Consider the following 144,179-nt stretch of genomic DNA (forward strand, 5'->3'; position numbering starts at 1 on the left):
AAAAACGTAATTTTGCCATTTTGACTTTTTTTCTAGTTACGTCATTTAATGATCGAGTTACCGTAATTTTTTTTAATATTGATCGGGCGATTCTGAATGCGGCGATACCATATATGTGTATGTTTATTTTTTGTTATTGATTTAATTTGAATGGGGGGTAATTTCAACTTTTACATTTACAATAATTTTTTAAAAACTTTTTGCATGCTTCAGTAGTCTCCATGGGAGACTAGAAGCTGCCATAACCCGATTGGCTCTGCTACGTCCAGGCGATGATCAGATCGCCTGTATGTAGCAGAAATGCTCACTCGCTATGAGCTCTGACCACTGGGCGGCGCTAATAGCAATCTGGCTATGACAATCATAGAGGTCTGCTGGAGACCTCTGGTTGTCATGACGACCCATCAGTGACCCGCAATCATGTGACTGGGTCACCGATGGCGTGCTTAATGACGCGCTTCCAATAAGCGCGAGTTAAATGCTGCTGTCAGACATTGACAGCGTCATTTAACTAGTTGACAGTTGCGGGTGGATTGAGATTCCACCTGCAGCTGTTGAGGGCACATGTCAGCTGTATATATCAGCTGTCATGTGCATGGAAAAATGCAGGCTCCGGCCAAATAGGGGGAGTCTGACATTGGAGTAGTATTATGCCCGATGTCAGAAAGAGGTTAACTTTATTCCTCCCAGGAGCCGCCACCTTTCAGGCATACAGGCGCGCCGATGCTGATACAGTCACCGCTCAAAGCACTGCCCCTGGCACTTTTACTGACAACTGGCTCTGCCGTACATTAGTACAGCGTCAAGGCACCTTCCTAACGTTATTAACCTGAAGATATACCCCATATCTGCAGGCCAATAGTGTTATCCAATGTGCCAATTTCCCAATTTTAAAAACTGTCAAAGTCAACCAACCCACTGGTGGTGAAACCAAAGGGTCTCTGAACCTTTACCACATTGGTCATCCAGCCCGAGACTCATTCATCAACTTGTTGCAATTTTAGACTGTTTAGTCTAAAAATTAGACATGATCAGTATGTCGGCAACAAAGGTTACAGAAATGTTATATACTCGTGATTAAAACATTAACACAAAATATTCGTTGTAGTACGGTAATTTTCTATAAATGCAGCATGGTGTTTTCACTCTTCTGGTGTTTGGATGAGGTTTGACCAATATGACTTCGCATTCCTCCATATGACATAGAATCCTCTATATGAGCAGTTTGTATTAGAGGTGGAAAGCCAACCCCTCTGGTACAAGACAAAAAAACAACTTGTTGCATAGATGGTAAAGGCTTTTACACATTAATTTAACAAAAAAGTCACTTACTGAACAAGAAATTGCATAAGGATAAGTTGTCAATGGGGTTGTCCAGGTTAGGGGCTCAAGTCTGTTCTGGTCTTCATGGTCTGGTCTTGGACAAACGTTTTTAAAATCCTGTTACTATTATTAAAGAGGTTGTCCGGCCTTGGGGCTCAAGTCCGTCACTCTATGTAACTGCAGACTTGTGAATCCTCACAGAGCGCACTGTCAGGATCCTCTGGTGCTGAGCGGGCAGAACAGGTGCAGACTTGCGTTGCCTCAATCAATACAAGTGAAGGCTGCACCTGTCTAGTCAGAATGTGTCCAGAAGTATGCATATGATTTACGTGCTGCCATATGACCAGATGCTCCTGCTGCCGGAGAATCCTGACAGTGTGCACTGTGAGGAGTCACAAGTCTTCAGTCACACAGCGACACACTTGAGCCCCAAGCCTGGACAACCTCTAACAAGATTTATAAACTGTTGTTCAAGACCAGAACACACTGCGACTCTGGACTGTGTGTGGCAAATAAGCCTATGGGTGATATTTATGGCACATCCTCAGAAAACATCCCCCTTAGAATATGTGCATTTGGCATCTTACAGACGCTGGCGTTCCTGCATAATTCTTGAAGCAGAAAACGTTTCAGGACACTGGCTAGGTTTTTCCTTAAGTGTCTTCTTTATCTTCCTCTCCGTCATTTTTGTGGCAGCCTTTTTTATGTAAAATATTGGCCACATAAAGCATAGACTGGTTACTTCTCTAAGGGCTCATACTCACCTGCGAGAAACTCGAATGAGTCTCGCACATTAATACCCGGCGCTGCTGCCGGATCTCAGGAGCGGAGCGTGCGGCTGCATGTATTCCTATGCGGCCTCCTGCTCCGATCTGAGTGCCAGGTGCAGCGCCAGGTATTAACATGCGAGACTCATCCGAGTTTCTCACAGGTGAGTATGAGCCGTAAGGGTTTTATAGCTTTTGAAGCCTGAAGGGATTAAAGGTAACCTGTTTGGTACCACACGTCCAGAAGTTTAGAAGATCGCTTCTGGTCATGAAAATGCACACCTCTGAAGCTGGGAGGTGTACACCTGGCTTCAGAGACGCAGTGATGGTGCCGGAATGAGTGCCGCGCGAGATTTTCATGAGCGACGATGACGCAGCTTATGCAAATTAGGTTACCACACATGGGGGACCGGACAGGTTTCCTTTAAAAAAATAAAGCATTAAAACACAGAACATGTACAGTAGGGGGTCCTGAATTATGTATGACCCACCTGTCTGAAGTACCCCTAATACCCATCTCAGAACTGCTGTATGGAGAGGTGGCTGAGGATGCGAGACTTTTTCCAATCACATCTCTTAGGCTGCCGTCACACTATCAGTATTTGGTCAGTATTTTACATCAGTATTTTACATCAGTAAAACCAGGAGTGGGTGATAAATACAGAAGTGGTGCATATGTTTCTATTATACTTCTCCTCTAATTGTTCCACTCCTGGTTTTGGCTTACAAATACTGAGGTAAAATACTGACCAAATACTGATAGTGTGACGGCAGCCTCAGAGTGCTGAACAAAGCAGAAAATGGTTCTGCCATAATGGTCTTAGACGGGAATGAACCGGTGAAAAAAAAGCAGCTCCATTTCTGCAGGTCAAAAATGTTCTTCGTAATTTCAGATAATTCCTTTAGTTTAAAAAAAAAAAAAAAGAATAATTTAGTGATATTTTTGGAGTAAACACTTTGATGCATTAAGGCCCGAATTTTTTTTACTGAGGTTGGAACAGAAACTTCCAGTTTTTGAGGAGGTTTTGGAAAGTTTCAGTTCAGTTTCTGCTCAAAAAAACTCCATATTCACATGCTCTAACATTTGCTCCAGGTTGATTCACACCTTGAGGGAAAGTTCACGCGGCATTTTTTTTCGGTTGGTCAAAAAAAAAAAAAAAAATCCAAATGATAAAACTGACCCGACATTATGATTCTCCAGGTCATTACGAAGTTTTTTTTTTAAGCAGAAATGCTGGAATTTTTTTGGTATATTCTTGTTCTGAAATGTAAATTTTCCTTGGGCATTTTCAGTAAAAACTTGTTTTATGATTTTCTGACATTTTTAAAATTCATTAAACAATAATTAAAACAGCATAATTTATTTTTTTTAGGCATAAATGCGTCAAAAATGCTTACAAAAATGTTCAAAAAACACCAGTTATTGTAGACATCTCATTGGATTCTATTATAAAGTGGCTTCACAGTGGAAAATGCACAATGAATGATCAGCAAGCTATCTTTAAAGGGAACCTGTCACCTGAATTTGGCGGGACCGGTTTTTGGTCATATGGGCGGAGTTTTCAGGTGTTTGATTCACCCTTTCCTTACCCGCTGGTAAGTTCATGCTGTGTCCTCCGTAGTACACGCCTGCACAAGGCAAGATTGCACTGTGCAGGCGTGTACTACGGAGGACAGAGAATGAACTTCAATCCAATATTGCAGCCAGCATGTAGCCAGCGGGTAAGGAAAGGGTGAATCAAACACCCGAAAACTCCGCCCATATGACCCAAAACCAGTCCCGCCAAATTCAGGTGACAGGTTCTCTTTAAGATGCAATCGAAAGCCTGAACAAAGTAGTTCTTAAAAAAATAATAAAATCAAAGCTTTTCAAGCATTTTTTAAGCAATTTTTTTCTGACATATTTTAGAGTCAACCTAGACAAAATGTGTAAAAAATTTTTAAATAAAACAAAATACTGGGCGAACATAACCTCACTGAGGGTACATTCTCATGTGCTATATCCACTGCTGCAAACTCAACGCAGTTTTTTTTGCCAAAATGTCAGATCATTTTTGCACATTTCCCCCTGTAAATAAGTGGTGAGTTTACAGGATAAATCGACACGGTGCCAATTTCCATTGGAAAATCCCTTATGTATTTGTCCCATCGGGCACTTAGCCTAAACGTTTGCTTGCATTGTGTTTTTTTTTTTTTTGGTACTGGGAAAAAAAAAAGCAGCTTTTTTTCCCTTAGATAAAGCAAAAGAAAAATGATGCTACAAAATATCTCACAAATATATAAACTTTATTAAATATAATATATATCTGGAAAGAATGGGAGCGAAAAACGAAAAATCGGAAAAAAGCTTCGGTCATGAATGGGTTAAAAACCTTACGTGATACAGACTTTTGGAGCCGCTGGCACTCAGGACCGCACTGTGTGGCTACATGTATTTCTATGCAGCTGAACGCTCCGGTCCCGAGTGCTGGTGGCAGTGCGGGGTATTGATGCAAGAGACTCGCACAAATTTCTCGCATTACACTCGCAAGTGCGACCCTGGCCTATGGGCTCATTTCCACTTGCGAGTAAAACGGACGAGTGCAATCCGATAAAAAAATCGGATTGCACTCGGACCAATGTTATTCAATAGGTGTCTTTTCATTTGCGATTTTTTTCTCAGCCAAAATCGGACTGAGAAAAAAATCGCAGCATGCTGCGATTTGCTGCGAGTCTCGGACGAGACTCGCCAATGCAAGTCAATGGGTGCGATAAAAAAAACGCATGGCATACGGAACATCCGTATTCCATCCGTTTTTTACGGATACCTTACCATTCTGTGTCATAGAACACTGTAAATAGTCCTATAAATGACTGTATAAAAATAGTTGCAGAGAAAAAAAACGGATTGCATACGGATGTAAAACGGATGGTGCGATTACAAAATCGCATTGAACTCGCATCACAAACGCATGACAAACGCATACTTTTCATCCCTTTTTCCCGTCCAGATTACGGACCGATTTGTCTATCACAAGTGGAAATGAGCCCTAAAGGTTAACATCAGTTAGAAAAGTATAGGAGACAAACTTGCATAGTAATAAGGTGGAGCCCTGTTAGTTGTACAGCCCTGTGCTCCAACACGCGTTTCACCAAGCTTCCTCAGGGGGAAGAGCCCTCTGATTAAGCTGTTTGTTTTTTTTTTTAACAAAGATCAGTTATATATTTAACAAAGTTGATATATTTGTGAAATATTTTGTACCACCATTCTTTTTGTTTTTTTTCTCGTGATGCTTAGGCGCATTACCCAGCCCGATACTTGTTGATTACACTGCACAACAAATTTCAGGGAAGTTCTTGTCCCCGGAGAAAATTTTATTGTATCTAATAGATTTTGATATGCTGAACACGAATATGTGCTCCAAAAGTCTGTATCACGTAAGGTTTTTAACCCATTCATGACCGAAGCTTTTTTCCGATTTTTCGTTTTTCGCTCCCCTTCTTTCCAGAGCCATAACTTTATTTTTTGTTGATAAATCGGGTGATTCTGAACGCGGCGATACCAAATATGTGTAGGTTTGATTTTTTTTTATTGTTTTATTTTGATTGGGCTGAAGGGGGGGTAATTTGAACTTTTATGTTTTTTATTTTTTAACACTTTTTTTTTTTTTTTTAACATTTGGCATGCTTCAATTGCCATGGGAGGCTGGCAGCTGGCATAGCCTGATCAGCTTTGCTACATAGAGATGATGCTCAGATCACCTCTATGCAGCAGAAATACAGGCTTGCTATCACAATCATAGAGGTCTCGAGGAGACCTCTGGTTATGATGGCAACGCAGCAATGACCTCCCGATCACGCGACGGGGTCGTCACTGCGTGTATTTCCGGACCAACGTCCGGAAGTGCATTTAAATTGCGAGCACACGTCAGCTGTTAAAAACAGCCGACATGTCTCGGTTTTGAGGTGGGCTCACCGCCGGAGCCCACCTCATAGCGGGGGATACTGCCAGCTGACGTACTATCCCGTCTGCTGGCAGTAAGAGGATAAGAAACAACAGTTTATAGTCTACATTATGACTTCTGAGACACTACATACATGTACAACGATGTCAGCAGCAAACGCAATTGTTCAAAAGTGTTTTGCAGACGACTTTATAGGAATATTCATTGGTCCTAGCTTTTTTCTTTAGCGGGATAATAGATTACAATTCTAAAATCTCATTCACACGGTATGTTTTTTTGCATTGCGTTTTGTCAGCTGCAGTTATAAAAAAAAAAAACGAACATCAAAAGCGGTTTTCCTGGCAACATTTTTTGTGCAAAATACCTGCTGCAAAAATATATTGTATGAACATAAACGAAGACTTCGGATATCAGAAATGCAAAGTAAAGGGACAGCCTCCCTTGGAGATAATGGCTTTCGTGGAACCCTATAAACCGCCATGTAGCTCCTGATCACCATGTGAGAGGAAGACCTAATAGGGCCAGAATAGCAATTTCAAGTGAAAAGTCTGCAAAACTGTCATATCGGACCATCACACAAGAATAAAGAGGCACAAACAAGGATCTGACACTTGTGTTATATTCTATGTACCAGAGTGTATAAATAATGTGAAATAACACAGGTAGATTTGAGAAACAGATAAAAGCTGAATAAACAGTAAACCATCAGGAAAAAAATAAAAAAAATAAAAACAATACATTGATAATCAGCTTTGCTTTAACCATTCAGCTGCCGAAGACGCATGGTCACCCAACACGGCAGCAGGACTCGGCCCTATAGCGGAATGTCCCAAATGTCATCAGGAAAACAAGGGAAGCTGGGTGAGGAGCGCGCTGTAAGAAACTTTCTCCCAAAAGTCATAAAATTTTCTTGTACCGTACATTTAGTTAAATATAGACATTTGTTATTTATACAGAAAAAAATCACTTGAATAAAACTAGAAATTATTTAGTTCCACTAAAAATTCATTCGGATATTTGTAGGTCATCCAATCGCTCGTTTTTCTATACAAGGTTATTAGTTCACGTTCTGGAAGTACCAGAGTTATTAATAAACTGCGAGGAGAGAAGATGGGACATACATACATATATATATATATTTCTATATATTTGTTCTATAGTTCCCTCACCGCCTCTCTACCGAGAAAACATTCACCCATTCATCAAACATTCTCATCTGGTGTGATGTCCTGTAGTTCCTATGTTACAAGACGATTGAATAATCGGCATTCATTCCGGAATGGCAAATACAAAATAAAATAATATTAATTACAAAAAAGGAAAAAAATAAAATAATATTTATATATATTTATATATATATATATCTAATGCAAGACTGGCACTGTTACATATTCTCGCTGGTCCTATCTGAAGGCAGATAGCTCCGGTACAGTCCACCACGTATGATCCACTTTCATCGGCGTCACCTTATAACTGCCCGTGTCGGTTCCAGCAGCCACCTGGCAAATTAAGAAATTCCTCCGGTGTTTGCAGAGTAACGATGTCATCCGGCGGCTTTGTGCTTCCCCCCACAGCAGCCACACATCTCCCCACAGTGGTGACAGGCTCGTAGAGGGAGGTAGCAGCACATACAGGGGGCAATGAAGGATAGAGTGACTAGAGCCAGCCAGCGCAGGCACAAGTTTTCATCGGAGGCGTCGCAAGAACAGGGGTCAGAGAAGTCTCCTTCAGAGTCTGACATGCAGTGGTAGAGCATACTCTCGGCACACAGCATGCAGCTGACCTGATAGATGCACCTGCGGATGGGATCCGGAGCATCCTGACACTTTCCCCTTCCATTCTCTTCGTGGTTGAAGCGCTCCTGGCAGTACACGCACCGCGAGCGTTCTCCATCCTCTTTCCTTCGCTTTTTTAGAGAGGATGTCGGCTGAGTCTTAAAAACCCCAGAAGTTTTTTGCTCCTTGAGCGAGTTTTTGCCATTAGCTGGAGAGTAAAGATAATTGTTCTTTTTACAGTCCGCCTTGGTGAAAGGAGCACTGATCTCATGTTCCTCGCGCTCAGTGTCGTTCCTCCAGATGTCGGGATGGCGGTAGTCGGCGTAGCGCTGAATGATGATGTCCCGAGGGTTGATACGCACAATCTCATCTTCATCCTGGAAGCTGACGTGGCGGAGGGGCTTGAGAGGGACCTGGAAGAAATAATGGCTTGGGTAAGTGATCATGTGAAATGGGCAGATAACGTTATAGCCATTGCATCACTTAAGGCCGGGGTCACACTCAGCGTATGGAAATACGGTCCGTTTTTTACGGCCGTAATACGCAGAAATGTTCCCAAAATAGTGTGCCATCCGTAGGGAGGGTCTGTCAGCGTATTTTGCACGTCATCCTCCGTATGTAATCTGTATGGCATCCATACAGCGAGATTTACTCGCCGGCTTGCAAAATGGACATACAATGGATCCATGGGCTCAAATATTCGTTAAAACATATATACAGTCTAATATATATATATATATATATATATTTCAAACAGCGCTAGATAGCAGAAAAGCCGGTAATTCAATTGCCGGCTTTTGCCATCTCCTTCCCAAACCCGACATGATTTGAGACATGGTTTACATACAGTAAACCATCTCATATCCCTCATTTTTTTTACATATTCCTCACTACTAATGTTCCAAGTGGCTGTGTGCAACATTTGGGGGCTCTAGCTGTTAAGGTACCTTCACACTGAGCGATGGTGCAGCGATACCGACAACGATGTCGATCGCTGCAGCGTCGCTGTTTGGTCGCTGGAGAGCTGTCACACAGACAGCTCTCCAGCGACCAACGATGCCGGTAACCAGGGTAAACATCGGGTTACTAAGCGCAAGGCCGCGCTTAGTAACCCAATGTTTACCTTGGTTACCATCGTAAAAGTAAAAAAAACAAACACTACATACTTACCTTCCGCTGTCTGTCCCCGGCGCTCTGCTTTCCTGCACTGACTGTCACCGCTGTGCTTTCCGGCTGGCCGGCGCTCACAGCCAGTGCAGGAAAGCACAGCGCCAGGGACAGACACCGGAAGGTAAGTATGTAGTGTTTGTTTTTTTTTAACTTTTGCACTGGTAACCAGGGTAAATATCGGGTTACTAAGCGCGGCCCTGCTCTTAGTAACCCGATGTTTACCCTGGTTACCAGTGAAGACATCGCTGAATCGGTGTCACACACGCAGATTCAGCGATGTCTACAGGGAGTCCAGCGACAAAATAAAGTTCTGGACTTTCTGCAGCGACCAACGACATCACAGCAGGATCCTGATCGCTGCTGCGTGTCAAACTGAACGATATCGCTAGCCAGGACGCTGCAATGTCACGGATCGCTAGCGATATCGTTCAATGTGACGGTACCTTAAATCACGGCAAAAATTGGCGTGGGCTCTCGTGCAATTTTCTCCGCCAAAGTGGGAAAGCCAGTGACTGAGGGCAGATATTAATAACCTAGAGAGGGACCATGGTTATAGGACCCCCCTGGCTAAAAATATCTGCCCCAGCCACCCCAGAAAAGGCACATCTGGAAGATGTGCCTTTTCTGGGGTGGCTGGGAGCAGATGTTTTTAGCTGTGGGGGTCCTATAACCATGGTCCATCTCTAGGCTATTAATATTTGCCCTCAGTCACTGGCTTTCCCACTCTGGTGGAGAAAAATTGCGCGGGAGCCCACGCAAGTTTTTTCTGCTATTTAACCCTTTATTTTAACAGCTAGAGTCCCCAAATTTTACACACATACACTTGTAACATTACTAATGAGGAATATGTAAAAAAATAAGAAATATGAAATGGTTTACTGTATGTAAACCATGTCTCATATCATGTCGGGTTTGAGAAAAAGATAGCAAAAGCCGGCGATTGAATTACTGGCTTTTCTGCTCTCTAGCGCTGTATGAAATCTAAAGATATATATATATATATATATATATATATACACATATATACATACATATATATATATATATATATATATATATATACACATACACACACACACTGTGTTCCAAATTATTATGCAGATTGGATTAAAGTGTCAAAGATTTAATTGTTTTGTTTTTCAAATAAACTTGTGGATGGTATTGTGTCTCAGGGCTCAATAGATAACTGAAATCAATCTTAAACACATGTGATAATTAGTTTTCCAGGTGATTCTAATTAAAGGAAAACTACTTAAAAATGATGTTCCACATTATTAAGCAGGCCAAAGGTTTCAAGCAATATGAGAAATAAAAAGGATCTCTCTGCTGCTGAAAAGCGTTAAATGGTGCAATGCGTTGGACAAGGTATGAAAAAATTAGATACTTCACAGTATGATGATCACAAAGTTTTTGTGAAGAGATTTGTGACTAAAATAGAGCACAGACAGAGTTCATGCAGATAAAGGCATAATGAGGAAGGTTTCTGCCAGACAAATTCATTGGATTAAGAGAGCAGCTGCCAAAATATCATTACAAAGCAGCAAACAGTTATTTGAAGCTGCTGGTGCCTCTGGAGTCCCTTGAACCTCAAGGTGTATGATAATTCAAAGGCTTGCTGTGGTGCATAAACCTACTATTCGGCCACCCCTAAACAGTGTTCATGAGCAGAAACAGTTGCAGTGGGCCCAGACATACATGAAGACTAATTTTCAAACAGTTGTTTACTGACAAGTGTCGAGCAACCCTGGATGGTCCAGATGGATGGAGTAGTGGATGGTTGGTGGATGGCCACCATGTCGCAACAAGGCTGCGACATCAGCAAGGAGGTGGATGAGTCATGTTTTGGGCCGGAATCATGGGGAAACAGCTGGTGGGGTCCTTTAAGGTTCCTGAAGATGTGAAAAAGACCTCTGTAAAGTAAATAGCGTTTCTGACTGACAACTTTCTTCCATGGTCTAAAAGCAGAAACGTGCCTTCAGGAGCAAAATCATGTTCATGCATGACAATGCACCATCTCATGCTGCAAATAATACCTCTGAGTCATTGGCTGCTATGGGCATAAAAGGAGATAAACTCATGGTGTGGCCACCATCTTCCCCTGACCTCAACCATACAGAGAACCTTTGGAGTATCATCCAGCACAAGATCTATGAGGGTGGGAGGCAGTTCACAGCAAAACAGCAGCTCTGGGAGACTATTCTGACTTCATGCAAAGACGTACAAGCAGAAACTCTCCAAAAACTCAAGAATGCAAGAATTGTGAAGGTGATCTCAAAGAAGGGGTCCTATATTAACATGTAACTTGGCCTGTTAGGATGTTTTGGAGTTAAATAGCTTTTTTGTTCAGTGAATGTGACCTCCTAATGCTGCAAATTCCACAAATGAGCATTTTCAGTTCTTTAAAACATATCAAATGTTTAGAAATTCTACTGTGCGGAACAGTGCATTTTGCGTTTTTCTTCATTTTGGAGATTACACTGTTATCATTGGGAGGTTTCTTCAATAAAATTCGATGTATACTCTAATGGGCGATGACTTTTATTAGACTGACTGTCCTTTGCACCGACCATTTAGGAAAATCCGAGAAATATGCCATCTGCATAATAATTTTGAACATAGTGTATGTCTCACTAATATATATATATATATATATATATATATATATATATATATATATACACACACACACACCAATAAAAAATTGGACTGCACTTGATGACATCAGAATGCAGTCTGATTTTCACTGACTGACAGAGAGCAGGTGGAGAAACTTTTTTATTCTCTCCACCTCGGAGAAAATGTGGTCCTGGCCTGAGCCTGGCGTATGATATGCATAAGCAGACAGATTTTCTTGGGTGTGGAGAAAATGGCAATCTGCACCTGCCCTTGCTGGGACTTTCAAGACACAAGACTATTTAATTAAAAACGTCACTTGGCCAAGGACAGTACATGCTTTACTATTGTATATAATTTATTTGTTCACTTTCAAAAAAGCACAAACACGAAAATGACGCTTCCTGAAATTTTGCATATAAGATTGTTTTCTATGGGTGACACTATCGTTAACCTTGACAATAACCCCGCTCCAGAGATCAACTGTAATCTATGGAGGAAGCCGGCAAGGAGTGTTGTTTCTCTGCTCTCCATTGTTTAAAGGGGATGTTTTACAGCACCACAGGAAAGTATCGTAGTTGAAACTTAGCCTTTAATCATACAGGATTAAAAAATTGGTTCATGTTGGTTAATCCACAGTGAGACAGTCCCTTTAACTACTCCACACTCCTCTTTACAAATGAGACAAATGAGACCCCTCAATCTATGGCAGTAGAAATCCATAATGATGTTTGCAAATGGGCTCTCTAAACTAAACATACCCTTAAAAAAAAAACATTTTTAAAGTATGTAAAAAAATGGAAAACCTAACATGTTTTAACTTATTAAAGTTATTTTTCCCCTATTTTAAAAAATGATTCTCACTGGGCCTAAGACGCTACATTTAAAAACAAAAAATCCTATATTTGCCATCTGAACCGGCAATGCTCCTCTGCACTCACTACAGTAACCTCTGCTACTGGTCTTGGGCATTCGCACATGACCACTGCAGCCAATCAGTGGCCACTGATGACATGGCACCCTTTCTGGATATTGCTGCCCTGAGACCAGGAGGGAAAGAAGAGAGGGTGGATTATTATTTATGTTTTTGAATATATTTTTATTATTCAAATCTGGGCCCATTTAGAATAATTCTTAAAAATAGGGGAACACCCTTTAAGTCTACTAAATAGGAATGTATTGTTTGAAAAATACTTTTTTTTTTTTTGTTTAAATTACGATTGTGTTAAATAGTTTTTAGAATTTTTTTTTTTTAAGTTTTTCTAATTTTTCAAGTTGCTCAAGTTTAAAATTAAATCTGAAATCTTTTAGTTTTCACACCGGCCACTTAAGTCTGACAATTCCTGTACTGTAGAGATCACCTTCCAGTTGTTATCACACGCAGAATTAAAATGGCACAATCACGCCATTCACAATGGGTGACTGATCACATCCTCCTCCCTTCTTTTTGGCCCCTGGGGCCAAAAAAATACAAAGCCCGCCACAACTTTAAATGAGCCAAACTTGCATTGTATGAACCCTATGCGCATGGACATTCAAATATGCCCTTAATGTGGGTGTGTAAAACAGGTGTGTAAGGGAGGCAGACTGGAGGAAGGTGATTCACTTTCACTGCTCCGTATGCGGCCTGTGGAGCTAGAAACGTACTGACTAGCATTGATGAGCATTGGAGAAAGTGTAAGGCTATGTTCACAGATTGCGTTTTTGCTGCATTTTTTAATGCAAGTTTTAAGCTGTGATTTACAATACCAATAAAAGCTATCAGATTTCAAAAATCTCATGCACAAAAGGCCTTTTTTTCTGACTGAATTGGAAAAATGCTGCATGTCCCTTTTGTCAACGTTTTTGAAGCATTTTTTTCACACATATTCATTGTTTTCTAAGTGCAAAAACGCAGCAAAAAACGCAGGTATCAGTTTTTCCTGTATTTTTGGCACAAAAAAACTCAGGACGTTGCATCACATTTTTTTTTTTTTTGCGTTAAACTGTCAGCATTTACAAGAGACAAATGTACCTGATAAAATGTATTTATTTGCTGCGTTTTTATCAACACACGAGACAACAAAAACCAGCAATAAAAACAGGCAGCAAAACCTGCATTTTTGTAAATAGTTTCTTTATTGCCAAAAGAGCAGGTTTGGCCCGCAGAAAAGACGCAACGTGTGAACATAGCCTAAAAGTACATCTAAAATATAAAATGTATGAACCCTGGAAAGGAGTGGGTGAAGCAATACAAACACCTCGCTGTCTCACCTGGGTGTGCATATAGGCTCTTCTGGGATTAAGGTTTTCAAAGGGAGAAGGCCTGATGGCAGAGCTGCGGTAGAGTTCATCCGTTGGAATCGAGTCACAATGGGAAAACGAGTCATTGTTCTGAGTACTGCAATTATCTTCCTTACTCATCTAAAAAGGACAGACATAAGAAAAATCATGACATGCATATATAAATAAATAGTTTGTGGTAAAAGATACAAATAAAACACTACATTGAATAAAATGCAAAAAAGAATCCATATACTCCTGGAGAAGCAATAACTGATGCCACACCACGTGTGCCATGCAAGGTTTAAGCCATGACTACAGGTGAAACATGACCAAGACTCTCCCATTGCTCCAGTTTAAAGGGAACCCGTCACCCCCAAAATCAAAGATGAACTAAGCCCACCGGCATCAGGGGCTTATCTATAGCATTCTGTAATGCTGTAGATAAGCCCCGATGTATCCTGAAAGGTAAGAAAAAGAGGTTAGATTATACTCACCTGGGGGGGCGGTCCGACCGATGGCCGTCGCAGTCCGGTCCGGAGTCTCCTATCTTCTTACGATGACGTCCTCTTCTTGTCTTCACGCTGCGGCTCCAGCGCAGGCGTACTGCAGTGCTCAGGTGTCGGGAAAGGTCAGAGAGGCCCAGCGCCTGCGCACTGCAGTACTTTGCTCTGCCCTCAACAGGGCAGACAAAGTACGCCTGCACCGGAGCCGCAGCATGAATACAAGAAGAGGACGTCACCGTAAGAAGATGGGAGGCCCCGGACCGGACCGTGACGCCCATCGGACCGGACCGCAGCGGGATCGCACCTTGGGGAGTATAATCTAACCTCTTTTTCTCATTTTTCAGGATACATCGGGGCTTATCTACAGCATTACAGAATGCTGTAGATAAGCTCCTGATGCTGGTGGGCTTAGCTCATCTTCGATATTGGGGGGGACAGGTTCCCTTTAATAAATGTGAGGAGACTTGCAGTGTAATTACACATCTGTGTGCCGTATGACTAACTGCTGTGAGCTCTTTACAAAACGTATTGCAAAAAGTTGCCTGCACTCCAGACCGACGTAAATCTGGAAAAGCAGTTACGAGTAGCATCATCATCCATATAACATCACAGCTGCACCAAAGAGAAGCAGTGCCAGCCGTCACATTAGGGAGAAGTTAATTAAATGTTTGACCGAGTTGGAGTCAGGTATAAAGTGGACCGACTGACTCCTAAAATATATAATAATTTGGGATCAGTAGTTCAGTGCAGGATGTGCTATAAATGTTTTCAGAATAATTTGGGAAAGTTATGAAATGTCCTATAAATGTCTGTTCTGTTTCTGATCCAAGTATCTGGATTTTAGTTGAGATGAATCTGTGCTGCACTTTATGTACATGCTCAGTAGAGGCCAGTGCTGTGGAGTCATAGATGAGATGAATCTGTGCTGCACTTTATGTACATGCTCAGTAGTGACCAGTGCTGTGGAGTCATAGATGAGATGAATCTGTGCTGTACTTTATGTACATGCTCAGTAGTGACCTGTGCTGTGGAGTCATAGATGAGATGAATCTGTGCTGCACTTTATGTATATGCTCAGTAGTGACCAGTGATGTGGAGTCATAGATGAGATGAATCTGTGCTGCACTTTATGTACATGCTCAGTAGTGAGCAGTGCTGTGGAGTCATAGACGAGATGAATCTGTGCTGTACTTTATGTACATGCTCAGTAGTGACCAGTGCTGTGGAGTTGTAGATGAGATGAATCTGTGCTGCACTTTATGTACATGCTCAGTAGGGACTAGTGCTGTGGAGTCATAGATGAGATGAATCTGTGCTGCACTTTATGTATATGCTCAGTAGTGAGCAGTGATGTGGAGTCATAGATGAGATGAATCTGTGCTGCACTTTATGTACATGCTCAGTAGTGACCAGTGCTGTGGAGTCATAGATGAGATGAATCTGTGCTGCACTTTATGTACATGCTCAGTAGTGAGCAGTGCTGTGGAGTCATAGATGAGATGAATCTGTGCTGTACTTTATGTACATGCTCAGTAGTGACCAGTGCTGTGGAGTTGTAGATGAGATGAATCTGTGCTGTACTTTATGTACATGCTCAGTAGTGACCAGTGCTGTGGAGTTGTAGATGAGATGAATCTGTGCTGTACTTTATGTACATGCTCAGTAGGGACTAGTGCTGTGGAGTCGGAAGTCAGAGAAATTGATGAGTTGGAGTCAGTGGTTTGGGATACCGACTCTACAGCTTTGCAAATATAGCAAGGTAATTTTAACATAGTAACATAGTAACATAGTTAGTAAGGCCGAAAAAAGACATTTGTCCATCCTGTTCAGCCTATATTCCATCATAATAAATCCCCAGATCTACGTCCTTCTACAGACCTAATAATTGATAGTAACAGTTAGTAAGGCCGAAAAAAGACAAATTCAAGTTAATAATTTTGTACAGCCACCGAAGGATGCTATAAATATCCAAGTGGCCCTTGGCAGAAAAATGGTTCCCCACCCCTAGAGTAGGGGAATGTACTGTGGGGACATCCTACCTGGTAGGATAATCTATTGTGGGGACATCCTACAGTGGTTAGGGGAATGTACTGTGGGAAGCATCATACTGTGTTCAGGGGAATGTATTTTGTTTGTGTGTGGGGAGGAATGTACTGCAGGTGTGAGGGAGTGGCAATGTTTTGTGGAGACATCATAGGCTGTGTGGGGAGGAATCTACTGTGGGGGCATTATACTGGGTGTGGAGAATGTACTGCGGGGACAAAATACTGTGTGTGGGGAGGAATGCACTGTGGGGGCATAATATTGTATGTGGGGAGGAATATACTGTGGGGAATCATACTGTGTGGAGGGATATGTACTGTTTGGCATCATACTGTGGGGAGTGTACTGTTGGCCATAATACTCACTAAGAGCAAAATTTATGTTTGGACACAAAAGGAATGGGAGAGAGTAGGGTACTAGCTTAGCATAAAATAACATTTGTGCAATACAGTGCGTGGTTCACTTTCTCATTGTTCAAAGTTGGGAGATCTAGCAATTTACACATACAGTAGTAAATAATCACACTGGCGCAAACCCTAAACACTACTAATCCTCAGCTGCTGGAATCGAACAGGGTAGTGCCGCTCTGTATCTCAATATGGAACTCTTATAGCAAATCGACACCGCGCTTGAGGATGAATGAAGGAAAAACTATATAGGGTATCACAAGAATAAATGGCCTGAAACCAACCCCAATTCTGTTCCAAATTGTTATAATAATCCTATAACCAGTTACAAACACCCAAGACACCTAAAACGCCTGCATAACGTGATTGTAATCATGCCAAGCTGTGTTGAGTGGCTGTTCACCTGCCTGGTGTAGACAGCCGAGGCTGCGGCACTGTATGTATCAGGCGGTAGAACGCGGTGTGGACCAGGGAAGCCCCGGCCGGTAGCGTTCCCTGGATACCACGCGAAGCGAAACAAATGGCTGATAGACTCCTCCTACTAGTGACGTCACACGCAGTACAGAGCTCTACGGCGCTCAAAAAGAGGGAAGGAAAACAACCAACGCGTTTTAAATATCGGCGCTCTTCTTCATCAGGGTTACCGCTCCCTAGACTCTCCTTATCTTATATATTCTCCACCCGTGCTTGCGCGCCACCCACCATTTTAACCCCAAGCTCCCCAGCAGGTGCCAAATATTCATGTCAAAGCTCCTGTATGCTTATAACAGAACTAGAATTTCTTTAGGGGTGTAATTAATATACCGTATATTAAAATAGCAAACCATGCCTATAAACAGTTCCAGTTGTTCCTGTATGAATAAGTGCATATGTGCATTAAAAACAAAAATGTTTATTAATCAACATAAAATATAAAATATCAATGTAAAATGTATTAAGTGATGTATGGTGGATGGTATATAGCGAGATGTGAGGAATGAGTATAGTTTGTTAAAAAAGAGATTTTTAGGAATATTAGGGCTTATATTACACAGATATGTACATACTGTACTCCAGAGCATTTTATATCTAAAACATATTTAATATTTTTAATATATCTAGAAAAGGGGGGGATCCGCACATAAAAGATTTTTTGGGGAACTTTTTAAAAAATCCCTTAAAAATCCTTTCCAAATTCTTACAAAATTCTTAAAAAATTTCTGAAAACCATTTCTTTCAAAATTCCTCAAAAATATTTCAAGGTTTTTTTTTTTTTTTTTAAATCTTTTAGCACCCTTTTAATTCTATACATTTCTATATATTCTCCGTATATTTTTATCCAGTGTATGTAGCGATGTCCCTATATCACCATTTATCAATGTTCTCCTTCATTAGTACCTGACCAATGGTGAATTGACCCATGTCCTTCATAAACCAGAATGCAATTAGTTCCAACTCACGGTTTAGACCAGTGTTCCCCAACTCCGCTCCTCAAGAGCCACCAACAGGTCATGTTTTCAGGATTTCCTTAGTATTGCACAGGTGATAATTGCATCACCTTCACAGGCAAGCATTCAATCACCTGTGAAATACTAAAGAAATCCTGAAAACATGACCTGTTGGTGGCTCTTGAGGACCGGAGTTGGGGACCACTGGTTTAGACCCTTTGGAGCTAGGCTGTCCAGGGTAAATATCCATTGCGTTTTCGCCCTGGACATACTCTTGATAAAATCGCTCCTCCTTGGGTTCTGGTGAACCATTTGGATGCCGGTAAAGAATACCCCTTTAATTGATTTGTTGTGTTTCACCAAAAAATGACGTGATAAAGGGTGTCCTACATGACCTTTCTGGATATTTTTCAAATGTTCCTTGATCCGAGTCATGAGGTATCGCTTAGTGCGTCCCACGTAAAGTTTGTTGCAGGGGCATCGAATCAAGTATATGACCCCTGTTGAAAAACACGTAATCTTTTCCCTTATGGTGAATTCCTTTTTTCCACTCATGTCCCTAAATGTGAGCTGTCTTATTTTCTTAAAACGGGTGTTAATGTAGCTATAACCACTTCCACATGGCACAGAGCCTGCATTAGGCTGTGGGAGTGTTCTGGACCATTTGGCCCCATCATTTATAGCTAGTTTAGTGGTAGGGGATATAATATGGCCCAAAGATTGGGCTTTTTTTTGTATATAAACTTTGGAAAGCTAGGTAGATATTTTCCCACCGTTTCGTCCCCTTGCAGCACTGTCCAGTGTTTCCCAATAATTCTTCTGAATTGTTTCTGTCCTGTGTGGAACCGAGATATAAATGGTAGTTGACCTATTTGGTCCCTAATGTTAACTTCTTGTACAGTGGTTGATTTAGCAGGATATACCAGCTTGTCTCTTGGTATAATTTCTATATCAAGTTTCACTTGTTCCAATAAGTATTCTGGATAGCCTTTATCTAGAAACTGCTGTGTTAAAAATTCTGCTTCTGTACGATAGTCGTCCTCTTTGGTACAATTACGTTTTATGCGTGTAAATTGGCTCTTAGGTATGTTAGTGAGCCATACGGGGAGATGGCAACTAGTGACGTGGATGAAGCTGTTTGCATCCACTTCTTTCCGATAGCATTTTGTAAGCAATTGGTTTCCCTCTACATAAATGTTAAGGTCCAAGAAGTTGACGTTCATGTTGCTTATTGTTGGAGTAAACTCAAGACCATATTCATTCGTATTTACATATACAGCTCTGGCAAAAATTAAGAGACTGCTGCAAAATGTTCAGTTTGTCTGATTTTTCTCTTTATAGGTATATTTTTGAGTAAAATGTAAATTGTTCTTTTATTCTATAAACTTCTGACGTCTCCGAATTTCTAAGCAATAAATTTTGTATTTTTTTTTTCTGAAAAGGAGAAATGGTCGAAATTAAAACAAAACAAAGCAGTGCTTTCAGACCTCAAAGAATGCAAAGAAAACAAGTTCATAATAGTTTAGAAACAACAATACTAATGTTTTAACTCAGAGTTCAATATTTTGTGGAATAACCATGATTTTTAATCACAGATTTCATGCGTCTTGGCATGCTTTCCACCAGTCTTTCACACTGCTTCTGGCGCAAAAATGTAAGCAGTTCTTCTTTGTTTGATGGCTTGTGACTATCCATCATCCTCTTGATTACATTCCAGAGGTTTTCAATGGGGTTCAGGTCTGGAGATTGGGCTGCCGATGACACGGTTTTGATGCGGTGGTCTCTTAATTTTTGCCAGAGCTGTATTTGTAATTATTCATAAAGCAGTCCTTCAGAGAATTGTTCTGCTTTGGTGTCTTACAATTTGGGAAAAGGAATTACATACTAAAACCATTACAAATCAGTTACATGTGTTTTCAGTATTGGTTCACGATAGACCTTCGTTCCACCTATGGCTATACATTGTCCATAAAGGAAGAGTTGTCTAAAAACAGGATTTTTGCGTTAGATTATTAACATGATACTTGTAGATTCAAAAAATAATACTTCAGACTATTATTGTCTAACTTGTGCCTTGGGCATGATGTGTCTCATGGTAAAGATTAAAACTTGCCCATGAGATTTCTAAGACCGCAATGCTTAGGCCAGGTTCACATGGGCATATTCCATGGTCCATAAATGGAGTGCAATGCCTGTACTGACCACAGGTTTCCCAACCAAAATTTACTGTCACATTTGTGTTTATGAGGCTGTAAACTCGGGTTGGGAGACCTGCAGTCAGTACAGACATTGTGCTTGGCCTGTCTGAACCCAATGTTTGCGAAATCTGACCAAAATCGATTTCATGGAATCAACTAAAAACACTCTCGACATCTTCCCTTGGTAATAAAACATGTCCGTTGAAGCTAAGAGGTGTCTACTAAAGAACACAGCCGCTCAGCTCATTTTTATGGGGCATTCAAGAAATATTGCTGTTGCCTGTCCAGCGAGTAGCTCTGGTGTATTTCCAGCATAAAAACTAACTAGGACATGACTTAATTTCCTTTAACCGATATCACAGGCAGTGTCCAGACCAGAGATTCTTTTTCTAAGGCCTCATAAGGCAGACCAATGAAGATGCCCGGGCCTCATCAGGCAGGCCAAAGATGATCCCCGGGCCTCACCAGTCAGACCAAAGGCGACGCCCAAGCTTCACCAGGCAGACCAAATACGATGCCCAGGCTTCACTAGGCAGACCAAGGGTGACTCCCGGGTCTCACTAGGCAGACCAAAGATGATCCCCGGGCCTCACCAGGCAGACCAAAGGTGACGCCCAGGCTTCACCGGGCAGACCAAAGGTGACGCCCAGGCTTCACCAGGCAGACCAAATACGATGCCCAGGCTTCACTAGGCAGACCAAGGGTGACTCCCGGGTCTCACTAGGCAGACCAAAGATGATCCCCGGGCCTCACCAGGCAGACCAAAGGCGATGCCCAGGCCTCACCGGGCAGACCAAAGGTGACTCCCGGGTCTCACCAGGCAGACCAAAGATGATCAATGGGCCTCACCAGGCAGACCAAAGGCGAAGCCCAGGTTTCATCAGGCAGACCAAAGACAACGCCCAAGCTTCACCAGGCACACCAAAGACGACGCGCCAGCTTTACCAAACAGACCAAAGATGACATCAAGTCTCACCAGGCAGACCAAAGGTGTTGCATGGTCCTCCGCATAAGTACAGAATGAGTTAATTATGTTTCTAAACTATAAGTTGCACTAGCCGTGGAAAAGACTGCTACAAAGAATCACTTCTATGGAAACGGTCTACCAAGCAGCACCTCAACAACAACTAGGGGTGCCTCTCAATTTGAGAAGGACTGCAGAACGTGTACATGGGCACAGTATCATTACCACTTTGCATAAAGTGGAGACTTCTGCTTTACAATAAGAGCAACAAATAAAATAGACTATATTTTAATGCATAAACTGGAAACGCAAACTAAAAGGGAAGTCTGCTTCATAGTGGGTTCTGCATAAAATAAAAAAAGTCGTATAGTCACGACTCGGACCGGGGACGTTCCAGCAATGTTGGTGCTCTGGCTCCCGTAGTTCATGTGACATTGCTATGTTCCATCAGCGCTGCAGTCAATCATCACCCACTGATGGAATGCAGCTCTCAAATGACATGACAATATCATGTGAACAGGAGAGTTGCAGCATCGAAATTGTTGACAGGCCGCTGTTCCCGGAAGTGAGAATAATGTGTTTTTTTGTGAAATAAGTAGTTTCCAGTAGTGGACAATCCCTTCAATATTTGACATGGCGGTTCCATCTCTGGGCTTGTACCATTATGTCCCATCGTTAGTGAACTTGCACCGATATATTATGAATAGGACCGTTTGCCATAAACATTTCCTGACAAATTTTGTGACTAGAAGCACAATGTAGACACTTGGGCGAGAGATCAGAAACAACCTGTTAATGGCGGCTTCTGCCTCCCACATCAACGTCTGTCTGAAGACAAAACAGAATCATAGCGAAGATTTTCACATCTCCATTACTGCTCAAAACACCAACTAGGCCACTGTCTCTTTAGGACTCTGAGTTTTTGACATCTGTGCTCGGAGGTTTATAGGAAACGGTTGTCCGATTTGGGAAAAATTGCAGAGTTGAAGGACAGATGAGGGACATTAACGCCCCGAGTCCCATCCGCCAAATACGGTCTGAAGCAGGACGAAGAGATACACTTCTATGTAGTCACAGGCAAAGTATGGTGCTGCAAGTGAGTGGGCAGCAGCATGCCAATGAAGACCCACTTTATAAACAAGGTGACGTTACTATGGAAACACTCCATGGCGACACAGCAAAAGGCAAGAAAAGGAGGAAAAAAAACAAGAGAAAGAATGAGACAGGAAAGTGCTCAACTGTTTACATTAAGCTGTGGCCTGGGACAAGATGAAATATAAAATGTGAGAAGACGAGTTACTCAATGGAGAACCTAGTTATTTGGGATGTGTTTCTGGTAAAATTAATACGCAATGTGACAGAAGTCACAGAATTTAAGTTATAACAATATTAAAGGGATACTCGGGAGAAGCATTCATCTATTCGCTTGATAACTGATAAATCTGGATAGATCAAGTCTCCCGAGATCTCAATCTGCGCATGCGCTGCCACTGGCGGCCATTTTCCCATATCCCACCGAAGGGATATCATTGGAAAAATGGACTCTGAGATCTCTCTGCTTCCTGCTCACTAGGTAAGAATGGTCCAAAAGTCCAGTTGTGAGGTGTAAGAAGCGAATGGTGGTTATAGGAAGCGATTGATTGCAGTTACCATATATACTAGAGTATAAGCCCATTTTTTTAGGCTGAAATTGCCCCTCTTGGCTTATACTCGAGTCATACCCAGGGGTCGGCAGGGGATGGGGAGCAGCAGCGATCTAATAATACTCACCTGCTCCTGGAGCGGTCCCTGCACGTCTGTTCCCCAACGCCGACAGCTTATTCCTGTAGTGAGCGGTCACATGGTACCGCTCATTACAGTAATGAATATAGACTCCACTCTCATAGGGGTGGAGCCGCATATTCATTACTGTAATGAGCGGTACCATGTGACCGCTCACTACAGGAAGAAGCTGCAGGCGCCAGGGAACAGACGTGCAGGGACCGCACCAGGAGCAGTTGAGTATAACAAAGTGCGCGATATTCACCTGCTCCCCGTTCCACCGTTGGCGCCGCTGTGTCTTCTGCATCCTCTGCACGGACGCTCAGGTCAGAGGGCGCGATGACGCAATTAGTGTGTGCCGCACTCTGCCTGAGCAGTCAGTGCAGAGGACGGGGAAGACACAGCGGCGGTCGGCGGTGGAACGGGAAAGGTGAGTATAGCAAGTGCCGGGGGCCTGAGAGGGGAGTATGTGATTTTTTATTTTTTTAATCGCAGCAACAGCATATGGGGCAAATATCTGTATGGAGCGTCTTATGTGGCCATGTGCAGCATTATATGGGGCAAATATCTGTATGGAGCATCTTATGTGGCCATGTGCAGCATTATATGGGGCAAATATCTCTATGGAGCATCTTATGTGGCCATGTGCAGCATTCTATGGGGCAAATATCTCTATGGAGCATCTTATGGGGCCATGTGCAGCATTATATGGGGGCAAATATCTGTATGGAGCATCTTATGGGGCCATGTGCAGCATTATATGGGGGCAAATATCTGTATGGAGCATCTTATGGGGCCATGTGCAGCATTATATGGGGCAAATATCTCTATGGAGCATCTTATGGGGCAATTTGCAGCATTATATGGGGAAAATATCTGTATGGGGCCATGTGCAGCATGATATGGGGCAAATATCTGTATGGAGCATCTTAAGGGGCCATGTGCAGCATTATATGGGGCAAATATCTGTATGGAGCATCTTATGGGGCCATAATCCACATTTTTGGAGCATTATACAGGGCAAATGTGTCTATGGGGCATCTTATGGGGCCATAATCAGCATTTGTGCTGCATTGTATGGGGCAAATGTCTGTATGGAGCATCTTATGGGGCCATAATCAGCATTTGTGCAGCATTATATGGGGCGTATTTTAATATGGAGCATCTTATGGAGCCCATCATAAACTGTATGGAGCATTATATGGGGCGTATTTTGTATGGAGCATCTTATGGGGCCCTTTATGAACTGGAGCATTATATGGGGCTCCTGATTCAATATGGATATTCAAAAACACTTAACCTACTGATGTCTCAATTAATTTTACTTTTATTGGCATCTATTTTTATTTTTGACATTTACCGGTAGCTGCTGCATTTCCCACCCTAGGCTTATACTCGAGTCATTAACATTTTTGTTTGGTGTTTTTATGTGTGAAATGATGTACAATTTGCCTTTTTTTCTGCAACAATGTCAAGGGAGCCAACACTGTCAGCCATGAAGTGCCATTATATATACACACACATACATACATACATATACACACAGACACATATGTTTGCACACTGTTTGGCCTAAAGTATTATGACACCACTAAATGCAGGTTTTTCATTCACACCCATTGCTACAGGTGTATACAATCAAGGACCTAACCACATAGTTACACAGTGGGTTTACAGAGTGCTCTGGTACACAGTGCATATAAGTCCCCTTCGGTCCTGCTGATTTGGTAACTGCAGTATTCCAAACCTTCTCTGGTATTAACATCAGCAGAAAATACTGTGCACCGGGAGCCTCCTGTCAGGTTTTCATGGCCGAGCAGCTGACTGCAAAGTGCCAACTGTAACGGTTGGTGGAGGGGGCTAATGGTATGTGGTTCTTTTTTATAGTTCCAGTGAAAAGAAATATTAACCCCTTAACGATCGCAGATACCCCTTTTAACGGCGGCAGTTAAGGGTACTTAAACCACAGTGCCGTTAAATAACAGCGCTGTGGAAAAAATGAATAGCGCATCCCAGAGTCGGATTTTCTCTGGGGTCTCGGTTGCCAGGGGTAGCTGAGACCCTAGAGAACATGATTCGGGTTTTTTTTTTACCGACCCCCGGGTTGCGATCGCCGGTAATTAACAGTTTACCGGCGGTCGCAAAAACCCCCCCAAAAAAACGCAATTTCCCATTTAATTTCTCTGTCCTCCGATGTGATCGCACATCAGAGGACAGAGAAATGGTGTCCCCGATAGCCCCCCGATACTCACCTGTCTCTAGGGTTAGGGCTAGGGTTGCGGCTAAAGTTAGGGTTAGAGTTGGGATTAGGGTTTGGATTAGGGTTAGGGTTTGGATTAGGGTTGGTATTAGGGTTAGGGTTGGAATTAGGGGTGAATTGGGATTAGGGTTAGGTTTGAGGTTAGGGTTGAGATTAGGATTAGGGGTGTGTTGGATTTAGGGTTTTGATTAGGGTTATGGTTAGGGTTGATATTAGGGTTGTTTTGGGGTTAGGGTTGTGATTATCGTTAGGGTTGTGATTAGGATTATGGATTGGGTTGGGATTAGGGTTAGGGGTGTGTTGGGGTTAGGGTTGGAGTTAGAATGGGGGGGTTTCCACTGTTTAGGTACATCAGGGGGTCTCCAAATACGACAGCCAATTTTGCGCTCAAAAAGTCAAATGATGCTCCCTCCCTTCTGAGCTCTGCCGTGCACCCAAACAGTGGTTTACCCCCACATATGGGGCATCAGCGTACTCGGGATAAATTGGAGAACAACTTTTGGGGTCCAATTTCTCCTGTTACCCTTGTGAAAATAAGAACTTTGGGGCTAAAAAATCTTTTTTTTGTGAAAAAAAATTTTTTTTTTATTTTCACGACTCTGCATTATAAACTTCTGTGAAGCACTTGGGCATTCAAAGTTCTCACCACACATTTAGATAAATTCCATGGGGGGTCTAGTTTCCAAAATGGGGTCACTTGTGGGGGGTTTCTACTGTTTAGGCACATCAGGGGCTCTCCAAACGCGACATTCCAGCCAATTCTACATTGAAAAAGTAAAACGGTACTCTTTCTCTTCCAAGCTCTGTGGTGCGCCTAAACAGTGGTTTACCCCCACATATGGGGTATTGACGTACTCAGAGAAATTGCACAACAACTTTTGTGGTCTAATTTCTCCTGTTACCCTTGTGAAAATTAAAATTTGGGGGCAAAAAGATCATTTTTGTGGAAAAAATGCGATTTTTTAATTTTCACGGCTCTGCGTTATAAACTTCTGTGAAGCACCTGGGGGTTTAAAGTGCTCACCACACATCTAGATAAGTTCCTTGAGGGGTCTAGTTTCCAAAATGGTGTCACTTGTGGGGGGTTTCCACTGTTTAGGAACATCAGGGGCTCGCTAAACGTGACATGGCGTCCGATCTCAATTCCAGCCAATTCTGCATTGAAGAAGTCAAACTGCGCTCCTTCTCTTCCAAGCTCTGCAGTGCGCCCAAACAGTGGCTTACCCCCACACATGGGGTATTGGCGTATTCAGGAGAAATTTCACAACAAAATTTATGGTTTAATTTCTGTTTTTACACTTGTGAAAATAAAAAAAATGGTTCTGAAGTAAAATGTTTGCAAAAAAAAGTTAAATGTTCATTTTTTCCTTCCACATTGTTTTAGTTCCTGTGAAGCACGTAAAGGGTTAATAAACTTCTTGAATGTGGTTTTGAGAACCTTGAGGGGTGTAGTTTTTAGAATAGTGTCACACTTCGTTATTTTCTATCATATAGACCCCTCAAAATGACTTCAAATGTGATGTGGTCCCTAAAAAAAAAATGGTGTTGTAAAAATGAGAAATTGCTGGTCAACTTTTAACCCTTATAACTCCCTAACAAAACAAAAATTTTGGTTCCAAAATTGTGCTGATGTAAAGTAGACATGTGGGAAATGTTATTTATTAACTAATTTTTGTGACATATCTCTCTGATTTAAGGGCATAAAAATACAAGGTTTGAAAATTGCAAAATTTTTAAAATTTTCGCCATATTTCCCTTTTTTTCATAAATAATCACAAGTAATATCGAATAAATGTTATCACTAACATGAAGTACAATATGTCAAGAAAAAACAATCTCAGAATCAGCGGGATCCGTTAAAGTGTTCCAGAGTTACAACCTCATAAAGTGACAGTGGTCAGAATTGTAAAAATTGGCTCTGACACTAAGGGGTTAATGCTTCAGCACAAGATATTTTGGACAATTGTAGATTCCAGCATTGTGGGAACAGTTTGGGGAACTCTTGGGCTCTTTTCTGTTCCCTGTGACTGAGCCCAGTGCACAAAACAAGGTCCATAAAGACATAGTTGGGGGGGTCTGGTGTGGAAGAACTTGATCCCAACCCCATCCAACACCACTGGAATAAACTAGAATGGAGATTGTGAGCCCGTTCCCCTCCTCCAACATCAGTGTCTGACCTTACAAATTATTTTTTTTAATGAATGATCAAAATTCTCCAGATACCTCCAAAATCTTGGGGAAAGGCTACCTAGAAGAATGGAAGCCGTTATTGCTGCAAAGGTATCAACTGCATATTAATGCCTAAGGATTTAGAATGGGAGGTCACAAAAGCTCCTACGGACACACACATATGCATTATTTGTATTAGGTCCTTTTAGAATAAGGCTGAAAAATCTTATTGCCACCTTTACCGACCGAAGAAAGCAGGTAATAATGTAGATTGCTATCCAAAATAGATGTTACTAGCAACTGAATACTAAGGGAATCCGTCACCAGATCTTTGCCCCCTAATCTGAGAGAAGCATACCACAGACACAGAGACCTTGATTCCAGCAATGTGTCACTTACTGGACAGCTTGCTGTAGTTTTGATAAAAAAAACACTTATCAGCAGGAGATTATCACTAGAGGACTAGTAAACTTGTCATATAGTCCAGCAAATCGTGAGCTCTGCAGAGCCCCTCCCCCAACACTGATTGCAGGTATTTGCTAATATTATTGCCAATTATAAATGACTAGATTGTGGCCCGATTCTAAAGCATCGGGTATTCTAGAATATGCATGTCCCCGTAGTATATGGACAATGATGATTCCAGAATTCGCGGCAGACTGTGCCCGTCGCTGATTGGTCGAGGCAACCTTTATGACATCATCGTCGCCATGGCAACCATTATGACATCTACGTCGATACTGTGCCCGTCGCTGAATCAGAAACGTGAGATGTCTACGTCCTTTATGACATCATCGTCGCTGTGCCCGTTGCTGATTGGTTGAGGCCTGGCGGCCTCGACCAATCAGATACGTGGGATTTCTACGTCGATGCTGTGCCGGTCTCTGATTGGTCGAGGCCAATCAGAGACGCGGGATTTCCAGGACAGACAGACAGACAGGCAGAAAGACAGACAGACGGAAAAACCCTTAGACAATTATATATATAGATTGGCATATCCCTTTCCTCGTGTGCAGACAATGCAGTAGCTTAGGTATCCATGGTTAAGACCACTTGCATAGTGACAGTTAGTGGTCATAGCCGTAGATACCTAAGCTACTGCAATGCTCTTCACATGGGGTAAGTGAAATGGCTAATCAGAAGAACTATACTACATTTCTAATTGGAGGGATTTGCTAATATTATTACACTTACTACATATTGGGATAGGATCTTGAAGATGGGAATACCCCTTTAGTGGACGTATTTAGAAGGAAATTTATCTAAAGGAAATTGTCTTTGATCGCAAGCACACTTATTCTTTCAGCCATTTCTACAATTTCACAAAGTTTGGAATATTAATAAGGGGAAGAGTCTGCACCTTTGCTTACCGCAGTCTTTTTAAGAAATCTGCTTTCTCCCAGCTGCTGGTAGAACAATTACGGTACTGTGGTTGCTATGAGATTTGTTTGATTGCTCCCCAGCCCCCTTTCTGAAGCTGCAGTTCTGTGCAAGGGGGCAGGCAAGCTATAAAAGTGTCTCCAGCTGCAAAAATGGCAGCCAGATGAGCAAGAAAGCTGGAGTGGGGGGAGGAAAGGATATAGAAGCCTCCCCTCCCCCCACCGCCCACTCACAGCCACAGAACTTTTCTCCTGTCATTCTGGAGCATCCTCCAGGCAGCCAGGAAGCTAAATTTACAGTGACTGCGCTGGGGCCAGCAGGATGTGGGAGATTGTGAGATTATAGTATATCGCCCAGACCTAATCTCTGCTCACAAAATACCAATCCGGGGACACTCAAATCCATTAACTGGAAAGGAAAAAAAACAATAGAAAAAGAATAGAACAAGAGAGGAAACAATACAAGAATAGGAAACAAAGTTGCAAACTGGAGGAAGTAAACAAATGGATGTTCAAAAACCTTAAACTAGGAGGACATATCCTTTTTATTTTTGGCAAAAATTAGGGCAGGAAATCTGCTGGTGTCAAACAGACGACTTTTCAGTAAGTACATCAGTCACTTTTTACAACATTCACTTGGTATTTGTCATGCCAGAGACATTAGCCCCATCACAAGGCACCAAATATTAGCCTGGAATCTCTTTGAAACGACTTGTTGTGTCTGTCGTATATACTGCAGTATTGTTCACATAGATTCGTTGTAAAAGTTTTGGGGTGTTTTTTTCTCTCGTTTTTTTTTTTCCATGCAAGACACATGTCGATGGTTCATCCGCTTCCAAACAACAGCGAGAAGAGTTGGGATTCCGAAGAGTTCACTAAGCAATTATATAATTGCAATAAATGAAGTCCAATCACTCATACGGACTCCAGACAAGGCCGAGCCCTAACTTCAAACACTGATGATAATTGCCCATTTATCTTTTTTTTAGGCGATTATAGCCAGAACCCCCTTCTTTTATTTCTGGCAGGAACAATTAGATGTATTACGTACCTGAGATCCTTCCTCTGATCCAACATCTGATTCCCCATGAGATGTAGGAAAACCTGCACATGCCAGGAAGAAAAAAAAATTCATATTTACAAATTGGAAATATACATTTCAACAGTATAGTCGAAGGAACACAAGACAAGTCCTAGGCTTAAATTGGTTAGCAAAACAGCAGAAACCAAGCTGTTCTCGAGCTATTGCAACTTTTGTGTCTTTTTTATTTTATGCTATTCCGCTTTTGTAAAATGAAGGGTATTTTCTAAGTTGGGAGGCCATAAACATAAGGTTCATATCAGCCAAATCTGTTGATGTTCTTTTTACCATCCAACCATGTAACATGGATGGGGCAGCACGGTGGCCCAGTGGTTATTACTGCTGCGTTGCAGAACTGGGGCCCTGGGATCAAATCCCACCAAGGACAACATCTACAAGGGGTTTGTATGCTCTCCCCGTGTTTGCGTGGGTTTCCTACGTTTCTCCGGTTTCCTACCACAATCCAAAGACTAGATTGTGAGCCCAAACATCGTCTGTAAAGCACTGCGGAACATGATGGCACTATATAAGTAAACATAATAAATATGGTAGTATCTGTACTTTCCCTGATGATAGACGTCGAAAGAACAATGATTGGCCAGGTTGGATTTTATCATGTTTGGTCCACACTACCACCAGGAACCTACACCTTTGGAGAACACATACGAGAGCCAAACGTGCATGTGTATCATGGGGTGGGAGATGGGTAGAAGCTGTCTGGCAAATGAGTTTGGTCAACTGCTAGCTCAAGTTCACCGCCATCATAACTGTAAAGGATGGATCAGGTAAAATTGTGATGAGCATAATGTAAGTGTAGGCCTTGACCTCCACATAGGTAATGAAGGCCACTTACTACACTGAGCAAAATATAGAAGAACATAACAAAAGAGAAGACAGTTTGCTGTTGATATGATTAGCTGCAAAATAAACGTAGCCAATGGGTATAAAAAATAAAATCCAGTGTCCTAAGTGATCGATATAATTTTACCGGCTGACAGAAAAGGTGCTGTATTATTTGTCCACCTGTATATCAAAGGGGAGCAAAATTCATATGGAGTTACCTTGCGTGAGGTCTTCAATGGCACGGCGTATTCCCCTATCGAAAGCTCTAGCATCTGCTGGACTCTGGAACGTGAGGCCAAATTTCTTGTCGCCAATCTTCCAGTGGTGGAAAGTAGGGGTGACTTTATTGTAGACCAGTTCTCTCTTCAGAACACACTCCAGGACCACCTGAAAAATAACACACAAGTAACGATAGACTACAGCTAGAAAGTAGGATGACACACCACCATATGTTTCAATAAAAGGTTGTTCCATGCTTGAATAAAAGAGTTCGTCAGCTGATGACTCAAGACTAAAACTGATCATTTCACAAGGGGTTATTGCACCAAAACATCTGCTGAACACAACTGACAGACCATATGCGCTGGGTGGGAAGAAATCTTCTTTAGGTTTGTCATGTATATCTAGTCATACACTAGTCATGTCATCGCCATAAAAGGGCTATGGTAGCAATCGGATACATTTATGGGAGTTTTTGGGGTCTTATTTTGCCGACAAGATTTAAAGAGCAGCGTTCACAATTTCTTGAGGTCCCAAAGGTAGGACTCCAAATAAATCAAATATGGTATACTACTATTGATATTAGGAGAGGTGGGAAACTATCGATTTTTTCTTGGGTGTATCCTATCATATGAGATCAAAGTAAAGGGCTGAAGGTGGCCTGCAACACTTGAAGAACGCAAGAGATCTTGTCAGTTCTACACTTTTCAACAAACCCTCACCTGTAATGAAAGGTTTGTGTTATGCAGAATGAAGTCACACATTATCTGGCTGCTTAGTCTGAAAAAAATACTTCTATATAAAAAGACCTACTAATTGCATGAATGAGAATTAGTCTATTTATTGAAGTAAAGCTCCTTTGATTAAAATGAGTGATCCCACAAAGAAAATTTATTCCCCAGAATGGGTGACAAATATTAAATTGCAGGAGTCCCACCGATGAGAGATGAGCGAACCCGATGTAGTAAAGTTCGGGGTTCGTATAGGTGTCTAGTGGTGAACTCCGAACATAGACTTCTCCTGAAAGTCCATTTGACAGTTTGGGAAGAGACAGAGAGCGAGAGAGGGCGAGCGCGAGAGAGAGAGGGCGAGCACTAGGGAGAGAGGGCGAGCGCGAGGGAGAGAGGGCGAGCGCGAGAGGGAGGGAGAGAGGGCGAGGAAGAGAAGGCGAGGGAGAGAGGGCGAGAGGGAGAGGGCGAGGGAGAGAGGGCGAGAGGGAGAGGGCGAGCACGAGAGAGAGAGGGCGAGCGCGAGGGAGAGGGCGAGCGCGAGAGGGCGAGCGAGAGGGCGAGCGCGAGGGCGAGGGAGGGCGAGCGCGAGGGAGATAGGGCGAGCGCGAGGGCGAGGGAGAGAGGGCGAGCGCGAGGGCGAGGGAGAGAGGGCGAGCGCGAGGGAGAGAGGGCGAGCGCGAGGGAGAGAGGGCGAGCGCGAGGGAGAGAGGGCGAGCGCGAGGGAGAGAGGGCGAGCGCGAGGGAGAGAGGGCGAGCGCGAGGGAGAGAGGGCGAGCGCGAGGGAGAGAGGGCGAGCGCGAGGGAGAGAGGGCGAGCGCGAGGGAGAGAGGGCGAGCGCGAGAGAGAGTGGGCGAGCGCGAGGGAGAGAGGGCGAGCGCGAGGGAGAGAGGGCGAGCGCGAGGGAGAGAGGGCGAGCGCGAGGGAGAGAGGGCGAGCGCGAGGGAGAGAGGGCGAGCGCGAGGGAGAGAGAGCGAGCGCGAGGGAGAGAGGGCGAGCGCGAGGGGGAGAGGGCGAGCGCGAGAGAGAGAGGGCGAGCATGAGGTAGAGAGGGCGAGCACGAGAGAGGGCGAGCGAGAGCAAGCGCCAGAGAGAGCGCAAGAGAGAGCGCCAGAGAGCACCAGAGTGCCAGAGAGAGCACCAGAGAGCGAATGCCAGAGAGAACGAGCGCCAGAGAGAACGAGCGCCAGAGAGAACGAGCGCCAGAGAGAAAAAACACGAGTGCCAGAGAAAGAGCGCGAGCGCCAGAGAGAGCAAGCGCCAGAGAAAGAGCGCAAGCGCCAAAGAGCGCGAGCGCAGAAGAGAGAAAGGGCGTTTCAGAGAGCACCAAATAGAGCGCCAACGAGAAAGAGCGCCAACGAGAGCGCCAACGAGAAAGAGCGCCAACGAGAAAGAGCGCCAACGAGAAAGAACGACAACAAAAGAAAGAGAAAGAGACAAAGAGAAAATTTTCAGCTCCAAGGTTTGGTTCACCATTGATTTCTATGGGGTTCGGGTTCAGGTACCGTATGGTACCTGGACCAAACTTTGGACTAAAGTTCAGTGGAACCAGAAGGACTCGACCTTCCACGTGTCAGCTCATCCCTACCACCGATCACTAGTACAGGGTTTCCAAGTGCGATCTCGGGGGGTAATCTCACTCAAGTGTTTCCACTGCATCATTTTAAGAACGGCAGCATGTATGTTTGATCTTTGCTCCAGAACATCTCCTCCTCAACATGACCCATACTGATGAGAAGAAAGGGTCCTCAAGACCCCGCACATGTACATCAACTTTGATTAAAGAAAAAAAAAAAAAAGTGTTTAATGCAACATTTCTATGCAAATACCCATGGGCAGGATAAAAATAGTTTACATTAGTATTTGGCACAAACTGGAATGATGTAAAATGGTGGCCTTTGCTAAAGTTCTAATGTGCAGGATGGATGAGTGAACCTCTCAAACATTCCCTTCCAGGCAGATAATTAAGTGGCCACATTGACTGTTTTGGTCGATCCACCTGTTTGGCTTCCAGAGAGGTGGTCTTCTACCGCTTGGTATACATAGAGACCATTTAACAGAGCACATATCCTAATTTTCTCAGTGTTAACATACATCCTTCTCGCTGACCTCGGGCAGTCCCGATGTGGGGGTGGGAATATTACTTACCGTACGTACCTGTATACATGGCTTTATGAATTAGGTCCAATACACACTCTCTCTAGCTTGTACAGTGTAAATATTAGCTCTCAGGGTCACAGTTTGTTTCTGCGCACTCTGCACACTTCATTCCCGTATAATCGCAAAATATGTAGAACTATTGTGCAGTAATAAAAACACGTAACTTATGTAGGGGGTCTTATCTATGTGTACACATCTTCTGATTAGGATTTTCAAGTTTTTTTGTAACCTTTGTATTTCATCATATAGATAATCTATATGGGTTGGTTATGGGGGTGCATGCTGGAGAAAGGGGGCAGCTCCCCAAATCTTGCATCGGCTCATATTCACACTCAATTTACCCCCAACAGCGGCACTCCATGGGTTACTGCATTTATATTCCGGACCGAATAATTTGTGAAACTTTTAATGGCTTTCAAGAATACGTGAAACTTTGCACGACGGGTCAATAATAATATGTGGAACTCAGAGGGTCAATAACAATATGTGTAACTTTGCACGGTGGGTCAATAACAATATATGGAACTTTGCATGACGGGTCAATAATAATATGTGGAACTTTGCACGGTGGGTCAATAACAATATGTGGAACTTTGCACAACAGGTCAATAATAATATGTGGAACTTTGCATAATGGGTCAATAATATGTGGAACTTTGCACGGTGGGTCAATAACAATATATGGAACTTTGCATGACGGGTCAATAATAATATGTGGAACTTTGCACGGTGGGTCAATAACAATATGTGGAACTTTGCACAACAGGTCAATAATAATAATATGTGGAACTTTGCATGATGGGTCAATAACAATATATGGAACTTTGCATGACGGGTCAATAATAATATGTGGAACTTTGCACGGTGGGTCAATAACAATATGTGGAACTTTGCACAACAGGTCAATAATAATAATATGTGGAACTTTGCACGGTGGGTCAATAACAATATATGGAACTTTGCATGACGGGTCAATAATAATATGTGGAACTTTGCACGGTGGGTCAATAACAATATGTGGAACTTTGCACGGTGGGTCAATAACAATATGCGGAACTTTGCACAACAGGTCAATAATAATAATATGTGGAACTTTGCATGATGGGTCAATAATATGTGGAACTTTGCACGGTGGGTCAATAACAATATGTGGAACTTTGTGCAGCGGGTCAATAACAATATGTGGAACTTTGCACGACGGGTCAATAATATGTGGAACTTTGCATGATGGGTCAATAATAATATGTGGAACTTTGCACGGTGGGTCAATAACAATATGTGGAACTTTGCACAGCGGGTCAATAACAATATGTTGAACTTTGCATAACAGGTCAATAATAACATGTGGAACTTTGCATGACGGGTCAATAATAGTATGTGGAACTTTGCATGACGCGTCAATAATAGTATGTGGAACTTTGCACGGTGGGTCAATAACAATATGTGGAACTTTGCACGGTGGGTCAATAACAATATGTGGAACTTTGCACGGTGGGTCAATAACAATATGTGGAACTTTGCACAGCAGGTCAATAATAATATGTGGAACTTTGCACGGCGGGTCAATAATAATAAATGCAACTTTGCATGGCGGGTTAATACTAATATGTGGAACTTTGCACTCTGGGTCAATAATAAGTGGAACTTGTGAAAGGCAGAAGTGATGGCTGAAAAAATTCATCTGGCTGCTATCTAATATGTATTGTCAGTAAGGAGAAACCAATGTTTTACAACATATTTTTTTTTTTTTAATAGTCGTTTATGTATAAATGGCCAAAAAAACACATGGAAATAAATGAAGCCCAAGCATTGTATTGTCTCTGTTACATAGAAAACCATTTAAATACCCTGAAATGATAATTATAATGCTACAAATCCCATCAGTCTTGTAGGGAAGTCCTATAACATCATGCCTTCCTTCTGCTCATATATCTATATCCATGTTTGGAAAAAAAAAGGACTATTTAAAAAAAAAAAAAAAAAAGAAGAGGGGGAGGGGGTCATTAACTCCAGGATGTATGGGAAAAGACTGATCTAAATAGAGAGTCAGACAGTAACATACCGCAACAAAATGATTTCACCAGACAGACATATAATTCACACTAATAGGTAGTCCGGGTGTATTTGTAGGCTCAGAGCTGCATCAGCAGGATGCCATGTGGATTTATTCCTGGGCCTTACAGGGATCAGATGGAGGCACTGTGATGGCTTCCTGTAGACTGGCTGGAGCCCAGAGCAGGAAGGTGACAGTAATAATGCAGGATGTGTGGAAGCAACATGAGGTCTGACCTGACTCTCCCTGGCCTCTTGCATACAGGAGGCTGCAGCTGGTCCCAGGAGGAGGCCTCTTTGCTGCTCTCCAAAAAAAAAAAAAATCGATACCCCTGCTGCCTCTGGAGGTCACATTCCTCTCCTTACCGTTCCTGTATTGCTGGACTAAAGATGCTCTCTCAGCATTATCGCTCAGATCCTGCGTCTCCTGCATTATTTTATCGTCATCCCATTTGTGCTTTCTATGTAGTTTTATCATAATAGCGACCATCACTACCATCCTACAAATGTGTCTTTGTTACATTTCAGCTTTAGTTTTTTTTAATCTATCGGGCGTTGCTTATGTTACGTGTGTCTGCATGAGAATATATCATGTTTGTATCTTAAGAAATTGATGTCCTTTACAAAATTATCACAAGGATGATGGGGGGGGGGGGGGGGCACTTCTTTCTAATCAATTCTAATCAAGTCGTTCTAAAAGAAAAGGGCTAATTTTTAGACTGTCTAATTTTTAGACCGTGCAATCTTTGACAAGACAGTCTTATAACGCCCACAAAAACACGGCGGGTCATGCTGGATGATAAACTTGATGCATCTTTACAACAGTTTTTTCCTAACTGTATACAATCTTAGTTGGTAGGTTTGTTGTCTCCTTACTGAAAAGGTAAGGAAAATTTTTAATTTATGCAAATTTATTATGCATTTTGAACAGGTTTTTTTGGAGCGCAAATTAAAGGGGACGTGTAGCATTATACATGAAGGACGATCTGTGGACAGATAATTATAGAGGAGAAGCTGAACATGAATATGTCTGTTGGAGAAAATTTTGCATCACTTGTTTTTTACACATTGAAATACCTTGTATGCTTATGAGTCCAGCGGGCGGTCCTACAAGGAAGACAGCCAATCACTGTGAAAGGACCGCCTACTGGACTTACATACAGATAAACATTAGGGATTTTAACGGCTAAAATAAATTTTACTGAAACTTTTTCCACTAAAATCTATATCAGTTTGATCAGCTCCTCTTACCATCACCTCACATAATTTTGCCGACAGTCAGAATTCTGGTGCATTTAGCCAAGTAAATCTCCAACTGAAATACTACTTCATATCTCACAGCAATAACCAACTATTGTTTATATATTTCATCATATTGCTGAATGCGGTACAAGAATCTATGTAAAGCACATACTATGACCAAATAATGTCGACACACACGGCATGCCTTCGCATCAGCTTGACCGCAGGGGTGAATAAAAGATGGGGCATGTTGAGATCCAATATGCCAGATATCTATTTTCGCCCAAAGGTCCCTCACTACCTTAAAATCTGGAGGCCAACAAATAGATGAGATGTTTAATAAACCCCCTCCAAAATAAAGTGGTTCTGTGACTTGTATATAGTCAATTTATGGGTGGGAAGGATTGAAATGTTCCAAAATAATTATATTTCCCCATTATATCAAATACAACTTATAACTAAAAAAAATGACAATTTACTATGAATCCTTGATTTCATCTTGATATTAATGTGCTCTCGAGTATGTGGAAATACCAAAACAGTCATCTAACAACTTCTGATCACCAGTGCTAAAATCAATAATTACTACAAAAACATAAGAGCGTTACTTCACCTGATGGGAAAAATGACTGGAAAAGGGCTAAAGATTTCAGGGACTTACTTAAGCACTCTGAGGGGTGTCATGGGAGCGTGGGGGGTTGGGGATAGACTTTTACAAGAGGCCATAGTAAGTGAGATCTGCTTGTTTGATTAACTAGATCATTGCATTTACTGATGGGAAATCCACAGCGGGACGCGGCTGGTAAAAGCCGCCTCTCCAGACAGGCTCATAAAATCCTGCTCTTCCACAGACTATGCTGATAATAATCAATACGTCCACTGTAAATCTGCAAAGAGCAGAACTGTGCAGACGTCTCCTGGTATTCATGTAACCTATTCAAAATATGCAATAAAACTGCCCATCAGCTTCAAATCTCCATACAAAAATTAATACAGGTAACCTCAAGAGTGAAGTAGGAGTTAATGGAGTGCAAAAAGTATCATCTTCACCTACAGAAACGTAGAAATCTTTAAGCGAAGCAACATGCCTCACTTTAGAAGGTTGGAAAAACCCTTCAACTAAATGGCCGTTCAAATAATCCACGGCCAACAGGTCCACAAAGGGAGATTATTGCTGATCACCAACCGGGATCTTCCCTGTATGACTAATCTCTAGGATTATGGAGTCTGCCAAGCTGGAGTTGGGAGACCTAGCTCTCCTTCTAGAGGAGGACAACTGGCTCTGTAATGCGCATAGAAGGTACTACTAGAGTTGGTACCAATCGATTTACACATGACCCATTCTGCCAGCCGCGACAGTTGTCTGTGGCCACTGCATAAAAGTGGGAATGCCGCCTCATACCTGCCAATATTCATGGCTCTTCTTTTGATTGACCAAGCTGGTGGGCATCACTCTGACGTTGACATTGCGCTAGGATGGTTAATCAAAAGTCAAGGATGCCGGCAGGTAAAAGGCAGTACTCCTGCTCCCGTGCAGGGGTCAAAAAGCACTGTCTTGACCGATGGAACGAGACATCAGAAGTAAATTTTTACCAACTCCTGTAGCTACCCTATAATTTAATGTTTAACATCTTTCATGATGTCGAGGAGATAACCCCTGCAACAGCTGTACAGGGTGGCACTAAAAAAACAACCTTTACCTTTTGGAGGAGAGCTAATTTGCATACCTTCATAGGGCATTGTTTTTCCTATAAAGCTCCACAAGGAGATAAAGCAGCACCTAGATCTCCGTGAAAGGTGTCAACTGGCCAGCCAGCAGCCTACATTGCACTGACAAGGGACAACAACCCCCAAAAAAGCTGTTGGTAGATTGGTATTGACCTTTCTTGCGAAGTCTCTGGTTTTGCTAAATATAAAGTCAGACATTAACTTTTAGATGATAAGTTATCAATCTGCTTTACTCACATGGGTATTAAAAGACACTGAAATCTTCCAAGCTGTACTAAAGCCCTTTCATCCGGGAAATTAATGGTGGCACAAGGTCACAGTCTTGACCAATAATCTTCTCACATGTATCTATAACTTTTCAGAATGTCTTTACTTTTTGTGGGCTACATCCAGTACACATTACACACAAGGTGGAAAGCTCTCTGTCGTGGACCCATACAGATCTAGTTGAAGGGCTTTTCACCGTTGCAATTTAGGACATCCCTGCCGAACTAACCCCATATCCTAAATGTGACCAACAAAGCCCTTTAGCTGTCACAGCACACGGGATCAGACATGCAGGATCTCGTAGCTTTCAACCACAACCAGCCCGTCTCCTACAGACTCATTATCCTCTGTCGGAGACAGTGCACTGTCGCCATGGAGACAAATACGCCGCAACAGGCATGGTGACCAAGGACTACAAGAATATTTTCTTGAAGCGGGATCCATGTACGGTACTACAATTAAAAATTACTACTCCTGCAGATAAAGAAGGTTATTCAACGTCAAAATCATCCATGTGAAAAAGTAGCTGCCGCCGTGATGCTAGACATCTTTGCATCTTTAGCAGCAATAATTATGACCAATTGCTAAAATTTGTGCAAATCGATTTGCTCATCGCTATGGCCGCTGGACATGAGAGGAGAACCACCTCTTACCTGACACCAGCCGCAGCTCTTCTTTTGATTAGCTGGCCTGGCAAGTATCACGCCTCAATGATTATTATGCTGACTAATCAAAGCAAGAGCTGTGGTTGAGGTTAGGTAAGAGACGGTTCTCCTGCTCCTGACCGATAGCCACTGAACACTGTCATGGCCGATGGATTGGGGGTTTACAAATCGATTCACACCAACTTCTACCAAATACATCAGGTAATCTGGCTCCTGAAATGTATGGCAAACAGATGAACGGTTTCATTGACCGATCATTTCCTCTATATAGTGTCAACCGCAAGAAAAATAATGGTGGTCTTTCAGATGGATGGCCTTTTAGGTATTACAATGAAGGCCAAGTCTGCAGGAGCCGTTGGTTCATGGAGGGGAACATGTGCTTTAAAAGGGTATTCCCATCTCAGACATTAAAGAGGTATTCCCATCTCTAAAATCCTATCTGAATATGTAGTAGTTGTAATAATAATATTGGAGGTGCTGGCCATTCTCTTTTTCAGTGTAATAATATTAGCAAATACCTCCAATGAGAAATGCAGTATAGTTCTTCTGATTCACTATGTCTCTTACCCCTTGTGCAGGCATTAAAGTAGCTCACAGTCAGTGCGGGAAGCTGAAGGTGAGGGACGTGACAGACACCGGAATTTAAGTATGTAGTGTTTTTTTTTCTTTCTACTTTTACAATGGTAACCAGGGTAAACATCGGGTTACTAAGCGCGGCCCTGCGCTTAGTAACCCGATATTTACCCTGGTTACCAGTGAACACATCGCTGGATCGGCGTCACACACGCCGATTCAGCGATGACAGCGGGTGATCAGCGACCAAAAAAAAGGTCCTGATCATTCCCCAGCGACCAACGATCTCCCAGCAGGGGCCTGATCGTTGGTCGCTGTCACACACAACGATTTCGTTAACGATATCGTTGCTACGTCACAAAAAGCAACGATATCGTTAAAGAAATCGTTATGTGTGACGGTACCTTTAGATGCTACTGTCAATAGTGACAACATCATTATAATTTGTTAACAGAGTGTGGGGGCTTCCTATGTATCCCCATCGGCCCCCAGAGATCATGATTGTGTGGTCCTGATGTTTGCCATGGCAATTCACAACCAAATTCTGGCTTTAGAGTCTGACGGCTGTTGTAACCTGATCAGAAGTTAGAGGCATTTAGGTGGTAAAAATACACATTTTCATTTCTGTCATGCCACTTTGCATTAATTCCTGAAAAGCACCTGAAGGGTTAATAAACTACCTGACAGCCTGTTTCAATTTATCAGGGGGTGCTGTTTTTAAAATGGTATAAGTTTTGGGGGTTTTCCAATATATGGGTCCACTAAAAGCACTTTAAACATGGATAGGTCCTTAAAAAATTAATTTTGTAAATTTTCTTGAAAAAATTAAAAATTACTGCTACATTTTTAAACCTCCTAAAATGCTAACAAAATAAAAGAACATTTTACAAATGGTGCTGATGTGAAGCCGACATGAGGGAAATGTTAGTTATTAATGTTTTGCTGTGGTATGACGATCTGGATTAAAGGGAAAATCACTCAAAGCTTGAAAATTGCTAATTCTTTTACATTTTTCTCAAATTTCTGATATTTTTTATAAATAAACACAAAACATATCAACCTAAATTTACCATTATCATAAAGTATAATGTGTCACGAAAAAACAATCTCAAAATCACTGGGATTTGTTGAAGGATTCCAGAGTTATTACCACATAAATTGACACTGGGTCAGATTTCACAAATTTGGCTCCGTCATTAAGGGGTTAAATTTAGTAAACCCATCAGTGTGTACAGTCTGTATTCTGCAGTCAATGTTGGAGATAGAGGCTGACAGACATGGCAATCTGGTGTCAGTCTAAAAGTCTAAAGGGCAGTTCATGGGACTTGAAATTCTACTTTCAATTAGTGATGAGGGAACGTGCTGGGATAAGGTGTTTTTGGAAAATGCTCAGGTGCTAACCGAGTGTTTTCGGCGTGCTCTGATACTATGTTCGAGTTCCCGCGGAGCATGTCTCGCACATGCAGGGATTCTCTGTTTGTTAGACACTCCCTGCATGTGATGTAGCTGTCGAACACCCGCGACATGCAGCCGCGGGGAACATAGTATTCGAGCACGCCAAAATCACTCTGTTAGAACCCGAGCATGATTGAATAACGCCTTATCTGGGCACGTTCCCTCATCCTTACTTATAATGGATGACACCCAGTTACCAACATAATGTTATATTAGAAGACATCCACTCGTGCAATAAGTGCAGCACCTCGCGCAATTTCTCTCACCGTTTTATCTCGGAGTCTCTCTCCATGGACAAGAAAGTCTGCACTACCGTTATCCTCAGGGTGGGAAGTTTTGTACACGGTGACACAGCTGAGTCCCCCTCCTGCAAGCGGCAACCACCCGCCACTTGAGTCATCTCGCGTCATCACCACAGCTCGCACGCGTGCATAACTGTCACTGCAAGAGACAGAAACAGAAGATCAGAGCTGGAGGCTGGTAAAAAAGGGCAACCTGCACTGAAAAGGAATTGATGAATATTATGCACCATCACATGATAGAATATCCCAAATTTAGGATGTATACTTCACCGTTAAACCCAGGTTTTAGGGTAAATTGACATGTTGTGGAATAGTTGCGGAGTTGTCATCAGATATCCAGATGCCACGTTGCAGAATGATACACGTGGATGAACATTGCAAACCCCCTTTGACCTATTTCCACTATATCTTTAATTGGGGTTGTGATTCTTACTCTTGGCAATTCATTAATTTCTGGCGGAAAGTGTGTGGACACAACAAAAATATGTACTCAAGAACTCGTTCTAAAGAACAAAGGATTACACAGCACGTCCACCTTAGATTTTCTATAGTAAATAGATCAGGGAATACGAGTCCCATTATATCATGCCATCAATGTATGGAAAACATAGGGTAATCAAACAATTGTCACTCCATCTTACATGAACCCAATAACACCCCCTAATACATGGTCTTGCTGCCCTCTTTCCCTCTAACAAGGTAAAACATTCTCCTGTGGTATAACTTGCCTTCCATATTTTTAAGTTAACAATTCCTTTTCATAAGTATACCTATTGATGATAAGTGCTGGAACTTCCTAATACTCACTTCCTAGCATACATAGCACCTGCCGTTGTCTAATAGTTTGGCTACTATAAATTGAAAGCCTACCTCAGTAATAATGCCTGTATGCAGTTTGACAGGAGAGCAGACAGGAGTACAGCCAGGAGTGCAGGCAGGAGAGCAGAGAGGAGAGAAGACAGGAGAGCAGGCAGGAGTGCAGAGAGGAGAGCAGACAGGAGTGCAGACAGGAGAGTAGGAAGGAGAGCAGACAGGAGTGCAGACAGGAGAGCAGGAAGGAGTGCAGACAGGAGAGCAGACAGGAGTGCAGACAGGAGAGCAGGCAGCAGAGCACAGGAGAGCAGACAGCAGTGCAGGCAGGAGAGCAGGCAGGAGTGCAGACAGGAGAGCAGACAGGAGTGCAGACAGGAGAGCAGACAGGAGAGCAGACAGGAGAGTAGGCAGCAGAGCACAGGAGAGCAGACAGCAGTGCAGGCAGGAGAGCAGGCAGGAGAGCAGGCAGGAGTGCAGACAGGAGAGCAGACAGGAGAGCAGGCAGCAGAGCACAGGAGAGCAGACAGCAGTGCAGGCAGGAGAGCAGGCAGGAGTGCAGACAGGAGAGCAGACAGGAGAGCAGGCAGCAGAGCACAGGAGAGCAGACAGCAGTGCAGGCAGCAGTGCAGGCAGGAGTGCAGACAGGAGTGCAGACAGGAGTGCACTCCGAGTGCAGACAGGAGTGCAGACAGGAGTGCAGGCAGGAGTGCAGGCAGGAGTGCAGGCAGGAGAGCAGGCAGGAGAGCAGACAGAAGAGCAGGCAGGAGTGCAGACAGAGGAGCAAGCAGGAGAGCAGACAGGAGAGCAGACAGGAGAGCAGACAGGAGAGCAGACAGGAGTGCAGACAGGAGTGCAGACAGGAGTGCAGACAGGAGTGCAGACAGGAGTGCAGGCAGGAGAGCAGGCAGGAGAGCAGGAGCAGAGACACAAAGACCTCCCTTTACTGTAATCCATCTCATTGGGTATGCTGTTGGAGATGTATTACACTTGCCAACAGGGAGTAGACAGCAAGTTAACAGCACATATCAGGATTTCTTGCAGAAATTTTCCTGACAAAAACCGGAAGTTTCTGCCAGAAATCCGCATGCGTTTTTTCATGCGTTTTTGGTGCGTTTTTCCCAAATGCATAGAATAGCGGGAAAAACACAGAAAATCCGCAAAATTAATGAACATGCTTTTTTACGGCGATGCGTTTTTTTCGTGGAAAAAATGCATCATGTGCACAAAACATGGAGAATGCATTCTAAATGATAGGATGCATAATGTATGCATTTTAATGAGTTTTTATAGTGTTTTTACCGCGAAAAAACCACGAAAAAACCTGAACGTGTGCACATAGCCTAAGACCTCTATTGTCTGGCACTTTTTGAGCGATTTCTCCATCTAAGAAATGTCACTTAAGTAATAAACACTTTGCAATTCCCATCAGTTGTGCCTAAAGTGACTGAGACCATTTGAGAATTTAAAATAGTTTAAGAGAACTAAGAAAATAAAAATATTACTCACCTCTTCAATGCTGCACCACTCCAGAGGCCAGAGTTGGTCTTTGATTATTTTCCTGAAGCAACAATGCACCGTATTGGCACAAGAGCAGAGTAGGTAATTACTAGCCTCTTACTAGCTTCTGCATTGACGATACCATGAATGGTACGTGAATATTGAGGCACAAAAGAAGTTTCCCAAACCCACAGAAAAGAAAAAAAAAAAAAAAAACACCCCCCATTTTTGCACTTGCTGCTTTGTTCTCATTTCCTTTTTCACTTCACCAGAAAATATTCCTACCTTAGGCTTCTTTTACACATACCGTGTTTTTTGTGGCCTGTTATAGTGGGTCTTTTCTGCAGGCCGTATTGCCGCAATTTTCAAGGTCTGCTGCAATAACGGGCCTCAAAAAACCCTGCGGATCGCCGTTTTCCAAGTTCCCAATACTATAGCAAAAGTATTGGGGAAAAAAAAAACAGCGGTCCGCAAAACTGGAAGTGATGGCACACCGCAAAAACATCCTTCCATTGTTTTGCGGCCCCATTGATTTACAATGGGGGCCGTGTCCGTAAGCCGTGAAAAATATTGAGCAAGCTGGATCTTTTTTCACGGCCCATTGCTGCGGCCCCATAGAAATCTATTGCGGCCGCAAAATCACGGCAAGTGTAAAAGAAGCCTTAGGCTATGTGCACACGTTCAGGATTTCTTGCAGAAAATTCCTGAGAATTCCGGACATTCTCTGCAAGAAATCCGCATGCGTTTTTGCCGCGATTTTGCCGCGGTTTTGACGCGTTTTTTTCCGGACACTTCCCAATGCATTTTGGAGTGGGAAATCCTCAAAAAAAAACGGAAAATTAATGAACATGCTGCGTTTTTTGCCGCGATGCTTTTTTGTCGCGGAAAAAAACGCATCATGTGCACAAAACATGCGGAATTCATTCTAAATGATGGCATGCTTATTGTATGCGTTTTTTTTGCGGTTTTATAGCGTTTTTATCAGGAAAAACCGCAAAAAAACCGCAAAAAAACGCAACGTGTGCACACAGCCTTACACTCATGTACACCAAATAATTGTCAAGTACGGGATTGGACAGTCTTAGGGAGTCTTTAGTTTGAGTAATAATACATTATGTCAATATAGATCTGTACATGTCTAATATCAGTAAACTCAGAATTAGAGGATTCCTTTTAAGTGATACAATCAAGTGGCTATATTACTACATTAGAGAAAATGGGAGGAAAAAAACAAAAGAAAAAATTGCCAGACAAAGGTTAAAACATACCGTAGTAATCCTGATTTCCAAAAAGGTAAAAAACCTTGTCAAAATTGGACATTGGCGTTGGAACATTTTACCATGAAGACATTTCAGATAAATATTTTATTCCACAACCCTGCTTCCAAAAGAAAGGAAATCACGTTCTAGTCACTCCCAATATTTCCCAGAAATACAAGGACTCATCTAAAATAAATAAGCCACCGCCAATAAAACAGATATGCTTCTACCAAGAATACCATTTGTATGAACAATAAAGCACATTGGGCCAAGACCTCTGACACCATTCAAGTTCATGGCTACGAGAATCCAAAAATACATACGGAAGCATATAGTGTGATCTCTCTCATTAACAATTAGCTGATAAAGTTTAGTTTAAGCTATCTATATAGTTTATATTAAATTTGATAGGTGCCGACCTGATATTAAAGGTCCATAACTGTCCAATCAATTCATCTCTATCTGAATCTTCTGTTGCCTCTCCAAACAATCTCCAGTCCTCCATAGACCTTTATCTGCTTCTCAAAAAATCTTGTTCAAGATTTCTCCTGTGCATTCTCCCTATATTATAGTTTTCATTACCCCAAAATATCAGACACATTTGAAAGCTTCAAGATCAACCCCAAAACCCATCTCATAAAAGTACAAGCTACAATAATCCTGCGCCACTATGCTGTCATATCAGAGTCATCTACACCCTGATCCATTGTCTCCTCTATTCCCTGGGAGGAATCAGCGCTGGCGTCACCAATCACCGTCACTTGTCGAATTGAACATGAAGACGTAGTCAGAGATCAGCTGCAGCCCGCACTTCATTTTCATGTTCAATTCGACAAAAGGCAGGGACAGTGACGCCAGAGCTAATTTAGGAGCTGGGCTTCCATATCATAACCTCACGAAGGTTCGGGAACACGAGATCCGACACTGCTGGAATGGCGCCAGCACGGGAATGGAGTACAGGCCTTTTTATTTTATTGGGGCCAAACATTTAGATCAAGAAGGGGTTGTCCTAATAGTGGATAAACCCTTTAAGTGGTAGTTTCTATGGTCTGTACCAATAAGGCATGACACACAAGATCATCTGGGGTGTGTATTTAGGCTGCGCTGCATTGTTATTCTGTAAGCATGCCCACTTATTAAAGACCAAAAAATGAACTAAGTAAAACTGTCCATATCTCTGGAACTGTATGGCAAACTTAAAAAAAAAAAAAAAAAAGATTATCGTATTCAGGGGAGCAGAGGGAATAAACTAAGAGCAAAAACTGACCATTATATGAAGTTTATCATTCTTCATAAAGTTCTCAACCACAAAATGAAGGCAGCCTTTTTCAGCACAAATAAATAGGAAAAACAGTTGATTTTTTTGGGTAAGGCAAACATAAATCAAATGGTTTAACCAACTCGGTATCACAAGAACCTCACAGGCTATAACAGACTAATCAGTAGCTCAGTCTTTCTCCAACCTCAGCACAACTACCCCTCCAGCACCACCCATAAGCTAGTCAAACTGCCTTTTATTATGCCTGTAAGAACCAGACTAGAGTATGGTGGGAGTGACCTTTCCCACCCAGGCTCTTTTGGTCACTCCTATATCCCAGACCCAAAATCCAGACAAAATAAAACCATCTAAGTGACTTATTTTTACTGGCACACTACTCTTGGGACTTACATCACCGACGCCAGCCACCTCGGTGAAACATACCTACCAACCAGAACCAAACTCCTGATTGTTTGAATCTGTTAAGATAAAGAATGGCAAGAGCTCTTCCATCTATGCATTCAACAAGTTTAATCCAGGTGATAAAAAAAAATAAAAATCCAGTGTCAATTCACCCCCCCAAAAAAATTAAATGGCAACATGATGTTTTCTTAATGGACGGTTGCTTAGAATGTGAACCTCAGTGACATGCGTGTAAAGCATGTAGAGTCTATTATATTGTGGTGGCTGTCTGCTGGCATCCGACAGAGGGGTTATCTCATACTCTTGTTTATGCCCATGGCTTTGCAGTAATATTTTGAAAGGTGCCAGTGTTTGCCAGTCTATTTCCTTCAATTCTGCTGCGTGCACTTTTCTTGCAGGAAGGCTGAATGGCAAGCTCTGTGTATCCTTGTCTCATTCATTTACAGCCAGGAGCTAGGAAATGAGTACAGAACAGGGTCAGATGCATGCGCAAAGGGCCACCGATACCTCAACAGAACAAGTGCGGAGACTAGAACAATCCGAGTATGGACATTACCAATGTATATGCTGGAAATTACGGTACCAACTACAAGCTTTTCAAATTAATGACAAAGGTTTATTCACACACGTTTTTTTTTTATGTAGATCTTTCAGGCTTTAAAAAAAAAAAATACATTTGAAAATCAAGGGTTTTATTGTGCCGTTTTCAAAGCAGTTTTTGTTTATGGGCTTTCATTTTTCCAGATTCTTAGTATTAATGGAATATTCACATGGAGATTGTTTTAAGAATTTCTTTACATAGATACTCAGACAGACAAAATCTATATAAAAGATAAGTTATTTGGCATGGGGGTTTTATTTTTGTATTTTTTTTCCCTTCTTCGGGTGATTCATTTGTCGAATTGAAAGAATTTTTCTCGAAAGGAAACAAGTTGCTTCTTTTCTCCATGTTGAAAAATAAAAATCACCATGTGCACTATAGGCAAGTTTACCTGTTGAAATTAATAGGAAGCTTATTAAAAAAAATATGAGTAACCACTTTTGATGTGGATTTTGTAGTAGAATCCACTCCAAAAACCACATTAAAAAAAAAAATCAGCGTCATCAATTACATGCTGGTAAACTCACCAAGGTTTCCAAGTGGAAGACATTTCAGAAACTAGCTGGTGCTTTTGTGGTCCCTGTGCATTTTTCTTTGTATTTTTCAGATTGTTTTCTGAGCAATTGTCTGTAGCTTAGACAGTGTTGTTTTTTTTTGTTACCAATTTTTCCATTATTTCTGGGTAATCTTTAGTATTGGAATTTTCCTGTTTTTTTTGTTTTATACTCCATTCAAGAGTGAAGACTCCACCAGCTGGTTCTGAAGCCAAGAAACTGGGGAAAAAGCTTCGGGCATCTTTTGAGCCTTTTCATTGACGTGTATTTCGAAGTGTCGAGCGTCTTCAGAGCAAAACATGCCTGAAAAATGCTCAGCTCACTTTGTTAGCTGCTTGGTGTCTACTGAAACTCAAGCGGTTAAAAGACGGTGGAAAGCCATATGAACAGCAAGTCTTTACATACAATTGCATATGTTCACCGTTTTGAATGTTTCCGGAGAACTTTTTCAGGCTAGTTTTGGAATGGAGTGCACAACCACTAAGGAGGCAAATGATTTATTCAGTCTCTAAATAAGGCTCAGGAAGCATGGTAAATTCTCCGTTCTGTTCTTTTCTCCATCAAGAGCAGGAACAGATGCTATAGTGGAGTTACAGGGAAATATTCCTAAATAAGGAGATCTGGTTACATTTCTGGTGTCAAAGTACAAAAGGGAAAATTAGGATATGATCCCACGGGACCTTTGAACTATAAACTCCAACAAAGGAAAATCCTCAGTGGCACAAAAACCTGTTGAGAAAATGCAACAGCCTTTGAAACGGCAAATTTCAAACCCAGAGCTTTTATTTCCGCTGCGGATTTTCTCTGCAGTGTGTCAATGAGATTTCCGCTGTGCATCCAGCCAGTGGGAATGTACCCTTAAAGTGCATTTACACGTCCCGCCCGGTGGCACTAAACCACCACCAACTGGCCCATAAAGAAGCTGGCCACTACTTGGACAACTTCTTGTCATATCCCTTCCTTGGCCCCAATAAAATAATAAAACTTATACTCCCTTCCCGTGCTGGAGTAGCTCCCTCAGTATCGGCACTCATTCTCACCAGGGATCCAGTGCTGTTTGGGTATCGGCGTCGCAACAAACGCACGGCAGCCCCATGAGAGTGCCGACACCGTGGGAACGGCGCCGGCACGGAAGGCGAGTATAGGCTTTGTTATGTCATGGGGCGACAAACATATTGATCATGAAGGGGTTGTCCACTTTAATAGCCTGTTTAGACAGGCAGACCACTCATTAAGATGCTCACCGAACAATCTGTAATAGATTAGTAATAGATCGTTTAGTGCACATAGGCTGCCACTGTTCTCGACAGCACAAGTCCTAGCTGCACAGAATGGTGTGCTGCCGAGAAAATGTATTTTTAATGGGAATCTGTCAGTAGGATAAAGTTATATCAAATGTTACCTTCAATATCTGAAATCAGATGATTTATACCAGATAAATCCACATTTTTTTAGTATCTAAATAAGCTGTTAAAATCTATGGTCCGGACACAAATCTCCAAAAATCTGCCTCCACAGATTATTGTAAATGAAAGAAGGAGTTAAAAGTGTGAGACATGTAATGACTGACAGTCTGCTCTTCTGATCTACATGTCTCACACTGGTGAGGCCACTTTTAATTTAAAATAATATCTGGAGGCGGAGTTTCAGAGAGAGAGCTATGGCCGACCCATAGATCTTAATAGCTTAGTTACATATTAAGAAAAATGTGGACTTCTCTGGAACAAGACATCGGATTGCAGATATCAAGGTATCATTTTATTCAACTTTCTATGATCTACATGCTCATGTAGATGGCTTAGGAGGGTAGATCTTACAGACAGATGCCCTTTAAGCCTGCTTAGAAATAATTTCGCCCAACGAACTAGTGTTCTTAGGAACATTTCTTCACTATAAACTTTCAATATAAATGCACTTTAGCTCTCACACACAGTTATATCACATTTCCATAAATTAAATATAGATCCAAACACAGTAGTCATAAGTTTATGGGGCCATACTGTACATCTATACCATTCTGATTTCATACGGAATCCAGAAAACCAATGTGCAATATGATATCTAACAGAACATGTCATGCTTCAAGGAAAAAAAACCTATTAAAGACTGCTATAAGGACCTGTAACTACTCCATGTGCACAGCTCTGCTGGATGCGTTGAACCTTAAAATTACATAAAGAAGTACAAGACAAACAGATTTTCCACATGAATCCATGAAGTCACCACCTTCCAACCATTGCGTAATCTCCACTACTGCCGAAAGTGCTGCCGGACCTCTGACACTGGCAAAGTTCCACCATGGCCAGTGTCGTCTAGGCCAATCCTGACTAATCCTAATTGAGGTCACTAACCACAATTTTTGGTGGGGTCTGCTGGAGTGTAAAATCACAGAAGGTGTTGCATAAACAACAAGGAACAATATATGACATGATACAATCAATAAGCTTTGAAAATGCTAAATTTCTCTGCAGGTCATACGGAAACACATTTTTTGGTGCTTTAATGTAGCTGATCTTACCATCAGGTTTATAATCAGACTACAAATGTGGATCTATAGTAGGATTTTCCTGGAAAATCTTCATACAATCGCTCAGAATTACATCTATACTGTTAATGGTAGCAGCCCTGGTGGAGAGCGCTGCTTCCTCTCCTGCCTGGAGAGCGCCGCTTCCTCTCCTGCCTGGAGAGCGCCGCTTCCTCTCCTGCCTGGAGAGCGCCGCTTCCTCTCCTGCCTGGAGAGCCCCGCTTCCTCTCCTGCCTGGAGAGCCCCGCTTCCTCTCCTGCCTGGAGAGCCCCGCTTCCTCTCCTGCCTGGAGCCCCGCTTCCTCTCCTGCCTGGAGAACGCCGCTTCCTCTCCTGCCTGGAGAGCGCCGCTTCCTCTCCTGCCTGGAGAGCGCAGCTTCCTTTCCAGCCTGGAGAGCGCAGCTTCCTCTCCTGCCTGGAGAGCGCAGCTTCCTCTCCTGCCTGGAGAGCGCAGCTTCCTCTCCTGCCTGGAGAGCGCAGCTTCCTCTCCTGCCTGGAGAGCGCAGCTTCCTCTCCTGCCTGGAGAGCGCAGCTTCCTCTCCTGCCTGGAGAGCGCAGCTTCCTCTCCTGCCTGGAGAGCGCAGCTTCCTCTCCTGCCTGGAGAGCGCAGCTTCCTCTCCTGCCTGGAGAGCGCAGCTTCCTCTCCTGCCTGGAGAACCCCGCTTCCTCTCCTGCCTGGAGAACCCCGCTTCCTCTCCTGCCTGGAGAGCGCCGCTTCCTCTCTTGCCTGGAGAGCGCCGCTTCCTCTTCTGTCTGGGGAGCACAGTTTCCTCTCCTGTCTGGAGAGCCCCGCTTCCTCTCCTGCCTGGAGAGCCCCGCTTCCTCTCCTGCCTGGAGAGCCCCGCTTCCTCTCCTGCCTGGAGAGCGCCGCTTCCTCTCCTGCCTGGAGAGCGCCGCTTCCTCTCCTGCCTGGAGAGCGCCGCTTCCTCTCCTGCCTGGAGAGCGCCGCTTCCTCTCCTGCCTGGAGAGCGCCGCTTCCTCTCCTGCCTGGAGAGCCCCGCTTCCTCTCCTGCCTGGAGAGCCCCGCTTCCTCTCCTGCCTGGAGAGCCCCGCTTCCTCTCCTGCCTGGAGAGCCCCGCTTCCTCTCCTGCCTGGAGAGCCCCGCTTCCTCTCCTGCCTGGAGAGCCCCGCTTCCTCTCCTGCCTGGAGAGCCCCGCTTCCTCTCCTGCCTGGAGAGCCCCGCTTCCTCTCCTGCCTGGAGAGCCCCGCTTCCTCTTCTGCCTGGAGAGCCCCGCTTCCTCTCCTGCCTGGAGAGCGCTGCTTCCTCTCCTGCCAGGAGCAGTCACAGATATACATCTCAGCCCAAGAGCTAATGGTAATAGAGATTTATACAGGAAGATACAGCATGGGTTACAATTACATATAAGGCCAGATTCACACAACCCAATTTGCACTATAAAACTGGCTCAATATTGTGTCTTTACTAGCTCCTAACTTTTAGAGTTGGCTTATGGCTTTACCTTTAATGGCCTATGTTGTGCAAGCAATAAACTGACAAACTTATAAAAAATTATACAAAAAAAAAATTATAGAAAGTGACTGATTTGCTAGTAAAGATTAAAACAAGACAAAAAAATATATGGCTAAGTGGAAAATTATTATTATTATTTATTTATATAGCACCATTGATTCCATGGTGCTGTACATGAGAAGGGGTTACGTACAAAATGCACTAATGTTGTAACATGTAGCAGCCAAGAGGTTAAAACATTGTCCCTTCCTTTTAAGAAAAAGTTGCATGTCTCTCTTCTATTACATAAAACAAACAACAGGAAGTTTTTTCTCCCATTTACTTTCTTCAGTCTGTTTTCAAACCCCTCAGGCAAATGGTTAACCTATTTCTTCATAACCAACTCCCGCCTTCCACCAGCTTTCTATCAACACCAGGGATTTATTTCATGGCAAAGAAGCGTAAAAAAAAAAAGCTGGGGTGGAGGGTGCAAACAGGATGGTGGAGAAAGAAAGAGAGGATAGAGCAGTGGAAGAAGAAAGAGGAGGAAGAGCACAGAGCAATGATAAAGAAAATCCATTGGGAGACATAACACGTCAAAAATATGTTAACTATGAACACTGAGGGATATGTAACGAGCGGGAGACACATCCGGGAAGAACACACACTAAACTACTGTATCTCCTTCCAAAAATATTCCTGAAATGACTTTATAGGAAACACTGTGCCGCCTAAATTGCATCTGCTGAACTGCAGACCGAGCATTTCCATTTGATACCATATGGAATCACTATAGAAAAATACCAACAGTGTGTCTCAGAATTAGTGGGCACCCCCAAGGTGGTTAACTTACACCATAAGCGAGCACATGAGGAACGAAATCCTGGTTCTCCTTTCCAAGTTCACACATGGTACAATACAACTTTCACATATATCATCTAGGAGACCATTCACATTGCTCCTATGAAACTCAAGTTTTATAATATATATATATATATATATATATATATATATATATATACACACATATATACATACACTGTATATATATATATATATATATATATATATATATATATATATATATATATATATATATGTAACGCCCAAGAGACCGGGGTACCCAGCACCGGACCAATGGGGTCTGTCTCTTGAGGGGGGTGTCACGGGTGGCTTGACCCGGTGCTGTGGCCTCAGGCAATGCACAGTGTAAAGGGTATCATGAGGGAACAGGCACTTACTTGATCAGCAGCAGGTTCTCCCAGCGGTGACTATCCCAATCCTGGATAGATGGCTATTGTCCAAATGAAAGACTGAGGCACTGAAACGTTTAACCAGTTTACTTTAACAAAAAAGGATTTACAACCAGTCCTGTCACCGGAGTCTGTATGGGAACTCTGAGTTACTTTGACCCTGCCGGGGTCTTCGCCTCTTATTGTACGCAATATCTGTGTGGCCCTGCTGCTGTATGTGAACTGGCTGCCGGCCCAATCTGTCCCCTCCGGGTCCTGGTTCGACGGGCAACCCGAGTCCTTTTATCGGCTTACCCCCTCCAGGAGTACCGCTGAACTCTGTGTCTGTTGCTGCGTCCGACCCTAGTGAAGCTGATATCACCTCACGTTTTTCCGGTTGCTGTATTATATGTAATGAATACAGCCACGGATCCGGTATCCGTCTTTGCGCCTGTTCTGGGTAGTGATTAATGCTACCCGGTTCTCACAATGTCCTTTTTCTCTATCCCTCTTCTCCTCAGGCCGGTGATTTAGGCCTGGTAACAGTCACAGGGCTGTTAGAGATTCAACTATATGACCTCTCACTTTCAGCTCCTTAGCCCAACTGCCAGTTCTTCTCTCAGACCAGAATGGATCAAGGGGAGTCTCTGGAGCTCCCCCTTCTGGCCGGAGGTGGTAGTGCAGTCTTGCTGTTTTAGTATTTGCATTTACTGTCAGTAACTATTTTTGTGGCAAATACCCCTAGGGGTGCCACATTCCCCCTTAGTTAAGAACAGTACTCCGGGACTGTGGGACAATAACATTTTGAAATAACAATTAATATGTACAGAGTCTTAAAAATGAAAAGTTACAAAAACCACTCAAGGAAACAAAAATATAGTTCTGTAAAAAGTCACTTCAAATAGCGTCCATTAATACAGTTCTTTCCTTGAAGGTATTAGGAAAGGCACTGTACTTAGTGTCCAGGAATTTAGTTCCATTTTTCCAACGGAGTTATCAATATAAAGTCTAAAGAAAGTTCAAAAAGAGCAAAAAGCAAAGTTCAAAAAGCAGTCTTTCCGGAGCTTTGATTTAGTGCCTCCGGGCTGATAAAAAGTTCAAGAATATGCAAGAAGTTCATACAGACAAGTCTCTGTAGGCACTGGGCTTAAACGTTGCAGACTGATAACAATGACTATACTACATTTTCTGTTTAACTATAGACGGCATAACATATATACAATTCACATTATGAGCTTTATAGTTGGTAATCTGCATACCTGGCCAGTAATTGACCCTGGGTACTACGCTGTGATCTACGTAATAGCGGTGTCTCTTCATGTGGTGTACTACTGTCTACTGCGGATGTAGTATCTGCCCGCTCTGCTAAAGATAATTCCACGACTATGGAGTTGGCAAGTCCACCGTGAATGGGATTACTCTGACCAGGAATCTGTTCTTCCTGGCCTGGAACCTCCTGTAGTACGGGGCCAGCCTCTTCCTGTCTTGGGACTTCTGGTATTGGGTTCGGTGTTGGGTAAAAGGCCACCATGGGAACCACTACTGCACCATGGTATGTTAGTAGGGTTTTGGGAAAGTCTCCTATACAGGTGTGATACACTTCCTCTTCTTTTTCCTTTACTGGTTGAACCTGTATGGGTTGAATAACTTCTGGTTCTGGCTGGACAACGTCTGGCTCTTTCAATGCTTCCGGACATAATTTAAGATGGTCTCTTGACACTAGTACAGATGTTAAGCCTCCGTTTTTGCTAATGAGACACATTTTAGGATTATCCACTCTTGTTGGTAAAACTGTGTAGGGTACGGCTTCCCACTGATTGTCCAGTTTATTGGTTCGACGATTTCTCTTGAGCACTTGGTCACCCGGTCTTAATGGGGTCGCTAGAGCATTCTGGTTGAAAGTTCGCTCTTGTCTTTCTCTAGTTTGCTGAAGGCTTCTTTCCACACTCTCTTGCACTTGGCGATACTGCTTTTGCCGTATGATATCCCAATTGGAGTCTTGGACTTCTGCGTCTGGTTTCAGAATTCCCATTTCTAGATCGATTGGTAATTGGCCGGGTCTTGCACGCATAAGGTAAGCTGGGGTGCAATTGGTGGAACTCACCGGGACATGATTATACAGATCCACCAAGTCAGGCAATTTCTCTGGCCATTGATTCCTTTCTGCCTCAGGTAAAGTCTTTAGTAGTTCTATTACAATATGGTTCATCTTCTCGCATAAGCCGTTTGTTTGTGGATGATAGGCCGTCGTCCGGATCTTTTTGCAACCATACATATTACAGAATTCTCTGAAGATCTCTGATTCAAAGGCTGTACCTTGGTCGGTGAGAACCTGTTCCGGATATCCATGGGGTCTACAAAAGTACGTTTGGAATGCTTTGGCTGCTGTTTTTGCTGTCAGATCTTTTACGGGTACTACTACCAAGAAGCGTGAATAATGGTCCACGATGGTTAAGGCATAGACATAGCCAGACCGGCTTGGTGTCAACTTCACGTGGTCAATGGCTACAAGTTCAAGTGGTTGTTTGGTGATTATGGGCTGCAGTGGTGCTCTTTGGTTCTTTTGATCGTTTCTTCTGAGGTTGCATGGGCCACAATTTCTGCACCACTGTTCGATTGATTTTCTCATCCCGACCCAATAAAATCTTTCTCTTAGAAGTACTTCTAACTTTTTCCAACCGAAGTGACCAGCACCATTATGGTAAGCTTCGAGGACCATCTTCACATCTTGTTTAGGCACGATAATCTGCCAAACCAATTCATGTGTTTTCGGATTGGTGTACCTTCTACAGAGCTTCCCTTGATACAGGAACATTTTGCCTCTCTCTTTCCAGAGTTGATGCGTCTCTTCTGGGGCATCCTCATCGGGATATGCACTTTGCTCAGTTAACAATTCCTTCACCAACTTCACAGCCGGATTGCTGTCTTGGGTGTCAGCCCATCTATGGTGTGCTAACGGATTTAAATTCACCTCTTGTTGTTTCTGATAGGTACTTGACTGATGATGTTTTGCCTTGGGATGATGGAAGGCTGGTAGTTCAATTTCTTCAAGCTCCCCCATTTCTTCTTCTACATCTCTCAAGTGTGGCATCCGGGATAGGGCATCGGCATTTCCATTCTTGCGACCTGCTCGATACTTGATCTTGAAGTTGTAATTAGATAACTGGGCTATCCATCGCTGTTCTAACGCACCTAATTTGGCTGTGTCCAGGTGGGTCAACGGATTGTTGTCAGTATAGACAATAAATTCTGCAGCGGCCAGATAGTGTTTGAAACGTTCAGTCACAGCCCAAACTACTGCCAGTAGTTCCAATTTGAAGGAGCTGTAATTTTCTGAATTTCTTTCAGTAGGCCGGAGCTTTCTACTTGCAAAGGCGATGACTTTCTCCCGACCTTCTTGCTTTTGTGACAGCACCGCTCCTAGTCCCACATTACTGGCATCGGTGTAGAGGATGAAAGGATGATGGTAATCTGGGTATGCCAGAACCTCTTCTCCGGTTAGTGCCTTCTTTAGTTGTTCAAAGGAGTCTTCCCTTTTGTCGTTCCACTGAAAAGGAGGGTTTCGGTTTGAAGGTTTCTTCGTCTGCCCTACCAAGGTGTCTTGCAAGGGTGCTGCCAACTTGGTAAATCCTTTTATAAATCTGCGATAGTAACCCACCAATCCCAGGAATTGTCTCACTTCTTTTGCGCTGGTCGGTCTTGGCCAATCCCTTATGGCGCTTATTTTCTCGGGATCTGGTGCTACTCCCTCCGAACTCACGATGTGTCCCAGGTACTGTACCTTTGGCTTGAGAAGGTGACATTTGGATGGCTTGACTTTCATGCCATACCTGGATAAGGCTTCGAACACTTCTGCCAGGTCTATTAAGTGTTGTTCGTAAGTCTTTGAGTAGACGATCACATCATCTAGGTACAGGAGGACGGTCTCGAAGTTCTTGTGTCCGAGGCAGCATTCCATCAGCCGCTGGAAGGTACCGGATGCGTTGCAGAGTCCGAACGGCATGCGATTAAATTCACATAGACCCATTGGTGTGGTGAATGCCGTCTTTTCCTTATCTCGCTCAGCCACAGGGACTTGCCAATACCCACTTGTTAAGTCTAAGGTGGAAAAATAATTAGCAGATTTCAAAGCAGTTAAGGACTCTTCTATCCTAGGCAAGGGGTAGGCGTCTTTATGGGTGATGTTATTAATCTTCCGGTAGTCTACGCACATTCTCATGGTTCCGTCCTTTTTTTTGACAATCACTAGAGGGGCCGCCCAGGGGCTACAGCTGTCTCTTATTACCCCGGCCTGTTTCATCTCCCTCAGCATATCTTTTGCACATTGATAGTGAGCGGGCGGTATGGGTCTATATCTTTCTTTTATTGGGGGATGGTCACTGGTGGGGATTGTGTGTTCTACCCCTTCTATCCGTCCGAAGTCCAATGGGTGTTTACTGAAGACTTGTTCATATTCCGTCACTAGCCTATACACCCCTTGTTTTTGATGGGTAGGTGTTGAATTTATGCCCACGTGTAGCTGTTGGCACCAATCCTCCATTTCTCCATCTGAGCCATTGCCTTCCACCTGACAGGTTGGTTCTAAGGGCTCAATGGTTGTGATGGCATTGTTGTCAACAGTATATAGCTTTGCCATTGTAGCATACCTTGGCAAAGTAACCTCTTCCTCTCCACAGTTCAAAAGTCGTACCGGCACTCGTCCCCGGTGTACCTCGACTATCCCTCGTGCTGTGAGTATAGTGGGCCTGCTGTCGGTGTACACTGGTTCTATTAAGGCTTGATAATCTCGTCCCTTAGTACCAATGGCTGCTCTACACCATACCAGCATTTCTGTTTTTGGTGGGATTACAATAGACGTTGGATCACTTACCCTCACACTGCCGATTTCTCCACCTGCAACTTCTACCTGTTGCCTTAACATCAATACTTTTATTTCCCTCCGGAGAACTCTCTGCTGGCAGGATTGGGCAGTTTCAGCAATTTGCTGTAAGACAGAAATGACTTCGGAAAAGCAGTTCTCTAACACATTCATTCCTATCAATACAGTTGGTTCACAGTTCCGCCGGTCAACATCAACAACAATTATACCCTGTTTCTTCAATTCTACTTTACCAATCTTTATGGTCATCTCCCTGAATCCTAGTTTCGGTACCAACTTACCATTACTGGCCCATATATCTAGTTCAACATCAGAGGGCCCTTTATCAATATCTGCATCAGCCCAGTACCTCTTATAAAGGATATACGGTATAGATGAAATCTGGGAACCTGTGTCCAGCAAAGCGTTGAGGGGCATTCCGTCCAGCACGATAGGGATAATGGGTCGTCCTCCGATGTACCTGTCGTGCCAGGGTGTTGGGCCTTGAAAGTTCATTCCTGCGAAGCGGCCCGCATTCCCAGGGGATTCCCGTTTAAATCACAATCTCGTGCAAAGTGGCCTGGCTGCTGGCAACAACGGCAAATGGGCTGTCCATCCGGTTGGTAGCGGTCGCGGGGTCGTCCTCTCCATGTCGGGTATCTCCGGGGTCTCATCCATGGAACACCTTCTCTACGGTTTGACAACTCCATCTTGGGTCCTCTCATCTCCTGCATGGTTTTAGCCATTGAAGCAACAACATCAGTTAAAGAGTCAAGCTTTTGTTGAAGAGCCTCATTAGTACTGGGCCCCAGGGGCTTAGCAATGGCCCCGGACATAGCTGATGTCACTGGTACTCCATGTTGTTGAGGAGCCTTTGCCATGAGTTGCGCAGGATCCTGATCCCGAGGTGCCTCTACCAGCTGGAGACGTATAACGCTCTCCTTTAATTGGGCAAATGTCAATTCAGGGTTCTTAAAAACAAGCATGCTCACATGCCCCCGGTGAGAAGGGGTGTAGAGTTCCTCAATAAATTGATCTCTTAGCAGTTTATCCGCTCCGGTGTTAAAAATGGGTTCAGCCAGTGTAAGTGATTTAAGGGCTTCCTGCAGGTTTAAGGCAAAGTCTCTCACGCCCTCATTAACTTTTTGTTTGCAATTAAAGAATCGTACTTTAGCTTTGCTGCTGGCAGTGGTTTCAAATGTAGCTTTTAATCCAGCAAATATGCGTTCAACAGTGCCTTTTAGATCAGCTGCCCACGCTGTGACTTCTCGCTTAGCATGGCCACTTAACTGCATTATCAGGAGACTAACACGCTGAACTTCACCCACAGGGAACATGTCAAAATGGGCCAGCATCTTTTCTCTGAAATCATCAAGGGTATTAGGCTCACCTTCATACATTGGAAGCCATGGGCCACCCGGGGTATATGGCATCAGCACCGGCATGATGGGCGCCACTCTTTGCACCGCTGCGCTACCGGACTCTCTATCGACACTCTGTCTTTCAGCTGCATTAGCGTCGCCGGGTGCTGCGGCGTCTCCGTGCTGCGACATACTGTGCCCCCTTAGTTAATCCGGACCCTTCCGGTCCTCCGCTTCCGTCGGGATAGTGTAGATTCGTTCCGCTGTGCTGCAGGATCGATTTTCCCCTTGCTCTGATGTCAGAGCGCTCAGCTTGGTGCCGCCCACAATGACACGCCCCCTGCTGCTCCCACCCACCGCGCTCTGTAATGGCGGATTCTGAAGTTTTTCAGTTAGACTGGGGCTCAGGTGATGGCGTAGCTCAATTAACAGTCTCGTGCCTAACGGTTATGAAGTGATTACCTCAGGGGATGGCGGCCATCTTTACTCCATTATAACCAATGGGGAAAAGTCACTTTCAATAGTTTTCAATGGGGAATGGATTTTTCTTTAATAAAGTCAATTTTCAAGATTTTTCATCCAAGTTTTCACAGTTTTGGGCTCCAATCACGGCACACAATACCCAGTATACGGGCTGGCTAGATTCTGTTCGTGACGCCAATTGTAACGCCCAAGAGACCGGGGTACCCAGCACCGGACCAATGGGGTCTGTCTCTTGAGGGGGGTGTCACGGGTGGCTTGACTCGGTGCTGTGGCCTCAGGCAATGCACAGTGTAAGGGGTATCATGAGGGGACAGGCACTTACTTGATCAGCAGCAGGTTCTCCCAGCGGTGACGATCCCAATCCTGGATAGATGGCTATTGTCCAAATGAAAGACTGAGGCACTGAAACGTTTAACCAGTTTACTTTAACAAAAAAGGATTTACAACCAGTCCTGTCACCGGAGTCTGTATGGGAACTCTGAGTTACTTTGACCCTGCCGGGGTCTTCGCCTCTTATTGTACGCAATATCTGTGTGGCCCTGCTGCTGTATGTGAACTGGCTGCCGGCCCAATCTGTCCCCTCCGGGTCCTGGTTCGACGGGCAACCCGAGTCCTTTTATCGGCTTACCCCCTCCAGGAGTACCGCTGAACTCTGTGTCTGTTGCTGCGTCCGACCCTAGTGAAGCTGATATCACCTCACGTTTTTCCGGTTGCTGTATTATATGTAATGAATACAGCCACGGATCCGGTATCCGTCTTTGCGCCTGTTCTGGGTAGTGATTAATGCTACCCGGTTCTCACAATGTCCTTTTTCTCTATCCCTCTTCTCCTCAGGCCGGTGATTTAGGCCTGGTAACAGTCACAGGGCTGTTAGAGATTCAACTGTATGACCTCTCACTTTCAGCTCCTTAGCCCAACTGCCCAACTGCCAGTTGTTCTCTCAGACCAGAATGGATCAAGGGGAGTCTCTGGAGCTCCCCCTTCTGGCCGGAGGTGGTAGTGCAGTCTTGCTGTTTTAGTATTTGCATTTACTGTCAGTAACTATTTTTGTGGCAAATACCCCTAGGGGTGCCACATATATATATAATACACTATACCTATTCGCTGTAGTTTGGCCCAAAATTTATCCATTAAAAGGGTTGTCAAAATGTGTCTTTAGATGTTTTTGAATTTTAAATATTTACAACTTACTAATATATTTGTATTAACAAAGGTTTCAGATACCAGTGCCAGTTATGGCAGCCTCACTTTTGGTTTGGGTTGGACATACGGTGGGAGGATACTATCAATGGGGCTGGCTGACTAACTAATTTCAAATGCTAAGCCAGCCCCCTTCCCTAAGAGCCAATGCATAGAAACTGCCTTATCTATTGAAATGAGCTAGCCAATCCAGTCACCCCCTAAACATAAGTTCTCCTCTTTCCTAGTAATTTACTGATATTCATTTTCCATGCAGATGCCACCAAATCGGAAGCGTGGTATTTCATGCAAATTAATTAAATATATGACTGGGCAGTGTTGGCAATAAGAGAGGAATGACGCTCTACGATAATCACATACTAACCAAAGATTACATGGAAAAGTCTGGAACATTTAGGGTATGTGCCCACGCTGCGTCCTGGTGTGCGGATTTTTCCACACTGATTTTGATAAATCTGCAGGGCAAAATCACTGCATTTTTCCTGCGGATTTATCGCGGATTTTCCGCGTTTTTTGTGCGGATTCTACTGCAGTTTTACACCTGCGTTTTTTTTAATATGGAGCAGGTGTTAAACCGCTGCGGATTCCCCACAAAGAATTGACATGCTGCGGAAAATAAACCGTAGTGTTTCCGCGTGTTTTTTTCCGCAGCATGGGCACAGCGGTTTTTGTTTTCCATAGGTTAACATGGTACTGTACACCGCATGGAAAACTTCGGATCCGCAGTGTCAAAAACGCTGCGGATTCGCAGTAAAAACCGCAACGTGTGCACATACCCTAAAGCAGTGCCTCCCAGAATTCTACCGAAAAGACCACTTTTGCGTGTGACCTCTAAGCATCTGTTCACCCGGAGATTTCAGAGGAAAAACCTGAACAGAAACACCCAAGATTTTGAAGGGTCTAAAGGAGGATTTGGAGAGCTCCACTCACTGTTTAAATGTAACACAAAATATTTATGAGCAAAATTCCAAATCGTAAAAGTATTTGTTGAGTAGATCATAGCTCAGAGAAAAAAAATAGACTGCAAAACCCCACCATAGATCAAGCGGTTCAAGAGAGAGGAGACAGATGATAACACATCAACACCACGTATAACAGTCTGAATGGAGTTCAAATTTATGAATTACACTGTATGGAGCACAATTGTACTGTATGGATCACTATGCGGTGGCCATTATACTGTATGGAGCACTATGTGGGTCCATTACACTGTATGGAGCGCTGTGGAGGCCTTTATACTGTATGGAGCGCTTTTTGTGAGAATTACAGTTAGGGAATCATACTGTGTTGGGGTCATCATACTTTGCCATGGGGGTTGAGGGGGGAGGTACAGTAGGGCCATCATACCGAGCATGTGGAGGGTTGTTCCTGGGACAACCCCTTTAATTTGGTTTCCATATGAAAAGGCAAATCATTATATTTGATAAGGAAAAACTTCTTCAATTGTAGACATCTACTATATAATTGTCTAAGGGTCACTTCAGTCTTTCTGTCTGTCTGTCACGGATATTAATTGGTCGCGGCCTCTGTCTGTCATGGAATCCAAGTCGCTGATTGGTCATGGGCGTTTTGCCACGACCAATCGGCGACGGCCACAGTCCGGCGGCAATATGGCCAATCTTTCCTCCCCGCAGTCAGTGGCCGCTCCATACTCCCCTCCAGTCATCCAGTCAGCCCTCACACATGGTTAATGTCAGCATTACCGGAGTGCAGTGTAACGCACTCCGGTTACGCAGCTATTAACCCTGTGTGACCAACTTATTACCATTGATGCTGCGTATGCAGCATCAATAGTACAAAGATCTAATGTTACAAATAAGAATAATAAAAAAAGGTTATTCTCACCCTACGCCGTCACCTGCTGTCCTTGGCAGTGCAAGCGGCAGGTTCCGGTGCTAAGGATGCTATGCGAGAAGGACCTTCCATGACGTCACGGTCATGTGACCGCGACGTCATCACAGGTCCTGCACTCATACCAACCCTGGGACCGGAAGCTGCCGCGTGCACCGCTCACAGGCGACAGGACTACAAGGGGCCCTTGGATGGTGAGTATATGTTTATTTTATAACCTGTTACATACAATATACTACGCAGCTGGGCAATATACTACGTGACTGGGCAATATACTACGTGGCTGGGCAATATACTACGTGGCTGGGCAATATACTACGTGGCTGTGCTATATACTACGTGGACTGTGCAATATACTATGTGGCTGGACAATATACTACGTGGCTGGGCAATATACCACGTGGGCTTTGCAATATACTACGTGGACTGTGCAATATACTACGTGGCTGGGCATTATACTACGTGGCTGGGCAATATACTACGTGGCTGGGCAATATACTACGTGGACTGTGCAATATACTACGTGGCTGGACAATATACTCTGTCGATACTATGTGGCTGGGCAATATACTACGTGGCTGGGCAATATACTACGTGGCTGGGCAATATACTACGTGGGCTGTGCAATATACTACGTGGACATACATATTCTAGAATACCCGATGCGTTAGAATCGGGCCACCATCTAGTCTTTTTAATAAATATCAAGGTTGGCCTGCAACTTTGTCCAAGCTTTTAATTTCGGCCCTCTGTGTATTTCAGATTGACATTCCTGCTTTAAGTAGAATGTGCAAACTAAGTGTGACCATAATCCTATTGGATTAAAAAAAAAAACTGCTACAAAATATACCGTAGGTTTTATTCTGTGATACAGGAACTTTCCCAAATTAAAAACCAGGGCAATAGCTACAGTACATACTGTATATTACATGCAGATACTAGGAATCCAAACTGACTAGAAGAATATATAGCAATATAATGGTACATGTAGATAAGGACAGGGGGTGATGGGGGGAGGAAATCTGGTGGCCTCTAGTCAGTTTGTGAAGTCATCACGTAAACAATCCAGCAGGCCCTCGACTCACCAAACTTGGTTTGGCTGCATTCCCCGGTTGTACAGCTGGAGAATGTCCAAACAGCCACTTAATGTTTGCAGATGAGCAATAGTCCTGCATCATGTGCAGTCAGCATGGCTAAACGTCAAGGGTAAAAAATGTCAAGAACACAATCTGTTTAAGAGGTAAATATATGGTCAACTAATGGTCACTGTGCACATGCTTTATTATCTACAGTAATCATCTAATACACATCACTTACTCTACAGTTAAGACTACGAAATACAGTACAAGTCCCGATCACATACTTATCAATAACCAGAACCTATTGATACATTTAAATATCTTTCTAACAAATAGCCAAATCGGCACATTAGTGGTTGCAAATGTTACATCTTTGTCCACTTTTATCAATTTTTAAAAAAATTTGTTCCCTGATGTGTTACTTTAGATCAGATACGTCAGATCAGATACGTCAAACTGAAACAAAATTTAAAACTTGAACAAAGTCGCGGGCAAATCAATATACAGTATAATGGGACCAAATAATGTAGGCACTACTAATGAGTGGTGCTCAAGTAGGTGCCCAAGCCATAATAAATTTTTAGATAAACTTGGCACACACAAAACGTAAATGCGGTGAAAACTTTAATGAGGTAGAGTACATACAGTAGACGTTTCGGTCTGTTTAAAGACCTTCATCAATGTACCTCACTCTAATATTTCTGAATATCAGGGTCATATACAGGACTAGGAGTCCCTGTGGTGATCAACTGGCTTGTGATGCAAAACAAGACACAAAATTAGGGGATATTCGGGGGTATACGCAGCATCAATAGTAAAAAGTTGGTCATACAGGGTTAATAGCTGCGTAACCGGAGTGCGTTACACCGCGCTCCGGTAACGCTGGCATTAACCCTGTGTTGAAGGCTGACTGGATGACTGGAGGGGAGTATGGAGCGGGCACTGACTGCGGGGAGGAAAGAGCGGCAATATTGCCGCCGGACTGTGGCCGTCGCTGATTGGTCGTGGGCGTTTTGCCACGACCAATCAGCGACCGCGACCAATGAATATCCGTGACAGAAAGACAGACAGAAAGACGGAAGTGACCCTTAGACAATTATATAATATATATATATATATATATGTATATATGTATATATATATATATATATATATATATATATATAGATAGATAGATAGATAGATAGATAGATAGATAGATAGATAGATAGATAGATCAAAAAAGAAGGCATCACTCCATTTTTCTTAATAAATGTGCAGGATTTAATCAGACCCACATGTCTGTGCGACGTTTCGGCTCTAAATGAGCCTTTCTCAAGCAGTGGATACAGCATCTTAGTGCATATATATAGGGTTTAAAAAACAACAATCCTTAATTGCAACCATTTGTGATCAATAAAGTGCATGTGTTACAGTGTATTAGATACATTACATATTATGTCTAGCAATAAATATTATAAAGTACCTACGTGCATAATTGTGTCCCTCTCGTGTTTATGTTTCCAAACTTTACACTGTTGATCATTTGCTTATTCTTACCGCCAAAGGAGCTTGCTACTAATGGAGGACAACATCCTAAACTTCGGCGTTCCCATGTATCTAGTGCGCAAGTCTAGCACGTCATATCCATATGCTGGACTGCAGACCAATCACAAGCATCGGCGCATGTGCAGAAGCGCTAGATTTCGCCATCTTTGTGGTGGCATTTTTCTTTTCACTCCAAAAAGGAGTCCGGCGTCTATCTTAAAACTGGCGCATGCGCAGAAGCGCCCAACAGCGCCATCTACTCAAGCTTACTTAAGTACTTTTTATTCCACCTAGATGCTTGTGATTGGTCTGCAGTCCAGCATAGGGATATGACGTACCAGACTTGCGCACTAGATACATGGGAACGCCGAAGTTTAGGATGTTGTCCTCCATTAGTAGCAAGCTCCTTTGGCGGTAAGAATAAGCAAATGATCAACAGTACAAAGTTTGGAAGCATAAACACGAGAGGGACACAATTATGCACGTATGTACTTTATAATATTTATTGCTAAACATAATATGTAATGTATCTAATTTACTGTAACACATGCACTTTATTGATCACAAATGGTTGCAATTAAGGATTGTTGTTTTTTAAACCCTATATATATATATGCACTAAGATGCTGTATCCACTGCTTGAGAAAGGCTCATTTAGCGCCAAAACGTCGCACAGACATGTGGGTCTGATTAAATCCTGCTTATGGACTTTGGATAACCAGTGGACAGGTTACCTGGAGGCCTTGCACCCAGAGATAAGTGTTGTGCTGTTCCTTAACCCCTCTGTGACCTTAGACGTACTATCCCGTCGAGGTGCCCTGGGCTTATCTGACCCTGGACGGGATAGTACGTCATAGCCGATCGGCCGCGCTCACGGGGGGAGCGCGGCCGATCGCGGCCGGGTGTCAGCTGCTTATTGCAGCTGACATCCGGCACTATGTGCCAGGAGCGGTCACGGACCGCCCCCGGCACATTAACCCCTGGCACACCGCAATCAAAGATGATCGCGATGTGCCGGCGGTGCAGGGAAGCACCGCGCAGGGAGGGGGCTCCCTGCGGGCTTCCCTGAGCCCCCCGCAGCAACGCGATGTGATCGCGTTGCTGCGAGGGTCTCCTCACCTCCCTCCCTGCTCGAGCCCCGGATCCAAGATGGCCGCGGATCCGGATCCTGCAGGGAGGGAGGTGGCTTCACAGAGCCTGCTCAGAGCAGGCACTGTGAAGCAGCCTGCACTCCTATCAGATCAGTGATCTGACAGAGTGCTGTGCAAACTGTCAGATCACTGATCTGTGATGTCCCCCCCTGGGACAAAGTAAAAAAGTAAAAAAAAATTTTTCCAAATGTGTAAAAAAAATTAAAAAAAATATTCCAAAATAATGAAAAAAAAAAAAATATATTATTCCCATAAATACATTTCTTCATCTAAATAAAAAAAAAAAAACAATAAAAGTACACATATTTAGTATCGCCGCGTCCGTAACGGCCCGACCTATAAAACTGGCCCACTAGTTAACCCCTTCAGTAAACACCGTAAGAAAAAAAAAAAAAAAACGAGGCAAAAAACAACGCTTTATTATCATACCGCCGAACAAAAAGTGGAATAACACGCGATCAAAAGGACAGATATAAATAACCATGGTACCGCTGAAAGCGTCATATTGTCCCGCAAAAAAAGAGCCGCCATACAGCATCATCAGCAAAAAAATAAAAAAGTTATAGTCCTGAGAATAAAGCGATGCAAAAATAATTATTTTTTCTGTAAAATAGTTTTTATCGTATAAAAGCACCAAACCATAAAAAAATGATATAAATGAGGTATCGCTGTAATCGTACTGACCCGAAGAATAAAACTGATTTATCAATTTTACCAAACGCGGAACGGTATAAACGCCTCCCCCAATAGAAATTCATGAATAGCTGGCTTTTGGTCATTCTTCCTCACAAAAATCGGAATAAAAAGCGATAAAAAAATGTCACGTGCCCAAAAATGTTTTCAATAAAAACGTCAACTCGTCCCGCAAAAAACAAGACCTCACATGACTCTGTGGACCAAAATATGGAAAAATTATAGCTCTCAAAATGTGGTATTGCAAAAAATATTTTTTGCAATAAAAAGGGTCTTTCAGTGTGTGACGGCTGCCAATCATAAAAATCCGCTAAAAAACTCGCTATAAAAGTAAATCAAACCCCCCTTCATCACCCCCTTAGTTAGGGAAAAATAAAAAAAAATGTATTTATTTCCATTTTCCCATTAGGGCTAGGGTTAGGGCTAGGGTTAGGGCTAGGGTTAGGGCTAGGGTTAGGGTTAGGGCTAGGGTTAGGGCTAGGATTAGGGTTAGGGTTGGGGCTACAGTTAGGGTTGGGGCTAAAGTTAGGGTTAGGGTTTAGATTACATTTACAGTTGGGAATAGGGTTGGGATTAGGGTTAGGGGTGTGTCAGGGTTAGAGGTGTGGTTAGGGTTACCGTTGGAATTAGGGTTAGGGGTGTGTTTAGATTAGGGTTTCAGTTATAATTGGGGGGTTTCCACTGTTTCGGCACATCAGGGGCTCTCCAAACACGACATGGCGTCCGATCTCAATTCCAGCCAATTCTGCGTTGAAAAAGTAAAACAGTGCTCCTTCCCTTCCGAGCTCTCCTGTGTGCCCAAACAGGGGTTTACCCCAACATATGGGGTATGAGCGTACTCAGGACAAATTGGACAACAACTTTTGTGGACCAATTTCTCCTGTTACCCTTGGGAAAATACAAAACTGGGGGCTAAAAAATAATTTTTGTGGGAAAACAAAAAGATTTTTTATTTTCACGGCTCTGCGTTATAAACTGTAGTGAAACACTTGGGGGTTCAAAGTTCTCACAACACATCTAGATAAGTTCATTGAGGGGTCTAGTTTCCAATATGGGGTCACTTGTGGGGGGTTTCTACTGTTTAGGTACATTAGGGGCTCTGCAAACGCAATGTGACGCCTGCAGACCAATCCATCTAAGTCTGCATTCCAAATGATGCTCCTTCCCTTCCGAGCCCTCCCATGCGCCCAAACGGTGGTTCCCCCCCACATATCGGGTATCAGCGTACTCAGGACAAATTGGACAACAACATTTAGGGTCCAATTTCTCCTGCTAACCTTGGAAAAATACAAAACTGGGGGCTAAAATATAATTTTTGTGGAAAAAAAAATATTTTTTATTTGCATGGCTCTGCGTTATAAACTGTAGTGAAATACTTGGGGGTTCAAAGCTCTCACAACACATCAAGAGGAGTTCCTTAGGGGGTCTACTTTCCAAAATGGTGTCACTTGTGGGGGGTTTCTACTGTTTAGGTACATTAGGGGCTCTGCAAACGCAATGTGACGCCTGCAGACCATTCCATCTAAGTCTGCATTCCAAATGGCGCTCCTTCCCTTCCGAACCCTCCCATGCGCCCAAACGGTGGTTCCCCCCCACATATGGGGTATCAGCGTACTCAGGACAAATTGGACAACAACTTTTGTGGTCCAATTTCTCCTGTTACCCTAGGGAAAATACAAAACTGGGGGCTAAAAAATAATTTTTGTGGGAAAAAAAATTGTTTTATTTTTATGGCTCTGCATTATAAACTTCTGTGAAGCCCTTGGTGGGTCAAAGTGCTCACCACACATCCAGATAAGTTCCTTAGGGGGTCTACTTTCCAAAATGGTGTCACTTGTGGGGGGGTTTCAATGTTTAGGCACATCAGTGGCTCTCCAAACGCAACATGGCGTCCCATCTCAATTCCTGTCAATTTTGCATTGAAAAGTCAAACGGCGCTCCTTCCCTTCCGAGCTCTCCCATGCGCCCAAACAGTGGTTTACTGCCACATATGGGGTATCAGCGTACTCGGGACAAATTGGACAACAACTTTTGAGGTCCAATTTCTTCTCTTACCCTTGGAAAAATAAAAAATTGGGGGCAAAAATATAATTTTTGTGAAAAAATATGATTTTTTATTTTTACGGTTCTGCATTATAAACTTCTGTGAAGCACTTGGTGGGTCAAAGTGCTCACCACACATCCAGATAAGTTCCTTAGGGGGTCTACTTTCCAAAATGGTGTCACTTGTGGGGGGTTTCAATGTTTAGGCACATCAGTGGCTCTCCAAACGCAACATGGCGTCCCATCTCAATTCCTGTCAATTTTGCATTGAAAAGTCAAATAGCGCTCCTTCCCTTCCGAGCTCTCCCATGCGCCCAAACAGTGGTTTACTGCCACATATGGGGTATCAGCGTACTCAGGACAAATTGGACAACAACTTTTTGGGTCCAATTTCTCCTGTTACCCTTGGTAAAATAAAACAAATTGGAGCTGAAGTAAATTTTTTGTGTAAAAAAGTTAAATGTTCATTTTTATTTAAACATTCCAAAAATTCCTATTAAACACCTGAAGGGTTAATAAACTTCTTGAATGTGGTTTTGAGCACCTTGAGGGGTGCAGTTTTTAGAATGGTGTCACACTTGGGCATTTTCTATCATATAGACCCCTCAAAATGACTTCAAATGAGACGTGGTCCCTAAAAAAAAATGGTGTTGTAAAAATGAGAAATTGCTGGTCAACTTTTAACCCTTATAACTCCCTAACAAAAAAAAAAAATTGGTTCCAAAATTATGCTGATGTAAAGGAGACATGTGGGAAATGTTACTTATTAAGTATTTTGTGTGACATATCTCTGTGATTTAATTGCATAAAAATTCAAAGTTTGAAAATTGCGAAATTTTCAAAATTTTCGCCAAATTTCCGTTTTTTTCACAAATAAACGCAGGTACTATCAAAGAAATTTTACCACTATCATGAAGTACAATATGTCACGAGAAAACAATGTCAGAATCACCAGGATCCGTTGAAGCGTTTCGGAGTTATAACCTCATAAAGGGACAGTGGTCAGAATTGTAAAAATTGGCCTGGTCATTAACGTGCAAACCACCCTTGGGGGTAAAGGGGTTAAAAAAAAAAAAAAAAAAAAAAAAAAATATTATATATATATATATATATATATATATATATATATATATATATATATATATATATATATATATATATATATATATATATATATATATATATATATATATATATATACACATACACATATATATACACATACTAGATGGTGGCCCGATTCTAACGCATCAGGTATTCTAGAATATGCATGTCCATGTAGTATATTGCCCAGTCACGTAGTATATTGCCAAGCGACGTAGTATATTGCCCAGCCACGTAGTATATTGCCCAGGCACGTAGTATATTGCCCAGGCACGTAGTATATTGCCCAGCCATGTAGTATATTGCCCAGTCACGTAGTATATTGCCCAGCCACGTAGTATATTGCCCAGCCACATAGTATATAGAAGAGCCACGTAGTATATTGCCCAGCCATGTAGTATATTGCCCAGCGACGGAGAACATTGTCCAGCCACATAGTATATTGCCCAGTCACGTAGTATATAGCAGAGCCACGTAGTATATTGCCCAGCCGCATAGTATATTGCCCAGTACAGAGCCAAGTAGTATAGAGACTTAAAAAAATAAAAATAAACATATACTCACCTATAGCCCGTTGAAGTCCTGCTATACTCACCATCCGCCGCCTTTCCCGCTCCTCGCCACGCTCCTGGGATCGCTCCATTGCAAGTGGCAGCTTCCGGTCCCGTCCCAGGGCTGGTGTGAGCAGGACTTATGATGACGTCGCGGTCACATGACCGTGACGTCACGGCAGGTCCTTGTCGCACACCAGCCCTGGGATGGAATCGGAAGCTGCCGCTTGCAATGGAGCGGTCCCGGGAGCGTGGCAAGGAGCGAGAAAGGCGGCGGATGGTGAGTATAGCAGGTTTTTGGGTTTTTTTTATTATTTTTAACATGACCTATTTTTACTATTGATGCTGCATAGGCAGCATCAATAGTAAATAGTTGGGGACACACAGGGTTAATAGCAGCGGTAACGGAGTGCATTACACCGCGGGCCGTTACCGCTGCCATTAACCCTGTGTGAGCGGTGAGTGGAGGGGATTACGGAGCGGGCACCGGGCAGTTAGTGCAGGGGAGTAGGGAGGGACTAATCGGACTGTGGCCGTCGCTGATTGGTCGCGGCAGCCATGACAGGCAGCTGCCGAGACCAATCAGCGATCGAATAACCGTGACAGAAGGACAGACAGACAGACGGAAGTACCCCTTAGACAATTATGTATATATATATATATATATATACATATATGACTGCGCCTGTGCGGCCGCCCTGCCTATGAATCCTAGCCCCGCAATGTGAATAAATTAGAAGACACTGCGGGGCTGGGATTCACAGGCAGGGCGGCCGCACAGGCGCAGTCAGCAAGACTGCATATGAGGACGGATGGGCAGCGCTCACTGCGCCTGCCCAAGGCATGACAAAAGAGCGCAGACGCCGGCTGATTTCAAAACAGCGCTGAGGAGGCGGCGCCAAGAAGACTTGAGTGACGGCTCTGTGGCGTCTGCAGCAGGGGGGGAAAGACCTGCCTCCAGGACTGAAGACAGGTATTTCGGACAAATTACAAAACGGATTATTTCTGCAGTTACAGCACCAATAACTAAAAGAGCCACCGTGTCAACCTGGGGGGGATAACAGGTTCCCTTTAACCTTCGTCCGGCTGAGTAGGTACAATTGTAACTATTCCGTTTTAAAATTGCAATAACTTTTTTTTCAAAAAGCCCTAGAGGGCTGAAATTTTGTGACATCTCTGCAGTTTTGGTCCAGAATATATTGGCCAAATTTCAATAAAATATATATGACGGTACAATTGCCTGTTAACGTTGTAAAATTATGCAGCCTGACGAAGGTTAAAGTAATCCCTAGGCATTTTTTTGAAGTCCACAATAGCAATCCGAAAGGATTTGTTGTAAGTGGCAACGACCAGGTCTATATGGGAATTCGAGGTGGGAATTTAAAGGGAAGGTGCCATCAAAACAAATTTTTTTTCAGAAATTGTAAAAATGTAAAGAATTAATGATTACATTTTCTTAAAAAATATTATCATTTGTTTATAATTTAGTAAAATATGAAAAATAATTTGAAAAGTTTTGGAATTTCCACTTTTCAAAACCAGGGGGAGCAGCTGCTGAAATTTCCGAAAAACCTAGTGTACAAATAGCTCACATTACTGCACTGCAGTAATTATGGGCGGAGTCTGCTGACGTGTGTGATGTCTCCTCTCCTCCCCTTCTGGTGTTTGCTAAGGGATTAGAGAGGATGATATTCAGGAACCCAGTGAGCAGCCATTTTGTTGGTGACTGCAGAGTATGGCTGCCGTCACACTATCAGTATTTGGTCAGTATTTTACCTCAGTATTTGTAAGCAAAAACCAGGAGTGGAACAAATAGAGGAAAAGTATAATAGAAACATATGCACCACTTCTGCATTTATCACCCACTCCTCGTTTTGGCTTACAAATACTGAGGTAAAATACTGACCAAATACTGATAGTGTGAAGGCAGCCTTATACTGACAAGTAGACAGTCACCGAGGATGGCAGGCAGCAAGGATTCTGGGAGATATGTGGTGGAGGGAGCAGGGTGACAGCAGCACAGAGTATTTCAGGAGAGCAGTGTGCTGGTCTATAGGGGCCCCGTTTGGTGCACGGAGCAGCCAGGGATTGTACATAGAGCGCTGTCTTTTATACACATGGATGGACCGTCTGCTCCACAGAAATCCAGGAAACATTTCTGCGGATTGATGGCCTGGTCTGATCCAGACTTTGCATGCAGACCCCATTCCCCTCCTCAGATCTTGTCTTCTCCATCCTGTCCTGGCAATGTGTGAAAGCGAGGCGACAGGCGAAGTAAGGGGTGACGCTGGGAAGGAAATGTAGCCATATAGTAACGATAAAAATGAGACCCCTCTCTTCAGCTGCCTCACCAGCCCTGACTGCACCTAACTGCCCCCTCTATTACCCCAGACCCGCGTGCAGGTGCTCAGCCAGAACCACCATAGAATGGGTCCGCTTTCTGAAGATAATACTGCCATAGTGTTCTCACATAATACCGCCATATAGATCACACACAATACTATCAAATAGATCACACAATACTGTCATACAGTTCTCACATAATACCACCATATAGATCACACATAATACCACCAGTGTTCTCACATACCGCCATATAGATCACACATAATACCGCCAGTGTTCTCACATACCGCCATATAGATCACACATAATACCGCCAGTGTTCTCACATACCGCCATATAGATCACACATAATACCTCCAGTGTTCTCACATACCGCCATATAGATCACACATAATACCGCCAGTGTTCTCACATACCACCATATAGATCACACATATTACCGCCAGTGTTCTCACATACCACCATATGCTTCTCACATAATACCGCCATATAGATCACCCATAATGCCGCCACATAGATCTCACATGTATTGTAAATAAAGACTCGGCCAGAATAAAGTCCTTTATTAATCTTTTTTATACCATACCGAACGCATAATCCTCGACTCCCTCATCTCCCACAACAAAAATAATAAACCACAATGGGGAAAGACACGCAGGGGGGAGAGGAGTGCATAGGAGAGGATTAGATACTGACTGCTGAGCCGTGTATCTAATCCTGTCCTGTGTGATACTGTGCTGCGCCGTGTATCTAATCCTATCTTGTGTGATACTGTACACAGGACAGGATTAGCTACACAAGACTAGATTAGCTACACAGGACAGAGGTAGCAGTGGTAGATGGTATATAGAGGCAGGCCGCAGTGGTAGATGGTATATAGAGGCAGGCAGCAGTGGTAGGTGGTATATAGAGGCAGGCAGCAGTCGTAGATGGTATATAGAGGCAGGCAGCAGTCGTAGATGGTATATAGAGGCAGGCAGCAGTCGTAGATGGTATATAGAGACAGGCAGCAGTGGTAGATGGTATATAGAGGTAGGCAGCAGTGGTAGATGGTATATAGAGGCAGGCAGCAGTGGTAGGTGGTATACAGAGGCAGGTAGCGGTGGTATACAGAGGCAGGTAGCGGTGGTATACAGACGCAGGTAGCGGTGGTATATAGGGGCTGGTAGCAGTGGTATATAGGGGCTGGTAGCAGTGGTATATAGGGGCAGGTAGCAGTGGTATATAGTGGCTGGTAGCAGTGGTATATAGTGGCTGGTAGCAGTGGTATATAGTGGCTGGTAGCAGTGGTATATAGTGGCTGGTAGCAGTGGTATATAGTGGCTGGTAGCAGTGGTATATAGGGGCAGGTAGCAGTGGTATATAGGGGCAGGTAGCAGTGGTATATAGGGGCTAGTAGCAGTGGTATATAGGGGCTAGTAGCAGTGGTATATAGGGGCTAGTAGCAGTGTTATATAGGGGCTAGTAGCAAGGGTATATAGGGGCTGGTAGCAGTGGTATATAGGGGCAGGTAGCAGTGGTATATAGGGGCAGGTAGCAGTGGTATATAGGGGCTAGTAGCAGTGGTATATGGGGGGTAGTAGCAGTGGTAGATGCATAAGAAAATAAAAACTCTGTACTTACCTTCAGTCCTCTTCCAGGAAGTGCTGAGTCATGTTCAGGGCAGAGCAGTGTGACGATCTCCCTGCTCTGCTCTGAATGGCAGTGAGCAGTGATTGCAGCCTGTGCTGTAATACTAAGTACAGGCTGCAATCACAGCTCCTGGCTGCAGATACTCACCCCGACCCTCTCTTCCCAGCAGCAGCTTCTCCCTGGCAGCTCCTGCCATCGCACACACTGATAAAAAAACAAAATGGCCGCAATCTCCTCTCACAGCTGTGACGTAGCAGCCCAGGGGGCGTGCCCAAGTCACAGCTGAGAGGCAGGAGGAGCGGTCGGAGCCCGACTGTTGGCTCCTATGCCCATGGCTGCCGTAAGTGAGGTGTGCAAGTGTCGTGTCCAGACACTTACACCCACACTAATGAAAATGGCGGCCTCCAGTGGCAAAAGTAAAAATGAATAAATAAAAAAGTATTAAAGTACTACATTTACTTTTGTATTAAAAATAATTATATAATCAATAATTATTAATACAAAAACTAAAATCACGGCACCCTCCCTTTAAAACAAAAACTGCTCCAGAAAGAAACGCGATGGATAGTCACTTTAGATACACTCTCACCAAAAGGCCTTAATGAAGCCGTCAGTTTCAAGTCTTTTCTTTGAACATTTTTGATACATTATTTTAATCTCATCGGGCTGTGATATGCTTTATATTCCTATTTTTTTTTTTTTGTTCATTTTTTTGTTATATGTTTTGTAATAAAGGCGGTGAAACACGCGTCGAGGCTCTCTCCTGTCTTGCTAACACGCCTGCATCTTGCTACCATAATGTCTCAAGGTACGATCTTTTAGTTACCACTAATTGCGTTACAACCATTTTCACCTAGGACTTAAGGTACCGTCTCACAGTGGCACTTTGGTCGCTACGACGGCACGATCCGTGACGTTCCAGCGATATACTTACGATCTCGCTGTGTCTGACACGCTACTGCGATCAGGGACCCCGCTGAGAATCGTACGTCGTAGCAGATCGTTTGAAACTTTCTTTCGTCGTCAAGTGTCCCGCTATGGCGGCATGATTGCATCGTGTAACAAAGGTGTGCACGATATTGTATACGATGTGCGCATAGTAACCAACAGCTTCTACATCGCAAACACGTCATGAAATTATCGCTCCAGCGTCGTGCATTGCGAAGTGTGACCGCAGTCTACGACGCTGGAGCGATAATTGAGCGATGATAATGTCCCTCCTTGGCCTTGGGGACACTTTTTGTAGGTTTTCATGTGCTCAGTGTGAACCTGCTTTCATCTGTGAAGAACACAGGACGCCAGTGGCAAATTTGCCAATCCTGCTGTTCTGTGGCAAATGCCAAGCATCCTGCACGGTGTTGGGCTGTGAGCACAACCTTCATCTATAGATGTGGGAACCAGACAATCCTCATGAAGTCGGTTTCTCACCGTTTGTGCAGACACATGCACATTTGTGGCCTGCTGGAGGTCATTTTGCAGGTCTCTGGCAGTGCTCCTCCTGTTCCTCCTTGCACAAAGGCGGAGGTAGTGGTCCTGCTGCTGGGTTGTTGCCCTCCTACAGCCCCCTCCATGTCTCCTGGAGCACTGGCCTGTCACCTGGTAGTGCCTCCAACCTCTGGACACTACGCTGACAGACACAGCAAATCTTCTTGCCACAGCTCGCATTGATGTGCCATCCTGGATGAGCTGCACTACCTGAGCCACTTGTGTGGGTTATAGAGTCCGTCTCATGCTACCACGAGTGTGAAAGCACAACCAACATTCAAAAGTGACCAAAACACCAGCCAGAAAGCATTGGTTCCCTAGCAAGCAGGCAACCCCCACATGTACTCAGGCTGGCTAGCAGCCGTAAATCATGCAGCTGCGTCAACAAAAGCTAAATCTTCAAGCAGTCACAAATACTCGGAGACCACCCGAGCGTGCTAGGGAAAACCCAAGCAACGAGTATATTCGCTCATCAGTATAAGAGACGTGTCCATGGCAGACCAGGAACACCCAAGAAGACATGTCATTTTACAGACGCTCAGTCCATCAGCACATCACAATTTGTCCAATTTCAGCCACCCTGAGCCTTAAAATTGCCTAACAATTGGACACCTTCTTGTCACACCCCTCTCTTGGTCCCGATAAAATAGTAAAACCTATGCTCACATTCCATGCCGGCACCGCTTCCGCACTCGCTCTTCCCGGGGCTCCCGTGCGGTGTTGTGAGACGTGACCCCGGGGCCCAATTAGTGCTGGCGTTACTGTCCCCACCTTCAGACAAATCTAACATGAAAAGGAAGTCTGGGATAACATGCATCCCGGACATCCTCTTCATGATCGATTTGTCCTAAAGTGAGGACAGTGACGCCAGAGCTGATTGGGAGCCGGCATCACAACACTGCATGAGAGCCTTGGGGAGAGCGAGTGCCGGCTACGGCACCGGAGGAGAGTATAGGCTTTATTATTTTACTAAATGGTGGCCCGATTCTAACGCATCAGGTATTCTAGAATATGTATGTATATAGCAGCCACATAGCATATAGCACAGGCAACAACATATTCTTGAATGCTCGATGCGTTAATACAGGCCACACAGTATATAACACAGGCCACGCAGTATATAACATTGCCCACATAGTATATAACACTGGCCACGTAGTATATACCAGCCATGAAGTATATAACGCAGCCCACACACGGAGGAGAGTATAGGCTTTATTATTTTATGGTGGCCAAACAGTTTGATAAAGAAGGGGTTGTCCGAGTAGTGGACAACCCTTTTAAGCCGGTCATACACATGCAAGAGCTGTCAGAAGAATGTTCATCCGACACCTATCTCTCCCAATATTCCCATACACATGAGAGGCGCTTCACCGAATGTTTATGATTCCAGTGGGGAGACAAGAGCTAGCTGCTGTCAAGACACCTCGGCCAATGGCATAACTTCATTGAAAACAAAAGGAATCAGGCTTTGGCCTCTTTCTCCCCGGACATCATCGGTTGAGGGGAGAGCTGGGATGCCAGACACATCAGATGGTCTACCAGTCCCACCGACTTTTATCTAACGAAAATGGTTGCCTATTTTTCCTGCTTCTAACATATAAAAGGGATTGTTCAGGCTTGGGGTCAAAGTCTGCCATCACTATGTAATTGCAGCCTTGTGACTCCTCAGAACGTGCATAGTGTACGCTGTCATGATTCTACGGTGTCGGATCCAGAGAGACATGTGACAAAGTATGTAAATCACATACCTGCGGTCACATGACTGTCGTGCTGGAAAATCCTGACAGCATGCACTATTCGCATTGTGAGGATTCACAAGTGTGTAGTCACACAAGCCTGGACAACCTCATTAACTTCAATGACTGATTGTTTACTTGCTGCCCAATATATCTTACTGCTTGATTGCAGGGCTGTGGAGTCGGTAAGCCAAACGTCCGACTGACAACACAGCACTGGTCACTACTGAGCATGTATATAAAGTGCAGCACAGACTCCTCAACTCGGACTCCACAGAACTGGTCACTACTGAGCATGTGCATAAAGTGTAGCACAGATTCATCTCAACGGAAAGCCGAGATCCTTAGATCAGGAACAGAACAGACATTTATAAAACATTTTATAACTTTCCCAAATTCTTATGAAAAAAATTTACAGCACAATCTGCATTGTACTACTGTACCCAATTTATTACGGTATATATTTTAGGAGTTGGTCCATTTTATACCAAAGCCACCAAAATGGACACAGACTCCACAGTCCTTGCTTGATTGGTCACATGGTAACCAATGTTATGGTGCACTTAGGCATATCTATTTTGGCCAATCAATGCACATTAACAAGCGCTGATGGACCATATACAAATTCACTGGCCCTTGTTTACTGGCCTTTTTACGCAAACTGATGGAAAATGCTCAGGCCAGAACAAATCGCTAATATGGTTGTTCTTTCCCCACCAGTATTATGTCATTGACAGCACAACCCCTACAACTACTTACAAGTAGCGATTTGCTGCCATTATTAATCTTTCTTTGCTAGCAAACAATCTGATTACCCGACAAATCAGCGCTTTGCACTAATAATATAAAATACCATTTTTACAGTACATGTCAGCTATTTAAAGGGAATCTGTCACCCCAAAAATCATACATGAGATAAGGCCATAGCAAAACCTTCCAAATGCAAGCACCACACCTCAACTCCAGGCCTTTTATATGCTTAATTGAGAATGACATAACGAAGAGATTACCAACACCTGTCCATGAAATAGCCTTGGAGTCAATTGTCCAATTTCTTTTGGTCCCTTTAAAAACAGGGTGGCACATGTTAAGGAGCTGAAACTCCTAAACCCTTCATCCAATTTTAATGTGGATACACTCAAATGAAAGCTGAAAGTCTGAACTTCAACTGCATCGGAATTGTTTTGTTTAAAATTCATTGTGGTAATGTCTATAACCAAAATTAGAAAAATGTTGTCTCTGTCCAAATATATATGGACCTAACTGTATATACTGCATGGGCTGTGTTACATACTACGTGGCTGTGCAATATATTACATGGCTGTGCAATATATTATGTGGTTGTGCAATAAATTACGTGGCTGTGCAATATATTACGTGGCTGTGCAATATATTACGTGGCTGTGCAATATATTACGTGGGCTGTGCAATATACTACGTGGGCTGTGTTATATACTGCATGGGCTGTTCTATACTGCGGGGGCTGTGTTATATACTACATCTCTGTGCTAAATACTACGTGGCTTTGGTATATATTACGTGGCTGCGCAATATACTACATTGCTGTGCTCTATACTATGTGGCCAGTGTTATATATTACGTGGCTGTGCAATATACTACGTGTCTGTGCTATATACTACGGGGGCTGTGCTATATACTACGTGGCTGGGCAATATACTACGTGGGCTGTGCTATATACTACGTGGGCTGTAAGCTACTTGGCTGTGGTACATTTCTCTGCTGTATCTGTGCATCATGAATCGTGGTATATGTTAAAGAGGGGGGCCCACTGAGACTCTTTCGCCCGGGGCCCTCAAAAACCTGGAGCCGGCCCTGGCTTCACTGATTGGCCACTCCCGACCGCAAACAATCAGCGACAGGCGCAGTCCGGCTGAGAATTGGCGCGGAATTTGAACCACGCTTCGCTAATTGGTCGCGCCCGGCCAAATCCTGTGTATAAATTGCATTATTCTGAAAACTCCATAAATAAACTACATACATATTCTAGAATACCCGATGCGTTAGAATCGGGCCACCATCTAGTGTGTATGTATATATATCGAATTGACAGTAAAAAATGATTGAAGAGCTGGAAAATGAGAAGGAGCGGGTTAATTTGCAGCAGCACTCAATGAACCGCTTATCAGTCATTTCCTGTCCGGGCCGCTCCCTCCATCCAATGGTTAATCATTCATCCTTTCTTGCAGAAATTTATCAAGCAGATAACATTTCCAAATACCCTGCCAAGATAGGAAGCAGACTGAACTGAACTTCATGAGGGCAGATGTACCGAAGACTAACCAGAGCCTGAAATCCTGTGTAGACCAATGTCAGCAACACAATAAAACTGCTAATTCTTACTAAAGACTCTGCTGGAGTATAATATAAGCGACCAAGGAAAAAAATAGTCACATCAAATATCATAGGGTTTATATGGCAGACACAATGGTAAAAGTGGAGAACAAAAAAAATGGAAATTGAAAATTGAACACTCATTGACACTACTCCAATGCAATTTATGGATCACACAATGGATTTATTCACTTATTTATCTCTACGGTGCTATAGTGAAGCACCATTTGGCAGTGCAGAGAGGGCCTATTGCTCCATGAAGGTGTTGTCAAGCATTGGGGACGTTTTTGCTTCTTATGCTTAAATGCAATTTCACTTGCATTTGTGGCTATTGCTGGCTGCATAACAAATTTACTTAGACTCCATCAGTTAGCCCGCTATGAGGCATGATTTGAGTTTGCAGATCTGTTAGCTGTCTTTTTCTGAACTCCATCCACATGTAATCACTCCAATTACACTGATTACTGTAGTGACTGTAGATATACCAGCTCCGGAACAGGCGGCTGCAGGGAGAATATAACTTAATTTTCTCCCTGTAGCCGCTACCCCTGTAAGGCAGCTATATTTCTGCAGATTACAACTACAGTCATGGCCAAAAGTATTGACACCCCTGCAATTCTGTCAGATAATACTCATTTTCTTCCTGAAAATGATTGCAAACACAAATTATTTGGTATTATTATCTTCATTTAATTTGTCTTAAATGAAACAAAAAAGAGAATGAAGCAAAAAGCAAAACATTGATCATTTCACACAAAATTCCAAAAATGGGCCAGACAAAAGTATTGGCACCCTCAGCCTAATACTTGGTTGCACAACCTTTAGCCAAAATAACTGCGACCAACCGCTTCCGGTAACCATCAATGAGTTTCTTACAAAGCTCTGCTGGAATTTTAGACCATTCTTCTTTAGCAAACTGCTCCAGGTCCCTGATATTTGAAGGGTGCCTTCTCCAAACTGCCATTTTTAGATCTCTCCACGGGTGTTCTATGGGATTCAGGTCTGGACTCATTGCTGGCCACCTTTGAAGTCTCCAGTGCTTTCTCTCAAACCATTTTCTAGTGCTTTTTGAAGTGTGTTTTGGGTCATTGTCCTGCTGGAAGACACATGACCTCTGAGGGAGACCCAGCTTTCTCACACTGGGCCCTACATTATGCTGCAAAACTTGTTGGTAGTCTTCAGACTTCATAATGCCATGCACACGGTCAAGCAGTCCAGTGCCAGAGGCAGCAAAGCAACCCCAAAACATCAGGGAACCTCTGCCATGTTTGACGGTAGGGACCGTGTTCTTTTCTTTGAATGCCTCTTTTTTTCTCCTGTAAACTCTATGTTGATGCCTTTGCCCAAAAAGCTCTACTTTTGTCTCATCTGACCAGAGAACATTCTTCCAAAACGTTTTAGGCTTTTTCAGGTAAGTTTTGGCAAACTACAGCCTGGTTTTTTTGTGTCTCAGGGTAAGAAGTGGGGTCTTCCTGGGTCTCCTACCATACAGTCCCTTTTCATTCAGACGCTGACGGATAGTACGGGTTGACACTGTTGTACCCTCAGACTGCAGGGCAGCTTGAATTTGTTTGGATGTTAGTCGAGGTTCTTTATCCACCATCCACACAATCTTGCGTTGAAATCTTTTGTCAATTTTTCTTTTCCGTCCACATCTAGGGAGGTTAGCAACAGTGTGATGGGCTTTAAACTTCTTGATGACATTGCGCACGGTAGACACAGGAACATTCAGGTCTTTGGAGATGGACTTGTAGCCTTGAGATTGCTCATGCTTCCTCACAATTTGGTTTCTCAAGTCCTCAGACAGTTCTTTGGTCTTCTTTCTGTTCTCCATGCTCAATGTGGTACACACAAGGACACAGGACAGAGGTTGAGTTAACTTTAATCCATGTCAACTGGCTGCAAGTGTGATTTAGTTATTGCCAACACCTGTTAGGTGCCACAGGTAAGTTACAGGTGCTGTTAATTACACAAATTAGAGAAGCATCACATGATTTTTCGAACAGTGCCAATACTTTTGTCCACCCCCTTTTTTATGTTTGGTGTGGAATTATATCCAATTTGGCTTTAGGACAATACTTTTTGTATTTTTTCATTTAAGACAAATTAAATGAAGATAATAATACCAAATAATTTGTGTTTGCAATCATTTTCAGGAAGAAAATGAGTATTATCTGACAGAATTGCAGGGGTGTCAATACTTTTGGCCATGACTGTATATCATAAAGTAAAATAGTGTTTCTGGAGGAGACAGGTTCCCCTTAAAAGAATTGGTTAAACAAGACTGAAAAATTAGATTGTCTTCATCTGTCCCCTGAGACACACTGCCACAATTGTCTAAGGAACTGCTGGCGAGATCACACTGTCGGATGGACAATGAATACACGACTATCGTTCCATCAGAGCTCCAATCTATGGATCATCGTGGTCCCAGAATGATCTATCCTGTAGACAGGTGATTTGCTAAGTTGGTACAAACATTTGAAGAAAGACAGGCCGAAAACCTATTGATTAGTGATGAGCGAATGTGCTTGAATAATATGTTCGATTCACCCGCGCTTGCATGTCTCGTGGCTGTTAGACAGGCACAACACATGCAGGCACTGCCTAACAAACATGTAATCCCTGCATGAGTTGCGGCTGTCAAACAGCCGTGAGACATGCAGTCGCATGGACTCGAACATATTTTTCGAGAACACAGAAGACACTCAGCACACGAGCATGCTCGCATATCACCTTGTTCCAGAACATTCATTCATCACTACTACTGATCTGCAAATGGATCCAGCAGGAAGAAGAGTCAGTATATCGGCTGTCCTTGTGTCCCGCTAACAGACTACAGGACGCCAGAAACAGTCTATAACCTGTAGTTGAAAGGAAACAGAAATGTTGTATTCCTCTACATCTATGTGCAATACTATAAGCTGCTAAAAAGAATATTTCTGATCTACAGAATATGTGATGACTTCGGGAAACCTAGAGTTTGGGACAAGAACTTAGAAGCATGTCTCCAATGACCGTGACCATACAGATTTGATAACAAGAGTTTGGCCTACAGTCATCCCTCCTAACTCTCCTTATCCACGTGAACTCGAAGCTCATAATTTCATTTTTTTTTTTAAGCAGCCTGATCCAGAATGTTGGGGGCAGATGAGGTGTGGTGTCCAGAACTAGAACTTGTCCAACCCAGTTCAGATACAGGAAAAAAAAAAGTGAGATACAAAGGGAATGTGACTTTTTAAATTTTTTGTTATTTTTATGTAAAAAATTGTGAAGCACCTCAAGAATGTATCCGGTATCTTCATGGCTTTTGAAGCCCAAAATGGTTAAAAGAAGCCCAAAAGGCTGAACAAGCACACAGTGCACAAGTGGGTTTTACACTGCTGTGCGTATGATAATTTTATTTTTTTTTTTAGTCGGGTTTAAGGGAGTGTTCCCCTCTGAAAAAGACGTTGTGTGCACATACTCTTATTGGGCATGGTAGACTATGGATTAGGGATCACCACTGGGGAAAAAATCATTTCCAGCAATCACAAGCATTTTGCTTTTGAGGCTCACAATCTGGAATCGGTAGAGTTAACCGTGCAAATACAGAAGACTGACCCACAAGCAGAAACATATGAAGCAGTAATGAGATGGGGGAACATCCACCCACACGTGTAGCCAGGCCTCTCACAGCAGCTGCTATGTTTTCAGGAACTGTATGTATCATAGGCTGAGACTATTGAGTCACCGAGCTTGCTGCCTCCTCCTTCTGCCATCTTCAAGGCTCCATCATTCAGCCCTTCGCACTTCCCAACGCTAGAAGTCATGCAACCAGCAAACCCACGGGAAAGAAAACAGGAAATGAAATCTCTTCAGACTTCATCTTAGGCCTAGATTCTTAAAATGGTTTTAACTCGCGAACTAAAAGAGCTTTTCCACTGAGCCGAATAATCACCAGTACATACAAGTCACCGAGTTGTCCTCTTCTACCCCTACTGACATGTAAAAAAGCTTCCTTGTGGGGTCCCAGGGTTCATTCAGCAACATGTCACACTTAACTTTTAGCTAAAAGGTACTTTTTCCCCGAATGGGAAAATAATGGGGAAGATATAAAAACAGATGTCCTATAGTTAGACAGCAAGAAACTTCACCAAATTAAGCCCTCTGGTATGACAAATCTGGCACAACTTGAAATACTTGCTCGACACTTTTCTGCCTCTTACACCAGCTCTTGGCTGGTTTACTTTACACCAATTTTTTAGTGCCACATGCGAATATTATATCGGGTCCACTTTATGACTCTACTTAGCCATGTCCTTTTTCTAGACAGTGTCTAGTGAGGTATTAAAAGGATCTAGAAATGGAATGCCGGCTTTTTTTATGTGATTTTATCCAAAATTCTGATTTATTAAATGAAATGTTTTTATGACAAACCATAAGAGTTAGCCACCATAATGAAGCAAGTCTACACAGAGTTAGAAGGCCAAATGACAATTCTGGGAAATCTGGGGGACCACCGACTCATGGTGTAAATTATCACGAGGCCCGAAAAAAAACCATTCAATGTCTACATTTCAGAAGTTTAGTGTATAGTAGAATTGGTCCTGAAACATGAGGCTGGGTAATAATAATAATAATCTTTATATAGCGCCAACATATTCCGCAGCGCTTTACAGTTTAACAGTTTCAAACAACAGTCATAAGTAACAACGTTAACAATACAATAATTAAAGCAAAATAAGCCGCCCCTGCTCGTGAGAGCTTACAATCTACAATGAGGTGGGGGAGATACAAAGTACAGGTGTGTATTTACAATGATGTATTTACAATGATGGTCCAGCCATCTTCAGGGGTTGGGGAATAGATGGGGATAGTGAATGGGCTACACACACACAAACATAACATAACTTTGATTACTGAATGTGATAGGCCGCTCTGAACAAATGTGTTTTGAGCGAGCGCCTAAAACTATGCAAATTGTGGATGGTCCTAATATCTTGGGGAAGAGCATTCCAGAGGATTGGCGCAGCACGGGAGAAGTCTTGTAGTCGGGAGTGGGAGGTACAGATGAGTGCAGAGGTTAGTCGAAAGTCATTTGCAGAGTGCAGCGGTCGGCTAGGCCGATAGACCGAAATGAGGAAAGAGATGTATGGGGGTGCCGCACTGTGGAGAGCTTTGTGGGTGAGAACAAGTACTTTGAATTGTATCCTGTAATGAATGGGTAGCCAGTGTAACGACTGGCGAAGAGCGGACGCGTCCGAGTAATGACTAGCCAGATGGACGACCCTGGCTGCTGCATTAAGGTTACACTGGAGAGGGGAAAGTCGAGTAAGGGGGAGGCCAATTAGTAGAGCATTACAGTAGTCCAGACGGGAGTGGAGTGGATTAGGGCGACAGTGAGGGTTTTGTTGTCTCCATGGTGAGAAAAGGGCGGATTCTAGAGATGTTCTTTAGGTGTAAGCGGCACGAGCGTGCAAGAGATTGTATATGGGAGGTGAAGGAGAGATCGGAGTCAAACATAACACCCAGACAGCGCGCCTGCTGCCGAGGTGTTGTTATGGTGCCACCCACGGAGAGGGAAATGTCAGATTTAGGGAGGTTATTAGATGGCGGGAGCAGAAGAAGTTCAGTTTTGGAGAGGTTGAGTTTCAGATAGAAAGCAGACATGATGTTGGAGACTGCAGACAGACAGTCAGTGGCGTTCTGTAGTACAGCGGGGGTAAGGTCAGGGGATGACGTATATAGTTGTGTGTCATCAGCATAAAGATGGTACTGAAAGCCAAATCTGCTGATGGTCTGTGCAATTGGGGCCGTGTAGAGGGAGAAGAGAAGGGGGCCAAGGACTGAGCCCTGAGGTACCCCAACAGTGAGAGGAAGAGGAGATGAAGTGGAGCCAGAGAACAGAACACTGAAGGAGCGGTCAGAAAGATAGGAGGAGAACCAGGAGAGAGCAGTTTCCTTGATGCCTATGGGTAACATAGTAACATAGTTATTGAGGTTGAAGGAAGACTTTAAGTCCATCTAGTTCAACTCCACATTGGGAAAAAAAAATTCCTTCCCGACTCCACATACAGCAATCAGACTAGTTTCCTTGATCAACGCCCTATCAAGGAATCTAGTATATATAACCTGTAACATTATACTTTTCAAGAAAGGCATCCAGTCCCCTCTTAAATTTAAGCAATGAATCACTCATTACAACATCATACGGCAGAGAGTTCCATAGTCTCACTGCTCTTACAGTAAAGAATCCGCGTCTGTTATTATGCTTAAACCTTCTTTCCTCCAGACGTAGAGGATGCCCCTTGTCCTTGTAAAAGGAATGTACAGCTCCATTTAGGATCGGTTCACTAAGGGATCACATCAATGTCTTCTACAACTAATGAGATGCAAGATATTCCATCCAAAGCTGAAAGAATCACCAAATATGGACAAAAACTAGTTTCCTGCAAAACAACGATAGAAAGCATACTCCCATTTCCCTTGGGCCTTGGTGCACCAGTTTGGCCACAAACAAGAGCTACAGAAATTAGGGTTACTGTACTTTTTATGAATAAAAATGGATAAAGAATGGATAAAAGAATAAGCAATGTGCCAGAGTAACTAGACATGGAATGGATACAAGCTGGAGCTCATGCACACAACCGTATTCTAGATCTATGTGGGACGGACACGGCAATGTATTGTTTCCCACAATAAATATCTGATGCCAACAAATTAAGTTTTTCTTCAGGAAATCCACTATTTCCTAACAGGTCGGTTTCACACGTCTAAAGAACCGGCTTGACCATTGGTTCTCTATGAGAAAGCTAACAAGTAGGGAGACTCGGAGGTTGGGCGAAATCTTCAGATCAGGGATAAGGTCCGCGTTTCACGGATTTGTAAAACAAACCTTATCTCAAGGTGTGTGGGAAACCATACGTTATACTACGTTAGACTACGTTCACACAAGCCGCTGAGTTTATCAGACCACTCAATGTCGCTGTGAGTACAAGGTGTAGGAGCTGCATGCTATTTACATAGACTAGTCTGGTCCATAAATCGAACTAGACTAGAGCATCTTAAGATTTCTTTCAGGCAAATTTAGTCAGTGTGAAAAGTTGCCCATGTGAACTAGCATGTAGGAAAACATTGGCCCTGGTGCTGTTTTCCGCAAGGACAACACATGGACCCTTTAGTAGACATGACCACATCAATGCCTTCCTTACTACATGTGCCAGTAGTCTTTGCCTGTCTACCTGTACTGAAAAATGTGGTGGGCCGCTTGTCAAATTTTTATGCTACCCTCTCAACTGTCCCCAATGGTAAGGAAATGAACAATTGGGCTTGTTGTATTTTAACATGCCTCTTCTTGCAGTTACATGAGAGATAAGGCACTGCTAGAGGTGCCAGTAGCACCATGTGTCCATGTGGTTTATGGAGTCAAAGGAGACAGCTGAACTAGTAATTAATGCAGATGTGGGTTCCCATTTAAAAGTGGGGTGGCTGCCTTGGAGAGAAAAACGGGAGAGAACATTTTGTCATTTAAAATGCGTCCAAATATAATGACTACTTTTCTCCGTACTAACACTGCTTATCTGGGGGCTGTGGATGAGAGCCACCTCAGGTAACTGCTGCCTGGTACCTTTTGTGGGTCTCATAGGGGTTACCCACAAAGGAGTGGGGTCTGTTGGGTGCAGACCAAATGAGAAATTACACAGACTGCAGATTCCCAGCAATTGCTTTTTGGAGGTTCAAACCAGCTCTATTGTCGTCATCTCTAATACAGATACATGGGTTTTACTACATCCACATATTATACTTTTCATGGGGAAATGTTCTCTAAGTAAATGACAACTATTTTTCTTAGCCTCCAGATCACACTGCTTGAGACAGCTGCCTCACCTTTCCTTATTGTAGGGTCACTTGTGATTGCAGGCAGACATTTTTACAACAGGGTGGAAACAATTACGCTGGAGTTAGGAGTCAGTCAAACAAATTCAAAAGCCACTCTGTAATTTTAAAGGTTAGGATTTAGGCAGCCCCTCTCCTCAGTTCCTGGAATTCGTCAAGCTCCATTTCCCATGTGTTCAAACCATCTCATTTTTTGTTTTATGCTTGGGACACGGGGGAGATTAAAGTTCCAATGATCTGATACTGGCGACAGAACCAGCGCCTCCAGCCACTACCTTTATCATGGCTAGAAGTTCATTGCTCTTAAAATTTGAGCTACTCTTCCTCATAAAAGGTGTCATTATGTAGTTGTATGGATGAGTAGCATTAAAAGCAAGTCAAATAAAAGTACACATCTAGGAAGACAAGGCAATACACGTGTGGACTAACACACAAAACCCAGGCATCTGGAAGCCTCCAGCTTTTGTGCGTCCGAAGTTAAGGACTGGAGAAGTCCAACCCAACCCATCAACTTGACCATAAATATTAAAAAATAACGTATTCTTCTTCTTTCTGGTCTAAAATGTTCTTGGACTCTTTACAGTCAAGTTAATTGAGGTGGATAAAAAAATAAAGTTTCCTTGGAAAGTAGAGGAGTAACTTTACGTTGGTGGGGGGAATAATCAAAAACTTCTAACAGGGATAACAACCATCATGGGGCTTTTAAAAGGAGTAAACTTTTGTTATTTTTTTTTATTTGCTGTTGGCGAGGGGTGTGGGGTGGTCTGAGACCCCTTCCAGTAGCTAAAAAAAAAAAAAAAAAAAAGGTGAGCATCTTAGGAGAAAGAAGATCAGAGTATGGAAGCACAGACTTTCTGCAGGATCCGTACCCGCTGAGTGAGCGTTCTGAAGCAGGAGCTATGCACCGCTTAGGGAATTTTTGAGCGATCAGTGGGGGTCTCAAGACTCCCACCAATCTACTGGCAATTAACAACAAATAAAAATCAGTAACTAAAGTTTTTCTACACTTTACTCCGGCATCCCCAAGATGTAAACGCATGAAACCAAGCTGCAAAATGCAGTTCCATTCAAGGTGTAGCAGCCGCTGCCGGGTACTACAGAACAGATCATATTAAAAAAAAAATGCAGCTCTTTCCATTCATGTTTTTTTTTTTTTTTTTAAATTGCACCTGCTCAAGTCTGCTAATTTGGTGATTTTACCACAATGTAGATCACAATGGAGCCCTAGGCTTACAAGATATGGATACCTTCGAGGACAATATGTTTTATAGTTAAATGCATACATTTTAGGTGAAATATAATTTATGCAACTGAATTGAAAATTTTACACGGTTTGTCTCCTATAAGCTGCTTCCCCTCCACATTGCTGGCTGCAGAATGAGAAAGCTGAGAATCAGTCAGTGATCTTCGTCATACTCTTTGGAACTCCGATCTTTATTTTTCTGAACTCCTCGTCCTCGGTGCTAATTTAAGGCCACAGACCAGATCAGAGCCGAGATAAACTTGTTCCGATCTGCAAGAGTGATTTTGATCGCGCCTCAAATAAAAATCGGACACGTCTCTGCAATTTTTTTTTTCCTACGGACCACTCCGTCTGCAAAAATACATGCACATGTATAGAACTCAAATCTATTGTGTGAAAAACAGACATCTAAATGTTCTTCATATATTTGGTGTGAGTAAGGCATTGGCCTGGGCTTACGAGTTTTTATATTTTTCTTTTTAGGGCAAATTTGAGCAATTTGATAGCGCCATGTAAGAGCAGCCGCATGTTTTCTGTGCCATCCTACGCAGGAAAAAGTCAGATCTTCACAGTAATGGCAGCTGCAAGCCTAGCCCGGCTGCAAGGCCTGTGTTTACATGCATCTGCCCTCATTAAGAAAATAGAGAACAAGCCGTGTGTTTGTCATGGCCTCCTCCGCCCCCCCCCCCAGCGAATATAAATATGTTGGGCGCCATTCACACCCAGGAAAGCACACATGCAACAAGCTGGTGTCTCTTGATAGCACAACCTGTGTGACACTGGTACTGCATTGTGAATGGACACAGGTATTTATGAATGGAGGAGGAGGGGGAGAGCACGTGACGCCATGAGCCTCCCTGTTCTGATATTTCCCACATAGCTGTGTCAACAAGAAAGGGAGGGGAGTGCGAAGGGAGAGGCCAGGAAGGAGGAGGAGAAGACAAGAGGAAGGAGGAGGGGGAGAAAAGTGAAAAGAAAGGAACAGGGAGAGGGAAAGAGCGATTGATAAAAAAAAAAAAATGAATAAATGAGGCGATTTTCCGCCAATCCTAAAGACGAAGTCGCCATTGATGACAACACAGAAGGCAGCGCAGAGAGGTTGTGTCATGGAGAAGCAGTCCACCACAGAAGAAGTCCTTCTTTCCCACATCTGCTCAGATGGAACATGTCCCCCTCCCTCTTTGGATGCTTCCCTGTTTTTTTTCTGATTTTTGCCTTCTATGGTCTGTCAGTGCGCCCCTTCACCCTGGTGGAGAGTGTGTAGGTAGCTCTGCCACCCAGCATTTTATGAATGGGAACCTACTATGCAAATGAGGGCAATTCACAAAACAGTAGCACAACATGGCGGTCTGCATCCACACAGCACAGGCACCAAACTGAGAGGGCAACCCATGGAGCAGTGCCGTGTGGGACGACGGTCAGAAATACACACACAGGGCACCGCCATGGGGGTACGGTTTAGGGCTGAAAATCTGAGGCGCAACAGGAAAGTCACCACTCGTGTTTACATCCTGACTCCATTATTACAGGAGAGGACACACACAGAAATAGCCGTACAACGTAATGTACACGCTCCTCGCAGCACATGTAACGCATTATTACACATGACTCATATCATACACATTATATAACACGACACGTCTCCTCACAAGACAGCACATGGAGGGGTCACAGGCGGCCATGTCTCCCTGCATTGTATGGGGTAGAAAAATCACTGTACACTTCAACGGCAACAGAATATTCACCGGATGGGCCCCTGGCGTTAGCCAGGACCAATCACTAGTCCGCATGCTACTGGCTGAGAAAGAAATGGAGCAGAACTGGATGAGTCACCCAGCAACACGCTGCCGAGAACATGTATGAAGACGTGTGCTGCGGACATGGATGAAGCCTGCAGCCATGATCACCACACAGTCATCCGGAGAATGGGCAAACGGAAGAGAAGGCTACAAATGTATCACAGGGCACCGAGATACAATGTGGTCACAAGCTGGAGGACGGGAAGGCTGCAGAACAATACATGGAAAATAAATAGATATATTACACACGATATGTACCGAACATGCACATCAACGCAGGCCACGCTCCAGAAGAAGTGCCGTGACTAGCAGCAGGCTGCCATTCAGATTTAGATATGCATTTTTTGGCATTTTCACACATTTTTCACAAACATGGATGACAGGGTGCAGGGATGGTGTCAAAGCAATCAACTGGTACAACTCTACAATTCAGGAGAAAAACCTCCTCACAGGACTTAAAAAACAGGAAATGACAAAAAATGGAAATAAAATTTATATATATATATATATATATATATATATACACACACAAATATAAATAAATATATATATATATGCCCACATACGGTAATATATATATATACATACACGCATATATATGCACACGTAAATAGATATATTTTACACACATACATATTTATGTATATATACAAACACATACGTAATATATACTGTATACACACAAACGTAATATAGATATACTCATACACACATACATATTTACATATATATGCAATCACATACGTAATATATACTGTATATACACACACGTGTAATATATAGAAATACTTATATACACACACTATATATTTATTATACACTCATATAATATATATTTATATAAAACCATATTTAGTACACAACACCGTGTAACCGCTTCGCTTCAGTTTAATTTTCTGATTGGAATTAAATTGTTTTTTTTGTTTTTTTTTTTGGGGGGGGGGGGCAAAAAAACAGAACTCTACCTCGTACAAAACCAGTGTCACAGTCAAAAAAAACAACAGGGGTCACACCACATCCTCCATCTCTATTTTCATATCTAAGCATCTATAGGGGCCTAAATTTTTTTCTCTCCAAAAAACTGGCACTTAATCCACACATGGCCTCTTGGAAAAAATGACTTTTTGCGATTTGTTTCCATTCGTACCGAGCCCTGTACGTGGGCCGATTATGGTGTAGAAATATTCTTGCACGGAGCAAACATTCCCAATCTTTTTCCAGGGTTTCTTCTGCAATCTCAAAGCAATCAAAATTGCAAGAAAAGAAAAAAACGAACAAAAAAAAACAAAACCTACGACTGTAAAACAAGTATAGGGGTGCACGGTCCCTGGGATGGTAAATACAGATCCATGGTAAAAAAAAATAAAAATACTTGATCTCCTATGATGAAACTTTCACGGTTTGGACAATTTGGGGGAGTGAATTCTTGATCATATTTCCCATTTAGGGCCTGACGCCATCGATTACGTGTTTTTGGCCTATTTTTCGCCCATAGTGGAACGTTTGCGCTCCGATTGTCGTGGCGGTGTGATGTGATGTCACGACAGGTGGGAAAGTGTCGGTCCTATATGGACAGGTACAATCCCATGTACACATATGGCTAGGCATGAGGCTGGAGAAGACCCCCAGGAGTGTTGTTGGGGGGGTGACATGGCAAGGGCATATGTGGGCACATGCACGCACTCGCTACACAGGTGGCACACTCACTCTGGCTCCTGCTCGCTGCTCATTGTCCTCCTCTCACCGGGCACCGATCACAAGCTGCCTGGACGCGGCCGGGGCGCGGGGAGTGTCCCGGAGGAGCCGCATGGTGACCCGCGCTAGATCCCAGGTCCGGACGGAAGAATTCTCCGGGAAGCAGCAGAGCACACAGCGGGGAAGCGCTCCAGAGCCGCCGGGCCAATCCTCCAGCAAGCATCCGTGTGAGTGCGTATCCAGAGCCTCCTCCTGCTCCGCCGCCGCCGCTCCTCCTCCTCCAGGGGTGGGAATGGGGAGGCTGCTCCTGCCGCCGTGTGTACGGGGAGGATTGCATGGGGCTGCTGGCTGCACCTCTATGGGAAGTTTCAGCAATGCAAATGTCAAAAATGAACAAGAAAAAGGTGAACTTACGCAGGGATTCTGCACCAAAAAAAATGCATGGTTGGATGAGGCTATGTGCACACGTTGCGGAATTCTGTGCGGATTTTTCCGCTCAGTTTTTGAAAAATCCGCAGGTAGTTTTACCCGCGGATTTCCAGCGTTTTTTTTGTGCAGATTTCACCTGTGTTTTACCACCTGCGGATTCCTATAAAGGAACAGGAGTAAAACGCTCAAAGAATTGACATGCTGCGGAAAATAAACCGCAGCGTTTCCGCACCTTGGGCACAGCGGATTTGGTTTTCCATAGGTTTACATGGTACTGTAATCCGGATGGAAAACTGCTGCATCCAATCCGCTGTGGATCCGCAGCGTGTGCACATACCCTTCCACTGGCAAATTTACAGGACGGGCGGGTGCGGACGACCCGACAAAGCATCAGATTGCATTCAGACCAATGTTATTCTATTGGAGACTGCTCCCGGGGAAATCTCACTCCATACTCGAGTTTGATCCAATATTCGGATCGCAGTCAGCCATGAAAGTCAATGAGACTGTGGAAACCATCGGGCTGCACTCGGTTGACATCTAAGTGCAGTTCGATTTAACTAACAAAATGAGGAATTTTTTCCCCCCATCTTCTCCTCGTCACGTTATGATCACACTATGCTGACACTCTGATCAGAGTGTTGTTTGCATAATCAGACCGAATCTCTCAGATCAGCGAATCTACGGCCCCTGCCCAAAGGCTACCTTCACACAACGCTGATTGACAGTCGACTACCCCAGTTAGGCAGCGGGGATCCTGCTGTCAATCAGAATGATGTCAGAAGTCCCACCCTGTCAACAGAGCAGAAAAGAAGTCACCGCTTTGTCGACGCGATGTCAGCAGAGGCAGCTGAATTGCCAGCAGGATCGATCTATGACGGCACCTAGCAACTATCTGCCTGTTAGTGCTTAGGCACACTTTCTCCTTTTCACAAGTTTTAATTAAATGTTTCAAGTAAAATCTAAAAAATCTGGCATAATTCTCCTGCTACTCTCCACTTCTGGGTTTAATTGTAAAAACTGCCTTAGGCTGGTTTCACATTTGCTGTTGTTGCCGCAGCGTTTGTACCGCATGTAAACGCATGCGTTTTGTTTTCCTATATTTAACATTAAAAACGCATGCGTTTTTGTTTTCTTGCGTTTTGCCGCGTTTGACGACGCCTGCGTTTTTTTGTCCTTTGCGGCTTGGTGCGGAAATGCAACATGTAGTAATTTCTAGAGGCGTCTATTTGCCGCCAGGAAACGCATGCGGTCGATTGCGCAAGGATTGTGACAAAAAAATGCATTGCTGCCTATGTAAACGCATACGTTTTTAAGCACATGCGTTTGGTTGCGTTTTTGAATGCATGCGTTTCAATAGAGAAAAACAAGTCTAGACACTGATAAGCCACCCCCCACCATCAAGGTGATAAAGGGATCCAAACCCTAACCCTAGCCCCAACCCTAACCCTAGCCCTAACCCTAGCCTTAACCCTAACCCTAGCCCTAACCCTAGCCCTAACCCTAGCCCTAACCCTAACCCTAACCCTAGCCTTAACCCTAGCCTTAACCCTAGCCCTAACCCTAGCCCTAACCCTAGCCCTAACCCTAGCCCTAACCATAGCCCTAACCCTAGCCCTAACCATAGCCCTAACCCTAGCCCTAACCCTAGCCCTAACCCTAATGGGAAAATGGAAATAAATACATTTTTTTAATTTTTCCCTAACTAAGGAGTTGATGAAGGGGGGTTGATTTCTATTTATAGGGGGCTTTCTAGTGGATTTTTATGATTGGCAGCTGTCACACACTAAAAGACGCTTTTTATTCCAAAAAATATTTTTTGCGTTACCACATTTTGAGAGCTATAATTTTTCCATATTTTGGTCCAGAGTCATGTGAGGTCTTGTTTTTTGCGGGACGAGTTGACATTTTTATTGGTAACATTTTCGGGCACGTGACATTTTTGATCGCTTTTTATTCTGATTTTTGTGAGGCAGTATGACCAAAAACCAGCTATTCATGAATTTCTTTTGGGGGAGGCGTTTATACCGTTCCGCGTTTCGACATAATACACGCCCTCTGTAGTTCCTTTGGCGGTGTCTGGTTATCTTGATTTTTCTCTTGTGAAATTTCTCATCATGCGTACCAAAAACGCAAACGCAGGAAAAAACGCATATAAACGCGTACAAACGCAGCGTTTTTTTTAACCGCATGCGACACCACATGCGTCTAAACAGAGAAACAGAGAAGCAGAGCGCCGAGGGACAGACAGCGGAAGGTAAGTATGTAGTGTTTGTTTGTTTTTTTACTTTTACGCTGGTAACCAGGGTAAACATCGGGTTACTAAGTGCGGCCCTGCGCTTAGTAATCCGATGTTTACCCTGGTTACCGGCATAGTTGGTCGCTGGAGGGCTGTCTGTGTGACAGCTCTCCAGCGACCAAACAGCGACGCTGCAGCGATCCGGATCGTTGTCGGTATCGCTGCAGTGTCGCTTAGTGTGACGGTACCTTTACAGTAGCATAGCTACTGAAGGGGGGGAGGGCAGAGGGGGCGTTCACTCCGCGTCCCACGCTCTGAGGGGCTCACCCGGAGCTACACTACTGTAACTGTATCGGCATGCACAGCGTGCCCATACAATAAGACTCTGTGGCAGAACAGGGAGAATTAATGTCCCTGCACTGCCGCCCAGCCACTATGGGGCCCCTGAGCAGGAGGAGGGCCCGGTGCCAGCAGTGGGGCACCCAACGCCTGTCATTGCAAGTTCATCTGTATTGGCTAGATGCCGATACAGTTGACCGCATTGATGAAAGAGGGAGTGTTACACTTCCTCTCCCATCATTCCCCCTCTCAGTGTCTGACGTCTCTGATGCAGACACTGACAGCTGACATGACGATGTGATTACTCGGCGCCCACTGTCCAGAGATGCTTGGGTGCTCGGAGCAGCGTGGGAACGAGGAGTGGCCAAATCGTATATGAGATAAGGCCACCGGCACCAGGGGCTTATCTACAGCATTCTGTAATGCTGTAGATAAGCCCCCGGTGTATCCTGAAAGATAAGAAAAAGAGGTTATATTATACTCGCTCAGGGGCGGTCCCGCTGTGGTCCGTCCGATGGGCGTCGCGGTTCGGGTCCAGCGCCTCCTATCTTCATACGATGATGTCCTCTTCTTGTCTTCCTGTCGCGGCTCCGGTGCAGGCATACTTTGTCCTTTTGAGGGCTGAGCAAAGTACTGTAGTGTGCAGGCACCGAGCCTCTCTGACCTTTGCCGGCATTACAGAATGCTGTAGATAGATAGATTTTTGGGGTGACAGATTCCCTTTAAGATAAAAAAATGCACTTGATTTGTCAGCGAGCCTAATAAGGACGATTCATGTGTACGTCACTTATTTTGGCAGGTTCTCTCTCCATTATCTTTGTAGAACATAGTAACATAGTAAGATACAATATTGTTAAGCTCCAGGAAAACATCCAGGCCTCTCTTGAACCACTCGACTAAGTTCGCCATCACTACCTCCTCAGGCAAGGAATTCCAGATTCTCACTGCCCTAACAGTAAAGAATCCTCTTCTATGTTGGTGGAAAAACCTTCTCTCCTCCAGACGCATAGTAACATAGTTAGCAAGGCCAAAAAAATACATTTGTCCATCCAGTTCAGCCTATATTCCATCAGAATAAATCCCAAATCTACGTCCTTCTAAAGAACATAATGCCTAAGAACACGGTGAAGAACTCACATGCACACTTTTTGCTGATTGGCCTTGATAGCAATTGCTTCTCCTCCACTCAAAAGCAACACTAGGAAATTGCTCAATAAGTTTTGATACTTGCCCCTTATTAGGGGCCTTGGTTGCCAAAGATGGGCAGATGGTGAGTTCTCTGTACCAATGTAGGGGCTCTATATTTTTAGATGAGACCGAGAATGGGACAATGTGCAGTATAAAATATATATATATATATCTATAATATAACGCTGGGAGCGTCACTCTGTCCGAAGCCTTTATAGACTGCGCAGGCGCCGCCCTCTGACTGACCAGTCACAGCCAGGAGATCGGGAAGATGGCAGCGCCCAGCAGTGGAACGCAGGACAGGTGAATATAGTAAGCGATACCGGCACCTGACCCCCACAGCGCGCCGGTGTCCCCGCCTGCTCAGGCCCCCGGATAGGTGCAGCACATGACAGGATGGGGACGCAGGATGGGTGCAGCACATGACAGGATGGGGACGCAGGATGGGTGCAGCACATGACAGGATGGGGACGCAGGATGGGAGCAGCACATGACAGGATGGGGACGCAGGATGGGAGCAGCACATGACAGGATGGGGACGCAGGATGGGTGCAGCACATGACAGGATGGGGACGCAGGATGGGTACAGCACATGACAGGATGGGGACGCAGGATGGGTGCGTGCAGCACATGACAGGATGGGGGCGCAGGATGGGTGCAGCGAATGACAGGATGGGGACGCAGGATGGGTGCAGCGCATGACAGGATGGGGACGCAGGATGGGTGCAGCACATGACAGGATGGGGACGCAGGATGGGTGCAGCACATACCAGGATGGGGACGCAGGATGGGTGCAGCACATGACAGGATAGGGGCACAGGATGGGTGCAGAACATGACAGGATGGGGACGCAGGATGGGTGCAGCACATACCAGGATGGGGACGCAGGATGGGTGCAGCACATGACACATGACAGGATGGGGACACAGGATGGGTGCAGCACATACCAGGATGGGGACGCAGGATGGGTGCAGCACATGACAGGATGGGGACGCAGGATGGGTGCAGCACATACCAGGATGGGGACGCAGGATGGAGCGGCACATGACAGGATGGGGACGCAGGATGGGTGCAGCACATGACAGGATGGGGACGCAGGATGGGTGCAGCACATGACAGGATGGGGACGCAGGATGGAGCAGCACATGACAGGATGGAGACCATATACCAATATAAATGCTCGCCACCCGGGTGTAGAACGGGTTCAATAGCTAGTATATATATATATATATATATATATATACCGTATATATATGGAGTGTAAAAATATTGTATCTTTCAGTTATTAGGTTCTTTAGAAGGTCGTAGATCTGGGGATTTATTCTGATGGAATAGAGGCTGAACTGGATGGACAAATGTCTTTTTTCGGCCTTGCTAACTATGTTACTATGTTACTGCATCAATGCGGCGTGACATGTAGGCGATCAGCCTGTGGCACTGTTGAGGTGTTATGGAAGCCCAGGTTACTTTGATAGCCTCCTTCAGCTCGTCTGCATTGTTGGGTCTGGTGTCTCTCATCTTCCTCTTGACAATTCCCCATAGATTCTCTATGGTGTTAATATCAGGCGAGTTTGCTGGCCAATCAAGCACAGTGACACTGTTATTTTTAAACCAGATATTGTTACTTTTGGCAGTGTGAACAGGTGCCAAGTCCTGCTGGAGAATAAAATTTCCATCTCCCAAAAGCTTGTCTGCAGAGGGAACCACGAAGTGATCTAAAATTTCCTGGTAGACGGCTGCGCTGACTTTGGTCTTGATAAAACACAGTGGACCTACACTAGCAGGTGACATGGCTCCCCAAACCATCACTGATTGTGGAAACTTCATACTAGACCTCAAGCAGCTTGGATTGTGGCCTCCCCACTCTTCCTCCAGAGTCTGGGACCTTGATTTCCAAATGAAATGCAAAATTTACTTTCATCTAAAAACAAAACCGTGGACCACTGAGCCTCAGTCCAGTTCTTTTTCTCCTTGGCCCAGGTAAAATGCTTCTGGTGTGTTGTCTATTGTCATGAGTTGATTGACACAAGGAATGTGACACTTGTAGCCCATGTCCTGGATATGTCTGTGTGTGGTGGCTCTGGAAGCAATAACTCCAGCAGCAGTCCACTCCTTGTGAAGCTACCCCAAATTTTTGGCCTTTTCTTCAAAGCTGCAGTTATCCCGGTTGCATGGGCACCTTTTTCTACCACACTTTTTCCACTCAACTTTCCATTAATAAGCTTGGATACAGCAGTCTGTGAAAAGCCAGCTTCTTTATCAATTACTTTTTATGGCTTACCCTCCTTGTAGAGTGTGTCACTGACTGCCTTCTGGACATCTGTCATGTCAGCAGTCTTCCCAATGATTGTGGAACCTACTGAAACAGACTAAGGGACCTTTTTAAATGCTTAGGAAGCCTTTGCAAGTTTTTTTTTGTTAATTATCTAATTTATTGAGTTAATGACTTTTGGGTTTTCATTGGTTGTAAGCCATAATCATCAACATTAACAGAAATAAACACTTGAAATAGATCACTCTGTTTGTAATGACTCTATATAATATATGACATTCACTTTCTTTTATTGAAGAACTGAAATAAATTAACTTTTTGATGATATTCTACTTTTGTGAGAAGCTCCTGTATATACACAGTAGATATCTATATACAGTATATATATCTCCACAATATGCTTGCATACATTCTGGTAATGAATGTAGACGTTGTACCAGTGCAATACTTATTTGTACCAGTATAAGCAAACAAGTTTTTTTCTTATACTTTTATACTCATTCTATGGTATCCTCTGGAAATATTTAACCAGCCATTTCCTTCTCACTTAGATCATGTTATGCCTTGAACTTTTTGTCCCTTTTTCCTAAATTGGCCGCACATGCTATAGCCTAAACATTTAATCTGACTTTTTTTTTTAGTGCAATTGCTTACATATCAAAGTGTCTGTGTGTGTATGACAAGGGAGCACCATACTCCAATTTAAACAGTATAAAAAATAGAAATACCACAGTCACCATAGCGTGGCAAGTTATCCCACAAAATACATTTACGGTAATCACCTAGGCACATAATTTACTGGGACTTTCCCCGAACACTAAAATATGTCCTGAGTCCCCTATTCTTCTTTGCCCATAAAATTATAATGGAGGATGGATTTAAACCCTTCCTGACGTAGGAGGTAATGCTATGTCCAATATTGGGTCCGCATGTATACAGCAGGTACAGGAGCTGAGCCCGCACAGCCAGATGCCGGCTGTGTTATATAGCCACCATCTGCTTTTAAATTGCAGTAAAATTCTGACTTATCAAAATGTAAAATGAATTAATCTAATCAGTTAACGCCATAAAAAGTAGATTGAAACACCAGAATTGTTTGGTCTCTGCAACTTTGCCAAAATATGCAATATGAAGCAATCAAAATGTCACCTCAATTAAAACGTCAGTTTGCCTCATGAAAACTAAGTCCTCAGAAAGCTCCATCAACGTTACGGATCTTGGAAAATGGAAACAAATTATTAACTTTTATTTATTCAAAATTTGCAATTTTTTTCCCAACTTAAAGAGAATCTGTCAGTAGGATCAACTCTCCTAAAAAGTCTATATGAACAGGTAGGTCATAGGAAGCTGAATAAAATGCTACCTTGATATCTGCGATCCGATGTCTTATTTCAGAGAAATCCAAGTTTTTCTAATATGTAAATGAGCAGTTCCAGGCTATGGGCCGGACATAGATCTCCCTGAGACTCTGCCTTCAGAGCTTATTTTAAATGAAAGGGGACATTACCAGTGTGAGACATGCAATGATTGATACTTTGCTCCTACAATCACAGTTTTTTTTTTGTTTTTTTTTACAGGCTTTTTGATTCCTGGCAAATTGCTGGCTGCATAATGAGTTAACTGAGAATATGTCAGACAGCTAATTCTGATGTGAAAATTTGTACCTCTTATATCTGCTTTTTTCTGAGCTCCTTTCTGCTGATTTATGACCACAAAGTGCAGGTTAACTTTTGATAAAACCATAAGGGATGGCAAAATGCAGATGGGTATGTTTAAAAGAATAGTGAGTAAATAAATGAAATATGAATAAATAAAAGGTGCACTAATCAAAGGTGAATACTAATAATAGTAATAAAGTACATCTATACATTCAGTTGTGTGTGCCCTCTTCCTGATTTCATATTCTTTTGCATATTTCCTAAAAATAACCAAGACCTTATTTGGTGACCTAAACATTTCAGATCACCAAACAAATGTAAATTTTAAACAAAGATAACACAAGTAAGCACAAAAAGCATTTTTTTAAATACAAGTCTTTATTATTAAAGGAAAAAGAAATCCAAACATACAGGGCCCTGTCTGAAAAAAATGATTGCCCCCTCCTCCCTTAAAACATAAATTAACTGTGGTTTATCACATCTTTGGGAAGCAAAAATATAAACAATCTGGCATTCTTTGGTATGCAAAAAAAATTTTTATTCAGGTCAAGCAATCCCAAATTCATGTAACGTTTTGGTCTTACAATCAGGAGAGCGCTTTCCTCAGGGATCAATTCCCATTACCTTGTGCTGCTTAAAGGCCTCCTGTAATTCACTGCAATGCGTCTGATGAAGGTCTGAATGTAAGACCAAAACGTTACATGAATTTGGGATTGCTCGACCTGAAAAATTTTTTTTTGCATATCATAGAGTGCCAGAGAGTGTTTATGTTTTTGAGATATAGGAATGGTATCCTTCTCTCTGCACCTTTTTATATGGAGTGACGTGCATCCTACTCTTGGGTATCTTTGTGATGCAGAGTTCAAATTCTCCAGTCACACCCAGGTCTGATTACTGCCACACCTGTTCTCAATCAAGAAATCACTTATATAGGACCTGCCTGACAATGTGAAGTAGACCAAAATATCTTCAAAAGCTAGACATTATGCCACAATCCAAAGAAATTCTGGAACAAATAAGAAACAAAGTAACTGAGATATGTCAGTCTGGAAAAGGTTATAAAGCCATTTCTCAAACTTTTGGACTCCAGCAAACCAGAGTGAGAGCTATTCTCCACAAACGGAGAAAACATGGAACAGTGGTGAACCTTTCCAGGAGTAGCTGGCAGAACAAAATTACTCCAAGAGCGCTGCAACGACTCATCCAGGAGATCACAGAAGACCCCACAACAACATCCAAAGAACTGCAGGCCTCGCCTCAGTTAAGGTCAAGTGTTCATGACTCCACCATAAGAAATGACCATGGCAAAAATGCCCTGCATGTCAGAGTTCCAAAACGAAAGCCACTGCTGAGCAATAGGAACAAAGGCTCGTCTCAGTTTTGCCAGAAAAACATCTTGCAGATCACCAAGACTTTTGGGAGAATACTCTGTGGACTGATGAGACAAAAGTTGAACTTTTGTCCTATTACATCTGGCGTAGAAGTAACAACATTTCAGAAAAGGAACATCATGCCAACAGTAAAATATGATGATGGTAGTGTGATGGTCTGGGACCTTAAGAAAAACAAAATTAAGACTTTGGAGTGGCCTAGTCAAAGTCCTGGCCTTAATCCAATTGAAATGCTGTGGCGTGACCTTAAAAAGGCAGTTCATGCTCGGAATCCCTCCAATGTGGCTGAATTTAAACAATTCTGCAAAGGTGAGTGGGCCAAAATCCCTCCAGAGCATTGTAAAAAACACCTCATTGCCAGTTATCGCAAACACTTGATTGCAGTTGTTGCTGCTAAAGGTGGCCTGGCCAGTTATTAGGTTTAGGGGGCAATCGCTTATTCACAGAGGGCCTTGTAGGGTTGGATTTCTTTTTCCCTTAATAATAAATGCCTTAGTTTAAAAACTGCATTATATGTTCACTTGTGTTATCTTTTGTCTAATATTTAAATTTGTTTTGTGATCTGAAACTTTTGTGTGACAAACATGCAAAGAATAGGAAATCAGGAAGGGGCAAATACTTTTTCACACAACATTTAAACAGTGATACAGCATGGTCAATTGCATGGTACTAACTAAAGTAAAGGGGGGACTCTTAGCGCCCTGCTAACCTGACGCTCGTTTCATACAGCGTGCTTCATCAGGGGTAAAAGAGGCTATAAAAGGCAAATGGAGCTAAATTTTTATTAAACAAAGTTTCAATTTTTTTTAGCCAAAATATTATCATTTGTGTAAAAAAACAATGCCCCCGAAGGTTTCCATATGATTTAAATCTATATTTAAGTTTGCAACAAATAGAAACGCCTAGGGATAACTATAGGATGATGGTAACCTGACATGCAACACCCCTATAGTTATCCCTTCAAGGATCACGCTATTTCTCTAAAGCATCTTCTCTAAGCATTTTTTTTGTTATTTAAAGGGAACCTGTCAGCAGGATTGTGCTCAGTAACCTACAGACAGTGTCAGGTCGGTGCCGTTATACTGATTACAATGATACCTTGGTTGATGAAATCCATCTTGTGGTTGTTGTTTAATCTTTGTAGTTTTCAGTTTATAGTTAATGATATGCTCGTGCCCTAAGGCAGGTCTGGATGGGGGTCTTCATGTGATGCTCTGCTTAGGTATTCATAGTGCAGACTGCTGACACGTCACTGATCCCTCACTGACCTGCCCCCTAGTTTGCATAATGAATATCTGTATATGCTTTAAAAAAAAAACCTTATGCAGGCAGGTGCCAGTCGTGGAACCTGCTCTGCAGCTAAATTTGCATGTTTTGTATGCCAATAATAAATTATTTTTCAGATTATTCAGCTAGAAGAAAAAAAAATCAATTTGAAAATAGCTCCCACTGCACCTGCGCAGTAGCAGCTCGGAGATAGCCGAGTGCTGTTACTGCGCAGGTGCACACAGCGCCATCTTGGTGGAGGAATTTTTTTCTTCTCCAGTAAGATGGCGCCACCAGAACTTGCGCAGTAGCAGCTATCGGATCACAGCAGCAGACACCGATAGCAGCTACTGGCAGGCGCGGTTGGCACCATTTTCAAATTGATATTTTTTTTCCTCTTGCTGAATAACCTGAAAAAAATGTATTATTGGCACACAAAACATGCGACTTTGCTGCAGCGCAGGTGCCATAACTGGCACCAGCCTGCAGAAGGTTTTTTTTTATTTTTGTTTAAGTATATACAGATATTCATTATGCAGACTTGGAGGTGGCTCATTGAGGGACCAGTGACCTGTCCAGGGCAGTCATCAGGGCATTACTGTCCAGACTGGCGTATGGGGCCCAATGCGAAGAGGGCTCTGTCTCCTCTGCTCATTGGGCCCCATCGGCAGACTTTTGCCAATGCAGTAACTGAGCCTGCGTCCGAAATGCAGGTTCAGTTCAATTCTATTGCCGTGCGGGCCCGCACAACAAAAGTTAAAAGCTGCTAACCAATCAGAGGCTGGCAGCTGATGTCAGTGCACACCTCGCCGGCGTATGACATCATTGTCATTCGCCGGCAAGTGCGTGCCTGGACTGCGTTGAGGGAGCATCGCCGCAGTAGCGCAGCAAGGTGATAAGAAAAGTTTTTTTATTTTTATTGAAAGCGGCACAGGGGCAGGATGGGAGACAAGGGGGCAGGATGGGAGACACAGGGGGAACATTGGAGACGGGGAAGAATGGAGACACAGGGGGAAGTATGGAGACACGGGGAAGAATGGAGATATGGGGGAAGTATGGAGACACGGGGAAGAATGGAGATACATTGGGAAGTATGGAGACACAGGGGGTAGAATGGAGATACAGGGGGAAGAATGGAGCCAGAGGGGGAAGAATGGAGCCACAGGGGGAAGGATGGAGATACGGGGGAAGAATGGAGACATGGGGAAGAATGGAGACACAGGGGTAAGAATGGAGATACAGGGGCAGGATGGAGACATGGGGCAGGATGGGAGACACGGGGGCAGGATGGGAGACGTGGGGGCAGTATGGGAGACACAGGGGGCAGGATAGGAGACACGGGGCAGGATGGAGACACGGGGTAGGATGGAGACATGGTGCAGGATGGGAGAAACGGGGCAGGATGGAGGCATAGTGCAGGATGGAGACAGATGGGGCAGGATTGAGACAGATAGTGTGGTCAGGTAAGGAAAAAGTTTTTATTTTATTTCGACAGCAGGATGGAGACACAGGGGGCAGGATGGAGACAGATAGGGCAGGATGGAGACAGATGGAGACAGATGGGGCAGGATGGAGACAGATGGGGCAGGATCATGGGGCAGGCTGAAGACAGATGGGGCACGTTCATGGGGCAGGATAGAGACAGATGGGGCAGGATCATGGGGCAGGATGGAGACAGATGGGGCAGGATCATGGGCAGGAGGGAGACACATAGTGCAGGATCATGGGGCAGGATGGAGACATGGGGCAGGATGAAGACACAGGGTGCAAGATCAAGGGCAGGATAGATACAATGGAGACAGATGAGGCAGGATCATTGGGCAGATGGGGCAGGATTACGGGACAGATGGGGCAGGATCACGGGACAGATGGGGCAGGATCACGGGACAGATGGGGCAGGATCACGGGACAGATTGAGCAGGATCACTGGACAGATGGTGCAGGATTATGGGACAGATGGGGCAGGATCATGGGACAGATGGAGCAGGATCACGGGACAGATGGGGCAGGATCACAGGACAGATGGGGCAGGATCACGGGACAGATGGGGCAGGATCGGACATCACATGGGGCACAATGGATACTCATGAGGACAGGATGGGAGAACATATGGGGCCAGGATAGGAGAACATATGGCTGGAGCCAGGAATGAGACCCACGGGGGGCCAGGATGGGGGACATTATTACCATAAGGGCTAATTAAGTGATATTATTACTGCAGTGATGTATTTATTTTCTTTTTTGAGGATACTGTTTTAAATGCGGGAGGCAGTCCTGTTATTGTGCAGAGCGACACTGTCGCCTTTTTTTCTTCATCTGGTGTATTTTAGAAGTTGGGAAAAAAATAAGTAATGTGTTCTGCAAGCGTTGCTCTAGCTAACTGTGTTATTTCCTGCAGAGACGAGCCCTGGCTGGAAGTGATGGTGGTCTGTGCTGGATGAAGATGAAAAGCAAAGATGAAGAACTTCACCTAGAGACGTCACTAGTGAGTCAGTGTGTTACCTGTACACTGACACTATACACTGTATACTATATACAGCGGTCCTGTGTATAATGTCACCAGTGATCACTGTATTACTTGTACACTGACACTATATACAGAGCTCCTGTGTATAGTGCCATTGATCACAGTATATCCTGTACACTGATACTGTATACAGAGCTCCTGTGTATAATGTCATTGATCATAATGTAACCTGTACAATATATACAGTTCTCGTGTGTATAATATCACTGGCAATCACTGTATTACCTCTACACAGACACTGCATACTGAGTACAGATCTCCTGTGTATAATGCCACTTATGATGATTCCAAAAATGAAGAGTTAATGAAAAGGACGGCACCTGGACCCGTTGATGCACATTCCGTGCGAAACGGCCGTCGTCCACTCTCCACTACTGCACCCTCCTGTGAACCTGATGTCCTAACATGGATGTATAAACTTGTACAAGCTATATCCAATAAAGAGCACGAATACACAGCAAAAAAAGGGTGAGTGCCGCATACTTACTTGTTTTGAGGCACTTATGATGATATTAGTATTGTGTTTTTTTTTTATTAATGATCAGTATTGTAGTATTCAGTCACTATGTGGTGGTAATATGTTGTCCGGCCACGGTGTGGCGGTATTTGTTCCTTGTATGTGCTATTATTTGGTCACCATGTGGTGGTAATATGTGGTCTGTCATGGTGTGGTGGTATTTGTTCCTTGTATGTGGTATTATTGGTCACCATGTGGTGGTAATATGTGATCTGGACATGGTGCGGTGGTATTTGTCCCTTGTATGTGATATTATTCGGTCACTGTGGTGGTAATATGTGGTCTGGACATGGTGTGGCAGTATTTGTTCCTTGAATGTGTCATGTAACATAGTAACATAGTTAGTAAGGCCAAAAAAAGACATTTGTCCATCCAGTTCAGCCTACATTCCATCATAATAAATCCCCAGATCTACGTCCTTCTACAGAACCTAATAATTGTATGTTACAATATTGTTCTGCTCCAGGAAGACATCCAGGCCTATAGTAACATAGTTAGTAAGGCCGAAAAAAGACATTAAGGCTGAAAAAGACATTATAGGTCTCTATGTGGTGGTAATATGGTGTCTGGTCATGGTGCGGTGGTATTTGTCCCTTTTATATGATATTATTGGTCATTTAAAAAAATGAAAAATAAATAAAAATATACATAAACACACACCACTTAATGAATTTGGTTCATCTTCTGAGTGGATTGTACCTCCGTGAGCAGATCCAGAAATTCTACTCCAGTCAGGGACTGGAGTAGCTTTTCTGCTGTACAAAATGCCTGAACTTTTGATTGATTAAATTGGCGGGTGTTGTCGTTCTCCAGCTCCTCCACAGCTTTGCTGCTTTTGACAGAGGTAATTCAAGCTGGAGTGAAAACTCCAAAAGTCCCAAAATTTTCATGCAACTCTCAAAGCTTTTAAGCTAGTTTTCTGCTGTAAAATCTTTGATAAATCGTCCGCATTGACTTCTATTGTTGTCTAGTGGAACGCTTGAAGAATGGTCGGGTCACTTTTTTTAACCACTTGACAGCTCTGAAAGACATTTAGAAGATGTTCAAAAACCTGAATGTATGAACAGCTAGTTGTTATCCCACACAAATTAATAATCCATTCTTTTGTGTGTTTTTAGAGCTTTTTACATCATTAATTTGAGTGACCTCGATCAAAAAAACTGCGAAAAAAGATCCCAGGGCGAAGACACTCTAGGATTCAGATAAGAATACAGAGTCATAAAAAAAGGAATATGACAATATCGGCCGTTTAGATGAGTGGTGCTGTGTTTGTGAAACTATACTGTCATAGTATACAAAGGAGGATGATAAGAATTTCCTAATTGAAGCAATAGAGCTTGGTCTCTTCAGGAAAAAATGTAAAGCCGGTCATGAAACCCTTATCAATGCTGCATCAATAAAATGTCCTTATCACCTACATAACATCCTGAATCCTATGGTTACACAAATTCAACAATGCCCATTTGAACTACCGACATTCCTCTTTTATGACTCCTTGGTAGTTAAACATATAGAAATTAAAGCCTCTTTGTCAAAACCAAGTGCAATGTCTTGTAGAATTGCACAAGACCAGAGCAAGAACCGTGCCAGTTTAAGGCTGGGTTCACATTGCGTTCCCCCAGTCCGTTAGACGGACTACGTTACACCGCGGCATAATGCAGTGTAACGTAGTCCGCTAGCGCCGCCATTGACTCCAATGTTGGACGCATCACTAGCGCACGCCCATTGAGTGACGGACCCTGAGACACGGGCTGCAGCGTTTCCGGGTCCGTCACTGCTAGCGCAGATAGAGCTAGCAGATGCTCTATCTGCGCTAGCGATGTGCCAAAGTCGGCACTTGCATTCCAGCAGCCCGTTTAACGTATGTGTTGAACGGGCTGCTGTAACGCAGTGTGAACCCAGGATAAGACACAGAGACAATCCAATTGTTGTAACGGTTGGTATGTAGGGAGGTTTGGGATCAGAATCTACCTCAAAAGTTTGAAGTTCCCACTCAGATTCTGCTACATAAACTCAGCAAAAATACTCCATGTTCACATACACTACAATACTGTACCTTGAAAAAGTGTTCATACCTGTGAACTTTTCCACATCTTTTCATGTTACACCCACATACTTAAATGTATTTTATTGGGATTTTATGTGATACACCAACGCAAAGTAGCAAGTATTTCTGAAACATAAAGAAAATGAAACATGGTTTTCTATTCGCCACGACAGCACCCACGAGAGAGGGGATCCGCACCTAGGAACAGGAAACCTACAGAGAGATAAAAGGGGCGGCCCCCCCCTTGCTCCTCAGTTGGTTTCCTGTTCCTGGATGGGAACCCACAGAGAAGACTCTGTGGAGTTGTTAAGAAGAGGAGAACTCGCCTGGATGCCGCCTGTGCGTCTCTGTTGAGCGACAGGGGCTCCAGAGCGGGTAGACAGAGTCGGGGGTTCCTGCTGGTTCCCCCCTCATCTGCGGTGGCCTGCTGAGAGGCCTGAAGTTTAGCAACGATCTCCCTGATGGGACACTGTTGTAGGGACGACCGACAAAGCGGCTTGTACCTGGACCGACCCGGACCTCGGTCGGGTAGCGGTGGCCTCCTGGTGATGTGGAGCTTTCCCCAGTCCCTCAGGTATGATGGCGGCATGGTGGGTGTAGCGCTTCTGCCAGCAGACTGCAGGGACGCCGGCGCATGCGCGGTACAGGCGCTTCCCGGATGTAGTTCCCTGAACCTCTAAGGTCGGCGTTCCATTTCCGGGGGACCGCCATATTGGTACAGGCGGTTCTGAGTTTCCCTGACGCTACTGAAGGCTGTGCGCAGGTAAAAAAAAAACAAAAAAAACGTCAGGAAGGGGTGTGTGTCCTCCGGCGCTATAAATCTCAGCTCAGCTGTGCAGAGGGTGCGTCACCATGTCGTCCCATGAGGAGGTCTGTGAGCGCCCTGTGGAGGAGGTGGTTGCACCCAGTGGCAACGTCAGAAAGAGAGGCAGTGGATTATCCAAAGTGAGTGACTCCACTGACAAGTCGGGAAGGAGGTCGTCCCATAGCACACCCCAGGCCGAGCAAAGAAGCCGAGACCCGGTATACAAGTATACTTCAGGGTGAGTTGTTTAGCTTCTTAGAAGCTTATGTGGGTCTCCCCTCCTTATGTTTTAATAGGTGAAGAGGACTGGGAAGACTAAGCACAAGCAATGTGCAATATGTACTGAGCCCTTACCTGACTCATATAGTAAAAAGCTATGTCAGGCTTGTATAGAGAACACCCTGCGGCAGGAAGAGTCCGTTAAAATGAATGAAATACGCCTTATGATTCGGGAGGAGCTTCAGAGTTTAAAAGGAAGTAGTCCATCCATAAATATTGAAAGGAGAGTTAGCAGAGCATCCTCGCCAAAAGCTGACACGTCGGCAGAAAGCGGGGAGGTCGAGTCAGATGTCTCTCAGTTATCGGGGTCATCAGATGAGGAGGACTATGTCTGTTTTCCTACGGATGGCATAAATAACCTGGTTAAGTCGGTAAGAAGTACTATGGGGGTTTTAGAATAAAAAAAACCCCAGACCCAGCAGGAGGTGATGTTCGCCGGTCTTTCTCAACGGAAGGGCCATGTGTTTCCAGTAAACCAGGCTATAAAGGACCTTGTCAAGAAGGAATGGAGTAAAGGTCAGAAGGGGGTTGTGCCAGTGTCCTGTAAAAGACGCTACCCCTTTGATGACGAGGACTTGGCCTCCTGGGCTAAAGTACCGAAAGTTGATGCAGCTGTAGCATCTACCGGTCGCCGCTCCTCTTTGCCAGTAGAGGATGCGGGTTCCTTGTCCGACCCAATGGACAGAAAGTCTGATGCGCTTCTCAAAAAATCATGGGAAGCCTGTGTTACTGCGTTTAAACCAGCAATTTCAGCTACATGTACTAGTAGATCCATGTTGTTCTGGCTGGAACAACTAGATCAAGATATCAGGAGTGGCGTTTCCAGAGAGAAGTTGCGAGCCTCTATTCCATTGATTAAGGGGGCTGCGGTATTTATATCTGATGCCTCAATAGACTCTCTCCGCCTGGCGGCTAGATCAGCTAACCTCTCTAATACGGCTCGTCGGGCATTATGGCTAAAGAACTGGACACACTAGTCATCCCGTATCTAGATGATCTACTAATAGTGGGAAAAGACTCCCTGCAGGGTGAACAGAGATTAGAGGAGGTAGTTTTTTCCTTACAATCTCTTGGCTGGATTATTAATTGGGAGAAATCCAGACTCCGGCCTGTTACATGTCAGAAGTTCCTTGGTCTCCTTTTGGATTCGGTGGATCAAGTATGTTGGCTGCCAGATAGTAAAAAAACCTCCATAATTGATAAAGTGAACTCAGCAATAAATAGGCGTACTATGACCTTGAGAAGTGCCATATCATTGCTGGGGTCTTTAAATTCTTGTATTCCTGCAGTTGAGTGGGCACAATTTCATTCCAGGCAGCTGCAGAAATTTGTATTACAAGAGAGTATTAAAAATCAGGGACGTTTAGATCAGATAGTTTTTCTACCGTCAGAAGTGGTACACTCCCTTACATGGTGGTTGGATTGGGGAAATCTGTCTAGAGGAGTCCTATGGGTAATCTCTCCTTCAAATATAGTCACCACGGATGCTAGTCCTGAAGGTTGGGAACACATTTTCGGGATCAGATGGTTCAGGGTCTCTGGTCCAGATCAGAGTATAATAATTCTTCTAATGTTAAAGAATTAAGAGCTATATATTATTCCCTGCTCCACTTTCTTCCTCAGCTGCGAGGCTCTCACACAAGGGTCCTCTCCGACAACACCTCTGCGGTGGCCTATGTAAACCGTCAAGGAGGTACACGGTCAGACACTCTTATGGAGGTGGCATCAGACATCATAATGTTAGCCGAAAGTCATCTGTTGTCCTTGTCAGCGGTACACATAAGAGGGATAGACAACTTTCAGGCCGATTTCCTCAGTCGTCACACTCTTCGTCAAGGAGAATGGATGCTCAACAGGAGGATTTTCAAAATGATAACAGCTCGATGGGGCATGCCTCAAATAGACTTGTTCTCAACAAGATCCAACCGTCAGGTCAAAATGTTTGCCTCCCTATGCAGGCTAGACAATCCAGACATATTAGATGCCCTTCAGGTACCATGGACATTCGACCTGGCATACGCATTTCCCCCATGGAATCTATTGCCCATGGTGATAAGAAAGATAGGAGAGGAAGGGGCAAGAGTTCTGTTAATAGCCCCCTTTTGGCCCAAGAGGCCATGGTTTTCATGGCTCAGAGCCATGTCAATTACAGATCCGTGGATTCTGCCTCTGACCGACAACCTGCTGTCTCAAGGTCCGTTTTTTCATCCTCAGGTGAAGGGCATGAACTTAACTGCCTGGAATTTGAGAGGCAATTACTAAGTAGGAGGGGGTTTTCTAGTGGGTTGATGGATACCCTTATGAAGAGTAGAAAGCCTTCTACCACCAAAATTTATGTTAGGGTCTGGAAAAAATTTCTTCAGTTTCACACTACACAAATTTCTTCAGAGGTACCTATATTTTCAATACTAGAGTTTTTGCAAAAAGGACTAGAATTGGGACTTTCGGTTAATACTTTGAAAGTTCAGGTTTCTGCGTTAGGGGCCCTCTTCAGTTATGATGTCGCAGGTGATAGATGGATATCCCGTTTTATATCTGCATGTGAACGGTTGAAACCAATAAATATACCACAGGTGCCCCAGTGGGATCTATCTTTGGTCCTGGATGCATTGACACAAAGCCCGTTTGAGCCTATTCATGCAGCCTCATTAAAGAATATCTCGTTGAAAGCTGTATTATTAGTAGCTTTAGTATCAGCTAGAAGAGTGAGTGATCTGCAGGCGTTGTCAATCGATCCTCCATACTTATCCATAACACCTGATAGAATAGTTTTGAAAACAGACCCATGTTACCTACCTAAGGTGGCCTCTAGTTTTCATAGATCCCAGGAGATCCTATTACCTACCTTTTATTAAGACCACTCGTCTCCAGAGGAAGTAAGACTTCATACCCTAGATGTTAAAAGGACTATTCTGGCCTATTTAGAGAGGACTAGGGACTGGAGGAAGAGTAGGGCCCTGTTTGTGTCTTTTCAGGGTAAAACCAAAGGATCCAGAGTCACGAAGGGGACGCTATCTCGTTGGATCAGAGAAGCCATAATCTTGGCTTATAGGGCCAAAGGAAGAGATCCTCCAATGTATGTGGGGGTGCATTCTACAAGAGCCTTGTCGACTTCCTGGGCAGAAAGGGCGAACGTGCCAATAGAGCTTATATGTAAGGCCGCAACTTGGGCTTCGCCTGGCACCTTTTATAGGCACTATAGATTAGACCTATCTGCTGCTTCTGATCTAACCTTTGGGGTTTCGGTTCTTGACTCAGTTAACCCACCCAATCTATAGTCTCTGAAAATCTCTCGTGGGTGCTGTCGTGGCGAATAGAAAATACCGGATTACTCACCGGTAATGCTCTTTTATAGAGCCCACGACAGCACCCATTCACATCCCTCCCTTTTCTTTATATAGTTGCACGTGGTGCTTTTTGGTGAGGTGTAAATATTAGAAAGATATAGTATAAGGTTGTAAATATGTATATATATATATATATATATATATATATATATATATATGTATATATATATATATATATATACAGTGGGGCAAAAAAGTATTTAGTCTGTCAGCAATAGTGCAAGTTCCACCACTTAAAAAGATGAGAGGCGTCTGTAATTTACATCATAGGTAGACCTCAACTATGGGAGACAAACTGAGAAAAAAAAATCCAGAAAATCACATTGTCTGTTTTTTTAACATTTTATTTGCATATTATGGTGGAAAATAAGTATTTGGTCAGAAACAAAATTTCATCTCAATACTTTGTAATATATCCTTTGCTGGCAATGACAGAGGTCAAACGTTTTCTGTAAGTCTTCACAAGGTTGCCACACACTGTTGTTGGTATGTTGGCCCATTCCTCCATGCAGATCTCCTCTAGAGCAGTGATGTTTTTGGCTTTTCGCTTGGCAACACGGACTTTCAACTCCCTCCAAAGGTTTTCTATAGGGTTGAGATCTGGAGACTGGCTAGGCCACTCCAGGACCTTGAAATGCTTCTTACGAAGCCACTCCTTCGTTGCCCTGGCGGTGTGCTTTGGATCATTGTCATGTTGAAAGACCCAGCCACGTTTCATCTTCAATGCCCTTGCTGATGGAAGGAGGTTTGCACTCAAAATCTCACGATACATGGCCCCATTCATTCTTTCATGTACCCGGATCAGTCGTCCTGGCCCCTTTGCAGAGAAACAGCCCCAAAGCATGATGTTTCCACCACCATGCTTTACAGTAGGTATGGTGTTTGATGGATGCAACTCAGTATTCTTTTTCCTCCAAACATGACAAGTTGTGTTTCTACCAAACAGTTCCAGTTTGGTTTCATCAGACCATAGGACATTCTCCCAAAACTCCTCTGGATCATCCAAATGCTCTCTAGCAAACTTCAGACGGGCCCGGACATGTACTGGCTTAAGCAGTGGGACACGTCTGGCACTGCAGGATCTGAGTCCATGGTGGCGTAGTGTGTTACTTATGGTTGGCCTTGTTACATTGGTCCCAGCTCTCTGCAGTTCATTCACTAGGCCCCCCCCGTGGTTCTGGGATTTTTGCTCACCGTTCTTGTGATCATTCTGACCCCACGGGGTGGGATTTTGCGTGGAGCCCCAGATCGAGGGAGATTATCAGTGGTCTTGTATGTCTTCCATTTTCTAATTATTGCTCCCACTGTTGATTTCTTCACTCCAAGCTGGTTGGCTATTGCAGATTCAGTCTTCCCAGCCTGGTGCAGGGCTACAATTTTGTTTCTGGTGTCCTTTGACAGCTCTTTGGTCTTCACCATAGTGGAGTTTGGAGTCAGACTGTTTGAGGGTGTGCACAGGTGTCTTTTTATACTGATAACAAGTTTAAACAGGTGCCATTACTACAGGTAATGAGTGGAGGAAAGAGGAGACTCTTAAAGAAGAAGTTACAGGTCTGTGAGAGCCAGAAATCTTGATTGTTTGTTTCTGACCAAATACTTATTTTCCACCATAATATGCAAATAAAATGTTAAAAAAACAGACAATGTGATTTTCTGGATTTTTTTTTCTCAGTTTGTCTCCCATAGTTGAGGTCTACCTATGATGTAAATTACAGACGCCTCTCATCTTTTTAAGTGGTGGAACTTGCACTATTGCTGACTGACTAAATACTTTTTTGCCCCACTGTATATATATATATATATATATGTACCTGAACCTATTAACTAAAACCTGGCGGCGGTTCCTCCTATTCTCTGTAAAACAACTGAGGAGTGAGGGGGGGCCGCCCCTTTTATCTCTCTGTAGGTTTCCTGTTCCTAGGGGCGGATCCCCTCTCTCGTGGGTGCTGTCATGGGCTCTATAAAAGAGCATTACCGGTGAGTAATCCGGTATTTTCTAAGTATTTCATAAATCTATCTAATACTTTGTGAAACCACCTTTCACTGCAATTTCTGCTCCAAGTATTTTGGCGTATGTCTATACCAGCTATGCATAATTAGAGGATGAAATTTGTGGCCATTCTTTGCTAACTAGCTCTAGCTCAGTGAGATTTGATGGAGATGTCTGTGAATATTAATATACTGTAAGTCTTGTCACAAACTCTCAATGTGAGTTAGATCACACACATGAATATTTTGTGATCTAAGCTATTTCATATTGTAGCTCTGGCAGTATGTTTAAGGTGGTTGTTTTGCTGGAAGATGAATCCTCCCAAGTCTCAAGTTTTGTGCAGCCTCTAACAGGTTTTTCTCCAGGATTGCCCTCTATTTCGCCCCATCCATCTTCCCATCAACTTTGCCAGCTTCCCTGTTCCTGCTGAAGAAAAGAATCCTCATAACATGATGCTGCTACCACCATGTTTGACAGTGGAGATGGTGTTTTAAGGGTGAATGGCTCCATTAGTTTTCTGCCAAACACAGCATTTTACATTTAGCTCAAAAAGTTCTACTTTGATCTCATTTGACCAGAGTACTTTCTTTTAAATGTTAGATGTGTTCCCTACTTGGCTTTTATAAACTTCAAACAGTACTTCTTATGGCTTTCTTTCATAAATGGCTTTCTACTTGCCACACTTCCATAAACGCCAAATTTGTGCATTGTACAACTAATAGTTGTCCTGCAGACAGATTCTCCCACCTGAGCTGTTCAGTTGATCTCTGCAGCTCCTCCACAATTATCATGGGCCCTTGGCTGCTTATTTAATTAATACGTTCCTTGCTTGGGATGTCCGTTTAGGTGGACGGTCATGTCTTGATGGGTTCGCGGATGTGCCATTCTCCTTCCATTTTGTATGATGGATTGAACAGTGCTGTGTGTGATGTTCACAGCTTGGACTATATTTTTTATAAACTAACCCTGTTTTACTTTTCTCCACCACATTATCTCTGACTTGTCTAGTGTGTTCCTTGGTTTTCATAATACTATTTGCTCTCTAATGTTCTCAAACAAACCTCTGAGGCCTTCGCAGAACAGCTGTAATTATACTGAGAATATACAGTGGGTGAAATAACTATTAAATATGTTTCTAAAGGTGGTATTGATATGAAATTCTCATCAGATGTTGGTAACATCCAATCTAATCCACACAGACTAAGAAATCAAACCATAGATGCCATTAATTAAGCTGTGTGTAATGAGAAATGAAACAGGGAAAAAGTGTGAACACATGAAAAAAGTGAGGTGCAAAAAGTCATGGAAAGTCATGATACCAGCTGAAATCTATCAGTAATTAGAAAGGAATCCTGCCACTTAGTGAAAAATATCAGCTTGTTCAACTGATGTCCTATGAAAGGTTTCTCATTACCAAGGTGCCACACAGGAGACATCTCATGATAGGTGAAACTAGTGAGCTGTCTTCAGACCTTCGCAACCTTATTCTTGAAAAAAATATTGATGGCATTGGTTACAAAAGAATTTATAAACTACTGGAGATTCCAGTGAACACTTTTGGGGCCATAATCTGGATTTGGAAAGAACATAATTTCAGCTGTCAACTTTGTCAAATTTGTGTGTGAGGGCATGGATTTCATATTAAAGCACAATGCGTTCAAATTAATGGATTCCTGGTTCTTGCAATGCACTGGGACCACAATGGGAACTCCGGTGCACTTTTGCGAACCTTTTTCTTACTTTGTTGCAGGAGGATTATGTGTACAATATTGGAAAAAATTTTTTGAGGCACATCAGACTTTATGTTCGCTATGTGGATGATATTTTCATGATTTCGGACGGACGTCGTCAATCATTTGATGATTTTGTCCAGTATCTCAATGAGTCTAGTCAAATGAATAAGTCATTCACATCAAGATATGGAGGCCTTGATTTGGATTTTTTAGACGTACAAATTAACGTTGTGGATGGTGCGATCTGTACTAGAGTGTTTCGAAAACCGTCTGCTACGAACTCTGTCTTACATTTTGATAGTTTCCATCCAGCTCATGTAAAACGCTCCCTCCCTTATAGCCAATTATTAAGATTGAAGAGGATTAATAATACTCAGGAGAGCTGCACACAGCAGGCAGAAGAGTTGTGTGACAGGTTCCGCTGTAGGGGTTATCCCAATCGGGTTAATCAGTCTAGAGACAATAATCGTGGTTCTGCCCACAAACGCGATAAAAGATTTGTTTTTTGTTTTAAATTCGGCTCTATGGATGGTATCATACGGTCTGCTATTCGCAGGAATTGGCACATTCTAGAACGTGATAAAGATATTGCAGAGGTGGCAGCAAGGGGTCCCATTATTTCTAATAGACACAAAACCACTCTGGGTGACATAATAGTGAAAAAACGGATGGTGAAGCAACAAGGTAATTGGTTAAGTAAAGGTGTTCCTCATGGTAATTTTAAAGGGGTTGTCCACTACTTTCAATTAACCCCACCAATGTATCCCCCCGGGGCCCCTAATGAATTGTGTAAATACCTTCCGTTGTCGTTTTCACCTGTGAGCGGCGCTATGCTGGCTGCTTAGTCCGGGTCACGTGACCCCCAGGCTGCAGCCACCGCTAATTTCCGCCGATGTCACGGCAATTTCCAGACTCTGGAAATTGACGTGACGTCATGAGCAGGCGTGACCAGCCGCCACAGACAGCGGTTACTCATTAAGAGTGACTGGGCTGTGGGCGGGGCTAGGCTGGGATGGGCGGGCGCGGAGGTCTGCGTGCCAGCGCCGGGATGTGCGGGCACTAGGGGTCTGCGTGCCGGCGCCAGGGGTCTGCATGCCGGCACCGGGATGTATGGGCACTGGGGGTCTGCGTGCCGGGATATGTGGGCACTGGGGGTCTGCGTGCCGGCACCGGGATGTGCGGGCGGTGCTGGGGTTTGCGGGTGTGTGCGGTGGGTCTGCTGGCCGAGCTGGGGTCTGCTGCGGGGGGGTCATTGGTGTGTGTGTCTCTGTGTGCAAGCATCGTCCGATGGGACTACAAGTCCGATCGAGCTATGCCTGCAACAGTGACAGTGATTGACACATTAGCCAATGATAGGACAGTTGTAGTCCCATCATCCGGCTAATGTGTTGATTGTAAAAAAAAACCACACATATACAGTACATACAAACATACAACATGTGACATGCAACGTGACGACATGCAACATGTGATGATGTGATGACATGCAGCATGCGACATTCAGCATGCAACATGTGACATCATGCAACATGTGACGACATGCAGCATGCAATAACATGCGATGACATGCGACATGTGACAAAATGCGACACACAGCATGTGACAACATGCGACATGTGACAACATGCAGCATGCGACATGTGACAACATGCGACATGCGATGACATGCAACATGCGACATGTGACGACATTCGATGACATGCAATGTGCAACATGTGACAACATGCGAAAAGCAGCATGCGACAACATGCAACATGTGACGACATGCGACGTTATGCAACATGCAGCATGTGACATGCAACATGCCACATACAGTACATACATACAACATACATATAGACATACAGTACATATAACATAGAGTACATACTCACCATCACTTGTCACTTTGATCCCCGAAGTCAGTGTCACCTGTAAAAAATATTAAAATAATAAACACTATACTCCCTGATCTGCAGATATCAAATTAAAACGAGTGTCCCTCGACGATCTCCCGTGGAGAGCAGCAGCATCAGCTGATGCGACCGCTCTCCAGGGGCTCCAGGAATACAATGATGGAAGGTATCCTTCCACAATGTATTCTCCACAATGTATTCCTACGCCCCTGTGATAAAATAGTCCCTAGTCTCACTTTTGGCATTGCTGTGTGAGAAAGTTCCCACGCAGCGAATACCATAAAGTGAGACCAGTGAACTATAGTAACCTCTCAGTGATGCACTGCAGGAGCCATTGTCTCCTGTCAGTGTGTCACTGAAGGTCCTATAGAGCAGTGACATCACCCGATGTCACTGTTCTATAGGGGAGATCGTCATGGGACCCTCGTTATTAATTGGACTGCAGCGGACAGGTAGTATACGGTTTATTATTTTGCGTTTTTTGCAGGCGCTGAAGTATGGCAAGTATGGTTAAATTAAGAATATTAAAATACTTTTTTCTGCCTGTGTCTTTTATTTTATTTTTTAACTCTTTCACTACTATAGGATTAATAATGGATAGGCGTCATATTGACACCTCTCCATTATTAACCTGGCTTAATGTCACCTTACAGTAGCTAGGTGTCATTAAACCCTTATTACCCCATATCCCACCGCTACTCGGGAGTGGGAAGAGAGGGGCTAAGTGCCGGAATTGGCGCATCTTACAGATGCACCATTTCTGGGGCGGCTGCGGACTGGTATTTGTAGCCGGGGGGGGGCAATATCCATGGCCCCTCTCTAGGCTATGAATATCAGCCCACAGCTGTCTGCGTAGCCTTTCTGGCTATAAAATATAGGGGGACCCCATGTCATTTTGGGGGGGTCCCCCCAATTTTAATAGCCAGTAAATGCTACGCAGACAGCTACGCAGGCTACAAATATTGGCCCTGGCAGTCGGCTTTCCCCCTCTGGCGCAGAAAATTGCGCGGGAGCCCACGCCATTTTTTTTTTTCATTTTTTTTTAAACTGAAACATAATGTTCACTAACTCCTTTCTGCCAGCTGGCGGAATAGTACGTCAGCTGGCAGTATCCCCCGCTTTGAGGTGGGCTTCGGCGGTGAGCCCACTTCAAAGCCACAACATGTCAGCTGTTTTCAATACAACAAAAAAATTTACATGATCGCTAAACGGCGTAGCAAGAAAAAAAAATCAAAAGCCACAATTATGTTTTTTTGGTCGCAGCGACATTGCATTAAAATGCAATAACAGGCGATCAAAAGAACGTATCTGCACAAAAGTGGTATCATTAAAAATGTCAGCTTGACACGCAAAAAATTAGCCCTCACCCAACCCGATATCTCAGAAAATATAGACGCTACAGGTATCGGAAAATGGCATAATTATTTTATTTTTTTTTTAGCAAAGTTTGGAATTTCTTTTCACCACTTAGATAAAAAAATAACCTAGACGTGTTTGGTATCTATGAATCATAATGGTAGGTCAGTTTTATGCTGTGTGCACACGTTGCAGATTTGGGTGCAGAATTTTCTGCACAAAATCTGCATCTCCTTGCAGAAAACGCAGCTGCGTTTTTGATGCATTTTTTTCATGGTTTTTGTGCGGTTTTGATGCAGTTCTTGGGGCATTTTTTGCACGGTTTTGATTCAGTTTTTGCTGCAGTATTTGGTGCGTTTTTTTGCGTGGTTTTGATTCAGGTTTTTGATGCTTTTTTATGCAGTTTTTGGTGAACTATTGATGCAGTTTTTGGTGCAGTTTTGATGCGTTTTTGGTGCAGTTTTGATGCAGCTTTTGGTGCGGTTTTGATGCAGTTTTTCATGCGGTTTTGTTGCAGTTCTTGGAGCCGTTTGGATGCAGTTTTTGGTGCGGTTTTCATGCGTTTTTATGCAGTTTTTGCTGCGGTTTTGATGCAGTTTTTTATGCAGTTTTGATGCATTTTTGGTGCGGTTTTGATGCAGTTTTCGGTGCGGTTTTCATGCATTTTTTATGCAGTTTTTGCTGCGGTTTTGATGCAGTTTTTGGTGCAGTTTTTGGTGCATTTTTTGCGCGGTTTTGATTTTTATTTTTGGTACGGTTTTTGAACGGTTTTTGTGCGTTTTTGTATGCGTTTTTGAAAGCTAAATAAAGATGTATTATTGAACAAAAAAAAGATTTGTGATGTCATTATTGTCCAACCTCTTCTATTACATTTGTCCAACCCACACTCAATTACACACAGATAGACTTATAGATGATAGATGAAATGGACAGACAGATCTACATATAGATAGATCTATAGATGCATACATCTATCTATTCATATATCTATAGATATATCTGGATAGATATATCTATTGATAGATGTATGGATAGTGTAGGGTGCGTGTCCACTGTCCGGATTACATCCGAATTAGCTGCAGATTGGATGCTGCGCATTTGTAGTCCCATCAGATGATGCCTGCACACACCCCAAAAGACCCCCCGCACAGCCCCGCACACACCCGAACAGTCCCGCAGACACCCGAAAAGTCCCGCACACACCCAAACAGTCCCACCCACACCAGAACAACCCGCACAGTGCCGCACACATCCGAACAGCCCCGCACAGTCCTGCACACACCCGAACAGTCCAGCACAGTGCTGCACACATCCGAACAGACTCGCACACACCTGCACACATACGAACAGCCTGCAGACCCCGCACACACATGAACAGTCCTGCACAGCACCGCACACATCCGAACGGCCCGCAGACCCCAACCGCACACACCAGAACAGTCCCGCACACATCTGAACAGCCCGCAGACCCCGCCCGCACACATACACGCACACAGTCACCGCCCACACACTTCCCTCCTCCTGAACTGCAGCGTTTCTCGGACCCACATCCGCAGCAAAACTGCAGATCTTTTTTACATCTGCGGTTTTGCTGCGGATGTGCCCGACTCAATGAAAGTCTATGGGTGCAGAAATGCTGCAGTTCCGCACAAAAGAAGTGACATGCTGCGGGAAAAAAAGCTGCATTTCGGTGCGGCTTTTTCCGCAGCATGTGCACAACAAGTCTGCGGCTCCCATAGACTTACATTGGTTGTGCACTACACTGCGGATTTGATGCAATTCTGTGCAGCAAAAAACCCTGCGGATCTGCAATCAAAACCGCAACGTGTGCACACAGCCTTAGCATTTAGTGAACCTAGCAAAAAAGCCAAGCAAAAAACAAGTGTGGGATTGCACTTTTTTTGCAATTTCATCGCACTTTGAATTTTTTTCACATTTTCTGTTACACGACATGGTAAAACCAATGGTGTCGTTCAAAAGTAGAACTTGTCCCGCAAAAGATAAGCCCTCACATGGCCATATTGACGGAAACATTATGGCTCTGGAAAGAAGGGGAGCGGTAAACGAAAAAAGCTCCAGGGATGAAGGGGTTTAGAAACATAGATATGGACATATCTATGGAAATAAACAGATATCTATCTATCTATCTATCTATCTATCTATCTATCTATCTATCTATCTAATATCTATCTATCTAATATCTATCTAATATCTATCTATCTAATATCTATCTATCTATCTATCTATCTATCTAATATCTATCTATCTAATATCTATCTAATATCTATCTATCTAATATCTATCTATCTATCTATCTATCTATCTATCTATCTATCATCTATCCATCCATCCATCTGTGTGAAATGGAGTGTGGGTTGGACAAATGTAAAAGAAGAGGTTGGACAGAAATGACATCACAAATCTTTTTGAAGAGAGAGGAGGGAGGGGTTTGGGTGTGTTTTGGAGTGGGTGTGGTAGGTTCGGGCTTAGTGGCCAGTGCAATGCATCATAGAACTTGTAGTATTAGAGCACAATAACTCAGGAGAAAGGAAGTTGTCGATTAACCCCATGAGAGCTGGATCCAGCACTGAAGATGTGCTGCTACAGCATGATGAAAGGTAATATTGCTAAAATAAACACAGTGGATGTTTTCAGTGGCACATAACAGCAAGATTTATGAAAAAAAAGTAAAATTTATTGTGGTGGACAACTTCTTTAAGTGTGGACATTGTCCTTTTTGTAATTACCATGATGTAAGTCAAACACTTTGCATTGGAGGTGTTTCATACTGTCAACGATTTCATCACGTTCAAAATGACCCATGTGGTTTATGTGGTTTTATGTCATTGTAAGTCCTTCTATATTGGCAAGACCATTCACCCCCTCTATGTGAGGTTCAGAGAGCATTACAACTCGATTCTTTCAGGCAAGGGGGTTCCACGTTTGATTAAACATCTTAGGGAATTCCATGGAGGAAACCCAAAGGTGCTTTCTTTTGCTGGCCTTGAAAGGGTGTCTCTTCCAGTGCAAGGAGGAGATCTGCTTCTACTAAAAAGAGAGGCCATATGGATTATGCGCAAGAATCCGCTGGTTTGAATGAAAGATTGGATATGTCCGTTTTCCTGTAATAAGCCGGATTTATTGTGTTTTTGTGTTTTATTTTCATTTGTTTTCGAAATGCATTGTAATTGTTATGTATAGCTGCTGCACATGTGTTCAAGCACCGGGGGTGGGGTTTAGCTGCCTCCCTCTGTTAAGGGGTGATGTCAGTCTCACTTACCTGTGTGACCAGTAGAAGCGCCACTGCAGCGCAAAACGGCTGTCATCCATTCCACTGCTGCTCCCATCACCGATGTTTTAAAGTATTGGAATAAAGAAGTTTTTTAACCAGTGAGTGCCATCCGTTCCTTTCAATTTTTGTATAATTTCAGCATAAGCTGGCAGAGATCAGATGCTCCCCAAAAGTTTTTAGTTAGAGAAGTGAAAGGATTTATCAGAAAAGTTGTCCAAGAGCCAAATAACACAAGTGGAGAGCTACAGAAAGATCTAGAATCAGCATTTACAATTGTTTTAAAGAAAACTTTGAGTAATGCACTCGACCTCCATGGCCTGTATGCACGCTCAGCATGCAAGACTCAATTGCTGAACAAAAACCGTGTTCAAATGAGAACAAAATTGAACTGTGTAAAATTTTGGGTAGATATTGGTAATCTAATACGAGAGGTCCTTGGGGTACAGTTGGTTTTGGAGTCCAATATGGGAGGTTTACATATTGGCATAGATAAAATACCTCAGGTGCTTATAGGTTCTTTCTCGCATATTTTGATAGCATCCAGGTTAGCTCTGGCGGCTAGGTGGAGGGGACGAGTTCGCCATCCATAAAAGAGGTGATTGAGAAAGTTAATTTACACTGCCAATATGAATTAGCGTTGGCTCATTCCATCTCAGCAAAAAGAGAATTCAGGGTATATGGGATCCATGTCTGGATAGCCAGAAGTCATCCCCTTTCCGCTGAAGATGTAAATCTTATTTGAGCCTATGAAACTTACATTATTGGGGTTATGTCATCATTAGTGTTGAGCATTCTGATACTGCAAATATCGGGTATCAGCCGATATTTGCGGTATCGGAATTCCGATACCGAGTTCCGATACTTTTGCAATATCGGATACCGGAATCGGAAGTTCCCATAATGCAAAGAGCCAGTTTCATTTAATTCAGCAAATGAGGAATCATGAGAAGTGTGGGCACATCCTGTTTTGCATGTTAGGCATATAACTACTGGCATGGCTGTGATTGGCTGCTGAAATGATGTCATGATGCACTATAAAAGTCGCCGCTACCATTTTGGGTTCACTCTGCTGTGAATTCAGTTAGGGACAGGACGCTGTGTTCTGACTGAGGGCCAGTTTTGAGATAGCGATTTGATTCATTGTGCTTTACCCAGGCTAATTTAGCAACAGCCGTGTGAGAACCTTGTTTTTGCCTTGCAGCGCTGTTCACGGCTGTCTGCAAGGTGTCTGTGTGAGTGCAGCTCACTCTGTAGTCTGGTCTGCAGCCACAGCTGGTTGTAGTCAGCTCAGGGTGCGTCATTGCCTCATACTGTTCCATTGTCCTTTTTTCAATTAGTGCTGCCTGCTGCACATTTTTTCAAATTTATGCTATTAGTGGTTTTCCATCCGTATCCTGCTAGATTGTGGAAAAACACTATATAGGAGTACGTAGAGGAGCTTTTTTTGGCCTTGCAGCGCCGTTCACGGCTGTCTGCATGGTCTCTGTGTGAGTGCAGCTCACTCTGTAGTCTGTTCTGCGAAAAAAACAAAAAGTTAATAAAGTTCACCAAACACTCCACTTTACAGTTGTGTAGGCCACATTAGCTCATATTAAAGTCTAGTCCACACTTTATAAAATTAGTGTTTCTTATACCTGTTAGCAGCTGTTCAGGAATAAGCACACCAAGCCCTTAGTACTTTTCTGCCTATCTTTATCATTCTACCAAGATGAAGGAGGCAGGGAGTAAGGCACGTAGGCGTGGAGGTGGAGCAGGGAGAGGACGTGGGATTCTGTGCCTGCTGCGGGCACCGGTGACTCATCATCCCACAGTTTTAGCAGGGAACAGTCCTTCATGCGCAGCTTTGTAGGAGCTCGCCGTACCCCACTGCGGGACGAACAAATTGAAGCCGTTGTTGCATGGATGGCAGCTAAGGCATTGACTTCATTTAGTGCCACATCCTCTCAGGCACAAAGCACTGGAGAGCACCCATCTGTCTCTTCAACACCTGCCAAATTGACCAGGCAGTCAGAGCCCAGGACAGGAGCCATCTCTACTTCTGTTCTCTGAATCTCATGGCTTGGAAAGAGGGGACCAGCCAAGCAGCATTCGAGAAATGGTAGAAGAGGCAGTATGCAGTGATGCCCAACAGCTTTGTCTCTCTGAATCTGAAGAGGCGGGTGGGCCAGTGCCTCCGGTCACCACACCCCAGTACGCATCTGATGATGACACTCAGGTGCCACTTTCTGGTGCATACTGTGCTGCCGAGACTACCCAGGAGAAGCAGTTGTTGGAAGAGGGTAGTGTAGATGATGAGGTCCTTGACCCATCATGGCGAGAGGTACAGGAAGGGGGTGGGAGCAGCTCTGAGGAAGAGATTCCCAGAGGGAGGGGGAAGACTGCGTTGCCTGTAGCCTTCATTTCAGTACCCATTAGGATCATGCCTCTTCCAAAAGCCAAAATGGGCGCTCCCAAGACCTGCAGTGCCTAGTCCTTTTTTGACACAGTTGCTGATGACATTTGCTTTGTCAAATGCAAGCTGTGTCATCAGAAAGTCAAAAGAGGGAAAAGTGTCAGCAACCTCAATACCACAAATATGTGGAAACATGTGCAGACCTAGCATGTGGTGGAGTTAAAAAAACACACTGAAGACCTAGGCCAGCCTACAGCGGCACCTACCACCTCTTCAGCTCGTGTTGCAGTCTCTTTCTCCAGCTCACACACAGCTGGTTCGGCTTCCTCACAGGATCGCCATGGAAGAACCTCTGGCACTGTTGTACAGAGACTCAGTGTAATTCCACCCACAGCACCACGTTCCCAGTCATACTCACACTCCCAGCCCAGTCTACAGCCATCGGTAGCACAGGCATGGGAGAAAAGGCGGCCATTCTCGGCAAACCACCCCCGAGCACAGGCTCTGAATGCTGGCATTGTAAAACTACTGTCCCTTGAAATGCTGTTATTCAGGCTGGTGGAGACTGACACCTTCTGTAACTTGATGGCATTGGCAGTCCCACAATACAACGTGCCCAGCCACTTTTATTTCAGCAGGCAAGCCATCCCTTCCCTGCAAAAGCATGTGGAGGGAAACATTAAACATGCGCTACTAAACACCATCAGTAGCAAGGTCCACCTCACGACCGATGCGTGGACCAGTCACCATGGTCAGGGACGATACCTTTCCCTCACTGCCCATATGGTAAATGTTGTGGAGCCGGGTACAGATCTTGCGAGTGGCGCTGTACGTGTTCTGCCAACTCCAAGGATTGCAGGAGTCCAGTCTGTATACATTGACTCCTCCTCATACTCCAGTTCCTCTGAATCAGCGCTGCAGGAGCCATCACAGTCCACCTCCACATGGACCCGTGAACGCTTACCTGTTACGACCGATATGAGCACAGCCGTGGCCAAACGTCAACAGGCCGTATTGAAATTAATTTCTTTGGGGAATCTAAGCCACACAGCGCAGGAGCTCTGGAATGCCATCAAGCAGGAGAGCGACGTGTGGTTTGTGCCAGGGAATCTCCAGCCAGGAATGGTAGTGTGTGACAATGGCCGAAATCTGGTGGCAGCTCTGGGCCTAGGCAACCTCACTCACATCCCATGTCTGGCACATGTGCTCAACTATCTATCTATCTATCTATCTATCTATCTATCTATCTATCTATCTATCTATCATCTATCTATCCATCCATCTGTGTGAAATGGAGTGTGGGTTGGACAAATGTAAAAGAAGAGGTTGGACAGAAATGACATCACAAATCTTTTTGAAGAGAGAGGAGGGAGGGGTTTGGGTGTGTTTTGGAGTGGGTGTGGTCTGGCACATGTGCTCAACTTGGTCGTTGAGAGTTTTTTGAGGGACTATCCGGATCTTAATGCACTGCAGCACAAGGTCCGCCTAGAGTGTGCTCACTTGCGGTGTTCCAGCATGGCAAGATCGCACATTGCAGCTCTGCAGTGCCGATTCCGCCTTCCAGAACATCGCATCATATGTGACCTACCCACCAGGTGTAATTCAAAGTTACATATGTTGGAGCGGTTGTGTGAGCCTCACCCAGCAGTAATGGAGTACCAGCTGCATCAGGCGCAAAAAGTCGCCCTGCGCGCCGTTCAGACTTCACAACCACTGAGTGGGCCACTATGAAGGACATCTGCCAAGTTTTGCATGCCTTCGATGATTCCACGCGGATGACGAGTGCAGATGATGTACTAATCAGCATTACTATCCCCCTTATCTGCCTGCTTGAAAAAACACTGCAAGCGCTAAGGGATGAGGTTGTGGAAGAGGTGGAGGATGAGGAGTCACAAATGCCATCTGCTTCTGGACAGTCTGCGTTACGTGGTTCCTCACAAAGGCCTAGGCAGGGGACACTTTGTGAGGAGGATGAGGAGGAGTCAATGGAGGAGGAAGACATCTGTCCAGAGGAGGGAGTTACACAATTCTCCAGTAGTCAGTATGTAGAGCGAGGGTGGGGTGATGCAGAGCAGGCAGACATCACGCCTCAAGCAGGGGACAGCGTTTCTTGGCCCGTTGGCAGTCTGCAGCACATGATTGATTTCATGCTGCAGTGCCTGAGAAATGACCGTCGCATCGCCCACATTCTCAACACGGCTGATTATTAGGTGTACACCCTCCTAGATCCTCACTACCTGGACAACTTTTAAAGCCTCATAACACCGTTGAACCGGGAGCGTAAAATGCGGGAGTACCAAGACACACTGGTGCAGTCCATCATCTTCTCCAGTCCAATCGAGATCAGTGCTGCTAGTGCTTTACAAAGCAGCTCAGTGCGTCCAGAGGCGTATCTAGGGTTTCTGGTACCCGGGGCAAGAATTCATTTTGGCGCCCCCCCAAGGACATATGTGATTTGCACACTTAGTCATGTACCCACGAGCTCCTCTCCCTAATGCTCTCAATGTTCAGTGAAAAACTGAGAGAAGCGGGAAGAGAAGCTCGTTGTCACAGGACCATACATATGAAAATTGCATAAGAGTGAAGTGTTCATGTGACAACTACTGGAACCTGCAGCGCTGTATCCTGACATCGCAGGCTATTGAATTCTCACAACTAATGCACTGCACACTTTTATGATTCTCCCCTGCCGGTGAACAGTCATATCAGCACAAGCATGTGATTTGTATACTTCTGATCACATTCCGACTAGACGTGCCTGGCCTCGCTGAGTTCATTTTCATTGAGTGAGGCCACACATGTCTAGTCGGCACGTGAACGCATGTATGTAAATCACCAGCATGAGAGAATCCCGACAGTGTGCAGGGCGCACTGTGAGAAGTCAGAAGTCTGCAGTCACAAAGAATGACTGCAGACTCATCACAAACCTGGACAGTCCCTTTAATGCTCCTAACATAAATAAAAACATGAGTTAGTCAGTATCACAAATAACATTTACATCCAGGTACCTTATAGATGACGTCGTCTCTCGAGCCGTTCTCCTTTTCTTCATCTTGTCCAGACCCCATGATGAGTTTTCTCATCCACAGCCGTCGCTGCAGACTTCCATCTTCTCCGCTCTTTTGCAGAATATCTCCACATGATACCCTTAAAGATACAAGTGTCAGTATAATGCTCCTGAATGAAAAATTGCCACTCAATATATTGTCTGCATAAAATATGACCCCCACACTGTCCCTGTTATGGTACATGCTCTTTACACGGACCTCCCCTTTCCATACCGGCCCCCATTTTCACACTGTCCTCTCACACTGTGTCTCCCCCTATAGGGCTCAGTATTTATACTGTACTCTCTCATCACACTCCCCCTCCTTGGTATACTGTCCCCTCCTGGCTGTGCCCTTACACTGTCGCCCATGCTACGCATGCACACATCCCAACACCCTCACTCCTCGTACTCTGTATGCATCTGGTCCACCCTTAATTCTCTGACCAAGATGAGCAGAGACCACTCCTCTCTGCTTCACACCTGAACGCACTTAGTTGTACATATATTGCATAGCAAAAGTCTGCAAGGACTTCAGTCTGCAGTGTGATCCCTTAGAAGTGTGTCCTTAAAAGTGTGGATTACAGTAGAATTAAAACCTGAATTGAACCTGAAGGGAACTGAAGGTAACTGGCCATTCACTGTAAACAATGTTTCTGTTTGTTTTCACTTTCACCCCTATAATCCTTCACTTTCTGCTAACTCCCCTGATCCCTACACCAAGTAAGGAACTGTTCATCTCCTCTTCAATCCTCCCCATCCACCTCACCTCCTCCTTAGAACTGTTCCTTAACATACAATCTCCTGTCTCCAAGCACAGACATCCCCCTCATGCCCTCTCCTGCTCCCACCTGCTAACACTTTCTCTGCTCCTTCTTACTGCTGGTGATATCTCTCCAAATCCTGGTCCTCCTCACCATATTCCCACAATCATTTCTACCTCCCATCCACGCTCTAGCACAAACTTCCGTAACCTCTCTAACCTTATACCCATTCGCCCAGCCCCCGCTTCCCCAGTTCCACTAACAGGAGCTCTGTGGAATGCTCGCTCAGTCTGCAACAAGCTCTCCTACATCCATGATCTCTTTGTTACTACCAAACTTTCCTTCCTCGCCATCACCGAAACCTGGCTCACCCCTTCTGACAGTCTCCCCTGCTGCACTCTCTTACGGTGGCTTCCACCTTTCCCACACACCCCGCCCCAGCAGCAAACATGGTGGAGGAGTTGGTTTTCTCCTGTCAGATAACTGCTCCTTCACCCCAATCCCACTGCCACCCTCTGTTACCCTCCCTTCCTTTGAGGTGCACTCTGTGCGCATCTACTCCCCCACCAACCTCCAACTGGCTGTCATTTACCGCCCCCCAGGGCCAGCCACCACCTTCTTTGACCACTTCACCACCTGGCTACTTCATTTCCTTTCTGCGGACATCCCCACTATCATCATGGGCGACTTCAACATACCCATTGACACTTCCCTCTCGGCTGCCACGAAACTTCTATCTCTCACTTCCTCCTTCAGCCTCACTCAATGGTCCTCTGCAGCCACTCACAAAGACGGTCACACACTGGACCTCATCTTCACCCGCCTCTGCTCTCTATCTAACCTCTCTAACTCACCTCTTCCACTCTCTGACCACAACTTTCTCACATTCTCATCTCTCTCCACTCCATGTCTACAATCCCCACCCCACAAACTTTCACACCCTCGCAGAAATCTTAAACATCTTGACCTACATTCATTCTCTGAATCCCTCCTCCCTCTCACAGACATAAGTTCCATACACAATGCGGATGACGCTGCCGCTCTATATAACACCACAATAGCTGTAGCTTTGGAATCTGCTGCCCCACTTACACATACCAAAGCTCACAAAACCAACAGACAGCCCTGGCACACCAGCCTGACCAAAGAACTGAGGCGAGCTTCCAGGGCTACTGAGCGCAGATGGAAAAGATCCCACTCTAACGAGCACTTCATCGCATTCAAACAGTCCCTCACTACTTTCAAGACCACACTCGCCACAGCTAAACAAACCTACTTCTCATCTCTCATATCCTCTCTGTCTCACAACCCTAAACAGTTATTCAACACCTTCAATTCTCTCCTCCGTCCCCCAGCACCTCCTCCCTCCCCACTTATCTCCGCTGAAGACTTTGCCTCATTTTTCAAGCAGAAGATTGATAGCATTAGAGACAGTTTTGGTCAACAACCCCCAGAGCCCTTCCTCCCGATTTCCCAGCCCTCCACCTCCAAAACCAACTTCTCCACCATTACAGAAGATCAACTCTCCACTCTACTCTCAAGATCGCATCTCACCACCTGTGCACTTGACCCGCTCCCATCCCACCTCATCCCAAACCTCACCACAATCTTCATCCCAACCCTAACCCATCTCTTCAACCTATCACTAACAACTGGTGTTTTCCCCCCAAGCTTTAAACATGCCTCAATCACACCTATCCTCAAAAAGCCCTCTCTTGACCCATCCTCTGTATCTAGCTATCGCCCTATATCACTTCTCCCCTATGCCTCCAAACTACTGGAACAACATGTTTACCTTGAACTGTCCTCCCATCTCTCTTCTTGCTCCCTCTTTGACCGCCTACAATCTGGCTTCCGATCACACCATTCCACCGAAACTGCCCTAACTAAAGTCACCAATGACCTCTTAACCGCCAAGAGCAAGCGACACTACTCTATCCTCCTCCTCCTCGACCTGTCGGCTGCCTTTGACACAGTGGACCATTCTCTATTATTACAGACCCTCTCATTCCTTGGCATCGCAGACTTGGCCCTATCCTGGATCTCATCATACCTAACAGACCGGACATTCAGCGTCTCCCACTCACACACCACCTCCTCACCTCGCCCTCTATCTGTCGGAGTCCCACAAGGTTCAGTCCTTGGGCCCTTGCTCTTCTCCATTTACACCTTTGGCCTGGGACAGCTCATAGAATCTCAGTATCACCTCTATGCTGATGACACACAGATCTACATCTCTGGACCAGATATCACCTCCCTTCTAACCAGAATCCCTCAATGTCTGTCCACTATTTCATCCTTCTTCTCCGCTAGATTTCTGAAACTTAACATGGACAAAACAGAATTCATCATCTTTCTCCCTTCTCACGCGACCCCCCCAACGAACCTATCCATTACAGTAAATGGCTGCCCACTCTCCCCAGTCCCACAAGCTCGCTGCCTCGGGGTAATCCTTGACGCTGATCTCTCCTTCAAACCACATATCCAAGCCCTTTCCACTTCCTGCCGACTTCAACTCAAAAATATTTCACGAATCCGTTCATTCCTCAACCATGAATCTGTAAAAACCCTAGTCCATGCCCTCATCATCTCTCGCCTTGACTACTGCAACCTCCTGCTCTGTGGCCTCCCCTCTAACACTCTCGCACCCCTCCAATCTATTCTAAACTCTGCTGCCCGACTAATCCACCTGTCACCCCGCTATTCCCCGGCCTCTCCCCTCTGTCAATCCCTTCACTGGCTCCCCATTACCCAGAGACTCCACTACAAAGCCCTAACCATGACGTACAAAGCCGTCCACAACCTGTCTCCTCCATACATCTGTGACCTTGTCTCCCGGTACTTACCTACCCGCAACCTCCGATCCTCACAAGATCTCCTACTCTACTCCCCTCTTATCTCCTCTTCCCACAATCGCATACAAGATTTCTCTCGCGTATCACCCCTACTCTGGAACCCTCTACCACAACACATCAGACTCTCGCCTACCATCGAAACCTTCAAAAAGAACCTGAAGACCCACCTCTTCAGACAAGCCTACAACCTGCAGTAACCACCGATCAACCAAACCGCTGCATGACCATCTCTACCCTCACCTACTGTATCCTCACCCATCCCATGTAGATTGTGAGCCTTCGCGGGCAGGGTCCTCATTCCTCCTGTACCAGTTATGACTTGTATTGTTTAAGATTATTGTACTTGTTTTTATTATGTATACCCCTCCTCACATGTAAAGCGCCATGGAATAAATGGCGCTATAACAATAATATGGCGCTATAACTATAAATAATAATAATAATACGTTTTTCATATCGCTACTCATAGTGTGTCTTCATACATTCCCCCGTTTGCTCCCCAAACTGTCTGCACCCATCCCCCATACTATTTCCTCATATATGCCCCCCATTCCCCGGTATTGATTCCTCATACATGCCCCCCATCTCCTCCTTTGCTCTTCATTTTGTGTTAATAAATCCCACCATCCCCACTCACATTAAATCTCCCCCCCACAATAAATCCCCCCATCTCCACTCACATTAAATCCCTTCCCCACGATAAATCCCCCCATCTCCACTCATAATAAATCTCCCCATCCAATAATAAATCCCCCATCCCCACTCACATTAAATCTCCCCCCCACAATAAATCCCCCCATCTCCACTCACAAATTCCTTCCCCACAATAAATCCCCCCATCTCCACTCATAATAAATCTCCCCCATCCAATAATAAATCCCCCATCCCCACTCACATTAAGTCTCCCCCCCACAATAAATCCCCCCATCTCCACTCACAAATCCCTTCCCCACAATAAATCCCCCCATCTCCACTCATATTAAATCTCCCCCATCCAATAATCCCACCATCCTCACATTAAATCTCCCCCCCCAAAATAAATCCCCCATCTCCACTCATATTAAATCCCTTCCCCACAATAAATCCCCATCTCCTCTCATATTAAATCTCCCCCATCCAATAATAAATCCCACCATCCCCACTCACATTAAATCCCCCCCACAATAAATCCCCCCATCTCCACTCACATTAAATCCCTTCCTTACAATAAATCCCCCCATCTCCACTCATATTAAATATCCCCCATCCAATAATAAATCCCACTATCCCCAATCACATTAAATCCCCCTCACAATATATCCCCCCCATTCCCACTCACATTAAATCCCCCCCTGCACCTTCGGTGTCTTCAGCTCCATTGGAGCAATTACCACCGATCTGCGTCTCAGTGCCTCTGCTGCTCTGCCTCTGCTCTGCAGCGCGGGCGAGTGACGTCAGCAGCGTGATCACATGACTTGATCACGCTGCTGGCGTCGCTCTGACCCGGCAGTCAGAGCTTCAATTTTACTCGCATCTCAGATGCAGTACAATTGAACATTGGGAGCCGGCGTTCTGCAGCTTCTCTCTGCCGGCTGTCAGCTTGACAGTCGGCACAGAGAACAGCTGACTCCCAGTGCGGACGGCGGCAGAATGCAGCCACAAGGGGAAACACTGCGGACCGCCACTTTAGGTGGCCCGACTGCGCCCCCCTACCGGCTGCCCCACCCTAGATACGCCATGCAAAGAGGGAGCAGAAGCAGTGCCTCAGCACAAGGCAAGACCAGTATGCCCCAACTGTGGCAGTTTTGTGTGTCCGCCACAAATGTCTACACCATCACAAACGGCTCCAGTCAGCAGGAGGCAACGTTTCTGTCAGATGGTGACAGACTACATGTCTTGCCCTCTCAGTGTACTCCCAGATGGCTCTTCCCCCTTCAAGTTTTGGGTCTCTAAGCTGGACACATGGCCAGAGCTTAGCCAGTATGCATTGAAGGTGCTGGCTTGCCCTGCTGCTAGTGTATTATTGGAACGCGTCTTTAGTGCCGCAGGTGGTGTACTAACAGACTGTCGCAAGCGACCATCCTCCGATAATGTTGACCGGCTTACTTTTCTGAAAATGAACAAGGCCTGGATCTCGCAGGAATTTGCCACTCCTCTTCCAGATTAAATAATTGGTTGGCAACAGTATCCAGGTCTCCTGTTGTGTTCATGTTTCTACCACCTGAACTGTAATCCCTGGGCTCCAACACTGCCAGTTGCTGCTCAGAAGTGCCGTCTGCACAGTCAACACATGACCCAGTGTTATTGGGTTTCAGTAACATCAGCTGATCCCCTGCTGTGTATCCGGCAATTTCTCCTGCTCTTTCCACACTCACACTACAACAGATATTAAACTGCCTCGAGTGTAGGCCTCAGCCTACACTCTGTTTCTCCTGGATTCCTTGGGCTCCAACACCGCCAGTTGCTGCTTGGAAGGGCCATCTGCACATTCAACACTTGCTGCCGTGTTATTGGGTTTCAGTAACGTCAGCTGGTCCCCTGCTGTGTATCCGGCAATTTGGCCTGCTTCCTCCACGCTCACACTACAACAGATATTAAACTGCCTCAAGTGTAGGCCTCAGCCTACACTCTGCTTCTCCTGAATTCCCTGGGCTCCAGCACCACCAGTTGCTGCTCGGAAATGACGTTTGCACAGAGAAAAACACTCGCTCCTGTTTTAGTGGGGTTCAGTAACGTCAGCTGCTTCCCTGCTGTGTCCGGCAATTGCTCCTGCTATCTCCACACTCACACTACTTCAGATATTAAACTCACTCCAATTAGGCCTCGGCCTACACCCTGATTGACCGTGGGCTCCAACACCGCCAGCTGCTGCCCGGAAGTGCTGCCTGCACAGTCAACAGTTGCTTCTCTGTTATTGGGGTACAGTAACGCCAGCTGTTCCCCTGCTGTGTGTGCGGCAATGTCTCCTGCTCCCTCCACACTAAGACTACAACCGATATTAAACTAGCTCCAATTAGGCCTCGATCTACACTCAGTTTCTAGCATTGACCCTGGGCTCCAACACCGGCTGCTGCTGCCCGGAAGTGCTGTCTGCACCGTCAACAGTTGCTCCTCTGTTATTGGGGTTCAGTAACGCCAGCTGCTCCCCTGCTGTGTGTGCAGCAAGTTCTCCACTCAGTTTCTAGCATTGACCCTGGGCTCCAACACCAGCAGCTGCTGCCCGGAAGTGCTGTCTGCACCGTCAACAGTTGCTCCTCTGTTATTGGGGTTCAGTAACGCCAGCTGCTCCCCTGCTGTGTGTGCAGCAAGTTCTCCACTCAGTTTCTAGTAGGGTTGATCGAAACGGATCGAACAAATTCAAAAATCGCCAACTTTCGGCAAAGTCGGGTTTCATGAAACCTGACCTGATCCTAGTGTGGGATCGGCCATGAGGTCAGCGATCTTCGCGCCAAAGTCGCGTTTCGTATGATGCTTTCAGCGTCATTTTTCAGCCAATGAAGGAGGACGCAGAGTGTGGGCAGCATGATGACATAGGTCTCGGTCCCCACCATCTTAAAGAAGGGCATGACAGTGATTGGCTTGCTTCTGGCGGCGTCACAGGGGCTATAAAGGGGCATGCACGCTGACCGCCATCTTACTTCTGCCGATCGTAGCATAGGGAGAGGTTGCCGCAGCTTCATCAGAAGAAGCGATATAGTTAGGGAGCGAAGATTAACCCCCAGACTGCTTGTACTGTAGCAATTTCCACTGTCCAACACCACCATTTGTTTGCAGGGACAGTGGAGGCTATATTTTTGTGCATCAGCTCTGTAGCTTATTAGGCTGCCTTATAAGGCTCCCTGATAGCTGCATTGCTGTTTACACGCCGCTGTGAAAACCAACTGCTTTTTTAAAAGCAAAAATCCTGTTGCTCCTTTCTGCACAGTCATCTTGTTTATTTGCCACACTTTTGTGTGCAGCAGTCCTTTTTTTTGCTGCCATACTTTTCCTGAGATCATTGTAGGGAGATTGAAATTGTACTACAGTCCTTGTATTTTTTCATATATCTTCCAGCCACTTTCTGCCACTGCATCGATTCAAAGTGACAGGAGACAAGATTTGTCCAGTAAGGTTACAAACTACTTTTCCTCCCTTATTGATGTTCTCCCTCACAGGTCATTCCCCTTTGATTACTGGGCATCTAAAATAGACACCTGGCCTGAATTTGCAGAATATGCATTACAGGAGCTCACTTGCCCTGCTTCTAGTGTGCTATCAGAAAGAGTGTTCACTCTTCAGTGCTGCTGGTTCAATACTGACCGAAAAAAGGACACCTCTGGCTACCCAGAATGTTGATGATCTAACCTTCATTAAAATGAACCAATCATGGATTTCAAATTATTTTGCCCCACCTTCCCCTGCTGACACGTAGCTTGCCTGAAAAATGTCTTGCTTTTGGCCTCCTCTTACTGACTTCTCCAATTCCGCCATTTACAGCTGCTGAATGTCCACCATAGGCCATTTTTATACCTCCCTAAATGGGCTGACTCCCCCCACAGGGCCGTGGTCACCACCTGGTGCAAGCACCTGTGCGAGTGTCGGTTGCCTGGACAGGTGAGTGCGCCCACTCTTGGGCGATGGCACTGGCACAGGGTCCCTCATAGTACAATGAAGTGTCTCTGACGGTGGTGGTGCAGAACCAACGTCAGACACACCGTCGTAATATAAGGGGCCCTGTGCCAGTACCACCGCCCACGAGAGAGTGTTTCCCCCCAGCTCGAACAGTGCTCTACCACTTGCAATACTTACCTCTCCCTGCTCCAACACTGTGTAGTCTGTGCTGGTAAATTCTTCAGTGGCACTGCCAATACAAATTTGATGAAATGATAGATGATAGTTAAAATATACAGGGGCGCTGTCCTCCATTTAGTCCAGTTAATACTTTGCGCCTACTACCACTTTCTGCTACTCAGCAGAGGAGCCCACCTCAGTACCTAGCTATGCCGCGTGTTTAGTCCTGTTACCAATTTTGAACTGCTTTTAGCCTACTTTTGTATTTGGGCCTACTAACCGTGTCTGCGCCACTCATTACAGTTGTCCTCCACTGAACAAAGCTAGGCCGCCTGTTTAGTCCTGTTACCAATTTTGAACTGCATTTAGCCTACTTTTTTATTGTGGGCCTACAAACTGTGTCTGCGCCACTCATTACAGTTGTCCTCCACTGAACAAAGCAATGCCACCTGTTTAGTCCTGTTACCAATTTTGAACTGTATTGAGCCTACTTTATTATTTGGGCCTATATCTGTGTTTCCTCCTCATACTGCCCATTGCCCAGCTACTGCTAGATGAGTCTGCTGGAACATTGACCCAGACCACTACATTCCCCTTGCACTCTACACAGCCAGAATCTGACCCTGCTAAAAGTCAGGTTCCCCTTCCCGCATACTATACCACCTTACATGGGGACAAAGAGGAAGGTGCATATGAAAGTGCAGGTTCCTTCATCAGGTGGAGGGGGCATACTCGTTGGCGACGTCACCTGCACAGGGCCCCTCATAGTACGCAAAAGTCTCTGGCAATGGGAGGCGCCACCCGCCGTCAAACACACCGCCGTACTGTGAGGGGCCCTGTGCCAGTGCCAAGTGCCAACAAGTGGCCCCCCCCTGCTTGCTCAGGATCACAGCAATTGCAAAGTTCAAATACTTACCTCTCCCTGCTCCACCGCCATGACGTACTCCTGGGCCCACTAAAATCTTGAGCCAGCCCTACCCCCCATAACTTTAGCCAAATGACCCCCTGTTTTCAATGCCTAACTATTATATTATAAAGTAAATTAAGATTGACAAGCTTAAGAAATAAGAATTGATTTTTTTGGCATTAAAATGGGCACTGTAGCTGTTTTCCTGTCCTCCACTCACTGCCGACTTTGATTCCCCACTGACTTGCATTGGGTTTCGTGTTTAGGTCGGCACCTGACTTTTCGAAATAAGGCTGGTTTCACATTTGCGTTTTTTGCCGCTGTGTTTTAGCGCAAAAAAAGCATGCGTTTTTTCAATACTTAACATTAAAAACGCATGCGTCCTTTCTATGCTTGCGTTTTGTTGCGGAAATGCAACATGTAGTAATTTCTAGAGGCTTTTTTTGCCGCAAAAAAACGTATTGCTGTCTATGTAAACGCATGCGTTTTTAAGCACATGCGTTTGCTTGCGTTTTTAAACGCATGCGTTTCAATAGAAAAACACAAGAATACACACTGAAAAGCCACCCCCAACCCTAACCCTAAAGGGATCCTAACCCTAACCCTAAAGGGATCCTAACCCTAGGGATCCTAACCCTAACCCTAACCCTAGGGATCCGAACCCTAACCCTAACCCTAGGGATCCGAACCCTAACCCTAACCCTAGGGATCCTAACCCTAACCCTAACCCTAGGGATCCTAACCCTAACCCTAACCCTAGGGATCCTAACCCCTTACCCTAACCCTAGGGATCCTAACCCTAACCCTAGCTATTTCTGTTTATAGTGGGTTTTCTAGTTGATTTTGATGATTGGCAGCTGTCACACACTTCTCATCATGCGTTTCAAAAACGCAAACGCAGGAAAAAACGCATTTAAACGTGTCAAAACGCCGCATTTTTTTACCACATGCAAAAACGCATGCGTCTAAGAAATGCAGCGTTTGCACGCGTTTACATGCTTTTTTTTCACCACCTGCATTTGCGTTTAAAACGCTGCGTTTTTAAACGCAAATGTGAGACTAGCCTAATCGGACGATTTCACCTGACCCGGCTATTGACAAAGTTGGGTTTCGCGAAACCCAACTCGATCCTAAAAAAGTAAAAGTCGCTCAACTCTTTTTTCTAGCATTGACCCTGGGCTCCAACACCGCCAGTTGCTGCCCGGAAGTGCTGTCTGCACAGTCAACACTTGCTGCCGTGTTATTGGGGTTCAGTAACGTCAGCTGATCCCAAGATGTGTATCCGGCAATTTCTCCTGCTCCCTCCACACTCACACTACTTCAGAAATTAAAGGGAACCTGTCCCCCCCAGGCATTTGTAACTGAAAGAGCCACCTTGTGCAGTACTAATGCTGCATTTGGACAAGGTGGCTCTTTTAGTTATTCTCCTTGCACACGCTGAACTAAACACTTAGAAAATGTGGCCCCTCATACCATGAAACCATCCCAGAGGCGGAACTTTCCTTCTTAATGAGACGCAGCACAGCCATCATTCATACCCCCTTGGCGCCACCTCCTCAGCATTGTTTGAATCTGTCCCTGCGCTGTTATGTTATCCCTTGGCCATGCGCAGTTAGTGCTGCCCGTCTTCTGACATTATTTGCTGTCAGGCTGGCTGCACCTGTGCTGCCGCCCTGCCCGAGATCCCGCCCCGCAGTGTCTTCTGATTTATTCACACTGCGGGGCTGGGATTCATGGGCATGCGCAGTGCATATCTTCGCCTCTCACTCATCTCCTTCTGCCTTCTTCAGACTGTGCGACGTCACGGCCATGGCATGCGATTAGGGATCAGCTGATGCCGCACAGTCTGAAGAAGGTGGAAGGAGTTGAGTTTGAGGCGAAGATATGCATTGCACATGCCCATGAATCCCAGCCCTGCAGTGTGAATAAATGAGAAGACACTATGGGACGGGTTCTCGGGCAGAGTGGCCGCACAAGGCGCAGCCAGCCTGACAACAAATGATTATAAACATAAGGATGAATGACCTCGGGGAGATCTGTGGATGGATACCATGTTTTGGCATAGGTGGTTTTCCTTTTTGGATGCTGCCCTTCCCGTGGTTATTCCTTCCCGGTGAAAGACCTGGCTATTTATTACTTGCGTTGAGAAACACGTGATGGTGTCTCCGTGGCTTTTCTACATGCATTGACAACAAATGATGTCAGAAGACGGGCAGCGCTAACTGCACATCGCCAAGGGATAACATAACAGCGCAGGCTCCGGGACAGATTCAAACAATGCTGAGGAGGCGGCACCCGGCACCAAGGGGGTATGAATGATGGCTGTGCTGCGTCTCATTACCAAGGAAAGTCCCACCTCTGGGACGGTTTCACTGTATGAGGGGACACATTTTATAAGTGTTTAGTTCAGCGTGTGCAAGGAGCATAATTTTCCTTGTGAAGCATTAGTGCTGCACAAGTTGGCTCTTTTAGTTGCAAACGCCTGGGGGGTTAAAGGTTCTCTTTCAACTTGCTCCAATTAGGCTTCAGCCTACACCCTGTTTCTCATGTAATCCCTGGGCTCCAACACTGCCAGTTGCTGCTCAGAAGTGTCTTTGGCACGGGTACTCCCTCCTGCCCAGCCCGATTCCAGCACGCCAGCTGTTTCCGGGTAGTGTCAAGGTCACTTTGCCTCCAATACGTTGTCCTGTCGTGTTGCGGTCAGGTTAGCCGACTCTATGGTGCCTGCAGTCTAGGTGCTTCCTATGTGGGCTGCGGGAACTGGCAATCAAGGCTGGTTCCGTAGTGCCAATAGGACAAGCTCACCCTGTAGGTGCAGCGCCCCAGAGTCCTGGTCGTTGCAGTAATGTCGTTCTTCCACCAGGGGGAGCAATGTTACGTCTGATGGCACCAAAGGAGTTCACCCTGCCAGGTATCACAGCCACACACACACTTTACACGCCGGCCACCAGGGGGAGCAAAAGGTTCTATCTATTAGGCCACTCCTCACACTTGGGTAAAACTGGGAGTTGGTTAGGAAGTTAGGGAGAGTTGGAGTTGGGAGAAGGAGCCAGGAGGAGGAGAGGAGAGGAGCACACTGGGCTCGGCCCAGGAAAGGGAAAGAAGGACACGGAGCTGCGCCTGCAACCCAGGCAGCAGCCTCCTAGGAAAGGACAAGAAAGGAAGTGTGCCATAGTGAGTGAGCACAGAAGTCGTAGCAACAGGAGTAAAACACCAGTGGGAGACCAGCTAGAAGCAGGCTGCCTCCCACTGAGCGCAGATCCGGTGGCCGGAACACCGAGGGAGTAATAGACTCTACGCTTTACTTAAGAGACCGGCAGGACAGTCAATTCCAAGTTGGCTGTTCGACCTAAGAACCCAAGCAGACAAGGTGGCAACGCGGAGGAGGGGCGACACTAGGGTCCCTATAAAATAGCCTCAGGCCACCAGCGTCATACGGGTTTGTCCTATCCATCTGGGGGACAGAGAGAGAAGAGTAACAAGAGTGAGGACCTTATGGTAGCTAATGCAGGTAAGGACCTACTACGTTACTGTGCGCAAGGGGAAGGCTACTGATTTCCACCTGGATAAGGGGACTCTGGAATTGCCATCATACCAGCCGGACTCTGCCTACCCTGTCATCTGGCACCCTGGACTGTGGATGCTGAAGCCTTCAGTAAAGGTAAAGAGACTGCACCCATTGTGTCCTCGTTATTCACCGCGCCTTGCACCATCCACCATCACCATCTACACTTCTGGGAAGCCCTGGGGATATACTTCACCTGTGGGAAGGTTTACCATCTAGCTGCCATTCCATCACCCCAGCGGACCCCTAAGCAGCGTCGGTAACCTTGACCGAATACCACAGGTGGCGTCACGAACACTACCGTTATCTACAAACTCTACCCTTTTATTGGGCGCCCCTCATAGGGCCACGGTCTGGTTCGGGCCACCGTGACATCCCCGCCGAGGGAACTGAAGGACCCGGTACCTAGTACCCCATTGCCCTTACGTGGGGGCGCAGCATAGGACTGTGGGTTTTCAGTAACTACGGCCGGATCGCGGCCTAGCAATTTTTTTTCCTGTGGACCTTCTGCTGCCTTTCTGAGTTTCAGTACCATTACCTGGTTCTTAGGAAGACAAGCTTAAATAGGTCCCCCTGGCTCCAGTACCGTCAGCTTGATCCAGGCAGAGCCTTTGGCTTAGGTGCCTCCTTCTGGGTATCCGAGTTCCACCAACATCTGGTGGCCCATGGTAGTGCTTTCTGGCACGGGTACCTCCTGCTTAGTAACCAGGTTCCAGTACCGTCAGCTGGTCCTCGGTAGTTCCATTGGCTCTTGTACCTTCGGCTACCCATCTGGGTTCCAGTACCGTCAGCTGGTTCTCGGCAGTGTCTTTGGCTCTTGTACCTTCTGCTCCCCATCCTGGTTCCAGTACCGTCAGCTGGTTCCAGGCAGAGCCTTAGGCTTAGGTGCCTCCTTCTGGGTATCCAAGTTCCATCAACATCTGGTGGTCCTTGGTAGTGCTTTCTGGCACAGGTACCTCCTGCTTAATAACTGGGTTCCAGTACCGTCAGCTGTTCTCGGTAGTTCCATTGGCTCTTGTACCTTCGGGTAGCCATCCGGGTTCCAGTACCGTCAGCTGGTTCTCGGCAGTTCCTCAGCCTTCTTGTACCTTCTGCTACATTTCCAAGTTCAAGACCCTAAAGATGACGAACCTGAAGACTACCCCGAAGATGACGACGACCCTGGAGACGACGACCCCAGAGACGACGACCCCGAAGACAACAACCCTGAAGACCACACCGAAGAAGACCAAGAAGCAGAAGAACAAGAAGCTGCAGAACAAAAAGCAGAAGTACATTAAGCATAAGACTAAAAATCAGAGCAAAAGATATTAGCTAAATTATAAGCAGAAGAAGACTAAGCAGTGTATGGGGGTGAGTCCGTTCCTC

The 144,179-nt window shown here is 44.3% G+C and overlaps 1 protein-coding gene across 1 annotated transcript; it reads right to left on the reverse strand.

Moving 5' to 3' along the window:
- Nucleotides 1–6,639: 6,639 nt before the first annotated feature.
- SPRED1 (sprouty related EVH1 domain containing 1) lies at nucleotides 6,640–94,232 on the reverse strand. Its single transcript, XM_069732493.1, has 6 exons — nucleotides 93,976–94,232; nucleotides 42,248–42,422; nucleotides 31,111–31,279; nucleotides 30,020–30,072; nucleotides 13,846–13,995; nucleotides 6,640–8,222 (listed from the first exon to the last, which is right to left on the reverse strand). Exons 1-6 carry the CDS (start codon nucleotides 93,996–93,998, stop codon nucleotides 7,578–7,580), a joined length of 1,215 nt encoding a protein of 404 aa, XP_069588594.1. The 5' UTR covers nucleotides 93,999–94,232; the 3' UTR covers nucleotides 6,640–7,577.
- Between the last annotated feature and the right edge of the window lie 49,947 nt (nucleotides 94,233–144,179).

Source organism: Ranitomeya imitator, chromosome 1, assembly GCF_032444005.1.
Source record: "Ranitomeya imitator isolate aRanImi1 chromosome 1, aRanImi1.pri, whole genome shotgun sequence".
In the NCBI taxonomy this organism is placed as follows: domain Eukaryota; kingdom Metazoa; phylum Chordata; class Amphibia; order Anura; family Dendrobatidae; genus Ranitomeya; species Ranitomeya imitator.

What these genes read in the sequence shown, in the direction of transcription:
- SPRED1 (XM_069732493.1), bottom strand. Translation starts at nt 93,998, where the DNA reads ATGAGCAGCGAGCAGGAGCCAGA. An exon ending in AGCAGCGAGCAGGAGCCAGA is followed by an intron (nt 42,423 to 93,975) that starts GTGAGTGTGCCA and finishes TGTCTCTTGCAG; the next exon opens with TGACAGTTATGCACGCGTGC. An exon ending in AGAGACTCCGAGATAAAACG is followed by an intron (nt 31,280 to 42,247) that starts GTGAGAGAAATT and finishes GTTATTTTTCAG; the next exon opens with GTGGTCCTGGAGTGTGTTCT.